Here is a 144,179-nt window from a genome sequence, read left to right as displayed (position 1 = left end):
AGGCTCTGGGGACTATATGGAATGCTTGGAATCTAACTCATTGTGGCCACATGCAAGGCAAACTCCCTACTCAATATGCTCCGGTACCTTCCAATTGTATTTTTTAAAGAAGAATTATGACATTAGTTTGTTTAGGTTGGTGATATTAATACATATGTGTATTATATAATATATATACATATATATACATATACTCACCTCACTGGGTGAGCCCCACATATATATACATAATATATAGGGTGAGATTAATATATGTGTGTATGTATGTATATATATATATTTTTGTGGGGCTCACCCAGTGAGGCAAAGGGTTTATTCCTAGAAATGTGCTCAGAAATTACTACTGTTTCTGCTCAGGTGACCCTCTGCGATGCCTGGGATTGATTCCGGTTGCATGCAAGACGAATCCCTTCCACTCCAGTTCTTATATATTTATATATTTAAAATATATATATATTATTACTGTAAACACAAATATTCTAAAATTAATACTATTTTATTTTATACTGTCTAATTTGTTCATTAACTAGAAAACAATCACAAAAATTTGTTTTTCATTATAATGGATTTCTTCATGAAATTCTGACCAATTTTGCACAAACATAAATGGCAAGGTATTGTGAAAGCCAGTCTTTACCCTGAATTCCTTGACATTTAGTAAAATCATTCTGATGTTCATCAGATGCCTCTGAAAAAATAAAATAAGCTATACCAGTTTAGTTCCCATAAAATAGCATTGATGCAATTTGGCAAAAAAACAACTTAAAGTCATAAGCCTTTACTGTCATTAAAAAAAAAAAAACAACTAAAGATTACTATCATGAAAAACAACTAAAAGTACAGTTTACTTTTGCTTCAATTTCAAGAAAGATAGGCATCATTTTTCTGTGTTTGTCACATTTATTTCTAAGAAAACTTGCTACTCATCTCATTCCTCACCAATAGCAACACAGAGAAAAGGCCTCATACAGGTGGGTTATTTTCACAACGTCCCTGCAACCCAGGCTAAGGAATGGCACTTAGCAGGGCTCAGAGGTTCAGTGACTCAAAGTAACTCTGTGACTGTGTTCTTAATAAAGTCTGAATCGCTGTAACTTAGGGCAAGCTCTTTCCAAGGTGGCTTTGGTGAAGGACCACAGTATACTGGCATCTGAATTTCTTTCATGTGCTTCTAGGAAAAGGCAGTGATTTTCAGCAGCACAGTGGAGAATACTGACAGATCCATTAGTAGTGGCACTGCTTTGCTATAGGTTTTCCTTATATCTCAAAAAATTAGAGATACTTTGAGATTCTAGAGATCACTTGCTAGGAAGATTGACTTAACTTACTTATTGGATTATCTTTTAGGACTGGCCATGTAAACTACAATATTCTTCACTCAGGCATAGCTAGCCAAAACATACTTTATCTCAGGGGTCTCAAACTCTATTTACCTGGGGGCCGCAGGAGGCAAAGTCGGGGTGAGGCAGGGCCGCATAAGGGATTTCGCTTACCGAATATTCGCAGTAAAAAAATCACATTAGTAAGAAAAAAAATCGCAAAAAAATCGCATTAAACATTTGCATACCCCGAACGGAACTGCTCAGGGTATGCGAATGTTTAATGCGATTTTTTCTTACTAATGCGATTTTTATTGCGATTATTCAGTAAGTGAATAATCGCGAATACTGCGATATTTGAAGGCCGGCCGCGGGCAACAAAATGTTGTATGGAGGGCGGCAAACGGCCCGCGGGCCGCGAATTTAAGACCCCTGCTTTATCTAGAAAACCATATTTGTTTTCCAGAATTGCTATATGTTACTTCTGTTTTTGAGGGGCCTATTTTGTATTTTAGATTGTTTGTTATTGTTTCTTTTTACCATATTGCTTAATATTATATTTTATTTGCTTTTTTAAAGTAATTTCTTTTTAAGCACCATGGTTAGAAACATATCCGTAGTTGGATTTCAGCCATAAAATGCATACTCCACTTGACCTCGTGCAACTTTCCCTTCGCCAATGTCCCCAATTTCCTTCCTCCCCCATCTACTGTCTATCTTCCAGACAGGCATTATATTTCTCTCTCTATTATTGTTGTAATAGATGTCAGTACTGTTATTTCTATTATTCTGAGTGAAATAAGTCAGAGTGAGAGAGATAAACATGATAGTCTCACCCATATGTGATATTTAAGGAAACGAATACACTGTATAATAATAATAATTCCCAGAGATAATAGAGATGAGGACCGGAAGGATAAGCCCACCATATGAAGCTTACCACAAAGAAAGTAAGTGCAGTTAGAAAAATACTTTATTGTTAATGAAATTTTGCTGAAACTTTCTCTTTGTACATGTGATCCTAAAAATAGCACCAGTCTATCTAAGCAAATTCAAGTGAATCAGCAATTGAAAACTTATTTAGCAAAAGGTGATTTGAGTTTAGATATACTACAACAGTATCTGGAACTCATTTGTGGCCTTTCTTCTTGTACATAATGACCATCATCCCAGCCATTGCATAGCAGCCAACTTGGACTAACACCTTGACTTACTCCTAATTGTTCTCATGTGGTTAAAAATAACTGCCATGTATAGCATGGCATATGGCATTTCTCAAGCAAACCAAATCAATGAGATAATAGTGCTATAAAATTAGAGTGAAATCTACTTAGATTTTCTCTATATTCATTAATACCTTAAAAAAACATTTAACTTCCTTCTCCTTTCATTGGTAAAAAAGAGTTTTGAAAACTTTTCAAAGTAACAAAAAATCAAATTAGTAAATAATCTCAAAGTTTTACAATCATTAAAGGTTTAATGCTTATCATTTTAATTTAAAATATATTTTAGCAATTAATTTTACCATAACTTAACATGCAAAATTCAGGAGGCAGCAGAAATAGTATCGTGTTTTAAAGCACTTGCCTTGTATACAATTATAGCCAGAAGAGATGCTTTATCTCAAGTCAAGATGACTTAAAACCAAATATTTTTAAATAAAAGAGAAGAAATGGAAAATAAAAGAGATATAAAAGTCAATATTCAAATTCTGCACTTGAATAATTAATAGCTGAGGATATATTTTAGTTGAAGCATAATTATGTTATAAATTTTAAAATCTTTTTAAATTTTCTGAAATTGTTATATCATTTAATTAGGAGACTTTTAATTTAAAATTTTTGTTCTGTTTAACAAAAGAAGCACATTATAAGAAGGAAATTATCAAAAGACTATTTTAAATGACAAATAAAAAAATCCAGTTGACAACTGCAATTGCTTAAGCATTGTATTAAATAATATTAGAAATTATTTGAAAGAAAATAAAAATAATTATCAAATATTTTTAAATTATTCAGCATAAATAATACCTTGCTGTGATTCATCTAATACTGCTAATTGAAGATTATGAAAGTGTGTTTGTACGACTATTACAATGTCTTAGGCATCAGCGCCAGAGAGATAGCACAGAGACAGGGCTTTTGCCTTGTATATGACTGACCCAGGACTAACCTGGGTTTGATTCCTGGCATCCCATATGGTCCTCGAGCCAGCCAGGAATGCAGAGTGCAGAGCCAGGAGTAGCCCCTGAGTGCCACTGAGTGTGGCCCCCCAAAAAAACAAAAAAATCATATGAATTAAGAAGGCCATCCATACTACAGCAGCTTTTAAATGTTTATGAATTAATTTTCAGCAACATCTAACAAAAATTTAATCATGCTTTGTTTTATGAGTAAAGATTATTGAGAACTTTGCTCATTGGTTGTTGTTTTTAAATAGTTGATTTGCTATATTTTGTCAACTTTCATGCTATTTTGAGTCTCATCTTTAATTCTAGAATTAATTTTATGAAGCAAACATGTACTGTCAATTCTAGTTAAAAAAGATACAATTGCATGCTTTAAATACATTTTATTATTAGGATAAACAAAGTATTGATACATTTTATACCTTAACTCAAATACAAAGCTTGTGATTTTGAGAAAAGCATTAAAATGAATATAAATAAAAAGTGTCTTTTAAAACTGTTGAGATATTAATAAAAACACCGAATAGAGAGGAAGGTTACACTGGTGAAGGAGAAGTGTAGGAGTGTACTTTTTTTTTTTGCTGTTTTTTTTTGTTTGTTTGTTGTGTTTTTTTTTTTTTTTGGTCACACCCAGCAGCACTCAGGGGTTCCTCCTGGCTCTATGCTCAGAAATCGCTCCTGTCAGGCTCAGGGGACCATATGGGATGCTGGGATTCGAACCTCCATCCTTTTGCATGCAAGGCAAACACCTTACCTCTATGCTATCTCTCCAGCCCCATGTGTACATTTTTTTATGACTGAAATCCAACTACAAACATGTTTGTAGTCGTGGTGTTTAAATAAATTAATTAGAAAAAAATTACAAAGTAAGGGCCGGAGAGATAGGATGGAGGTAAGGCGTTTGTCTTGCATGCAGAAGGTTGGTGGTTCGAATCCCAGCATCATATAGGTCCCCCGAGCCTGGCAGGGGCAATTTCTGGGCATAGAGCCAGGAGTAACCCCTGAGCGCTGCCGAGTATGAGCCAAAAAATGAAACAAACTAGAAAGAAAGGTCTGGAGAAATAGCACAGCAGTAGGGTTTTTGCCTTGTTCAAGGCCTACTCAGGACAGACCTGGGTTCGATTCCTGGCACCCCATGTGGCACCCTGAGCCTGCTCCAATTGATTTCTGAGCTCAGAGCCAGAAATAAATTCTGAGCGTCGCCAGGTGAGGCCTTAAATCAAAACAAAATGAAACGAAACAAAACGAAACAAAAAGAAGGAAGGAAAAAAGGAAGGAAGAAAGGAAGGAAGGAAGGAAGGAAGGAAGGAAGGAAGGAAGGAAGGAAGGAAGGAAGGAAGGAAGGAAGGAAGGAAGGAAGGAAGGAAGGAAGGAAGGAAGGTGAAAAAGAAAATGATTAAAGGGGTTTTAAAAAGTGAAAAATACTCACTTTCCCAAACTGTTATTTTGACAGTGGCCCAACTTCACCTTTCCTCTTGACTCTCTAGACTAGAGACACCAATTTAACCACAATTCATGATATGTCCGTATTTGGATTGATCACCAGAACTTTTTTGGAGTGAGTGTTGGCGCCTTGCATGTGGCCAACCTAGAAGGGACCCAGTTCAATTCCTGGCATCCCTTATGGTCCCCTAGCTTGCTGGAGGCAATTTCTGAGTGCAGAGCACTAGGGTGTGGCCCCAAAACCATTCAATCAATTAATAAAGTTTAAAAAATGTATGTGTTGCAAGTAATTATTAAATTACAACATATTAATTAACAGAAAAGTTGAGATATAAGAAATTAATTTAAAATTGCATACTAAAAGTTGAGATAGGTAAAGTTTAAGTGGGAAATGTCTTGGTTAAAATATTTAAATATTATTTTGAATACACTGCTGATAATTGCTATGGGGCATAGATAGAATGAATCAATAAGTGAGAAAAATAAAAAATCATGAACAGCTAAAATATAAATAAAATTAATATCAAAGAATATAGGAATCAGGAATAACTAATATTAAAATTACTTTCTTTATTTCTAAAATATAGTTTTAGATATTTTACATGTGGATATAAGAAAAGGAGAAGCTGTAATTCCCATGTATCAGTGGTGTTAAAAGTGGAAAAAATGATCTGGGAATCAATTTTGTAATAACTAGTTAAGTTTAAATAAAAATTGGACTTTTAGGTCTGGAGAGATAACATGGAGGTAGGGTGTTTGCCTTGCATGCAGAAGAACATTGGCTCAAATCCCAGCATACTATATGTTCCTCTGAGCCTGCCAGGAGCGATTTCTAAGCATAGAGCCAGGAGTAACCCCTGAGTGCTGCTGGGTGTGACCCAAAAACAACAACAACAACAAATCGGACATTTAGTCTAAAAATATGAATTCTGGATACATATACTATGTGTTCTCATATATTATTCAAAACATTAAATTAATGTTTATTGAAGGATAATTTATGATCCCAGAAAATGTAAGTCAGCAAAATGTCAAAATTACATTTAATTTCTTATGCATTTACAAAATGATATATTTATATAGAGAAATATTATGCAACATAGAAAAAAGCAATCTAAGTTTTTTTTTTTTTTCAAAAACATGAAACATCAAAGAATTGGACAGAATGTTTCTAAGTTTTTGAAAGCATTTTTAGATTTAATTTTTTTAACTAGACACTGTTTATTTGATACTTTTTTTAGGAGTTTGAATGCCGATTTGACTGTGGTAGGAGATTAATCCTGTGCTGAGCTCTATAGTCACAACTGTGACTTATATATTATATATATTATATAATTATTATATATTATATAGCATAATACTTGAGAATGAATAAAGGTTACTATTTTAAATAAAGAACACAGGATTTGGAATCTACTTAAAATGTTTAATAAAAATAAGGAAATAAAATCTAAATATTGTGAAATCTGAAATAATTAAAATTAGCTGAATTATAAGTGTACATTTTGCTATTCCACTTCTCTGATTTGCTAAATAACAACTTTCCAGTAAAATTTTAAAGTGAGAAAGAAATGAAATAAAATAGCACAGTTTAAACCAGAAAATATGAATACTACATTTATCTGTCAGAATAAAAGTACTATAATATTTACTTGTTTGGGGTGATAGTTCTAATAAATAACTTATTGTCTCAATCATAACATGTTCTTGTCTTTGAAATTGTTAAAAAGGATTCACAGAAAGATAAATGAAAAATTTGTACAACAATATTCATACCAGGATCATTAAACCTGAAAAGAAGAAAATGTGTTTATTATAAAGAGTTCTTGAGTTGTTTGTTTTTTTTCTTTATTTATTTGAACCACACCTAATAGTGCTCAAGTCTTTCTCTTGGAATTGAACTAAGGGAATCATACCTGACTGATTCAAGGGACCATATTGAATGCTAGAGATTGAATCCAGGTTATCTGCTTGTATGATAATCTCCTTATCCTAGGAACTATCTTTCAGACTTTCATTTTAATTTCTTTTGCTTAAGACTACAATGCTAGAAACAAAATTCTAGTCCTTACTCTCCTTTTTTTTCTTTGTTAAAAAGGATGAATCAATCTGAAACCATCTTTGAAAATTATTCAAAAACTTAATCTGATCTGTTTTGTACCACTGACAGCAAATGTGATTAAAGAGATCATCCCTAAAGCGTTGTGTACAATTTTGAATTAATTTCCGTGCATGAGACATACAAATTCCACTTGGTTCTTGATTATCTTGTTTTTCAAATTATTAAAGCACATAAACCAAAGGGGGGAATAAAAAAAAGATTGTGAATAGGAGTTTTAGCATCTGCAACAGATTTTGTTATTTGCTTCAGGCTAGTTCTTGCAATGAGATATTAAATCATCAAAATTTAGGTCAAATGATTTCTGTGCAAGTAGTTACTCAAAATAAATATATTCAGGATTTTTTAAAGAAACTGTTCAATTAGAAAATTAATAATTAGAATATTGACAGATTCTTACAGCATTTTCAATTTTTTGCATTTGTGATTCTGGATCCAGATTTCTGGGCAACTGTAAATTAGTGACCTTAAGACAGTGAGTAGTGTATTGTAAGGGACAAAAACAAACTCCCCAGAAATGGAATGACTGTTTATATCAACTGTGAGGTTCAGTTTTTGAATGAAATAGATAGATGCTATGACTTTAAAAGCACTGGAAAATTTTAAAAGAATGCAAATTCTGTGCTTGTTTATACAAACATGGTTTACGACTCATTTATTGTGGGCTTTTGTATGTTTGTTTGTTTGTATTTTATTTTAAGTTTTGTTTTTGAGTCACACTTGGATGTGCTCAGGGCTTACTCCTAGCTTTATTCTTTTTTTTTTTTTTTTTTTTTTTTTGGTTTTTGGGCCACACCCGGCGGTGCTCAGGGGTTAGTCCTGGCTGTCTGCTCAGAAATAGATCCTGGCAGGCACGGGGGACCATATGGGACACCGGGATTCTAACCAACCACCTTTGGTCCTGGATCGGCTGCTTGCAAGGCAAACGCTGCTGTGCTATCTCTCCGGGCCCCTAGCTTTATTCTTAAGGATCACTCCTGGTGGTGCTCCAGGAAGCATATATTGTGACAGGGATCAAACCTGGATCAGCTGTTTGCAAGATAAGTGCAGTACTTGCTGTACTGTCTCTCAAGCTCCATGTCTTTTCTTTCTTTTTCCTCTTCTTGCTTTTCTTCTTCCTCTTCTTCCTCTTTTTCTCCTCTTCATCATTATCACCTTCTTCAGCATCTTCATCTCCTCTTCCTCCTCCTCCTCCTCCTCCTCCTCCTCCTCCTCCTCCTCCTCTTCTTCTTCTTCTTCTTCTTCTTCTTCTTCTTCTTCTTCTTCTTCTTCTTCTTCTTCTTCTTCTTCTTCTGGATCTTGTTTTTTTTCTTTAGATAAAAATTATTATTTTGAAATTCAGGTAGGAGGAATAAATCCTAGATATCATTCATGTAACTTTTTTCTCTGCAACTAACCAAAATCCTTCTTGACTAAGTGTTTTAAATCTTTATATTGTTCTGAGCTCTCTTTTAAAATAGATTCTAAACTTGGGGTATGTCTACAGTTCTGCCTTGTCCAGTTGCAGCAATGATCCTTTTAAGTGTTTGTTTATGACACTCCTCCTTCCTTTTCACTTTGTCAATATAAAGAAACTCCATATGGTTGATTCACTAAGAATTCCCTCCACACATGATGTTTCATCTTAGAAAATCACATCACTCATCATCTTTACTGTTCTTGATATAAATCCTCATGTCCTCTTGCCCAATTTATAATTTAGCTCATTTCCATATAGATTTTTCTTTTATGAACTTTAATAATTTCCAAATACAATACTTTTGTTTTTATTATTTTTTAAAGTTTGTCTTTTAATGATTTATTGAGTCCATATTATGGGATCGAGGATCAATTAACTTCATATCTCATTGTGTATTTTTGTATTTTGTATTGTTTATTGTCTTATCACTCTCATCACCAAATCCCAGTACTGAACTATTAAAAACAAAAACAAAAACCCCTTTCAGATATTTTTCTATCCTACTCCCTTTCCTCTGGCAAAAATAATAGCTACCATGAGTTGGGGAGTTTCGTTTTGTTTTGTTCTTTTGGTTTCTTGTTAATTCATTTGCATATGCGTGTTGAACATCCAAAGACAATTTCACTTTTTTTTTATTATTTATTTTGGGCCACACCTCAAGGGTTACTCCTGGATATGCGCTCAGAAATTTCTCCTGGCTTAGGGACCATATGGGACTCGGGAAGATCAAACCTTTGTTCATCCTAGGTTAGCCTCGTGCTAAACAAATGCCCTACTGCTGTACCACCACTCCAGCCCCTCATTTTCACTTTCTTATTTTAATTAGCATACCCATTACTTCAAGTTATATTGACTTTTTCTAATAAAATTATTTTTATGTTTTTAAAATTATAGAGTAGTATTTTAGCTATAAAACAAAACTTTATCAGTCATCTTTAAATGACCATTTAGATTGATTCTACAATTTAATTATAATTACAAGTGCTATTACAAACATTGCTGCAGTTTTTCTAAATATTGTTTTCAAATTTTTTAAATAAATACCTCTGTATTATTGCTGGACTATACTCTATTTTGATTATTTTTTAAGAAACTGTGATTTTTTTTACATAAAAGTCTCTCCAGTATACATTTCCACCAATATTCTATATACTTTCTTGCTGCACATTTACATTTTTGAGTCTCACTTGTATGAGGTTTCTGTTTGCTTCTAATTTGAATTTCTCTAATAATAAATTCTTTTATAATTGTAATGTGTTTGGAGCCTCATGCATGTCTTCTTTGAAAAAAATATATCTTCCCAGACTTTAGCCAAGTTTTAAATTTTTTTTCGTCTTGTTTTTATTTTATTTTTTTCTCTCCCTGTTTTTTAATTGTTGTCACTGAGTGGTACAAATTCTTTACATATTCTAGAGATATATTGTTATATGCATGTCTAAATTTTTGATTTTGTGACAGTTTTTTTTTTGCTATGAGAATGTTCTTTTAAAAATTAAAAATATTTATGCTTATTTTTAATTTTGTTTCCAACAGTACTAGAGTTGATTTTTCCAAATCCATCTTTGATACTGAAACCCTTGACTGTCTCTTCATGGTTCCTTCCATGATTTTATTTCTGGGTTTGATATCTGTTTTTAGTCAACTTTTTGTATGTGGTTAAAATAGTGATCTAAATATTCTTTATTTTTCAATGTGGAACCCTAAGAATTTAATACTATTCAGTGAAATATTTCTTCTGCTGTATGATCCTTTATCATAGAAAAATATCAATAAAAGTTATTAGTTATTTCTTGGCCTTCTATCCTTTTCCATTTATTGGTTTACTTATATTCAACTGCTATTGTTTTGTAAGATAATATAAAGTCAGGGAACACGATGCCTCCATTTTTGTTTTATTCTCCTTGAATTTCTTTTCCTAGTTGTGGTCTTTGTGAATCTGTATAAAATTTACAACTCTTTTTTTTATTTCTGTGAAAAAAATACTATGAGCATTTTGCAAGATTCTATGTTGTATATGTAATTGCTTTAGGTAAGGTGGTTATTTTTAAATTCTTTTAATACATAAGCATATAATGTGTTTACACCATTGTGTTTTATTTATCTTTTAATATTGTGGTATAGGTTTTAGTAAATAAATATTAAACTTCCTTTGTAAAGTTTATTACTAGATTAAAAATAATTGTGGAGGTTCGGGGTCACACCAGATGCCTCATTCATTACTCCTGGTAGGCTCAGGAGTTACTCCTGGCTCTGTGCTAAGAAATTGCTCCTTGCAGGCTCAAGGAACATATGAGATGCCTGGGTTCAAACTCATGTCCATCCTGGGTTGACAGCATGCCCTACCGTTGTACTATTGTTTCGGCCCCTTAATATTACTTTTTTTTTATTAGTGGTGGGAAGGTTAGACTGGTGAAGGGCAACTTTTATTTATGACTGAAATTTAACTACAAACATGTTTGTGATCATGGTGATTACATAAATATATTAATTTAAAAAAAATTGCAAATGCTTGACTGTTGGAAAGGCAAGGCAACAACTCACTAGAGATTACAAATAATCTTGAAATAGGATGAATAATTTTATAGCTTTGAAAAAGATTCTATATTTGTTATCTACTTTATTCACAGAGCTTATTTTTATAATAATAACAAATTAAATAAAATTGACAATGCAATTTGTTAATTAATTATTTTGTTGTTTTGTTAATTATTTAGTTAATTAATTTTTAATTAACTCATTCAAAAGTGAGCAACTGTTGGTATGCTTTGGCATCACTGTAATAATAATCACGACAACGAAGGTTCAAAGAGGTTAAATCATTTGTCCAGGAGTCACATGACAACTACAGACTGAAGTTTCATACTCTGAGATATAACTTATAGAATTCTCTTTTTGTATCAGAAGTAGTTTAAAAATTATTTTTAAGTGATGGTGCATGTAGATTTGAAGGCATAAATCTTTTTTTTTTATACTTTTGTTTTTGGGGGGCAGACCCGGCAGTACTCAGGGGTTACTCCGGTCTCTATGCTCAGAAATCACTCCTGGCAGGCTCCAGGGACCATATTGGTGTCCCGGGATTTGAACCACAGTCCTTCTGCATGGAAGGCAAACGCCCTAACTCCATGCTATCTCTTTTTTTTTTTTTTTTTTTTTTTTTGGTTTTTGGTTTTTGGGCCACACCCGGTGACGCTCAGGGGTTACTCCTGGCTATGCGCTCAGAAGTAGCTCCTGGCTTGGGGGACCATATGGAACGCCAGGGGATCCAACTGCAGTTCTTCCTAGGCTAGCGCTGGCAAGGCAGACCCCTTACCTCTAGCTCCACCATGCCGGTCCCTCCATGCTATATCTTGGGCCTCATGGAAGGCATAAATCTTTTGGGAGAAAAATAGATTACCAAAACTTCAAAAGACAGTAGGGTTGAAAATCCATTGTAGATCATGAAAAAAAAAGGGGCAGGGGAAGCAAACAGCTAAGACAAGAAAGAAGGTGACTGGTCAGTGGTGGCCCCCAAATAAGCCATCCCAGCTTTAAAACAGCTGCTGCCTTTCATCTCTCACTCTAAAAAAAAAATAATAATAATATAGCTGTAAGTCGGAACACTTCTTTTTTTTCCATTGTCTGATCATTTGCTTTAAGGTTCTTTTTCAATCTCTTCTGCTAGATGGAGTTGTTTTGTATCTTATTTTCCAGATCACTGGTTCTGTCTTCAGCTGCTGTTACTCAGTTGGAGAGGCTTTCCATTGAGGTTTTCATTTCATCCATGGAATTTTTCAGTCCTGTTATATCAGTTTGGAGTTTTCAGATTTGTCTTGTGGTCTGTTCAGCTCAATCCATGTTTTCTTTGAGTTCTATGAAAATCCTCTATATTTCTTCTCTGAATTTCTTATTTGAAGGCTAACAAGGTGGTTGGGACTTTTCAGGTCATGTGAGCTGCCATCTTCATTCTCTATGCCTGTGTTAGCTTACGTTGTTTCCCCATTGTCAAACTTGTGCGGATTTTATCTAAGTGTTATGGTGGAGTTCATTTGCTAAAAGATGGAGTGGCAGCAAAGAGAAGGAGTGGCTGTGCTCCTCTGGCCCCACCCTTCTTGGGCATTCTCAGATCACCTTTGTCTCTGTCTCGCAGAGTCAGCTGGGGCTTCTGTGCAGGGGTAATTTCCAAGCTGTTGCGATGATCAGGCAGGTGTCCCTTGCAATGGCATCTGTGGTGACCCAGCCCCACTCTCTGGAATACTTTTTCTTAAAATTTCTTTTTCCTCACTTGTACATAGAAATTGTAACTTGTTTGTCCATGTAGAATTTATGCCCTGCCACTTTACTGAATTTAGTCATTTTTTCTAGTAAATTTTATTTTAATCTTTGAGGATTTCCATCATCAGTGTCATATTATCTAAAAACAGTATTTATTTTTACTTCTCTTTTCCAATTTTTATCCTTCTTATATCTTTTAAAATGTTCCATTTCTCTGAACAGGACTTCCAAAATGTTCATGACAAGTAGTGATGTTGAATATATGACTACTACTCAGGAGTGAGTTCAGAACATAGAGACAAAAATAAGACCTCAACTTCAACAACACAGAATTTGGCCCCAAAAGGAGAAAAGAAAAAAAGAGACATATAGATATGGACTTTATATCTGTTTTTTTGTTTGTTTTGCTTTTGTTTTTAGGCCACACTCGGTGATGCTCAGGGGTTACTTCTGGCTATGCCCTCAGAAATTCCTCCTGGATTGGGGGACCATATGGGACACTGGGAGATCAAAACGGGGTCTGTCGTAGGCTAGCGCGTGCAAGGCAGACACCTTACCGCTTGCACCATGGCTCTGGCCCTTGTATCTCTTAATATCATTGTGTACTTTTTTTTGGGGGGGGCACACTCGGTGATGCTCAGTTGTTACTCCTGGCTATGTGCTCAGAAATCACTCCTAAATTGGGGGACCATTTGGGAGGCCAGGGAATCGAACCGTAGTCTGTCCTAGGCTAGAACCGGCAAAGTAGATGCCTTTCTGCTTCACACCACTGCTCTGGCCCCTGTTAATATCATTATGTACTTTTTATCTTTCTTTTTGTTGATGTGGTATTTTACATTAATTTATTTGCATGTATTGAATTATCCTTTTATCTAGAGAAAATATTCCATTATACATGAATGATTCTCTTGGTGTATTAAAGATTTGACTTTTCAAAATGTATTGTAGATTTCATATATGACTCATATTTTATATATTTGTATGTATACATATATCTTTTTACAAATTTAGCTATTCTGTCTTTTAATTAGCAAATTAAGATCATTTTCCTTTAGGATTATTGATATATAGGGTTATATTAGCACCATTATATACTTTATTTTCTGGTTGTTTTGTGTTTGTGTTTCCTGTCCCATCTACCTCATACCCACTATGACTAATTTTTTTCTGTCTTTTTTTTAATTTGAAAGATTTTCCCTGAATATTCTATCCATTACTTAATTTTTGCTTCTCAGTGTCTCTCATCTGGATTTCTGTCTAGTGTTTACCATAAAAAATGATGTCATAATTTCTAAAAAGTAATTTTTGTGCTAATACTAACTCATCATCTATACTGGTTCTATCAATTTCTTTCTCCCCTTCAATTTTTGTTGCCATTTCATATCCCTATTATTTCTGGAATATAATAAATCTATCCCCTGGCTCAAGTTTTTATGATCTTTTGTTTCTTTTTAAGTAGAATAATTCCTTTCAGCATGTCTTGAAAAGCAGTTCTGGTAGTAGTTAATACTATTATTTTTTGTTTATCTAAATTTTTTCTCTATATTTAATAGAATTGTGTAGGGGAGATTTCTTGGTTGATATTTTTATTATGTTACAGTCTAATGGTCATTCCTCTTTTTTGTTGTTTGACTAGTTTCCATTGAAATGTCTGCATTAAATCTTTTAAGAGTCAATATGTTGAATTTAGGGTTTTTTTATGTAGCAACCTTCATTACATTTTTTTATCATTGACTTTGTTAATATATATTTTGGTGTAAATCTCTTTGAAATAAAAAATGTTAGTTTCTATGCTTCTAGATATTTCTTGTTAATCCTTTAAGTTTGGCAAGTTCTCAGTTATTATTTCATTGAACATGCTGTCTCTCCCTTCTTTTTCTTTAGCTTCTGGTGCTACCTAATGCTGCCCTTTACATTTCTAAAGAAATGTCATGTTTTCACAAGCTTTTCTTATATTTCAAGGTTTTATTTTCCTCTTCTTTTTTCTTTGAGTTATTGCTCTAATTTTATCTTCAATTTCCAACATTCTCCTGTAAGGTTGCATTTGATATTTTATATGTGTTTGAATTCCATTTAATATATTCTTCATAACAACCATCAGTGTTTGGATATCTTGTTTATATTCAGTCTTTATTGGCAAAAATTTTTTTGTTCATGTAGCTCATTTTTTCATATCTTATTTTTTCCTTGTCTGTATATTTTAATTGTCTTACTTTGGTAAGTTTTGTTATAATTTTGTCCTTCATTTTTATCAGTTACCTCCTCTGATTCTGGCCCAGAAGTAGCCTCTGAAGTCTGTCATTTTGTTTGATGAATTCCATTTCTTTTTCTCCTTTGCTTGCAGAATTTTTTAGTATAGATTTGGATCAGCTTCATTTCTTTCCTGTAGGTGGTGCTGTGGTTTTAGTGTTGGAGTTACTTCTTTCTATGCCCTGTAATGGGGAGTGGGAGAGCACTGGTAATAGATGAAAGCTCAGTTGATCACAGTATTGCCAGTAGGGTGAGGAAAAGAAGCAGCTCCAAGGGAGAACTTCACTTGGTGGACCTCAGCATCCTGTACATTCCAAATTCCATTCCTTACTAACAATTTAGCTTCAGTCTATATCTCTAGATTACACCTTGAATAGGAGAATGGATTTAGCTAATCCAGGTGGCATTAGACTTCCCCTCCCCCACAGAGCATTGTCAAGAAAATTACATCATTTTTGCATTTGTGTCATCTGATAGGTTGAAGGCTATGACAAAAATCCAACTTTCTCTAGCCAGAAAGTTTATACTCTGCAAAAACAAAACAAAAAATAACAGTAAAAGGACTCGATGCAGGAAACCTATGTTCTTTAGGATTTAGATAAATCTTAAAATATAGATGTTATCTTTGTTTCCCCCATCGATGGCTACTTTTTAATTTATTTTACTGCAAAATAAAAAGCTTTTGAATAATCCGGTAGTGTTCATTTCTTTTTTTCCATTATTTTTGTTTGTTTGTTTGCTTCTTTTGTTTTTGGGTCACACCCAGCAGTGCTCAGTACTCCTGGATCCATGTTCAGAAATCGCTACTGGCAGGACCATATGGGATTCTGGGATTCGAACCAATGACCTCCTGCATGAAAGGCAAACACCTTACCTCCATGCTATCTCTCCAGCCCCATAATTTTGTTTTTGTTTTTGTTTATGGGCCACACCCAGAGGCGCTCATGGCTCTATGCTCAGAATTCACTCCTGGCAGGCACTGGGGACCATATGGGACGCCGGGATTCGAACCACCGATCTTCTGCCTGCGAGGCAAACTCTCTGCCTCCATGCTATCTCTCTGGCCCCTCATTTCTTTTTTTTTCTATAAGTAAAATAATCAAAGTTAAACTATGGTTATGCAGAGAAGTGGATGATTGAGTACATACATGTTAAACAGGTTATATTATCTTGATCTTGCTTAGAAAGAACAACATTAAATGCTTAAACATCCTAAGCAGGATTTTTTTTCTTTTTTTTTATAATAATTGAGGGGCTCCTTTATAGAATGGTCAAGTGTCTGGCTATTGCAAACTTCTATTAGCACGTCAGTATCTTTTTCTCAAAAAAAAAAAAAAAAACAGTCTCAGAGTGAAAGCATACATTTATTTTAAACTCCCAGGGATCTACATTACAAATACACTATAATATCAAAATACCTCAAACTTCATGGCCTTCTCCTTCAAACTCTTTAGGCACCATTGAAGCGGTTAAAACATCATGACCAAGAGAGAACAGCTTGTGCGACAACCTGGAGAAGTCAGAATCTAGTTTTGTTCTCAAACAAACTAAAAGTCCTCCATCACCATAATAATCGAAAGAAGTGCTAAAGTAGCATATCTAAGATATTATGGGTAACTTTCAAACATCCAGGAAGCTAGCCAACTACTAGACCTATTTCAATTTTAAGAATATCCAGATACATCATGAATTTTTTTCTTAAGGAGAGAAAATAAATAAGAAAAAAATTCAGAAGTTGGAGGCCGGAGAAATAGCATAGCAGTAGAGTGTTTGCCTTGCATGCAGCCAATCTAGGACAGAAGGTGGTTCAAATCCCGGCATCCCAAATGGGCCTCGTGCCTGACAGGAGTGATTTCTGAGCACAGAACCAGAAATTACCCAGAGTTTCACTAAGTGTGACCCCAAAATAAACAAACAAAATTCTGACATTGTTAGTTGATGAAATCTATTACTACCCAGTTGAATTGGGTCTGGTGGAGTCCCCATTTTACACAGCATTCACAGTAGAGATACCACCTGATTAATCAGACATATAATCAACTATTCTCCAAAATATAATTATCATATTCCTGCATGAAAGAAACAAAGCATCACCCTACATCTTAAGTTGGGTATTAGAAAGGTGATAGTGATATGATAATTAAACTCAGCTTTCCACATGCCAAATATTTTATGCAGTTGTACAATTTAGGTATAAGTTAAAGCAAGACCATTTCATTTATAAAATCATGATGAATAATTATTCACTTCTATAAAATGTATTAAATCATTTTCTACCACTATACATTTGATGTCTATCATAGTCATATTGTCTCTGTATCAGGTAATAAGTATTGTCGTTTGACCTCTGTCACTCCTGTCTTCCATTATTGCCTGGAACTCCATTTAAAGGCAGTATCTATACCTTTATCAATGTCCAAAAGAGAACAGCACTCATTATTGGATTGTTAACTACATTGGTGAAAGAAATGCCCTCTGGACTCTTTTAGAAGATCTAATTGCAAGTTAAAGTGAGTCACATGATAAATCACTGCAGTGTCTCTATCTTCCCAACTCTCAAATTCTTCTACACTCTGCCAAGGAATTTATTGCATATTATCTGATATAAGCCATCATTGATCCAGTTTTCAGTCAAGCAGAACAGTTATAAAGTCTGGGATGATGGGGTAAGCTCATTATATTAGGCTCATATGTGAATTTATATTGGTTAATATGGCCCAATTTTTATGATTTTTTTTATATATCTCAACTCCCTTAACATCTATTATAGTATAACACATATCAGTTTCTGCTAATAAAAACAACACATTTGTCATTTTTTAATGTTGTGGCTTTTTTTTTTCTTGTTAGCATTTTGACCTCTACTTATATAATTAGAAACAAACCTTTCTCTAGATCTAGATAAGCTATAAGGAGAAATGACTGGAATTCCTTATGGAAAAGTTGCTTTACATTAGTTGTTTTTCAGAAAAAAATAATCTTATTTACAGGGTTGAGGAAACACTCAGTAAGAAAGCTTCAAAGTTTTGGGGCTAAAGAGATCTTAGGCACTTGCCATTCATGAGCTGACCCAAGTTTGATCTCTGGTATTTGATCTGAGCACTACTAGGAGTAATTTCTGAGCCAAAACTAAGTTACTCGTGAGCATCACTGGATATAGCCCAAAAACAAAACAAAAGAAAGCTTCAGTGTATTAATATATTAAGTCCACTTAAAATGATCTAAATTGACCTGTCATTCTGATTCTTCAGAATCTTTTTTTCCTTGATCAATACCATGTTTCACAAAAGAGTTCTAGTGTCTGACTTAGCCAATATTAAAATTAAACAATAAATAAGATTAGACACTGCTATCATATTTTGCCAACATTAGGCTTTTACCTATAAGATTTTAAAATTGTGGTATTTTTTAATGCTCCAAATGCCCCTGACTTACCTTGAGTAAGGAATATAAAGCCTTGAGCTTCTTATTTTGTCTCTACTCCTCAGTTCAGTTACAAAGAGCTCTCTTAGTTCACAATTATTATATTTATATTCCCATTATGAAATGGCATTAAATAAATCACAAAACCTACCAAAATCTTGGATTTAATTTGCACTTCACTGTAGGTGATCTTAAGTAGTTTATTATTATTATTATTATTGAAATTCCCTATGGATCCAAAATTCCATAATGCACTAATGGAACCCTTTCTTTCAAACTCAACTGAGTTTGGCAGTCAAAACCAAATTCATGTCCTTAAATAAATACATCTGCAATAAGGTTATATATCAAACAGTTATCCAGTCCAATAAAATTTAATAAATGGAGATTATTCCACATATTTTAAAAAGAAGAGAATGTAATATAAATAGCAGGTCTGCACAAAACAGTAGGAAGTGCTAGAAGAAAAGTTAGGGGTTACACTTATAATATTTATCCAAGGAAAATCAATATAATCTTCATCCAGAAATCAGAGTTTTCCTCCTACTGCTTTAATCCAAGAGATTAGTTATCTGGAGCAAGAACTCTAATACTCTAAAACCTGAATGTTTTTTTATATGCAAGTACAAACATTAATAGGAAAGAATTCCATATAACTTCTCTCTTGAAAAGTTTGCACCTATGAACATAATTTACTTTTCTGGACTCTCTATGAAAAGGAACTCTATGCAAATGTAGTTGATTCCTTCCAGAAAGAGAGATGTATAGAAGAAATTTGTCACACTAAGTACCTATTATTCATCACAAGGTTGTGTTTTCTGTTATTTAATGGAAGCATATTGGGCGTGCTCTGTACTCATGACTCTGCTCTGAAGGATCACTCCTGCTGGGCTTCTGAGAACCACATAGGTAGGGTACTAGAGCTAGAGTATGGGTTGGCTGCGAGCAAGGCAAACACCTATTATATTTTACTCTACTATCATTAAGAATTTTATCTTAGTTGGCTAAACAGAAATAATTTTCAGACTGACTATAGTGTGGACATTTCCAAATATAGAAAACCACATTATCAAGAACTCCACAATATATAGTATTCTTAATATGCATTTAAATCACTAGCATGCAAACCAAATCTAGGAGAATAGTTTGGTTACAGTCTAAGGAACAATCTCAATATCAGTCTTTTTCACAGGTGACTCAGCTTTACTGTCAAAAAATCCTATGGTAGGATTATACTTCTCTTTCAAGCTACTTATGAGCGAAAACATATTTACCTTCTTATGATGTTTGTTTAGTAGTCTCAGTAATTGTCTAGGTTCTAACCAAGAAACTTAAAATCTCTTTGTAGAGATTCTAGAATCTAAATAAAAAAGCTGAGCTTTACCAGTGAGAATCAAGTGAGAATCACCAGTGAGCATACACTATACATGTATCTAGTCATAGTAATATTTGAAAGCATATTTATTCAAAAGAAATACTATTTTGTCAGAAAGTGGTTTTGTGATGGTAATTACCATAATTAATAAACCTAACTTTTATTACTATTATTGTTATAATTGTTAGTTTTTTCTCATTTAATTTTTTTCTGAAGACCATACTCAATTATTTTTCCCAAAGATTTAGAAATAAAGAAAAGAGCTCTCAAGGTAGCTAACGCTTTCTATAATTATATATGCATATATATTTAATATACATATTTGTAAATTTTTACTTCCCATGGGAAGCTGAGTCTCAATGTACATTAAATGTTTAATAATTGCATATTTTTCACAGTAGACCAGTAGGTTGCTAGGTCATTAATTCATTGCCTCTACCAATTTGTGAAATAGTCTCATATTGGTCATTTCCAGATTTATTTTTAATTTGTGGAATAGTACATGCAAACAAAGTTAAAAAGAATAATCAGATCTAAAACTATAAGGTATATAGAACAACATGTAGGTGAAACACTCCAGGACATTGAGACTAAAGGCATCTTTAAGGAGGAGACAGCACGCTCCAAACAAGTGGAAGCAGAGATAAACAGCTGGGACTATATTAAGCTGAGAAGCTTCTGCATCTTAAAGGAGATAGTGCCCAGAATACAAAGGCCACCCACTGAGTGGAAGAAATTATTCACCCAATACTCATCAGATAAAGGACTAATATCCAAAATTTACAAGGTACTGACAGACTATACAAGAAAAAAACAACTAACCCCATCAAAAAATGGGGAGAAGAAATGAACAGACACTTTGAAAAAGAAGAAAAGCAAATAGCCAAAAGGCACATGAAAAGATGCTCAACATCACTAATCGTCAGGGAGATGCAAATCAAAACTACTATGAGGTAGCACCTCACGCCACTGAGATTGGCACACATCACAAAAAAGGAAAACAAGTAGTGCTGGCGGGGATGTGGAGAGAAAGGAACTATTTTTCACTGTTGGTGGGAATGCCGTCTAGTACAACCTTTATGGAAAGCGATATGGAGATGCCTTCACAAACTGGAAATTGAGCTTCCATACAATCCAGCTATACCACTCCTAGGAATATACCCGAGGAACACAAAAATACAATACAAAAATCCCTTCCTTACACCTATATTCATTGCAGCACTATTTACAATAGCCAGACTCTGGAAACAACCCAGATGCCCTTCAACAGATGAGTGGCTAAAGAAACTGTGGTACATATACACAATGGAATACTATGCAGCCGTCAGAAGAGATGAAGTCATGAAATTTTCCTATACATGGATGTACATGGAATCTATTATGCTGAGTGAAGTAAGTCAGAGGGAGAGAGAAAGATGCAGAATGGTTTCACTCATCTATGGGTTTTAAGAAAAATGAAATACATTTTTAACAGTATCTCAGAAACAAGAGAGATGAGGGCTGGTAAATGCAGCTCATGACATGAAGCTCATCACATGATTGCAGTTGGAGAGATGACTACACTGAAAACTATCATAACAATGTGAATGAATGAGGAAAGTAGAAAGCCTGTCTCAAGTACAGGTGTGGGGGGGGTGGGGAGGAGGGAGATCTGGGAAATTAGTGGTGGGAATGTTGCACTGGTGAATGGGGGGGGTGTTCTTTACATGACTGTAATCATACAACTATAATCATATTTGTAATCACGGTGTTTAAATAAAGATAATTATAAAAAAGTGAATAAGAATGAATTAAAATGTATCAGTGAAGCAGTATGTTACATTTGAAGAAAAAATTTAATTGGAAATTCTCATGTCTTTCAAATCTTCCATCACGTATTGCCAAATCAAATTTTGTTTCAGAAGGTTACATTTTTCCAGTGGCATAATATCTTTTAAAATAAATAATATATGGAGCCATAAGGGCATTGCCTTGTGCAGCCAAGCCGGGTTTGATCCCAGAAATCCCATATAGTTTCCGGAGCCTGCCAGGAGTGATTGCTGAGTGCAAAACCAGGAGTAATCCCTGAGAGCTTCTAGGTGTGGCTCAAAATTAAAACAAAGTGAAACAAAAGGGTGATGTATAGAAATAGAACCAAAGAATAATAGCTTCAAATTATGTTAATAGACCTTTAATCCCAACCGATTTCATAGGAGAAAATGCAGGATCATTCCTGCATTCAACAGAGTTGAAGAAATAATTCATTTTTATCCTTCTTCAGGGAAATTTTAGAAAAAAGTAAATTGCTGAAGGCAAAATCAGAAGCCTCAAAATTACTGGTGAAGCACCTTCTATTTTTCTTAAAGAAAGCAAATTTGATTCCAGAGTATCTGAAAGATTTTAATGTTGATCCTCTTTAAAGTTCATCCTCTTTTTTGCCTATGTGGGTAAACTGCTTTCAAGAAAAGCTGCTTATTTTAAAACCATAAACCACTTCAGAAAGAAAAATCAGAAAGAGAAATTAGTTGCCTTTACTCCTGTCAAGATTTTGTCAAGTTAATGAGAAGTTTTGCTCATAAACAACTCGCTATCTGGTAAACGGAATTTGGCAGAGTCTTATAGCTAGAAGGAGAAAATAGGACAATAGTGAATGAGAATCAACGTTTTGCCTTTTCTAGCTAATGACAGAAAATCTGTGATTCTGCAGCTATAGTTAGAATAATTTAATCCTGAAGAAAAAAATTGTTATAGAGTAGAAATAGCCTAATCTTGAAATTCTTTTGGTTTTGCTTTAGCTTGTAACTGTCTAACAGGAGACATTTCTTTTTGAAACATTAATCATTTGCTTTTCTTATACATTCTTATTTTGATTAGAGTTAATAAACTTGGCTTTCCTTGCTTTCATCAGGTTCAAAGAACCTTCTATTAGCTTAATTTTTTTGATAGAATAATTTTTTAGGGTATATATAGCTATTTCCTCAGAACTTGATAATTGCCAGAAAAGGGAAAAGGTTAAATATTGATTAATCAATTTTTCCATACATGTCCAGGAAGATTTAAGATTTATATGTATTCATGTGCACTATTCAAAAATCAAAGATATGGGGCTATAACATGCAATTAATTTGATTTCATTTTGTTTAATACAGTAAATCTTGGGACTAAGTCTTATACCTTTATATAATTGCACCATATCCCAGGTGAAATTAAGCACAGCTTTGAACAGAAATGTGAAGAAAGCTATGGCAAATTGGGTTTGAAGAAAGTAGATTCTGAAACACACTTAGAGAGGGTTCCTATGATTATAGTATTTGAAAAATACCAGGAAAGGTATAAAAAATATAGAGGGAAACATGAAGACATATTTATTTCTTAAAGTAAGTCTAAAGTGAGCCTTTTACCCTTAGGAATGATGATTTATTTGACTAAATTAGAATAGAATGTCCAGAAATCATGCCTAGCAATCTTCAGGTAAATGTAACCTAGAGAAGATGGCAATCATGAATGGCTGTTTTCTCCAAGTGTTAAATTTCTGCCAAGAGAGCTGGAGCATTTCCTAGAATGCCAACCACAGAAGCTAAACTTGTTCAACTTTATGCTGACCACAATGTTCAGATTCCTCCTTAATCTTATTAGCCTGCATCCTAAGGGTTTTTATGCTTATGTTTATTTCTTTGGAGACCACATCCAGTGATGCTTAGGACTTACTCCTGGCTCTGTACTCAGGGTTATCTTTTGACTGTGTTCAAGGCACCTTGCTTGGTACCTGGGATTGAACCTAGGTCAGCTACATACATGGCAAGAGTCCTACCTGCTGTACTATCACTTCAGCCCTCTCACATGCTTTTCTTCTTTCATATTCAATGGTTTTCATTAAGATATATATATTTCCAGATTACATTAATCTGACTAAAAGAGTTTTCATTCTTCAAATCTAGGAGAAATGGATACATTTTATTAACATTGACTCTCCAGTGAAAAGAATTGAGACATTAGTACATTCCTAGTATCATGGAGAATGATAAAAATTAAGAACAGCAAGCAATTTAAGTTCTTAATTATATGGCCACTGCTCTCACTGTTGGATATTACTTCACTATAAATTTGAAAAACGGTGTGACCTATCAGTTCTCTCAATAACAGCGATAAGGAGAACACTGTGTCTTAAATCTTGGCTTTTAAGTCACTCAACAGATGAGAATAACTATCGTAGGATTGGAAAACAGGATCTCCATGTTGGGTTACTCCTGATCACATAAAGTAACATCTTTGTGAATCTTGTAAAAATAACAGAATAAGAGGCATAGTAGCCATTGTGGAACTATAGAAAAAATCCTGATGCTGGGCCCGGAGAGATAGCTCAGCGGTGTTTGCCTTGCAAACAGCCGATCCAGGACCAAAGGTGGTTGGTTCGAATCCCGGTGTCCCATATGGTCCCCCGTGCCTGCCAGGAGCTATTTCTGAGCAGACAGCCAGGAGTAACCCCTGAGCACTGCCGGGTGTGGCCCAAAAATCAAAAAAAAAAATCCTGATGCTATCAGGTGTGATTAAAGAAGAACATGCAATAGACATAATTGACAGAACGTCATTGAATATATTGATCATAAACAAGACACTTATTTCCAGGACCCATATTAGTTATTGTAAATGAACTTTCACACCAATAATAGCTTAATGCTTTTATTACGTGATTTTAAAAAGAATAAACCCAGTATTAAAGAAGTATACTGGTTCGCCTGCAACACAGCTGGTAACTGAATGAGCCAATATTTGTGCTCCAAAGTCAAAGTAATTTCCATCACATCTTATGCCATCAACATTCTTGGATAACTTTTTTTGTTTGTTTGTTTTTGTTTTTGGGTCACACCTGGCAGTGCTCAGGGGTTACTTCTGGTTCTACACTCAGAAGTCGCTCCTGGTTGGCTCAGGTGACCATATGGGATGCTGGGATTTGAACCACCGTCCTTCTGCACGCAAGGCAAATGCCTTAGCTCCGTGTTAATTCTCCGGCCCCTTGGATAACTTTTAGAGCAGTTCAACATGCTATAACTTGAAAGGTTACAATTTTAAACTGTTTTTAATGCTTTTTTAACTTACTGGTCTGGATGTAATTTCTTTTAATATTCTCTAAACTAGACCTGATTATTTTAACTTGTGCTCATGCCAAAAATGATTTGTATGTTTAAGTGTTTTTCTCTGAATTCCCAAAACACATTAGAAATCCCCCTAAAACTTTGTCACACTGTGATTTACTTACCGAGACTATCATCACTGCCCTATAAAACTAACAGGTTTTTTTAACTTTGTGTTGGTTTTTTTACATTGAAATATTTGTTATTTTATGTAAATTTTTATTTATGTTTCTCCATTTCATGTTTACTTATAAAACAGATGGGGTTCATCTAAATTCATTAATGAAAGCTATTAAAATAAATGTTTCGAAAACATATCTGGAGTTTTTAATTCCTCTAGGAAAAAAATCAATAATTTTGAAATGCAAGTGTATAAGGATTTAATGTATTTGAAGTATGTAGGTGTACCTATCTGAGACCCTGGTTTTAGGTGTAGCTTTCTGAGACCCACCCATTTCTGGGAGGGGTCTTGGGAACCAGATAGTAGGTGTAACCTTACCTGCAAGACCCCTCCCATTTCTGGGGTCTTGGAAAAGTTAGAAAAGCCTTGGACCAAAGGGATTCGGGGCCCTTTCGGCCCTGCTGAGCTCTCTGGCTTTAGGGTCTCTGCCTCTTTTGGTCTTGGACCAGGATGGAGGACAAAGGGAAGATGGCTGAAAGGGTTAAGACGCAGGGTAGCCTAGAATGGCTGAATGCTTAAAAGGTTATGAGATAGGCCACACACATGTGGTGAATAGGGCATGAATAAAGTTAATGCTTCCTGATGCTTGTCTCTGGATGAGTCTAATTTCCGCCTTTCACCTGGGCCTGGGACTCGCTGGCTGGATGGGGTTGCGGAGCCACGTGGCCTGGGATGGCAGAGAGAAATCCATCGCCATCCACCGCCATCCAGCGCCATCGTTAATTATTTGATACAACAGAAGTAAAGAGGTATGTAAGTCTATTAATGTTTATGGTAGACAAAGTTAGGGCAACGCCACCTTCAAAGTGCAGAATATTCTCTGTGTCTGTATTTATGTCACTTTAGTCTGCCTTTTATAGCCTACTCTTACAACCCCTCACCACTACCTTAGTGTTTTATCTCAGGTGATTTCACCTTTGATTTCCTTGTGTTTAAGTAGTTTTAGCAAGGTTTCTAATTGCTAGGCAGAATTTTAATATTGAAAAACACATGATTAAATAATTTAATAATGTTTGCTTGCTAAAATTAACTTAAATGCAAGTTTTGGTCTTGGTAGAAAAAATACCTGTTTTAAAATAATAATTCTAATGTTTAATAATGTGTTCATATTTTAGCAAATACCCAACTTGGAATTAACACATTAAAATTTTCATAACAAAGAGCTAATGAACTATAATCATAAGTAAATTTTTGTAAAAAGATATGAATAGATAATACCTCAATCAGAATCTCCAGGATCACTTTCCAACAACATAATTACAAGGCATTCATATAAAATAAGCAATAAAATAGTGTAAACTATTTAAAGGTCAACATTATATAAACATCTTTAATAAGATAATGGAACATTATTAAAATTAGTATGTGATGTAATTAAATGGTTTATCGTTTACTGGCAGGGATTCTTGGGCAGGGATTCTGTTTTAAAGAAAAAATTTTGAAATTTTTATCTTCTGTGAAGAACCTTTATAACTGTATTGAAAAGTCCTAAAAATTAACATTTATAATGATTTCAAAATAATTATTCCAAAATTTTATAATGATTTTATTTTTTAAATGATCAACCATAATGATATACTTTTTGTTTTTGTTTTGGGGCCATATCCGGTGACACTCAGGGGCTACTCCTGGCTATGCACTCAGAAATTGCTTCTGGCTTTGGGGGACTATATGGGGACCACTGGGGATCAAATTGATGTTCGCCCTAGGTCAGCCATGTGCAAGGCAAATGCCCGGACCCATGATATACTTTTTTAAACTTCAAAAATAAACTGGCAGATTTAGTGTTTAGTATATGTTCTATGTCATCAAAAATAAATAATAATATTAGCACATCCATAAGATGTTCTGTTATTTTAGTTTAAAGTTATTTTGAAATTTATTAACTTTCACATAAAAATAGTGTTAAGGTAGAAAATGTAGTGAATATTAAAAATAAAGTCGGGGGGCTTAGGGTTTGGGCTTAGGGCTACATCAGGCAATGTTCAGTGCTTAATCTTGGCTCTGTGCTCAGGGATCACTCCTGGCGAGCCAAGGAGACCCTATTGGATACAGAGATTGAACAGAGATTAACCATGTGCAAGTTAAAATAACAAGATGTAGTATAGCTCTGTCTCACTAAAATACTATTTTGCTTTACCTGATGTTTTTTATAGGGATTTCTATCTTGATACTTTTTATTAAAATCAAGTTCTTTAATACATATGTACTAAATACTACAATTTGAATTTCTGTTTAAGGGCAACTAACTTAATCAAAATGAGTTCTTGCTTTTCTTCATATTTATTCAGAACTTTTCAATGTTAATAGAATGGAATGTGTTGTAATCACTACATTGAGCACTTGTTAGAAATTATCTCAATGAATCCTCACAAGCATTATTATGCTGTTTCATATCTGAAGACTCTCAGGTCTAAGAAAATTAAATAATACCACACAAATACAAACTGGGAGTTCTTTGTGAATACGACAGAATCCTGCTTTTACGAAAATGCATGTTGCTTCTCAAACATATCAATTTTACTATTGTTCTACTAATAGAAGCTGTATCAATCTTAAATACTTAAAACTTGATCTTTGTAGTTTTCATTTTCTATTTCATTCTGAAATTTACAAAATTATAGAATGTGATATTCAATTAGCTAAACTAACTTCATAGAAATTTTACAATACTGAACCAAAATTGAAAGGCCAAATTAATGAGCAATAACATAAACAACTAGAGATTATAAGAAGCAAACTAGAGAGATAGATGCTTTTATACAAGACACAGGGAAAATTTGGTTTATGTCTTATAAATTTTTAGACATTGATTTAGTGTATTTCAGAAAGTAGCTGTTTTTGTATGGTGTCATTAACTATACTGTTGTTTGAACAATCATTTCAATTACTTCCTGTAAAGATGAAAAAATTAAAGCATAATATACATAAGGTTAAAGTTTTGTGAGGGTTGGTACAAGCATAAACATAGTTTTGTACATCTTTAAACTTAGAATTAAAGTGACTATTTAAGTAATGCAGTTCCTGTCCATTAGAATGAGACACTAATTTTCTAGAGATGCAACTGACATCTACATCACATAACTAGACACCCCTTGTTTTAGATTCCATAGTCAGATTCAACTAAAGACCATATGTAAAAGTCTCAAGAATGAAAAAAGCTGGGATACAAACTATTAAATAGACTCTTACCAAAAGAATAGAATTCGGCTATAGACCACAAGAATGCCAGTATTGATTTATACCTATTAAAAGATTGTCTTGAAACCAATTAAACTCTCCAGTCAAGAAATAGAAGTGGAAGTATTTCCCTTCTAATGTTTAAAAGAATGGCCTTCTAGGCTTCTTAAGCAAGAAAAAAAATATATATATATAAAAGAAAATTAGGCTAATAGAAATTCTAGTGAGACAGTAGTTTTGCAGTTATTTTTAACTACCATTATCACAAAATGTGCAAAATGAGAAAAAAGCATGACCCAGGAAAAGAAAATGCATGACCCTGAATTAAAAATTAAATTAAAAATTTAGAATGGCTTGATAAATATTAATAGACAGAAGAATTATTATATTTTTGTACAATGCTGACCCTGATTTTATTCCAGGCACTATAAAAGATCCCAAAGCTGTGAGTAGAGCTCTATGTACCCCAAAATCTTCACTTCTCCCCAAAATGGCATTGGGAGCAAAAAATAAACTGTATGACAGCTAGTAGGCTAGCACATTTACATTGCAAAATATTTAAAACTCATTTCCATTTGGTTGCTATTATCTCTGCTCTCTGTCAGCAAAGTGTAGGTGTTGAAATTCTGGTAGATCATATAATAGAAGGAAATACAGTTATATTATTTAACATGAATTTTTTAAACAGAAGCTCAAATCTTAATTTTCTATGTTTTCCCTTTTGTCTTCAGGATATCACTTCTTGTGATCTACTTGATGATACTTCTTGAACTTGAATCAAATTTTAACAATAATCACACTTGTATGGATTATCTGATCATAGGGGAAAGATGTTACTTGACAAATTCTATTTTTGTCCATCAGATTAGAATGTTGAAAGATTCTATTCACTGTAATCAATAGACTTGATATTGTTCTGTGTTACATTATGACATCTCATTTTCCCCAATTTTTTAAAAATAAAGGTAAAAATATAAAACTCCTTATTAGACTTGTAGACTTGTCTTAAATATACATAGTTATGTGGAAATCTAAGTATTACTTGCCTTTAAAGACATATCTACATGTAATGCTAATCTTAATACTTGAAAGGATTTGTTTTGTTCTGTAACATTGATAAAGTTACACTGTGCTTAAAAATTAAGTAAACCTTATAAATTAAAGCTGTATTTCACTCAGTTCTTGTTCACCTCCAGAAATTAAGTTAATAGTTCTAAATTATTTTTATTATAGGCCAGGGTTCAACATATAGAATTCTCTATCTCTGTTAAGATAAAAGAAACTGATGATTAGAAACAATTCAAGTTATTCCAAGGCCTATTGACAGATATGTAGCAAAGAAACATGACAGCCTGAGTTTTTAATTCTTAACAATTACTGGTTTGGGTCACCTCTTTTGGGGATATCATTTCCAAAACAGCTGTTTTTTCCTACTTTAACTGCAGCATTATTCACAGTAGTCATAATCTAGAAGAAACCCAAAGGCCAAAGGACAGAATAGATGAGTAGATATAGAAACTATAGTATATCTATACAATGGAATTCTATACAACTGTATGAAAACTCATCCTTTATTTTTCATGCATGTATCAAGTATACATGATATAACCATACATAAAAGGGTTTTTTTACATGAATGGACATGGTGAGTATAATGTTGAGTGGAATGAGTCAGGGGGAAAGGAACAGACATATAATATTCACATTCATTTAAAATAGAAATGAGGGCCAAGGGACCGGAGAGATAGCATGGAGGTAGGGTGTTTTCCTTGCATGCAGAAGGATGATGGTTTGAATCCAGGCATCCCATATGGTCCCCTGAGCCTGCCAGGAGCGATTTATGAGAGTAGAGCCAGGTGTAACCCCTGAGTGCTGCCGGGTATGACCCAAAACCCCCCCAAAAAAAGAAAGAAAGAAAAGAAATGAGGGCCAAAAAGACTGGTCTATGGCAGGAAGCTTGACACAAATTTTGTGTGTATTGGTGGGGGGGGGGTAGCAACATTAGGACAGAGAATGATCCACAATAGCCATAATAGCTGAAAATAATCATTCTAGACAAGAACTAGGTGTTGAAGAAGATAAATTAATACACATATTATAGCCTTTTAGTAACAGTATTTTAAACCACAGAATCTAAAAGGGAAAAATGAAAGAAAATGAGAGTAAGAGAGAGTGAGAGAGATAGAGAATAAGATAGAGTGAGAGAGAAACTATGTCATAGAGGTAGGCTGAGTTGATGTATAGTAGATAGGACGAAAACTGGGACAATGGTAGTAATAAAAGTAGAGGTGTTAGAATAATGTATCACTGAAACTCATGTAAGAACTTTGTATTTGTGTATCTCATGGTAGTTAATAAAAATTACTTGGCCTCATGAAAAATATCTGAGTTAATCTGATGTGAGCCTTTAGATGATACACGCCATATTTTTCAATACAAGATATGGAGGTAGTACTATTCTTTTTTGTTATTGTTTTTAAAAATGTTTAAAGTCCCTAATTTTTTACATGTGAGTAATCGATTTCAACCAGCAAACTGTCAGTATGTTTTGCTTGATTGTTTACACATACTTTGTATATGTTCCTCAATGGTGACATTTTGTGGCAAGGTAATTCTTTAAGACATTTTTTATATTTTTGTAGCTGTCAGTAATATATAAAAAGGACATTGTTCAAACCATTTTAATAGTTCTCTCAGCCCTTGCTGTGGGTGTAAACAAAGCCTGATCACATCAAAAGTTTTCAAATTTGACAAATGTGTGGTCACCAAAAAATCAAAAACAAAGTTTCTGTAAAAAATAATAAAGACTAACCTAGAAATGTTTTAAGACATTTTTGTTCCCTCTTGTGAAATGAAGTCTTGTGAGTAGGGCTTACATTACATAGAATTATAAAGATCATTCTGAGGCTTTTTTTTTTAAATAACCCAAGGGAAGATGGATGTTGGATAAAAAGGGCAAAAGGATGTTGGTTTAGAATGACGTACACCTGAAACCTATATGATAATAAAATGTTAAATCAACCAAAACTTAAACTTTTAAAAATAATTCATCCGTAAGAAAGTGACAGGATATTGTTATCCTGGTTGTTTCCTTTTACAGGAAGCCTGATTGCACTGCAAGACTCTATGAACTTCTTATTTTCTCCCAAAATATGTGCTAGTTGTCTGCCAGGGGTTGGTGACTACCATACACAGCACTGGAAAAACAATGAATAGAATAGGTTCTGTCTCCAGTGACACAGCCCTGAAAGCATTAAAAATATAGGTGTTAAAAATCAATTTATTTCAAGGCTATATTATTTATTTTAGGGGTCCTTTAATTGACAATTGCTATGCAATGAATAAAAAAGGTTTTTTTTTATTTTGTTATCCTCCCTCCATGCACACACACTCAGGGACATAGAGGATGGGAAAGACAGGAGAGCATTTGAATTATGTCTTAAAAGAGGAATAAATTTAGCATAGGTAAAAAGTGTCAACAACAACAACAACAAAACACAAAAATCTTAAACACCACTAGAGAAGAATGACAAAGCTTGAAATCAGGAGACTGAAAAATTAGGAGACTGAAATTGTTGTTTGGGGTTTAGTTTGTTTCTATTTCGGTTTTGCGATCAGATCCATCAGTGCTCTGTTGTCAGGGATCATGCTGAGAGGTGCTTGGGGAACCTTATAGGGCGCTGGGGGAAAGTTTTTTTAATTCCCGGTGCTACCACCCAACCTGTTGTTCATTTTACAAGTTAATTAAATTGAGCTTGAGCTAATGAGAGGTAGCTGAGAACACAAGTGATAGGACACCCATGCCACAATCAAAATCTGGATTCTTTCTTCAAAGTAGCAGTCATGAAATATTTATAAAGCAGAGATGTGCTACATTCACCTTATTACACATGGTTCTACAATACATATGTAAGACTGAATTGGAAATAGATAAAAAGTTCTTTGGCATGTTAGATTTGAGAAAAAGTTAGCATGTAAGCTCCATGATCAATTTTGTAGATGGGTTATTTAAATATGCTGTGTGAATGCTCAGAGAAAACACGGAGGTGATAAAAAAAACTCAGGACATAAAAATAACAGCAGTTTCCAGAGAGATATTTGCTGATTCATAGGTAACAGTCCTGGAAAAGTCTTCGGCATCCTAATTTACCTGGCCTCAGCAAATATTTACTGAATAAAAACAAAACTAAAACAACAAAGAGATCTACTACTTTAACTGGATAATCAATAGATTTTCTGTCTCAGAATGCTTATATTTGATTAAGGCAAGATAAACTCAATATGGACACTGATTAAGATAAGATTCTCCTAAAGATAAATTAAAATTTTCACCTGAATTAAACTTTATACCAGGAAAATGAACACATGGGTTTATTAATTGTTGTATGCACAAAATGGTATATCGTTTGTAATAGTCCTTATCTTTCACTATAACTAAAATAAAACCAGGATATAATTAATACTAAATGAACAATTTGTGCTATAGGAGAAGCCAGTTTTCTAATATTGTCATATAATAGATTCTAACATAGAAACAAATAGTTTAGAGCAAACTCAAGTATGAAAAATTCATTTCTAAAAATAAACTTACTTGAAATGTTTTAACAGTTCTCTTATATATCCTTAAGGGTGTAGCATACGTCAATTACTTCTGAAGCCTGCAAATCACATACATAGTGCAGCTATAAAACAAAAAACAAAATTTCTAAACCTATATGAATAACTGACCAGGGAACTCAAATGATTATTAGTTTTCCTTGATTTTCTTCTTTCTTTCCTTGATTTTCTATGTTATCTGACTAAGTAAAGGTGTAATTTTTCCATCAAAAAGTATTAAAAACTAAGATTTTTTCCCTGAATGTTGGCTAGTTTTAAGGCTAATGAAATTGTCAAGAATAAAAACAAATATTCTGAAGCATGCTGTTACAACTTCCAGATTTTACCATTTACAAATTTTGTAACTGACCTAATCACTTCACTTCTCGGGAATCTTGTATAATCTGAAAAATTTAGAAACCACACATTGCAAGGTTAAAGAAAAAAATGTGATGACATGAATTTAAGCTTTTAGAGTAAGATCTTTTCTACACACAGGAGTCCAGTAATTGTTAGAAATTATCTTACATTGTATTCCAACTTGGTGCTCAGTAGAGATTTAAGAGAGGAGTGGTTTAGTTACCCAAGATCTAAATTTTTAATTTCTTAAATCTGAACCTTTCAATCCAAGTTTCATGATTTTTTCTTTTGTGAATGTACTTCTACTTTTCTCTCACCTATTTATATCATCTGATTAGTATGACAGACATTACCAAATTTAACAATAAGTATGTCTTTCTTTCCTTACTGTACTTTGTTGACTTCGATGAGAAAATATTGATTCATTATATGGAGTGTGATAATGGAATGAAATAGAAACGAGTGTGTTATCTAGGAGTTCCTATGCAGTAATATATTTTATTGAAATTCCCAGAACTTAATGGAGTTGTATGTGAAAGTAAGGAGTAAATGATCAAAAACTTAATAGATTAGTGTAAAGATATTATTAAAATATATTTAAAAGCTGAAGAAATTAATAACATATTTGAATAAATAATCTTGTTTGCGAAAACTTCATAGAGTAAGGTCTAAAAAAACTTGACAAAATTTACCAAGAGTACGATAAGGACATTTTGTACAAAATTTTCCAAATATAACATCAATCACTTGTTATTTCTATCATTCGTGGTTAATTTTCTAAGTAACATTTTTTAACTAAGGGGGTATTGTTTTATCTTTGATTCAATCTGTCAAATACATCATTGTTTGAAATGGAGCATTATTAGGTATATTCTGATAAATTATGATATCAACTCAGAGTCTAAGCTGATCATGAATATAATCACATGAAAGAAAGGGTAGATGTGTTGAAAAATAATTTTGAAGTGAAAAAGTGTAATTAAGATCTTTGAAAACCTAGACATTGGAAACTAATAATGTATCTAGTGAAATTAAGAGAACTAATTCAGGTTGGATAACAACTATAGCAGTGTTTTTCTGTAACTTGTCAAAGATTTTATAAATACCAAGTAATATGTTCAATGTGTGCATAAGTATATAGAGATGCTCACTTTAGACTAGAAATTGAAAATAGCACGAGGAATTCATACACACACACACACACACACACACACCACAAGTTGAAGACCCTAAAAGACCAGAAGTTGCCTTAATGGTGGGAGACACTGAAACATTCACGTTCTCTCCATGCCTGCTTTCCTCCTTCGCGATCAGGAGGCACCCTCATTTCTTCTGAAATTTGCAAAGCAAGTGTTGGCTGAAACCCAATGAACTTAGAAAAACACGAAGTGGTTTTCTTTTTAAAATAAGCCTTTACTGAATATATCAACAAGGTACTGTATAGTGTAGAGTGAAGTTTTAGTTAACAAAGTGTGCGACATAGTAGGTCTCGGAGGATTGTGATGCAGAATCTTCCAGCCCCTTGCAGTCCCTTGTCAGAGAAAACCCACTGAACACAAACCAGAAGCAAATCAACATATGGTTCAAACAAGAACAAATCATCAGGAATAACTTTCAGTGATTATATACTGGTCCTTTGAGGGACAAACAGTGGACACAAGCCTTTACCTTACCTCAGACAGGCTATAAATTTTACATCCCATGAATATTTTACAAATGCCTCAGTGTGTGTGTTTGTGTATGTGTGTGCACGCAATGTATGTGTTTTGTACTCATTTAAAAATGCCTGTGGGATGTTTTTGCTTTGTGCTCTTCAGGTGGTGTGCTACTAAAAAATGATAGGAAAACAAAACAAAACCATAGCAAAAAATTAAAATAAAAATCCTGGTTTGTTACAATAATATTATATAGGTTCCAAAACTTTCCACACTTAGTGGCAAGAACGCCCTGTTTCAGCAATCCTTCCATCCTGCCAAATTTTAGAGAAGAAAGCAAGCCACAGCTTTCTACATTAGTAAATTCATTTTTTAAGGAAAAAAAAAGAATCAGGCAAGGTTTCCCAATTCTAAGACCTAGGTGAGGGTTTATTTTGTGCCTGTATTTTTTTTCTCTTTTGGAGTTCTTCACTGCTTTTAGCAATAGGCATCTAGAAGGGGAAGTAGTGAACAAAACAATTACTCTCATTTTCTACAGAAAAACTTAATGTCTCCTTGTTATAGGCTAGACAAAATGCTGTAAATAAAGAATCCAAATGAAATTAAGTACCTCACTGTGGAATGCTAGATGTGACAGTGGACTCTGAAGTCCAGATTTAATGATCCAGGCAACACCTGCTCCCGGTGGATTGAATTGCAACACTGCCTTGTGTTTGGATGGATTCTCAGCTCACAACCTATACAACTTATCCTCTGGACTGGGGAGGAAAGTTCTGACTTTGGTGAAATGACTAAGACAGTGACAATCTGCACTAGAAAAACAAGGAGTCATCATATCAGCTATGTAATCAATACATTTATACAGACTCTTCACATGACACATTTTTTTTTTTGTTTTGAACCTTGGATGCTTTTTTTTATCTTTTTAACTGGGAGGTAAATATCTAACATATTTTTATCCATATAATTAGAAATATCAACATCCATATAATTAGAAATTGCTTTTATTTCTTCATTGGGGAGGATGTTTTTTGCTGGATGCAGAAGAAAAATTTTCAGGGTAACTCTCCTTGTCACACTGCCTGTGATTACTACTTAAGCAAATGACAGTTTCAAGGGAAGCATAGGTTGTGTCATGATCATATACACCTCTCCCCAAAATAAGTGTTAATGATAATTCTGGGTATGAACAATAATATGGAATGCAAGTATGATCGTGTCTAACTATGTTCTTTTTAGGATTTCCTCAGTGCAGTGGCAATTGCCTAACTCTGATCAAGATCTACTAACTGAAACCACTTCTCAAGATCTACTCTTGGAAAGCAGTTCTTCGGGTCAGGCGGATCACACTTCTTAAAAACTTTTGAAAAGGACTTTGTACATGGTTGTGACCTTTCCATGGTCTTTCACTGTCAACTCCAACTCTGAACTAGTTTTCTCAAAATATTTAATAGTGGCAGTGAGAGGACCCATTACAGAGCAGGTATGTCCACAACAGAGCAGATATGTTAGCAAAGCACTTGTCATATCTAAAAGTGCCCGTTGGTGAACAATCTGCTGCTGATGGATGTCATCAGTTGTCCTATGACACAGAAGACATTAAAAAATTCCATGATGTACTTTCCATCCTGTTGTAGTTGAGAGCTCTAGAGATACTATTCCAAAAGGAGATGGATTTTTATTTTAGTGGTCTATGTCATATTGTAAACAAGATTATAATAAATACTGTAATTAGATTCTATCTCTTTAGGAAAACCTTTTACCAAAAAAACCAGATATCATAATTTTTTTTAAAGACTAGGTCTCTATTGTAAAATTTAAGCCCAATTAGTTCTGTGAATCCTAGAGGACATTATGGAAATTTTTTCAACCTTGGCCTTCTTGGCCCAAATGCAAAGAAGTTTCAGCAGCAGAATTTCCCAGTTGGGAGAATACACATAATAAAAATAAATGATGATTGTATTTTTGGACAAAAAGGAGAGAAAAATAAAACCTCAAAAGTCAAAGTACCATTATTTGAACATATAGTTTTATCTACACAACTAAAAGGAAAAGGACTATGGAAGGGAATTATCCAGATAAAGTTACAAATGAGATGTCATTGTTCCACATTTTAGAAGAATTAGTTCTACTGTACTGATTTCCTTCATAGATTGTCTTATTTATTCACTGTGTGGACCTAGCTTTCAAAAAACTAAAGCCCAAACTCACCTGCTAAGAAATTAACATAAAGATCAAAAACATTTTAAAAGTAATTCAAAATAATTCTTAGCTAACTTTAGCTCAACTGCACAGTTTCAATTCTTGTTTCTACATAAGCTTTACTTATATTTTCTGCTTATTCTGAGGGACAAAAGATATTAAAACATATAAGTTGGGGATATATTATTAAAGAAAATAAAGCTCTTACTATAAAGAAAAACTTGCATAGCATTTAATACCTAAACTTTTACAAAGAAGACACATCACAGTTTTATTTTGTTAAGAGGGAGAGGGAGGGAGAGAAAAAGCAAAAACAAAATGATTGTGATATTAACTTGTGGGTTCCTAAAATAATGGCCATGATACAGCAAATAAACAACACAGGGTGAAATGCTGATAATTTATTGTAAAAGGAATTTTCCAATGGTGTACTTTTAAAGGTAATGTATGTGATCTATAGCCCTTCTACATCTAAGGGATGGAAAGGAGTAAATTACATATGCTTTCTGCAGGTGTATCAAATATATAAAGTTAAAGATGGGAAATCCTCTCATCTATACTTTCTGTTTGATGCTCTGCTCATATCATAGGAAAGGACAAGCCTTCATTCTCAGGCTTGATCATTTTTCATCTGTTATCCAGTTAATATAAGATTGATTATCCTTCCACATTTCCCAAAGAAGAGGAACATACAAGATTGAAAAGAAATAAATGAAATTTCAAAAATGAAACAGGATCAAAGTCAGACCAAGGTGGAAACTTGCTATTGCTTTTATAAAAAAAATACATTATTTTGGCCAGCTTTAAAGAATCCTTACATATTTAATAGCAGTAAAAGTTAGTATCCATTTTAAAGTATCTAAATTTATATTGATAAATTTATGGTTGCACATAAAACTGGCATCAGTGATTTTTTTAATATTGAGCAAAAGACAAAGCAAACAAATATGGCAGAAACAACTAATCATGAAAATACAGGAGAGGTGATTGGAAGACAAGAATTTGCCAAGGGATAAAGGTATTAATTAATTCAAGCTATGTCAACATGACACTATCCAAGTCAGTTGATAAAAGTATAGCAGAACCATTGATCACTTGATTTTTTGTCTACATGGTACCAATATTTTCTTTAAATTACATAGTGTTTGAGTATAATACAAACATTGAACTCTGGTTGGCTTAAATATCATGTTGACATAGCCACAAGGAATCTTCTACCCAAATAATTCTCATTATCAAAAATAATTCCATTCAATATAATTCTTCCCGTTATTTTATTAGCCTCTTCTAAAAAAAGTACTCTAGAATATATTTCTGTCAAATGCCATTCAATCTGACATATGATTTGAATAGTAACTCTTTCAAGGGAGTTCTCTTGCTGGGATCTCAGACCTGTCCCTATGAATGAACGTTATCAAGCTTAGTTCTCTAATGCTGTTTTCCCATAGGGTCAAGGAAGCAGGAGTGATGTCTAAGATTCTGGTCAGAAAGCCAACTCCCAGGTTTCAGGATCTTTTCACTTTCATTTCATTTTCTGGACTATCGGGTTAGTTAACTTTTCTCGCAGGAGCTGACTTCCTGGTGATGCTTTCTATACTTCCTGCTCTGGGTCAAATCAGGTAACTACCTTCTTTCTCCTATTTTGGATTTTTTTTTTAAATAAAAATAAACCCCTTTCTTCCAGATCAGGAAGCAGAGAAATAGCACAAAGAGATGTTGGCCACTTCTTATTTCATCCATATGATTTACCCTATGCTCATCAGTCCTTTTTAAATCTGCCCTTTCTTCTGAACATCAAATCTAGCAGAGGAATTCACGGTGATACCTTAAACAGCCAAGTGGTTAGTGACCATCATAAGGAAGAATCACTCTTTCTTTCGCCTTGGGCTTGGGTTCTCATTGTACAACCCTGTACAGTACATCAGCAACTTTTTTTTCAGATTTAAAAAGCAAAGAGTTACAAAATTGTTTGTAATGAACTTGAAATAGAAAAGATAGCACTTTTTTTTTAAATCCCATTATATAGTACACCGTATAAATTACAGAGTATTCAAATGCACAAATGCATCTGGGTAACATTTATCAAATGTAATTTGTGTGTCTGTCTGTGCACACAGGTGTGTGTTCTCCAGAGTTTCACAGTCCACCTTGAGAATGCCGGACCTCTGGCTGTCACGTATGGCAGTGCTCCAGGTCGGGCACGTTGCTGTTACAGTAACGCATATTGTTGGGGATATGGCAGTCTGTGTAATTAATGCCCCCGTTTGGGGTGTAAATGGGCTGCAGTCTGAAATCTCCTTTAAGGAGCTGATCGTTATTTAAGGAGACAATCTGAAAGCTGGTTTCTGTCATCTCCAGGATGGAATTGTCCTTCTTGGTGCCTGCCTCACAATAGTCATCTTTCCGCCGGCCTCGGTTGTATTTCCACTTCTGGGAGGTGTAGCGCCCCTTTTTGTGCATGTGCCAGCAAAAGACACTGAGCAAAACCACCAGCACAAAGATCACTGCACCCCCGATCAGGCCTGCCAGCAAAAAGGGGGAGCCCAGACTGTGGGAGGTCGTCTGCTCGTGGCTTGAAGCGGTGTTGCTGCCATTGTTCAAATAGGAGGCATGGGTGGTGGCCTCGGTACAGATGGTGTCTTCCATAGCTCGGTAGTTAAAAGCATCCAGTGGCACTAAACAAATCCGGTAGGTGGATCTGGGTTCTAAATTCACCAGACTCAAATGCTGCTTCTCCCCACTGACTATACGCTCCTGAACAATGCCCCCAACCAAGCTGTGACCCATCTTCACCCAGGTGAGTTTGTATGCCATGACATTAAAAAGAGACAGCCAGCTGATCTGCATGGAAGTGTCGTTCACAAAGTGGATCGAGAGTTGGATCCGTTCCGAAATAGGTGGGGTCACTCTTTCTCTCCCATCCCAATCGGGAATTGTGGGGAGTTTGGAAGGAGTGGGAGTGACAGGGGTGTATCCTGGGCTGGGAGTAGCATCAGAGAAGACAGGAAGCAGCTGAGTTGTTGGAGAAGCTGTCGTGGGGGCTGGAGTGAAGACAGGCTGGCCAGGGGTGGTAGTGGGGCAGGATAAAAGATTCATATTCAACTCTCTGACAGCCATTCCCCGAACTTGTTCAGGCCCTTGACACATGAAACCCCGCACATTGAGAGAGGAAGGAATGTATTTGAGCCATTCCGTGACCCACTTAATACTGCAGTCACATAACCAAGGATTATTCCGAGCAGTGAGCTGCTTCAGGTTGGCCAGATTATCAAAGACACCTTGAGTCAACATGCGCAGCTGGTTGTTGGAGATATCCAGGCGTTCCAGCTTCCGAAGATTGGAGAAGGCCGTCAAGGGGATGTAGTTGATCTGGTTGTCCTGTAGATAGAGCCTCATCAGATATGTCCCAGGGAGATCAGGAGGCGGGTAAGTGAGTGAATTCCGCACGATGGAAAATTCCTTGAGTTTGGTGAGATGGCTGAAGGTGCCCTCAGCGATGCCCTTGTTGGTCAAGAGGTTCCCATCCACTATCAGCCGTTCCAAGCTCGTGAGGTTCTGAAAGGCCATGTCAGAGATGACAGCAATACGATTCTCATCCACTCTCAGCTCTTGCAAGTCCACGGGAAGCCCCACAGGCACGCTGCTCAGGTGATTCTTGGAAAGGAACAATAACTTGAGGCTGATGGCCTCCCGGAAGGCCCCATCTTCCACCCCAACTGTGGAGATAGAGTTATCATCCAGGTGCAGCTCTTCCAGCTTCAGGAGTTGGGCCAGAGCTGCCCGTGAAATGGTCTGAATGTTGTTTTCCTGCAGATGGAGAACTTTGACATTCTTGGGAAGGTTCATGGGGAATTCATCCAGTTGGTTGCCATAAAGGTAGACAGTCTGCACGGACTGTACGTTGTGCAGTTCTGCAGGAAATCCAGCATTATTAATTTGGTTGTTGTGGAGGTAGAGTACGGTTACGCCCTCCGGGATCCCAAGAGGCACTGAGGTCAAACTTCGCTCATTACAGTAGACAAAGTTTCTATCACAGCGGCACACGTTAGGGCACGCCAAGATTGTTGACACTTGTGAGTAGAGCCCCAGGGAAATGAGAAGCCAAGATTTCAGGAAAAAAGCCCCATGGCTGGGCCACTGGGTGATCTGTAGGCCCATTTCTGAAGAACAGAAATAAAAAAACACTATGATGAGGAAAATCCAAATCAATAAAATAGAATGAAAACAAAAGCAGGTAGCAAAACCAAAAGGTCAGTCAAAGTCCAGAACTCTCCTTAGAGGAAAACCCCTGAAGACCCACACAGCAGAAAGAACCTTTTGAAGCCTCTGGTCTGATCAGCTTGTATTGCCCTCTTTGATTATGTCCTTCATGTGCAAAAATAAAATTCAATTGTGAGAATTTTCCACACAGGTAAGGGGATGATGCCAAATTCTAGTGGTCCACAGGGGTGCAATTGGCTGGAGCGACTCCCTTCTTCTGTCGTAGATCGTGGTTGTGTTGATCAACTTAGGAACTTCTTGAATGAGCTCAATCTGAAATCTGTTATTGGAAAATAGAGAAAAAAGTCAGTTAGTGGTAATAGAAGTGCTTGTTTGACTACAGGCCTTCCTATACCCACATGTCACAAACTCTTCAAGAAATGATTACATTATGTTATCTCAGAAAGAAAATCTGAGATAACAGATAAAGAAAATCTGCTGCAAAATGCTTTTGCATCCCAATCAGTACCTTCTCTTGGGGATCTATTTGGACAATCAAAGAGTAATGCACAGGAACACACTGCTGAACTCCTAGAATTCAATAAGGACAATCACTTCCATATAAAATTTGTCTCCACATTTAAAACTGAAGCAAAAGGTTGAACAAGTAAAAAAAATTTAATGGCAAGAATGGCAAATGATTTAGGAGTTTTAAAACAGTGGCAAAATGGAAGCTGATAATGCCATTTTAAAAGAAGCATCCTCTGACCTGAAGCTGGTGGCACACATGACTTCTTTTTCCTCCTCAATTTTTACCTTGTGATTGTCTTGCTTCAAAATAGCTCATACTGGAGTTTCTGAATAGAATGGATAAATCTATGCCAGTACAACTCTTTTATGGTATCCACAAGGTTAGTGAGAGTCACATGACAATCTCCTGGAGTTGTCCAAGCTAAGGCCAGAGTTTAGCTTGACCAGAGTTAAACCAGAGTTAAACCAGAGTTTAATCAGGTTGACCCTGGTTAGATGCCCAACATAGAATATGGACCAAAATATTGTCCATGGTGATTCCTGAGAAATAAGCTGAAAATAGCCCCTGAGAAATTTCATTTATATTCCCCACACTAAAGCAAACAAAAGATATATTTATATAAATACTATTATGTATATTTATATATACACATATGTGTACATTGTATATACTTTTCTTATTAATAGCATATGAACATACTTCGTTATCTATAAAAGTATATATACACCCATAATTTTGTATATCTACTCATGTTAACACATAAGTTTGACAAGCTTATGCTTGTGAATGTTATCATGCAATGCCACCACTTCAAAAAGAAAATTATTTTAGCTTGTTCCTATCCACAATCACGTTTCAACTTTGCATCCCAATCTGCACCCTCTTAAATATTGGTTCCCCATTTATGACCTTCCTCTCATTTCTGAGTTATTTTTCTGCATTTAAAGGACTTTCAGGAAACTTTTAAATGATGGGATAATAGTTGGGAAAGTAAAGGCAATCCAAGATAGTAATCATGCCTTGCTCCTGAATGTATTTTCCATCAAGTTTTAGATTGGAGAGGCAAGGAAGTTAATTGAAAGGTGCCAGATTTGATTTCCCTGAAAAATAAGCTAACATGACAGGACATGACAAGCTTTGAATCTCCTAATTCTCACCAATACACAGAGATTGAAACAACTCAGATCTAAAATCACAGAGGAGTCACTTGAAATTGTATTCTAAACTATATTTAGAAACATAATTAAAAAAGAAGGGGAAAAAAGCAACATGGGTGATATTTAAATGTTGTGGCTATTGTAACTTCATTCTACAATTTAAAGGACAAAAACACCTTTGTTGATAGACATAATAAGTATTTTTTTACTCTTTAAAGATATCACCTTCTTAAAAAGCAAGAGAACATATTTTCATAGGCAGAACCAAAACAAAAAGAGGAAAAAAAAAAGAATATATTTTATATAAAAATAAGTTAAAATGGTTAAAAAATAGTTTCGTAACTGAAGCTATCCCTTCTCAGAAAATCACTTCTATGCTTAAATAATTTAAAATACAACAAAGGATAGCATGAAAATTAGTTTAAAATTATCATGTGAAGCCATTCTAAGGTCTGCTTTCAAATTTTCTAGTCATTGAACTAGTCCCATGGTTGGTCCCCTACTCAAGTGTGGTCCTTGTTCTGCCAGCATGAGTTTGACCTAGGAAGTTGCTAGAAATACAGACTGCATGTCAGCAAAGCCTCAGGTGTGTACATTAAAATTTGAGACACAAGCTCTGAACACAGTGCCGAGTTATTAAATCATTCAAATATTTTCATTTACTAAATGTAAAATAGATGCAAGAGCAAGTCAAAGGACTCTTTTGAGGAGAGTTAAAGCATGCAGCATTCAAATCACATTTGTCCCCAGGAAAGTCTCAAATTACATTTTCAATATAAATCATTTCTTATAGGTGGAGAGCAATGACCACTTGCACTTGGCCTCACTGGACTCTTGAAGAATGTCTCTGCCTGAGTGACAAGCACTCATGTCTGGGGAAAGCGTCAAGAGCTTTTCTGGTAATGAGAGAAGCACACTTTTATAGAGCACGGTTCATTTAAAAAACAAAAATCATTTGGTGCTAGAAGCATTTACTCTTCAAAAGAGACTAAAAGGAGACTAAAGACTGGTATCTAATACATTTTTAAAGAGTTCACAGAAATCTTCCAAGTGTGATACAAGCACACACTGAACAGAATTTCCTAAGGGAAGCAAAACAGCTGCTCTAGAGTCTCTAAGTCTCCAGGTGGGGGAAGGTGGGGAGGGGGGAACAAGCTTCTTTTCTCCGTCTAGAAGCCACATTTCTAAGACCTGAAAAACAACTTTTACCTAAGAATGACAGAATTTAATTTAAAAAGTTGATCAAACTACTTCAAGGTGGTATGATAGGAAGTCAATAAAGCACCATGAGAGGGATTTTGCAACTACTCTTATGCATCCAAACTGTATATTTTTCCCTTCTTTGAACCATGTCCTCTCTAGGAGAGAAGATGCCCTGTGAGCCAACCCTTAGCCTCAGGCCTTGCTTTCCTGCAGGTGCACTCCCTACTTATAAGAGGTTTTTCTAATTTTGCAAGTGCAGGATACTGTCCTGATGAAAGCCCCTAATAGGATTACACGGGACAAACTGTCAGTGTTTATCCACTTTAATTGAAGAAAAAGGCCCATATAGTTCACAATGCGTTGATCAGCTCTGACAAGTCCAACTTTGAATGAAAACACACAGTGCTCAGGATTATCTTTGAGTTTCTTGTGAATACCACGACATAAATGCATAGTAAATTTAAATCAATAGTCTACATATTACATTAGCTAATATACTATATCTTTGTTCAAATTCGGCAAGGCTAAAATTGCATACCCCTGTGCAATAACGATTTTTATTTAAAACTGTCCATAAGAGCCTAAGAGAGAAGACTTAAGTCATTTGCCTTGCATGCAGTTAACCCATGCTCAATCTTAGACACCTACATTTGGTTCCCTGAGCACTGCCAAGACTGAGCCCTGAGTAAGAGATAGAAGTAAACATTGAGCACTGTTGGGTGTGGTACAAAAGCTAACCAAAAAAATAAATTACCCTTTATATTTTCAGCTGTAATTCTTATAAATACTGAGGGCAGAAACCCATGCCATAATTGTAGTGTGGATAGGACAATGATCAAAACTCTAATCACCTCTGAAGTTTAATACTTGGAATATCTTGAGAATTTTTTCAATCTTTTGAGTATTTCTCTTTACATCTAAATATTTAGAATAATAATAATAGTTCTTACCCCACAGTACTATGTGAGGGTGATACATGTGAAAATCATATATTATAACTGACCAATAGAAATAACTTAGTTATAATTATAAATCTATTTATATGTATAATTAATAGCATCATTGATATCCAAATACATATAATCTATAATATATATAATTAAATAAAAATCATTTCTGTCCTGTCCAGTTTAATACATTTTCATTATTTTTCTCAACCCAGTATTTTTCAACCTCAGCAAGACTGACATTATTTGAACCAAATTTATTTGGAAACTATATACATCATTGCTGTATGTATGACCAAGGGCAGCATCTTTATAGCATAGCTGACAAGCACTAGTGTACATATACATTTTGAAAAGTTAGCATCATTGTTCTAATCTATTGAACGGCAAAGATTCCTAACTAAAAAACAAAACCTAACTGTGCTTCTTGTTAATGACACCAAAACAAGAAAGCACAATTTGCTTTTCATTCATTCAACTGAATATTTATTGGGCACAAGAGTAAACACAAAGTCTATGCAGAGGTGATGTGGACCTTGACATAATAATATTGAGCATTCAGTGAGGGGAAAGAAATTAATAAGCATAAAATCATGGTACTGAGCAAAGAGCTTATCTCAGGTATCAGGCAATTACCATGTGCCTTATGGGGTATAGAACCTAAGTTTAGAACATCATTGGATATGTAGGATATTTGTTATATCAGGTATATAAAGAATTCTCAAATATAATATCAGAAAAAAATGTTGCAGAAACAGACTTGAAAGAATTTTTAAACAAAAAAAGAAATCTAAGAAATTCTTCATTGTTATCCATGCTGGTTTAACAAGGGGAGAAAATAAGCCCAGCTGAGAAAAGGAACTAGACTTCTGCTGCATGCTCCTTTCCCCCAAAATCTTTGCTTCTCATGGAGGTAGTCTTGTTTCTAGAAGTTAATAAGTGTCCATATTTCAAAATCATTCAGTCAGTTCATTGATAATGTGAGACATTGCAAATATTTTTATAATGTAAATTTCCTATATTGAGAGCACCACCCACCACTGTCCAATTTGTTTGGAAGATTGTACTAAGTGTGTTTTTGCTTAAAAAATCTAGAAGTTAGGGCTGGAACAATAGCACAAAGGTTAGGGCATTTGCCTTGCAAGTTGTGGACTCACATTTATTTTATTTTATTTTATTTTATTTGGTTTTTCAGGCCACACCCGTTTGATGCTCAGGGGTAACTCCTGGCTAAGCACTCAGAAATTGCCTCTGGCTTGGGGGACCATATGAGACACAGGGGGATTGAACCACAGTCCCGATCTTTCCTTGGCTAGCGCTTGCAAGGCAGACACCTTACCTCTAGCACCACCTCGCCGGCCCCATGGACCCACGTTTGATCCCTGGCATCCCATATGGTCCCGAGACTGCCAGGAGCAGTAATTTCTGAGTGCAGAGCCAGGAGTAACCCCTGAGCACTACTGGGTGTGGTCCCAAAACAAAAACAAAACAAAGAAACTAGAAATCATGAAGAAGAGTCAATGGCAGATGCTAGGTAAGAACAGATATATTTTGTTTAAAGTAGAAAATTCCATTTCAAAAGTCTGAGTGTAAATCAACATGTATCAAATGCTCATTGGAGACAGCGAGGACTTAGCCAGCTCCTCTGATAAAGATGGAGCAGCTGGAATTATTGCAGGATATTTTATCTTAATTTCACTCTTTTCATAGAAACAGACTCAGAATATAAATTATTTAAAAGCTTTCTTAAAAAGTATTTCACTCCTAGTGTTGCCTAAAAAGAGAGGTATGTTTTATTTTTTAATTAATTCCTGAAGCCTGTATTCCAAAAGTGCTAAATAAACCCTGGCTATAAAAATCATAGTACAGAAAATAGGAATCATCAATAAGCACTGCCAATTGCTTAATATAATGATACTAGGATAAACTTCATAAAACCTTAATGGCTTTGGCATTGGTTGAATTGTGACAAAAACCTCATGGTGCATAAATAGATACAAATGAAAAAGCACACCTGAGGAGAAATTATCCTGGAAAAGTTTCAGTGGAATTAAGCAATTTGTGTTTAAAATCAGTCCCACACAGATGTAGAATACATTGATGGATCTATGCTAGAATGTCCTTGTTACAAAATAGAAATGCCAAAGTCATTTATAGATCATGTACACATTTCCACATTCCTCAAAGTTGGTTATAAATACTGTTTGTTTAGTATTGTCCAAAATGTGAGGATTAGCAAAGAAATTTGGAAAAAGTATATATTGGCTGCTCCCTAATTTGAAATCATTTTTTCCATCTTCTTCACTAAAGCTAAACCTAGAACCCTTGAAAATTCTCATTAAACATTTTTTACACTAAAATCAAGAGAGAAAAAGGGGTGATGGAAAGAAAGAAGGAAAGATGGAGGGAAAGAAAAGAAACATGCTATTTAAACAGCTGACAATATCCTGACTCCAGTGTAGAACAGAAACATTAAGAAGGAAACAAAGAATAGAAGTTATTCTCCTGGCACGCTACAATTCTCTAACACATTTGAAGAGTTGTTTTCTAAGTGTTTTCAATACAGTAGGTTCAAATAGAGGGGCATGTTTAGAACAAGCAACCAATGTTACAAATTCAAATTCATAAACACTGAGGATGCATTCATTACTGCTACAATTTACTAAATCCACTAGGAGTTTCTCATGGCCCTCCATTAGCCTATTCACATATTCAAACACTGGGACTGCAAGTTGAGGCCGTCAGAGAGTTTATTTCTAACAGTCATGAGTAGATACTAATAGTGATAGAATTTTGTTGGAAACATACTAGTAAGATTAAAGAAAAGTATAAAGCAATGAATAAAAAAAGGATCTGCTCTTAAAACTATTATGTGTGTTTGAACTAATAATTTGCTCCTAAAATAAATATATATTATATTTGTATATATACATACATCTATAATATCTTTCAATACATTTCAAAAGGTGAACTTCAGGCATTTTCACAAACACAGATATCAAACATGTCATGTTTGAGGTATGGAAAGCCACATTTTTTTTTACAATTTATCTACAATATTGAGATTCCTTAGGATCGAGAGTCAAAAATTAGAGGAATATAACAGTGCCATCAATATTTAATTTTGATCTCAGCCTGATCATTATGGTAATAGCTTCAAACTCTCTGAATCTCACCATTTAGCTTTAAGAGAAAATAATATGAGATGATCATAAAATGTAGGGGAAGACTCAATAAAAATGCATGGCCAAGAATAAAAAATGCCCAGTGGGCAGTCACTATAATGTAAGAGAGGCAGAGATAGTGCAGTGAATAAAAGCTGGCTCTGAGGGCATTGGACCTAAACAACTTTCCCACTAACCGGCTGTGCTGACTTAGGTACAACACATCACCTCATTTGTGATAATCTTATCCCATTGACTCACTGAAGAGATGCATAAAATAATAGTATTGTTCTCTCAATGTCATAAATCATCTAGAAGATGATCTAGCACATGAAGGCATTCACTCACATAGACTGGCCATTCCTATTATTAGTTTCCCAAAAATAACAATAACAAAAACTTCTGCAGGACTAACAAGCTGTTATCCCTAATTTAGTAGAGTTGTTTATTTTAAACCCATCGCATTTGACTTTATTTTAACTTTTATGCATTGATCCCAGCTATTGCCTTTGGAGAGGGACACATATGTTTTCCCATCCATCAACCCTGTCGATAGGTGGAGGCATTTATTGGATCCCTGATATCTTCTTTCCTATGTGCATCTCCCACTTTTATTTGCAGCAGTATTTCATCATCACCAACTATCTCTATTGGCACAGCTTTCTTGACAAGTGCTGCCCAGAATAGAAAATGAGATTCAGTGGGATTTGAAGAGCACAAAGGGCAGTCCAGCAAATATTCAGGGAGTGCCCACTCCCTGTCAGACATGGAGCTGGTTACCAGAAAATTAACATGGGATCAGTGCTGCATTTGAGTAAAGGTTCATGTCCAGTTGAATGTCTCCCTGTGTAAAGCTCTTTACAGTTCCAAAAGCATTTTAATGTGCTTCGCTTCATTTAGTCCCACAGTGACCCAAGGACATATGTACATCAACCTCAGAGTTTACAGAGATGAAGTAATATGCCTGAAGCTATGTGAATAATATGAGTAGACGGTGACACTGTTAAATGTCTATTAAAATAGCTGCCTTCGGGTATGGTTGTCTGAATGTTGTTCAATTTGAGTATTACAATTAGAACTCATTCTTTGAAAAAATAAACAAAAAAATCAATCTTCTCCCCACTGTTTCTTATTTACAAATTTACTAGGGGACTAGCATTTAAAATAGGTAACAACCATCTGTATGTTAAATAGATGATGGAAATTAATCCAGGGAACTCATTATCCTTCAAATCTCCAGATCTGGTGTTTGGATCCAGCAGAGTGGGAAATCAAGTGTTGGCCAGTATCAAAGTTCTGAGATTGAAAATATCCAAAGAACTTTATGAATGATAATAGGAAGATAAGAAGATAAAGTGTCCTTGCTGATTTCCATGTCAGTCTCAGGATGTCTCCCTATTCTCAGCCTGAAGATATCTTTATATGGAACTACTGTGGGGAAGGCCATTGAAGAAGTAAAGTTAATTGCCACTGAACAACAGAAAGGAGTTATCTGTATACTAATGTCTTAGTTTAAACTGGTATAGTTATTATGAAATGTCTGAATTTCCAGTGACAATACATGTAGCTGGTGAGACCAAAAATTTGTAGAATAGAAATTTTAGGAAAAAATCTAGCTAAATCTCTCTCTTTCTCTCTCTCTCTCTCATCACAGAAGACTTGGTTCAAAGCAATTCTCATGTGTATTTGCTTTCAGATCATCTTAAAAGTGACTTCTTCCATCTCCCATGCTCCAAATCAAATAAGCAATGTTCACTCTGAATGCATGATTGCCTGTCTTCTTATCATATGTCTTCTCAAAATCTTCCAGCACTTACACAAAGTGGGAAAAGTGAGAATAAAATGGCATACTACTATTTTCTCACCTTTCTTTCATTACTTTTGAAAAACTTATTCTGAATTAGATATAAAATTTAAGCTTACTGTTGAAAAGAACCTTGACAAGTCAAAAGAGGAAAATAAAAACAATCATGCACATACCATTACCTATAGGCTCCAGTTTCTCTTTAAAATTAAATTCAGATTAAGCTAAATTTTCAAATATGTGTTTCAAATTGACCAATGTTATTAATATGAATTATGCATAACAAAATGGGAATTTATATATTACAATACTATATTTATGTAATAATATTATTTTTTAGTTTAAAGATGGGTATAAAAGCTTGGTGAAATTAGTTACTCAAGTTCCAATGAATAGCAAAAACTACAGAGAAAATGCAACTTAATTTTCTAATTAAGTAAAATAATAATGTTCTTCCTATGGCTGCATATTTCTAACTGCATGAACTATTTGGATTATTTCAAAAAGTCTTCATTCTACATCCATAATTCCTTGGCCCTCCTTATACTTTCATAACAACAATCAAGCCTACCCAACACTATTTAATCTCCCATGTCTCCTGTGTTAGTTTCAAATTCCTACAAGGTAGTTGCTTTAATAGTTATTAAATATTTAATAGAATATATATAAACAAACTACAGTGAGAACTTAACTCATTTTGCAACCCTATAAAGCATTCCTGAAAAATTACCTTTTCTGTTTTCTTCACAGATCATAGCAATATTCACTCTATTTATACTTCCACCACCTCTCCTGCCTCACCACATGATGTCTGCTGCTCAGATAGCAACTTCTGCCACATTCTGTTGCCAAACATGTCAATACACCTACTTATGCACACTTTCTTTTCTTTGAAGGTTGATCACATCACTTCTGCCAAACCATATAAGAACTCTCATAAAACTCTGTCTACACCTCCCATGTATATGCCACTTCTCTCTCAAACTGGATTCACTTTGTGAACATTCTTCAAAAATTTCCACTGAATGGGGCCAGAATGATAGCACAGTGTTAGGGCACTTACTTTGCACGTGGCTGACCCAGGACAGACTTGGGTTCAATCCCTGAGTGCATAGAAATAAGTAACCCCTGAGTGTCACTGGGTGTGGCCCCAAAATTTTTTTTCCATTGCAAACTAAATACCATTTTTGGGAATCCAAATCTCCCTTTCAGCTATTACTGCATTTCTCTGCTAACTCTTAGTAAAATTTCTAAGGTCACTGCATTTTGAATACTTATTTTCTCCCCTTCCTCTTCCCCCTCCTATGCCATTATACTTCATACCTGTCCCTATCCCTATTTGCACATAAGCAAATTTGATATAAACTGCTCCCCCATAATTGATAAATCAAAATGTCTTTCTGCCTCTTGTCTCACAGCATTTTTATATGTACTGTATTTTGTATGTACTTCTTGATATATTCTTATACAATGTTTTTTATGTTTTCTTTTTTATTTTCATTTTATTCTCTCTACTTTTTATTCAATTTCTCCCTTTTCTTTTCTAAGTTTTTGTTTTGTTTTATTTTGGTTCGGTTTTTGGGCCACACCCAGTGATGTTCAGGAGTTACTCCTGGCTAAGCACTCAGAAATCGCTCCTGGCTTGGGGAATCATATGGGACACTGAGAGATAGAACCATGGTTCATCCTATGTCAGTGTGTGCAAGGCAAATGCCCTTAATGCTTGCACCACAGCTCCAACCCCAGTTTCTCCCTCTTCTAATTGAATTTGCAATGTGAATCCTGTAATTCTGGACCAAGCAATGTCCTTCTCTCTCTGTGAGAAACAACATCCAAACTTTAATTTTCATTTAAACTGAAATCTTGACTCCAGACAGTTGTCTCAGCTTTTCAGATGCAAATACACTCAAGTGGCATATTCACTTTCATGTTTCAAGAACATGTCCAATAATATTTATAGTGTCAGACACTTTTAAAGAACTCTACATGCATGAATTCATATAAAAAAAAAACGGTACATTTTTATGCACTACTGACTCTGCTGAGGGGATGACTACTCCATGTTAAATAGCTTTTCCAAGGTTGATCATCGAATAAGTGACAGGGATGGGATTTGAACTCAAGCACAGACCACAGGGTTTCTGACCCATGTCTTACCTATCTCAAAGTTCCAGACAAGCAGACTTTATTCTGCTTTTGCTCAATATTATTTCCCAGAGCACAAGCTACAATATGACACACATTCAATTGTTTCCATAAAAATAAATGAAGCAAATGATCTTCAGGTGATTATTTGAAGATGCAATCTATATTTCTTGTACACACCTGGCTGTACTCGAGGATTTTTTGCTGGCTCTGTGCTAAGGGATCATATCTGGTGAACTCAGGAACCCTATGAGTCATCAGAGGGATGGAACACAGGAAAGCCAGGTGCAAGGTAGCACCTAACACATTTTAGAATCTTTGAGAACTTTATTTATTAAAAAAAAATATCTTCTGTGGTTTTAGTTTAAAAAAATCTCATAAGAATCAAATAAATAATGTTTCAGAAAAGACTTCAAGGATTGTCAGAAAAGCCAACCCATCCAGAGATATTGTGAAATAGAGAAACTGATGAATATTCCCCTCAAACACATAGAAACTAATTAACATTAGCAAAAGGCAAAGTGCATGCAGCTAGGAAATAGTTGGATTACTATACCACTGTACTTACATTATAATCAATTTCAAAATTTGGACTCTTATCTTTAGTATTACTAAAATGGGTCAATCTGACCATTATTAAAAACTTTAATACATGCAAGGTAATACCTGATCAGACCAAGTACTAAATGCTTCATTTCAGTGGGGGTTTAATCTAAATTCAGGTACATCTTTCTGGTCTGCTAAAAAAAGTATAAATATTTCAACTTATGCATATCAAAAGCTTATAAATATTTACAAAAATTCAGTGTGATAGTTCAACAGTACTTTAATCACACTCTACCATTTCACATAGTTACAATTAATACAAAATAGGCCAGTATCTTTGAAAACTCTTCTTAAAAGCTTATAAAAATAGTGGCTCCAAAAATACGAATATGACCTATTTTTCCAGAAAAATATTATACCATATGTGCAATATACATAATGAAAGAAAAAATGGTGTATCTTCTTCACAAGGAGAATACAGATTTAAGTCACTGATATTGATTAGGTGCATGAAATGAAATTACATAGTGTGTATTTCCAGGTGAGTTATCTGGCTTTGAGTCTACAAAATGAAAAATTCATTGCTTAAGCCTATTTCAGCATCATAGGAATGGTTCTGAATGTAAATGGCATAAAATTTCCTTACTGAATAAATAGGTTTTACAATCATCTTCAGAACACCTGTCATGCTGAGAGCCTGGCTATGTTCAGGGGACTATTTCTGGATTTGAGGGATGAGAAGGGACAAGAAACAAAAGAAAGATGTTTATTTCTTAGCCTTGACCTTACCCTTCTCACAAAAATTTTGCCCTCCCCATTCCCCAGTGGCCAGATATAGTTGAAGATAAAAGTGATTTTCAAGTGATTCCTAAGACTTACAGCCCCAGATGAGAAGCATCAGCATCATATCCATGTAAGTTACACGTTGTACACTGGGATAACTCAAAGCAGAATAGAGAGCAGATTTTAAAATTTTCCTCTAAAAATATCTAGACCTATGGCCTGTTCATTTGAATAAATTTTGAGACATATTCCCCAAATGCAGAGGGAATTTAAGCACAGGAGTACATCCCTTTCAAAACAAAGAACATTGCTTTCATTTATAGCCTCTGCTGATTTTATTCCTTATTCAAAATACAAAAATGGGAGTATTTAGGGGCCGATGAGGTAGTACTAGAGATAAGGTTTTTGCCTTGCAAGCACTAGCCAAGGAAGGACTGCGGTTGGATCCCCCAGCGTCCCATATGGTCCCCCAAGCCAAGGGCATTTTCTGAGCACTAAGCCAGAAGTAACCCCTGAGCATCAAACGGGTGTGGCCAGAAAAAAAAATGGGAGTATTTAATTAAATACAGACTGCCAATCAACTTTAACAACTTGATCATAAATTTAAAAGAAGATCTCCCAGGTACACGGGTAGGGAGTTTGCCTTGCCTGTGGCTCACCAGGTTTGGTCCCCAGCACCATATCTGGTCATCTAAAACTTACCAACAGTGATCTCTGAGTAAAGTGTCAAGAACAAACCCTGGCCAGAGCACTGGCACAAGCAGTTGGCCTTGCTCAGCTAACCTAGGACAGATACTCCAGGCATCCCATATGGTCCCCTAAGCCAGGAGCGATTTCTGAGCACGTAGCCAGAAAAATCCCTGAGTGTCACCGGGTGTGGCCAAAAAAGCAAAAAAAAAAAAAAAAAAAAAAAAAAAAGAATCAACACTAAGCACAGCTGTGTGTGGCCCACCCACAAAAATTTAAAAAAAGAAAGATGACTTTCCTCCCTTTCAAAATACACATTTTATAATATGATTACTTATTATTATCATTATTTTTTATTATTATTAAAGCAAACTAAGGACTAGTAAAATAGCACTGCAACTAAAAAAGTTGCCTTTTATGTGGCCAAACCAGGTTCAAATTCCCAGAAATACATTATGAGTCCCTGAAAGCTGCCAGGGGTCACACAGAAAGAGTAACCTGTGAGCACAAAGTCAAGAGTAAACTGCACAACCAGATGTGCTGCAACAAAACAAAACAGAGAAGCAGAAACTAAAGGTTGATGTACACATAGCAGCCACCAGAGGGAAACATCACATTTGGTCCCAAGAATAAACGAAGAAAATGGGGGGGGAAATCACAGATTTTTCAAACTCGCAGATTAGTGCATGTAGACCTCTCATTTGGGAATTATTATTTATTTTTAATTTCTTGATGATTTTACTAAAGTGTTATAATCTTCACTGGTAAATGTCACATTTTTAAGTATTAGTGTGAAAAGTGAGATTTAGAATGCTCCAGGAAATGTTTAGCTAAGAGGGTTTTCTTGTGTTCAAAGCCAGATGGGATCCTCCTTATGATGTTTTTTTAGTAACTGCAAGGCAGGCCCCCATTCTTGTGTTTATCAAGATTGGTCTGATTTATCATCCCAAGAAATACATCAAAGTGATACGTCTAGGGCCAAAGTTAGAAATATAGAAATAGCGTGAGATACTGATTTCAATCTCTATCACTTCTTCCAAAATATGCAGAGTCATCTTTGAAGCAAGAGAGATAATACAGGTAGTAAGATACCTTATTTTCTGGCATATAAGACAACTGGGCTATGACATCCTACTTTTCCTATTAAAATATAGGGTTTGGGCACCGGAAAGCCGCATGCCAGCGATGATACCCGGAGGCTGGATGGGATGCAGCAGTTGGTAACTCAGCTCCTCTGTGTGCCCTGAAAGATGAATCAGGTCAAGCAGAGGTCTAAGTGATGATGTCTGGCAGCTGGATGGGATGCAGTGGTAAGAGAGGGGCAGATCACTCGTAAGTGAAGTTGGAGTAAATTTCAGCATGCCATATACTGGCATATAAAATGACCCCCATGTTTTAAGATGTTTTTATGGGTAAAAAATGTCGTCTTATATGCCAGAAAATATGGTACTTGTCTTCAGTGCAGCTGACACTGGTTTGATCCCTAGCAACATATATGGTGCCCCGAATATGGTCAGGGGGTTCAGCTTGGCCCAAGTCTCTACCCAAAATAAAAAACTAAATGTCAAGTCAGCTCTCTGGGACAAAAATGATCAAGGGGAAAGACATAAATAAGAGAACAAGCACTGAAGGTGCTATTATTTGTCAAATAGGCTGTTTCCTGAAAATGCTTTCTTTACTGATTTCCAGATACTTAAGACTTTGTATTATACACCCATTCCTTTGCAATGGAATGCTACCCTGTCCAGAAATGCAAATATGCTTGGCAGACATTCTAAATCAAGTGAAGTGGATCAACTTCTTCCGGAAGCTAGAGTTTCTCATTCATTCATGGGCCAAACAATTGTCGAGTGGCTGCTCTGTGTTTGATTCAGCATGAAACCCTAAGAGGCACAGGTGCATGGGATAGAAGTCCCCTCAGTCAGGAAATAATATATTCACTTAAGCAAGAAAGAAGCAAAGAGGCAATTACAGAAAATGTATACCTATAATAAAAAAAAAATGATGGGCAGTGGCATAAATAAAATAAAAAATATATAAGTAAGAATTGTGGCATAATTGTGCATTTAGTGGTCACAGCACAAAGGATTTCAAAGAAGGGGCAATAAAGGATTTGGGATAAATGAAGACAATGACCATAAGAGAGGTTCTAAAACAAAACTCAGTGGAACAGGGGAAGAAAAGTCTTTTACAGGAATTTAAATCCCAATAAGGCTGGGATGTAATGAATTGTGTGAGGAATATGGGGAGACTGGAGGTCGCAGAAATGTAGCTAGAGGGGGCCGGAGTGGTGGCACAAGAAGTAGGGCATTAGCCTTGCATGCAGCTAACCTAGGATAAACCATGGATCGATCCTCCAGCATCCTATATGGTCCCCCAATCCAGGAGCGATTTTTGAGCATATAACCAGTAGTAACCCCTGAACGTCACCAGGTGTGACCCAAAAACCAAAAAGAAATGTGGCTAGGGAGAAGCCAGCAGCATTTCTGATATGTCTGGACACATAAACCTGATGGATTTAGTATAGTGCAACTGAAATTTATTATCTGGGCAATGGATGCCTAGCATTAGGCAAACATATTTGGGGATATGGAGAGAAAGGAAAGTTCCCAATAGACCACCTGAGTCTGTAGAGAAAGAGTAGAGAGAAGTGGGGATATGGCAGGGAAGTGATAAGAAAAAAACAGCAAATTACATCAGAAAAAAAGCATGAGAAGTGAAATGAGTTAGAAGGAGAAAAACAAATGCAGAATGGTCCCTTTCATTTATGTGATAGAAGAAAACATAGTAAAAAAAAATATAATGTCAAAGGCCACCAAAAAAATAAAAAGAATCAGTCTTTTGTAGGAAATTTGCTTCTGTGGTGGGAGTCATTGTAGGTCAGCGAAGGGGCCACTATGACAATGATTAGTACTGGGACGGTACTGGATGGTGAAAAGAGGTAAAGTAAAAAGCATGACACCCTCTAAGGAACAGAATTAGAAATGATGGTGCCTAAAAGGAAAGAGAAAAAGGTACCTGCCATAGAAGCTAGCTGGGGGTGGGAGGGAAACCATGGAAACTTGTTGGAGTGAAGCAGATAGTAATAAAGGAACCGGTGTTGGAACATTGTATGCCTGAAAGTTAATCATGTACAACTATATAATTCCTGGTTATTAAATTAAAAAATAGATGAGAAAAGAAGCGTGAGAAATAAAAGCAAGTTCCATACTTGTGTTGATAGCTATTCTCTACAAATGTTCTTTTTTGCTGAGCCTCTCAAATACGTTCACATCTTTTTCTAGCTATCTCAAAGTCTTTTTGGAAATAAAGATTAAATATAAATAATATATAAACTTAAAATAAAAACAGAGCTTTGACTAAATAAGGACTTTGATGGCAAAAGAAAGTCCCCATGCTGGGTAAAACCAGTCGTGCAATTAATTATCAAGGTCTCTAACCCTCTGTCAAAAGCAAGGAAGTCTCATCCCTGTGTGGCATCATCGGGGCACAGTCTGCTTACTGTGCCATTGCTAGAAATTTGGTCTCTACATATAAATTATTTTCTCAGATGAATAAATAGCATTCATTCTATATTTTTAACCCTTCTTCCTTTACTCTTTATCCTTTCTGAAGCTATGAGCATAAAATAGTTATTACAAATGTAGTCCAGGCTTTGACATGTTCCTAGAGATATCATTCATATAAATCTATACTATCACCTGAGCAGAGAAGAGGGTGAGTGCACTAAGGTCCAGAAACCTTCATATTTTGTTTCTAACTGAAATCTTCTTTCGAAGTACAGATAGGACCATAGGGGATCAAAGTTTTCTTAGTTCTGACAAACACACTTCACTATCAGGATAATTCGGGCCAAAGTATAAGACCGTCTGAAGCTTGGGTAGACCCTCATAGACTTCCTCCAGTAGCCAAGCTTCAGACTTCCCTGAACAATCCTCTAGATCCTAGAACTAGGTTTATACTCTAGAGGTGATTACCTGGGGACTGAAAAGGGCAGAGAAAGTATACATGTATTCAGCAACCCTTGAGGAACTCCTGAAGAAACAAATTTGCTCTGTGTTGCCAGTCTCCAAGGAGAACTTGGTAGAGTTAGAGAATTCTAACATCAAATTTACCTGGCCTTACAAGATATTTTAAAGCTAGATCAATCACAGCATAACATATTTTTAAACAACTTTTAATAAGAATTTTAAGATTATCAAGATTAAATCTAGAGTCAGTCTTTCAATAATCCTTTTCCAAGATCTGCAAATATTTAAGGCAAGCCTAAGAATGACATAGATCCTCATATTAGGGGACTCTGCCTACATGGAGAGAATAGTTATTAGTTGTTGAATAAGCAGAAATGTTGCCTGGGGATACCTATTCCCTACGTACATTTTTATTCAGGTGAAAGAAACATAAATACACCAGAAACTTACCAGTAACTCATAAATTACTAGAATTGTTGGGTAAAATAGAATACAACCCAATCCATCCATCTTTTCAACCATTCATACATACATACATCCATTATTAAATTTCCACTCCATGACGGGAAGCAAATTGCTATGAACTGAATTGAATTTCTTAAAAAAAAATAATCTGTTAAAGCCTCAACACCTAGTATCTGAAATGTGAATGCCTATGAAGACAGGTTCTTTTATGAGTAACTAAGTTAAAATGGTATCATTATGATGCACCATTACCCAATACACATGAAGCTCTCATAAGAGGAGGAAACTGGGACACAGATACACAAAATGGGGAGACCATGTAGCAGTTGAAGGGAAAGGTGTTTATCAAATGGCTTAAAGGGAACCCTTAGAGTACAGCTGACATTATAAGTTTGTATTTCTGTTGCTCCAGGCGCCTGGTATAGGGTATGGTGATAATGAAACACTTTCAAAACTCATAGGATGTCATACCAAGCTTGTATTGAAACCAATGAAACATTCTTTTTACTGTCCATTATCCTCTTTTAGCTTCTATCCTAATTTCAGCTATTAGACCTCCCCATAACAGTTCTCATAGGGGATAGTTGAAGTCCTTTCTCCAACAGATTGTGGAATCCACCCACTACTTACTTTCAAGCCAATGAATAATGACTTGATCTCCACAAGAAAATAATTAATAAAAAAAACTTTATAAAATGCTAAAAAATATTTAAGAAAAGTTATATCCATGTATTCTACTTGATTTTGTAAATTCTAACTGACATAGATGGGTCTCGGTTCTTTTTTTTTTCAACCCTTTCATTTAAACAAAATAATCACAAAGTTGTTCATGACTTGGTTTCAGTCTTACAATGTACACCACCCTTTACCCATGAACATTTCCAGCCACCAATGTCCCCCATTTCCCTCTGACCTTCCTTTCCTTCCTACCTCTGGGAAGACATTTAATTCTCCACTCCCTCCCTCCTTCCTTTTCTCCTTTCCTCTTTCTCTGTCATCCTTTTTTAAATTCTTCTTTGACATTGTGGTTTCCACTATTGTTAATGAAGGGGTATTGTGCATATCAGTTTATCTCTGTTTCACATCCAGTTATTGCCCCCAAGTGATCAGTTCCAACTATCATTTTCATAGTGGCTTCCTTCTCTACCCTTACTGCAATGCTCTACTCTTTATGGCAAGCTTCAGACCACCAACTGGTCCTCCTGGCCATCATCTCTATTGTCTCTGGTTATTGCCATACTGTCTCAATTCTTGATGGGACTCTCCACACTCATGGCTCCCAAGTCTAAGAATCTATCTCACAAAAAAGCATCCCAGAAAGAAGCGTTATCTTGAAGGCCAGATCTTGCTCAATCTATCTAATAAAAGTTTAATTTTCCTTTAACAAAATGCCCTCCAGGAGAGTTCAGCCATCTGAATTACAATAGTTTTGGCTATCTCAAGGAGTGATAGCTCATCTCTGTGGGGTAAAAACAGGTCATTGAGAAAAGAGGAAAACTTCAGCTCTTACACTGGGTACAGTACAGAGGAGATACACCATGATGCATGTATAAACGATGTTTATATTCTTCAGTAATAAAATGTTAGTGGGAAGGGTATGTTTAGAACTAAGCTGCTGACTAAGGCAAACTACTAAGAACTAAACTACCCCCTAAGGCAACTCCTTAGGGGAAGCAATATTGATAATTAAAAACAAACAAACCAAACTCAAACAAATAGAAAGTATGAGGACTACTAAGCTTCAACTCAATAACTAAAAGAGTTAATATATCCTGACCGTTGGCTGAAAAAGTCAGAGAGCAAAGGCCACCTGCTTGAGAAGTGACAACTCACTTAATTCTTGAATTGGGCCTTCAAGAGAGGAGAATTATTATATTGTCACTGAGGGATGTAGAAACTCCTGCATAAAATAATTACCATGTTCCTGCTGAGTTTTCAATTTGTATTAAACTAAAACCAAGAGTGAGCCATGAGTAGTGCAAGCTGGTATCAATTATGAAGTCACTGTTGTGAGATTACACAGTTTCCAACCAGTAGCTGAGCATCAGAGTAATAGTACAGCTGGTATGATACTTGCCTTGCAAGCAATCTATCCTGATTCAATTCCCAGCATTCCACAAAGCCCCAGAATTAAATCATGAACACCTTGGGGAGTGGTACTACAGTAAAAACAAAACAAACAAGTAAAACTATAGTGGTAGTTGAGATATGCATAGCAGTGTGTGTGTGTGTGTGTGTGTGTGTGTGTGTGTGTGTGTGTGTGTGTGTGTGTGTTTAACCCAGGATTCTACTTAATCTCCATGCATGCCAGCATTATGCTTCTTGTGCAGATAGCATGCACTGGGCATTAGCATTGCTCTAGCACTTCCACCCCTGAGCTATTGAGCTCCAGTAGTGTGAGCTGGGCCCAATATATACTTTCCAACATACCTGTTATATTGATGCACTATAGTTGGACAATAAGAAAAATGTATAAAGAAATTGGGGGCCCCTAGAGATTGTACAGTGAGCAGGGCTCCTGCCTTGCAAGTGGCTGATGCAAGTTTACTTCATGCACCCCACATTGTCACCCAGAGCCCCGCCAGGAATTTTTTTTCTGAAAATAGTGACCCCTGAGCTCAGGCTCTGGAATAAGCCTTCAGCACAGCAGAATGTGGCACAAAAACTAAAAAAAGAAAGGAGGAAAAAAAGGGGGCCTTAGTAAAACTAGAAGAAATTGCCTAGATCTGAAATAGCCCACAGGCTTGGAGACCACTTCTTTTTGAAATGCAAACCTGACCTTTTTGTAGAAGAAACTATTGAGGCAGCACCCTTACGCAGAAATCAAAAACCTCACCCAGAGAAGGGTTGGTCAGGAAAGGATAAACTACAGCAGAATCTAAAGGAGACTAAAAAAAAAGGATCATTGATAGTAAATGCTTTCCCTGTGGCAATGATTATCAGGGGTCTCAAACTCAATTTACCTGGCGTCCACAGGAGGCAAAGTCGGGGTGAGGCAGGGCCGCATAAGGGATTTTGCTTACCGAATATTCGCAATAAAAAATCGCATTAATAAGAAAAAATATCACAAAAAAAAACAAAACGCATTAAACATTTGCATACCCCGAACGAAACTGCTGGGGGGGGTATGCGAATGTTTAATGCGACTTTTTTTCTTACTAATGCGATTTTTATTGCGATTATTCGGTAAGCGAATAATCACGAATACTGCGATATTTGAAGGCCGGCCACGGACCACAAAATGTTGTATGGAGGGCCGCAAACGGCCCGCGAGCCGCGAATTTGAGAACCCTGGACTAGATTAACTTTCGTATGTGTGGAGTACTCACCTGGATTGGAACTTTTGCAGGAATTGTTCTTCCAAGCCCTGTTCTCTCTTGAACACTTATCTATTTCTTTCCAAGCCTTTTCAACTCTGGAGAAATGGGCATTTTCTCTTGAATGCAATTCCTGTCTTTCCCCACACATCTAAGTAAATTAATTTATTTTAATAAAATCTTTTTTTGCTTCACTAAAAGAAAGAGAAATGAATGAAGGAATGAAGAGGGAAAGAAAGGAAGAGAGGGCGGAAGGAAGAGTGGGAGGAAGGGAATGAAGAAAAAAGGAAGGGAGGGAGGAAAGAAGGAAGGAAAAAAGGGAGGAAGGAAGAGAGGGAGGAAAGAAGAGAGGGAAGAAGGAAGAGAGGGAGGAACAAAGAGAGGGAGGGAAGGAGAGAGGGAGGAAGAAAAATGGAAAACAGAATTGTTGCATTTGGGGAAGAAAACATTTTACATGGATTTCAAATGCAGTGTAAAGCCTGAACACCTCATTAGTAGATTGGAAAATTAATGTATACTGAAATGTATATTTGTAATTAAGTTATTAAGCACTTTATGATTTATTGTTATCAAAAAAAGCCTGTATTTTTTATAGTGGCACTATGATTCTTGTGACTTATTACTGATGTTAAAAATTAAGCAAATATGCTCAGCATCATCTTAAACAGAAAGCTATCCTGATCAAAATAAATATTGCTCCCTATTTTTAAATAAGTTTCTGAGTCACTTGAGAATGTAGCTTAGAGGTGATTTAAAATTGTGCTCCTTAAATAAGATTGCATTACAAAACGAAATAGAAAGACATAGGCTGTGAGCAAGTGAAAAGGAAAAACTAAGAGAAGGGGCTGGGGAGGGTGAAGAAGAGAGGAGTGAGAGACTGAAAGAGAGGAAAAGGGAAGGAGTGAGGGGGGATAGAGTAAGGGAGAGGGAGAAGGAGAAGGAAACAGGGATTTCATTAGTCTGGGATAATAAAGAGAAAGATGAAAATGTTCAGTTAAAGTCTTCCAAACTCGGGTAATTCTAACAACCTGAATTATTTATCAGATGCACTGCCGTTAGGATCCAAATAATTATGAATTCTTAACCATGTCTTGTGATAATGCTGAACTGTCCATATCACAGTTCTGTCTGCACCAAGCAGCACAGACAGAATAAACCAAGAGAACCATTGTGTGATTCCCCTATCTCCCCCCCTCCGATATAAAGGCACCACAGGAAAAGACTCATTTCTTCCCAGCTTTTACCCCTTCCTAAAGGTATATCTCTACCACTGCTACTATTTAGAGTAATTTAGTTCATCTGCATCCTTTCTCCTCCTCTATCATTAGGATAATTCCATATAATACAGTAAGAACAGTTTCCCTCTCCCACCTAAACCCCCCCCCTCGAAAAGTCCCTCTGAGTTTATAAACAATCCTCAGGCTCATTAATCTTGCTTTTTCTTCTTCTTTTTTTTTTTTCATAGAATTACCCCATTTCTCAATTTCTTCACCCACAGTAATTTGAGCAAACAAAAGATGCCCACAGCAATCATTAATACTGAATGGGCAACCTACTGTGAATAATAATATTCCAAGACTTGGTCTGAAGAAATCAAAGATCTGATTGGAGTTCTTGATACTTAGAATATTTGCGATTGAGTTGAGAATTAAAATACGCACCTTAGAGAAAATTGCCAGGCAACCAAAAACTACACAAAACAATGAATAACTAAAAGAAGCCCTGGTTCAGAGTTTGGAAATCATAACTTTACTCTAATGCTTCATAGGCACATTACTGAACTTTCCAGGAGTCATTATGGAAAGAGAGATCATAGTTTTAACTTCTGCCCTTTTGATGTCAAAATAAGGAAAAATTTCCCAAATTAGCAAAATTCTAAAAAAACAGGGAAGATTTTGAAAAATAATAAGAAAAGGTAGAATTGGGGCTGGAGAGATAGCACGGAGGAAAGGCATTTACCTTGCATGCAGAAGGACGGTGGTTCGAATCCTGGCATCCATGCAATGGTCCTCAAACTAAGGCCGCAGGTCACATATTGTATTTATTCCCATTTTGTTTCTTTACTTCTAAGTAAGATATACGCAGTGTGCATAGAAATTTGTTCATAATTTTTGTTTTTACTATAATCTGGCCCTTCAACAGTCTGAAGGACAGTGAACTTGCCCCCTGTTTAAAAAGTTTGAGGACCCCTATATGGTTCCCTGAGCCTGCCAGGAGCGATTTCTGAGTGTAAAGCCAGGAGTAACCCTGAGCACTGCCGCATGTGACCCAAAAACCAAAAAAAGAAAAGGAAAAAAAAAGGTGAATTTACTTAAGTTGAATATTCTTAAAAGCTCTTGAATTTTTAGAAATAATATTAAGAAAGTAATAAATATGGATCTTCCCGAATCCAGGACTTTTTGTTTATGGCCCACACTAGACAGTGATATCAGGACTTAGTACTGGCTCAAAGCTCAGGGAAACTTGGAAGGGATCCTGGGACCACACATGACGCTTCATAGAATAAATTAGTTTTTGATGGTGAGAATGTTGCAGTGGTGAAGGGGTGTGTTCTGTTTATAAGTGAAACCCAACTACAATCATGCTTGTAAAATTGTATTAAAAATATAAAGAAAAAAATAAATTAGCCTGCATTCAAACAATCACTTTACTTGCTGTACGATCTATGTAGTCCTAAACCAGCAAATTTTCCCCTTTGCTTAGTTTGGGCCATACCTGGCTATGTTTCTTCTGGCTGTAAACAAAGAGATCACTTCTTTTGGGGCTCATTGAACTACCTAGGTTGCCTGCAATTAAACAGTGTCATACTGATTGTACTAGCTCTCCGATTCCAAGTCAGGGCATATTAACAATCAAAACGGTCCCTTCAAAATACAATGAAATGACATTTCCTTTGTTCCCAAGAAATAAGTACAATTTTTCCCTTTATTTAAACATCTTGATTACATATATGATTGTGATTAGGTTTCAGTCCTGTAAAGAACACCCCCTTCACCAGTGCAACATTCCCAACACCAATGTCCCAAATCGCCCTCCATCCCACCCACCCCCACCTGTACTCCAGACAGGCTTTCCAGTTCCCTCATTCATTCACATGATTGTGGTACTTCTCTGTGTAGTTATTTCTATAACTGCACTCACCACTCTTTGTGGTGAGCTTCGTGAAGTGAGCTGGAAGTTCCAGCCCTCCTCTCATTGTCTCTGAGGATTGTTGCAAAAATAACTTTTATTTTTCTTAAAACCCATAGATGAGTGAGACTATTCTGTGTGTGTCTCTCTCTCCCTCCGACTTATTTTGCTTAGCATGATAGATTCCATGTACATCCATGTATAGGAAAATCTCATGACTTCATCTCTCCTGACAGCTGCATGATAGTCCATTGTGTATATGTATCACAGTTTCTTTAGCCATTCATCTGTTGAAGGGCATCTTGGTTGTTTCCAGAGCCTGGCTATTGTGAATAGTGCTGCAATAAATATAGGTGTGAGGAAAAGGTTTTTGTATTGTATTCTTGTGTTCTTAGGGTATATCCCTAGGAGTGGAATAGCTAGGTCGAATGGGAGCGCAATTTCCAGATTTTGGAGGAATCTCCATATCGCTTTCCATAGAGGTTGGACTAGACAGAATTCCCACCAGCAGTGGATAAGTGTTCCTTTCTCTCCACATCCCCACCAGCACTGATTGTTCTCATTCTTTGTGATGTGCGCCAATATATTTTAAAAACTCTTATGCTACGACTAAATAAATTACTCATTTCTAAGGGGTAGGGAAAATAATAAATAAATAAATAAATTACTCATTTCTAAGGGGTATAAATAAGGGGTAGGGAAAATAATAAATAAATAAATAAATTACTCATTTCTAAGGGGTATAAATAAATAAATTACTCATTTCTAAGGGGTAGGGAAAATAATAAATAAATAAATAAATAAATTACTCTCCAGGATCTGACCAAATAAAAATGCAGACCCTTTAATTTTCTATCATAAGTTATTTACCTCTCCTTATCTTGTACTCAGCAGAAAACATTTCAATACACAATAAGAGAAGTAATTCTGTATATATGCCAGATTTAAGTTTATCTTATAGTCAGTACCATTTCTCAAGAAATAATTATGACACAAGTCTTGTTATCTTTTCCTGAATAATGGAAGCTCAGACCTCAACTTTCATCTTCCCTACAGACAAAAGCAAGTCTCTATATACAGTTCTCTGTACTTCTCACTGAATTCGATACAGCAGTTACAAGTGAGCACCTACTATGTGAGGAGTCTATAACAAGAGCCTTCAAAGAACTCAGAAATAATGGATTATTGGTTTACATTTTAATTAATAAAGTAAAGGAAGAGAGATCAACAAAATATGATGATGGATGGTCATACATGCAGATATGTATGCATATGCATATGTAGATATGTCAATATATCAATATAGTAGATATATCAACCAAATTATGTCCAGGAGAAAGAGAAAAAATCTGATTTGGAATATTGAGAAAGACTTATAAAGGATGTGATATTTGAGAGAAACTCATTTCCCAACTCCTTGATGAAGAAAATTAGCATGATTCTTTCCACTCCACACAGACATATAGCCATAGTCTCAATATTGAGCAACAATAAATGTCTTTTTTTGAAAAAGGCAATCCTTCATAAAGACCAGGAAGCCTACTTTGAATGCCATTTGTGTAGCCTAGTAGTCAAAATAAAACTTGGAGGACTGAAAGACGATTTCTATTTATCCTCACTGAACGTTCAATACAGAACAATCTTTCTGCAAGGACTTTTCCTTAGCTATTCCAAGTTGTGACTTTTCCAACAATAATAATAAAGATCTAATTTCCACAAAGCACTTACAAATTCCACCATACTATCTCATAGAGCTTATTTAATATTCATAATACAACTTTAAAGCAATTCTTTGTCATTAGTCCCTTTTTATAAATGACAAAACTGAGAGGCACCAATTGTTCCAGAAGTCCACTCAAGCTAGTCTAAATCACATGCTGGGGTTTACAGTGAAGAATTCTGACTCAGAACTGTGCCCTTTTCTTTGGAATGGGAAAACCTTTAGGGATTTTCTCCCCAGGTCATTATGCCAGTGAAGCTTGCTATTCACCAGCTCTGGGGCAGCCTGCTGTCTTCTATTATCCAGAGACCTGAGGTCTCTATGGGAAATTAGTAATATTGGGTATAATTTTAGTCTTGGCAGCCTGGCTGTGCCCCAAGACTTCTTTAATAGGACCATGCTGTGACAACTAAGTTCAAAAGGCTTTGCAAACAATGTTAAAAAATGATTAGCTCACCAAAGGTTTCAAGTCCATTGCTAGGTCAATCTGGTTTGGATGGGTATATATGACCAGTTTACAGCCTTCCCTGATTTACATTTTATTTTTTAGCCTTTTGTTTTACACACTTTGCATCCCTTCTATTTTATTCTATCTTCCTTTCTGCATTTCAGTATCCAACCCTACAGCCTCCTATACTTTTGCTGCTGCCAGGCCATCAGAAGAATCTTTCTTCTTTGTACTTTAAAATCTTCATCCAACTTTTTCTCCACCCTCCTACCTCCTATAGAACATTGCTTCCATTAGTTTACTCAATGTTTTAGCTTATAAAACCAGAATAATACTTTTTTCTGATTTTAGAAAGGGCTAACTAATTTGTGTGCAAAGCATCTAGGACATGACACAGTGCAGCATAAAGTATAAATCAAAAACTGTACCTGAAACTCCTTCTCTGATAACAAAGATGATCAGATTTTCATTATTTTACAACTTTTCCAAGACTGGAGGATTGCCATGCTTGCATTCCAGCTTCTTCCTTGTATATATTCAAGTTTTGTCCTGTCTCTATGATCCAGATCACATTAAACTGTACAATTTTGGAAACTTTTCTCTAAATAGTCCATATCATACTACATCACATCAGGCTACAAACATCTCATTTTCTCTCTCCGTCTTCCTTTATCTTGGTCTTTGCAGATCAGAACTCATTACTACTTTCCTTCCACTAATTTCTCTACTTTTCACTTAGTCTTCTTCTTTCTTTCTTCTCTGTAACCTCAAAATGCAGACGTAGACCATATTAGACCATATTAGTCTTCCATTCCAGGGAACTCTCTAATATACAATTCAGTGCTACTGCCTTACTCTTAAAAACTTTGTTCCTGAATCTACAACTGAATTTTAACATCCAGTAAAGAGTTCAAACCTACATGCCCAAACCTATAGCATTAACAGGTCTAAGTTAATCTGAAACTTCAAACCACTTGTCTTAGCTCTTTTGACAAATGTTTTGACGAATGGCATTGGTGTCCTCTCACTTACATATAAAGAAATCTCACTGTCCCTCACCTACCATGACTCATTGCTGGCGTCAATTCTTTACAACTACCTCTTAATCTATTTACTGCTATTGGCAAAAATGAGTCACACTGATCTTGCCTCATTTCCTTGCTTCCAGTCTCTACAAAGTAGTCTGCAAAACTTGTAAATGAACATATTGAAAATGCTATTGTTTGGCCTTGTTCAAAACTTTGATTTTTTTGCCAATAAAGATAAGGCACTTAAACATTTTCACATGTGCAGCTATATTTATATAGATTACTGTTACAGGACTACCAACTCGGATTAATGTAACCTTAAAAAAGTTAGTGATCATCTTGCTGTTTCCTATTTGTAAAATATACACTTATTAGTTCACTAATAAATGAGATTAAAAAGTCATGTGAACTATTACATAGGATGATTAAGGTGTAATTTAAGAAGCAAAGTTTAATTTTATTATATGTGGTATTGTTTTACCAACCCAATGTACAACTCCAGTATTAGTACAGGTGACACAAGGGAAAGTTGTAAACATAATTGTTGGAGAATCCAATAATCAATTGGTGAATACTGCAGTAAGTAGTGATATGACTTTGGGAATTTCATTCAACTTCACCAAATTACAGCTTTCCACCCAATTAATACAAATGAGAATAAATACCTTGCAGGAATACCGTAAGAATTAGAAATAACAAGTTTTATGCCTCTGGTAGTTATAAAAACTGTACCTAAGTATGGTTTAGAAAAGTAGAATCCAGAATACAAGCATCTCTCAGATTAGAGAGTATTTTCAGCCCATTGACTCAAAGTAGTTTATTGGATCAAAAGCCTCTTTCATTTGAAGTCTGAATTTTTTAAACATCTATTCCCCTTTTATCATACTAATGTACAGCTGAATAAAATATATTGTCAAGATTACATGTGTTACTTAAGATTCTTTACTAAAAAAGAAAGCTGTTTAAATAGTATAAAAAGCAAAGCTATGGATTTTAGAGGACTGGTGTTTGTCTTAATTCTTGTCACTAACTTGGGCTTGGGTATTAAAATCATCAGAGGGATAAGGGTTGTTATGTACATACATACACACATATACATATTATATACATACATACATACATACACACACACACACATATGCCACACCTGGTGATGCTGAGGGGTTACTCCTGGCTATGTGCTCATAAATCGCTCCTGGCTTGGGGGACCATATGGGACGCTGGGGGACCGAACCAAGGTCCGTCCTAGGCTAGCACAGGCAAAAGGCACCTTACCTCTAGCGCCACCATGCTGGCACCCATATATATATATATATATATATATATATATATATATATATATATATATATATATATATATATATATATATATATTTACAACTCTTTCAGCTTGAAACTCCCCTAAGCTCGGAATAAAGTTCTGCCATTCTGAGAAGTATTTGAAAACGGGAAGAACTCATCCAAGAATCTGAACATCAATATCAAAAACCAAGCCCTCTGATAAAGAAGTGAACACTGATGAAAATAATACTGAGGACTATGTTTTCTGAATCTGCTTCCATTTTCTTGTTCTAGTATCTTTTATATACTTTAACTGAACATCACTTGAAAAAAAATCAAAGGAGGTTGAAAATTCCAGTATACCATCTTTTCTTAATCCATGCTTAATTCCAGGACGAATAAATATGCCTGAGAAGTTTGTGCACCAAACATATTCTCTGCTATTAATGAGCTGAGAGCAAATATTCATCTATTTATTAAGCTTCTCTATTCCAAAATAACCTAAACAATGTAATGATGAGATAAAAACACATATGCACAGCCTTCACTGAGACAATAGCCTGACTGGTAGAAGTGCTCAATAAACAGTATTCAGTATTTTCATAATTGATTATGATTGGCTATGTCTATGTCTACTACATAAAGTGACTAGAGTGATGGCTGTGAAGAGCTCACTTGAAATGGTGCTGAGTGTAGACAAGGAACTAAAGAGGGTTGAAATCTGAAGTGGTCAAATGATTTGTTTCCCCAATGCAGATAACTGTGGCTGTGAGAATAAATTAGTATATTTTTATTGAGGTGAAAGAAATGCCACTAGAACATCTTACTATACTCTCACTCATCATAGCCCTACTCCCTGAGATACGTTACTGTTTTACAGTATAATTCACCAGCCCCTTTGAATTTTGTAGAAGCAGAAATGCTAGCATTCAGAGCAGTACCATATCTTTATGAACAGACTGGACTTCTCACAATTGTTTAAACACTCTCCAGTTCTTAAAAGCATTTTCTTATTTCTGGTGTTAATGCTTTCAATTTAGAAATGGCACAATTTTAGATGAAATAACCTCTTAGATTTGTTTTTTACCTTTTTCTGTAACTAGCATCAAGAAAAAAATCAGTAGAAGTAAATAAAACAGACTTTAAAAAAACATCTCTGCTATCTTTTCTCATAAAGAAATAAAATATCTTTCTGAATGGCTCATCCCATTAATTCACTCATTAAAAAATGTGTACTGAGAACTCATGTGCACATATATGAATATATGTAAATATAGTTAAGCTTAAATAGCCAAAATTTCACTTCATCTTGCTTTCATGCCCCAACACATTTCCTCTCATTTTCCAGCTCCTTGAACTACATTTTTCCTTATTATATTTTAATTGACTTTTCATATTAAATTTTGCTTGAAAGGATAACTTGCATTAGTTCAAAGGAACCCAAGTAGTTTATACCTTTTGTGCTGAGCCTTATGTCATATTTAATTTGACCCAACCTTTGAAAGCAAATACTCATTTTCTGCTTTTATATACATATATCTATATATATACATATATATCAACACAACAAAACATAATAAAGGCACGACTAGAAATAATAAAAAGAGAATAGTTTCTGTCATTCAAGTTTCTGATTTCACCTTGACTTTCCCTATCATAAAACTCTTTTGTTTTAAAGTGTTTGCTTGTTTTCTGACAATCAAATCGTTAAAGCCATATGCTATCTCCCAGCTAGGCATTCTCATTACCATTTAAAGTGTGCTTAAAATCAATTGAAAGTCAACACATCACATAACAAGGTACAGTTAGCATGTTCTGATCTGTGCGGCTGCATGATAACTGCTCGCCCGTGAAACATCTGAGTTCTCCCAGGTATCCTGGGGATAGGCAGGAAAGATGAAAATAGTAAATTAAAAAAAAAATCTATTAAAAGATGTTGGGTTTGGTTCCTTTCGAATTTGTAAACCTGAATTTTTTTCATTTATACGTTTCTTGGACCTACCTCAAAAATAAATTCTCAGGAGACCAAAGTTCTTTCTTCACATTAAAAACAAAACAAAACAAACAAACAAAAAAACAACAAATTATTTGAAAATAGCTGTCTTGTGTCAGGATCTAATCTCGAAATTGGTCCATCTATAAAGTAAAAGCATGACAAATAACAAACAAATGTACTACAGCTTATCAAAGAAGGAGAGGGAAAAACCTACATGAAAAGTGTGTGTCCCACTCTTATTATTTACAGAAATGCTTGATTCACTTTAATTTTCTTGTGAAGATGAGGGCTGGTACTTATTTAGCTGACCCCACCTAAATCCTTGAAGACAGGTTCTATGTCAGTGTCCAGATCTGCAGGAGAAGATAACAAGTGAAAACAAACAACTGCAGAAGTTCAGAGAAGCCTGTTTCCTGGCCCCTGGGTGAAATGCAGCCTCCCTGCCCTGTGCTGGGAGAAATCATTTGTTTGCTGGATGCCGCTACTTTACAAGGTCCTTCCTGAACAGTCAAAAGAAATGAAATGCCATTTCCTGCGAGAGGTATCCACAAGTCAGTCTAACGATGAGTGAAAACACATCCTGTTCCAAAGGAGAAATCTCAAAAACCTCTGAAAGCATCCAGGAGACTTGTGTAGACTGATTCTAAGTGACAAAGCAAGGCACAAACTCACCCATTGTCAGTAAATAGAGCCACACTAAACTTTCTTCGTGACACCAAGAAAATAGTTATGACCAGACAGGAAAATACAATAAATCAAAAAATGACCTATTTTTCCCCCATGAAGCCTGTATGAGTTATTGAGAACTTATTTCCCTATAGAAATCAGTATGGATTTTCTTCCAAGTCCTTCTGTTATTACTACTTCAAAGAAAATTCTGAATATTCATCCTATTGATGCTCTTTGAGCATAGTAGACACTGATACTGTGGACGAAAGCAGGATATCAATTCTTAAGCTCTTTTTTTTTATATAGACATCAAAAGGCTCTTTTGCTTGTATCTCTAAAATAAATCCATATTTTCCCAGAGATTGCACCTATACACATAAACAAAAATGCAGATCTATTCAATAAGTGTAGACTGACTACTAATCTTGACTGAATGCCCAACACTCTGACAGGCATCTACAAACATCTAAACACTAATCCTCACAAAATTCGAGTAGATCATTATTATCAATCAATTAACAAGATTTAAAATCAGGAAAGGTAACATCATTGATTTGCTTACGTTTAATTGTATATTATAATCATAACTGCAAATAGCAGCTCTTGATTCTAGGATTATGTGACTCTCCAAATCAGGTCATTCTATCATAAACATTCTCCTATCAGATACTTAATCTAAGTCTTCATAGGACTATTAATTGTGAAAGTTCTTAGGAAGTTAATTTCATTTCATACGAAAAAGGAATGTGAGAAAGACTGAATTATCTCAATTAAAATGCCTATGAATATTTCTCAACTATAAACAAAGGAGTCCAGGAGAACTCTAAAGACCCAACTTTTTGTCAAGTACTTGGGAAGAAAATGTCTAAATGCTTACTGGGAACCTAAAGAATAAGAGGGATTTAGACTCTGTATAATTAAAGGGCAGAGTGGACATTATTTTATTTCAATTGTGACTTGGGAGAGAGTGGGTCACATAAATCTTCATACAAGCAGGTCAAAGAAGCTCGGCTCCCACATATGTCACTCTTCTAAACAGACACACAGATATTCAGCTTAAACACGACATAAAATCCTAGCTCTTCCATGTATTAGTGATCACTAGCCTATAATTCTTTTTTTCTCCCTTGACTGCAGGCAAACTATGAGTATAGATAGGACCTGACCAAGAGCTTTTCATCCACTCTTAGTTACTCCATCACCGAACATTTCCAATCTCCAAATAAAGTGATATCTCCATGTATGGACTTAAGATCAAAATCCTCCTATTTGACAAATGCAGAATGGACATAGGAAATTTCTTCTCTTCCTTATTCTCTATTGTCTTCTCGAGTCATGCAGTATTTTTTATCCATACCCTTCATTCCAGGGATATTTTTCATGAGCCCATTCTTGGTCTACCTTACAAGTTAACATTATCCCATTTTAAGAACTTTTATTAAGGAGACCTTCTCTAATCAAAAAAATCTGATTTTAGAAGCCAGAAAGATGGTGCAAGCTATAAAACATCTGCCTTGCCTGCACTAACCTAGGACAGACTGAGGTTTGAAATCCCGGCATCCCATATGGACCCCCAAGCCAGAAGCCATTTCTGAGCACATAGCTAGGAGTAACCCTTGAGTGTCACCAGGTGTGGACCAAAAACCAAATTAAAAAAAAAAGAAATCTAATTTTACAATCCATACTTATTTACAGCAAACTCCAGAGTATATAATGGTGGAAATACAAGCTAATGGGTAGCAGACAATGTGTGGCTGATATTGGGCCCTCACTCAATTTCAAGTATCTCCTTCCCAGAGTATCAAGCACTTGCAACAAGGAGCTGAGGAAACAAAGGCTCATCTTGGTGAGAATATCTACTTATTTTCCACATGCTTGGAGAAATTATTGAGCCTACCTATTGCAATTCCAGTTTCCAGATTGACTGGGTAGCGATGTCTCAATTGGGTTAATTAAAACAAGATTTTCAACGACTGATATGCAAACTGGTGTCAGCCTCCAGAAATTTCCTGTCAGTTTAAGAAAAAGCTAATGTAGCTTCTCCAAGATCCAGGCATATTATGTGTTAGGCATCTGTAACTCTGGCGGGGAACTGTATTACATTGCTTTAGGCCACCACCTACCCATGACAGTTGAAAACAATACCATTAAAATGCTAAGAGTAGGAGTCAGAGCAGTGGCACAAGCTGTAAGGCATCTGCCTTGCCCACACTAGCCTTTGACGGACCGCTCTTCTATCCCTGGGCTTCTCATATGGTCCCCCAAGCCAGGAGAGATTTCTGAGCACATAGTCAAGAGTAAGCCTTGAACGTCATTGAGTGTGGCCAAAAAAACAAAACAAAACGAAACAAAACAAAACAAAAAAAAGCTATGGGTAATCTCATCTCACTGCTGTTAAAGTTATAGTTACCACTTTACTACTGTTAAAGGTACTAAATTTATTCCCTACTATAATTTGTGCAAGTAGGTCTCATATGGAAATTTCTAATTCATTATGAATTGATATTTTTGTGTGGTGTGAGATACAGGTATGAATTCACTTTTTGGAATTTGGCTATCTAGGCTTTCCAAGTATTGAATGGGTTTCCCTGCTCAAGCTGTACCTATACTTACTCCTCTAACAAAGAGTAGCTGCCCATATATATGAGAGTCTCTAGACTCTCAGTTCTATTCCATGCTCTGAAAATCTGACTTTTTCCCATCACATTGTCTTGATCACTATAATTTTTTGTTATAATTTAAAGTTGGAGAAAGAAAATTCCTTTTTTATTTCTAGGATTATTTTTGACTATCACAGGTCTATTGTTTCTTCTTATTATAACAGCATTTGGTCTATGTCTATAAAAAGTGTGATAGGAGTTTTTATTGAAACTACTTTCAATCTCTAGCATGCACTGGGCAGGCTGTTCATTTAAATATTAATCCATTTCCAATTCATGATGTAGTTTCTTTCTTTGCGTTATTTCTTTTAGTTAACTTTTAATTAACTAATTAGTTTTATTTCTTAAGTCTGTCAACTGTTTCGGTAAGTTTATTCCCGAAAACTTGATTTTTTTTCTCACAATAGCAAATATGGCTGTTTTTCTTCTTTTCCCTTTTCTACTTTATTGTTTGATTATAAAATATATACCTGCATTTCTGTGCACTGAAATTTTTAGTCCATATGTTTACTATATACGTTCTCTAAAGGTATTTTTAATGAGTAAGTGCCATTGATAAAGCAAGCAAAAATAAACAAATAATTTGGGCCAGAGACATAGTACAGAGGTTTAGTGCTTACCTTGCACACTAGTCAACTCAGGTTAGGTCTTCCAGAATTATCAAGAATGACACCTAAGTACATAACCAGGAATGAGCCCTAAGAGCATCCAGGTATGGCTCCCAAGCCAAAATTAAATAAATGAGGTATTATGCCAAACTTAAAAAAAGAAAAGGGAGCAAGAGTGATAGTACAGCAGTAGGGCATATGCCTTGCATGCAGATGACTGGAACTGACCCAGTTTCGATACCTGGCATCCCATATGATCCCTGAACCTGCCAGGGGTGATTTCTGAGTGCAGAGCCAGGAGTAACCTTTGAGCACCACCAGGTGTGGCCCAAAAAACAAAACAAAACAAAACAAAACAACCAGTAACAGCAACAACAGATCACAAACAACATCATGAAAAATCGGGAAGAACTGAATGGACACTCATCAAAGAAGACATCTGATGTCCTTCACACTTTATGAGCAAGCAATCCTCATCATTTATTATAAGGGAAATCTAAATCAAAACAACAATATGATTAGTACTTCATTCAAATCAAAGATACACACATCGTAATAGAAACAAGCAGAAAAAGAAACCCTTGTCCACTATTGGTCAGAATGCTGATGTGATAGCCCTTATGGAAAACAGTGTAGTAACTTCTCAAAGAACTGAATTCCATAAAATTCAGAAATTCAGTAATTTCACTTCTCAACATCTACCTGAAAGGCCCCAAAACACTATTTGGAAAAAACATCTGTGCTCCTGTGTGCATTACAGCTGTTTTCACAATATCCCATTTCTGAAACAATGTAATAAGTTTCTAAGAACAGATGAGTAGATTAAGAAGTTGAAGTATATATATATATATATATATATATATATATATATATATATATATAAAACACATAATGAAATAGTACTCACATACAAGAAAAGATAAAATCATACACATTGCAGCTATGTGGATATAACTAGAGGGTATTTATGCTGAGTGAAGTCAAAAGGAAAGGAACAAATACAGAAGAATGATTTTGTTTCCTCTGTGGGATATAAAGAAACTTTGAAAGTAATAAAAAACAGTCAAAGACAACAGATTCTAAGAATTTTCCTATAGAGCTGAGTTTACCAAGGGTGTGTAAGTAGGAGAACTAGTCATTGGTAGATGGTGCTTGCACTAATTGAGTTCTTATGTTATAACATTGCATGGATATAACAGTGTTGATAACAAAAAAAAATCCTAATTTAGGTATATTTGGAAACTAGACTATCAGATACTTGTCATTTTAATATTATAGTCAGATAAATGTTGGCATTCATTATATATATGATAAATAAGAATATAAAATATACAAATGTAAAAATCACCATATGTCAAATTACACCAAATGCCCAGACGAATGTGCAAATTGTTCCTATTTAAGAAAACTATACAGTAAGTAAAATTCATTGAATAACAATAAACAACCAAGTCAAATAAGACTGGCAATATATAGTTCAGAATCTGAACTAATAAATAATTATTAATTCTATCTTAGGATAACTAAAAATTCTCATCAAGTCCTCTGAAAGTACATGAAACATTCAAGGTCCTTCTGTCAACTTACTTATTTTGGCTCTAAACACTTTCTATAGTATAAGATCAGCAGGAGTTCCATTGCATTTAAGAAAGGGTCACATGAAAGATATTAAATCTTAAATTCATTTACTGCTCTTGAAGTCAGAAACAGAAGCACCTAAAATAAGGTAATATCATGAGGAATATATTATATCGTTATATAACTTCAAAGGCAGTACAGACTATGCAAACATTAAAAAAATTGCAGGCTATTTGGGAGGGGGAGTGTTACACCCACAGGTACCCAGAGGTTACTCCTAGTTCTGTGCTAAGAAATCGCTCCTGACAGGCTAGGGGGACCATGAAAATAGCAGATTTAAAAATGAAAATGTTTTTTGTTAATGACTATTATTAAGTAGTCATGCTTAAATAAACCACTGGTAATCGGTGTGGTGTTGGAACATCAATTACTAACGGTATTGTATATCATAGTACAATATGAATAGGAATGCGAGCATTTTCAATAGTAATAGTGTCTTGTTCTTCACATAAATGTAAAATAAAAGGTCCTACTATTTTTACTCTAAAGATTTAGGGATAAATTTGTTAGATTACAATTAAGTTACTAAAGCTTAATTTAATTTATCTACTTATTTCTTGTTTGATTTAACAGCCACAACCAAAAGTACTCATAGCTGACTTCTGGCTGCATTGGGATCGCTTTGACAATCCTTGAAATCACTCAGTGAAGCTCCAAAATCAGTCTCATAAAAACGCAAACACCTGACCCTTTGACTCTCTCTGGCCCTATTGCTTCTTTTTTTGTTTTGTTTTGCTTTGCTTTTGGGTTTTTTTGCTTGTTTTGTTTTGAAACACACCCAGATTTGCTCATGGCTTACTGCTGGCACTGGGCTCAAGGATCACTCCTAGAGAGTTGAGGAGACCATATGGGATGTCAGAAATGGAACCCATTCCAGTCATGTGCAAGGCAAGCTCCCTACCAATGTTCCTTTTTTAAAAGAAAGAAAAGTTAATCTAAAGATACTCTAAAGAAACCACATTAAATAACTGTTTTTTTCTTTTGAAGTTAACTTAAATGTTTTAATTAAAGACACAGCATGTATGACCAATGGCAATTATGTTCAATAAAGGGGAAAGAAACATAAAAAGATACCGATTGACAAAAAATAAAAGATACCCACATAAGATGTGAAACTAAAATTTAGCCATGGAGGAGGACACATTAGGAATATTTTTCCATCCATTAATTTTAAAAATACTATGCAAAATATTATGCAATTTGAAATATAAAATGACAATAAGCAAAAATAATGTAGCATGTTCCCTCATAGCACTCTGCAGATTTTTATCTTTTAAATATTTGGGGAATAATATAGGTTACTTAAGGGCTATTTTTAGCTTTGTGTTCCTGGAGGTTTTTGAGATACCACATAATGCTATGAATTGAAATGGGACCAGGAACATTTAAGATGTCTTAATTTTTCTACTCTTTTTATCCCCCACCTTGCAGAGTCTGAATAGTAATGTCAATAGTTGTTTGCACAACAAAGAACTATTCATTCCCAGAGGTGATAGTCTTCTATCAATAAAAGGAAAAGGTTGCATTAGTTCTTCTTACCTGATAGAAAGGTGGAAGTCTATTTACTATGTGTTCTACAATTTGCAGCTCAATTATATCAGATTAGAAGAGAAATAATGGATGCAGTACATGCACATTTTATTTACCATGATGCAAAAAGGAGATAAATGGAGGAGTAATCCCATTCTCTTGAGTCATATTCTTCCTTTTCTATTTTGTCTTATTATCAAAGAATGTTATGTTGAATATGTTGAAAGTCATCTTTTATACTTCTTTAAAATAAAAAAAAATACATAAGATTTCTGTTCTTTGGGTCTCATCTATTTTAAGGATCCATTTCAAGTGAGTGAAATCAACGTCTAGCTCTGAAAAATGTTCAATTTTCACTTAAAAAAAAAAACCAACAACAAAAACCCTGTACTTTTCTGGGCTGTTTTAACATGATAGTCAACATATTTTAAGCAGTAAAATATTGTATATTTATTAGATAAACTACCATTTACAAATTAAATAAGATAATATTCACACCTGGCATTCAACAAATCAAAAGCAATTAAGAAGCATTTAAATACCTCCTATCTTAGAAATATAAAACATGTATTATTTTTACCTATTGTACGTACTAATTGGCAAAAAAAAAATGATGACTGTTTTTGTTTGATTGTTCTGGGGCCACCCCCGGTAATGCTCAAGGGTTACTCCTGGTTCTGTGTTCAGAAATTAGTCCTGGCAGGCTCAGAGGCCATATGAGATGCCTGGGATTGAACCTAGGTTGGCCCCATAAGGCAAACACCTACCCACTGTGCTGTCACTCTGGCCCCCAAGCTCTTTTCCAGTCCTGTTATGGACCCTAAGCTCTTTTCCAGTCCATAAAAAATGAACTTCAAACATACTGGCTTTGAACTCTGATCCTGTGGTATGGATGAATGACACCTAAACCATGACCCATCAGATGGTTGTCTTCATTCCTTTTTACCAAAATGGTTTTGTAAGAACCCAAATGCTCATTGACTAGAAAGCCTAAGTATCTACCTCTAGAGAAAATCAAAAGCAGCCAGACTCTGGCAGAGAGAGGCTAGTGTGTGACCCTGTGACATTCATTCTTCTCCCTGTATTTTGAACATTGAGAGTTAACAAAAGGACTATTGCATCTTGAAAATGACAGTGAACAAAAGATACCTTTTCCCTCTAAAATTATGTTTCATGTATTAGATATCTTTTAGTTCTCTTCACAGGGTTTTGCTGCTATTATCAATACCACTCTCCAAAGTCAAAGGTAAAAAAACATTATTTTAAAGAAAGGATGTTTTCATTTTCTCAAAAAGGCAAAAAGATAAAGATAAATCAGCGAGTGAGTGAGAGAGAGACAGAGAGAGACAGAGACAGAGAGAAAGAGGAGAAAGAGGAGGATGAGGAGGAAGAGAAGAGGGATTATGTACAGATATAAAGTTACCTTCTTTGCATGCAGACAACCACAGTTTTCACTTGGTCACCTGAGCACTGTCACTTGTATTCCTGGAGAAGCTCAACTATCATCTGGTGTCCTAGACACCACAGCGTTTTATTTTAAAGAAAGGATGTTTTCATTTTCTCAAAAAGGCAAAAAGATAAAGATAAATCAGCGAGTGAGTGAGAAAGAGAGAGACAGAGAGAGACAGAGACAGAGAGAAAGAGAAAGAGGAGGATGAGGAGGAAGAGAAGAGGGATTATGTACAGATATAAAGTTACCTTCTTTGCATGCAGACAACCACAGTTTTCACTTGGTCACCTGAGCACTGTCACTTGTATTCCTGGAGAAGCTCAACTATCATCTGGTGTCCTAGACACCACAGCATTTGAGCTGAAGCACTTTTTTTAGCTTTTACATTGAACTTTTAGCTCAGGTGGTTGAGAGTTATCAGAATTGATTCCTGGATTACTACCCCACTCCCCAAGAGAAAGAAAGTGGAAACCTAAATGATTCAGTGACTTGTTCAAGGCCTCTAGGTCACTCAGCAATTAGTTGTAAACAGGAACTTAAAACTTGACTCACAAGTTCTAAGATAACATTCAGCAAGAAAAGAGCAATATGTAATTTAAAAGTAAAAGCCTACATGTGGGTTTTGGGTCCTGAAGCTATAAGAGTACTATTTTATCCACAATGCCTAGTACCCTATACCATATTTGACTATTACCACAAAGAAAATTCCAACTTAATATACGTAGTCTACCATCAAAACAAACAAGGAGACATTAACACTTCCCTTACATTCTTAAAGGAAAGAAGAGGAAGAAGAAGAGAGGGAAATGAGTCAGCAGCTATAGTGCTGTTAATATTAACAAGAAGTAGCAATATAGCTCAAGATTTAAGAGGGAGGAATTGGCTAAGACATTCCTGGGCTTTCCCTCATTACAAGTATAGCGGTTGTCAACAGGGCTATAAAATCCCTTTCTAGATCAGAGGACACTTGGCAATGGCAGAGACATTTTTACTAGTCATTAGTGGAGGTGCTACTGGCATTTAAATGGGGAGAAACTATGGAAGCTACAAACTGTAATCCAGCAAGCACCCCACAAGGAAGTTTTAAATTGTACTGTTGATAATGCTGCAAACGAGAAATTCTGAACTAGTGAAGAAAGACCAAACAAGTTACTGAACTTCTAAAAGCCCATCTGCCTTAAAATTAGTAATAGAGGGGCTAGAGCTATGGCACTGCAGTAGGGCGTTTGCCTTGCACTCGGCTGACCTAGGATGAACCAAAGTTCGATCCTCCGGTGTCCCATATGGTCCCCCAAGCCAGGAGCGATTTCTGGGCACATAGCCAGGAATAATCTCTGAGAGTCACCTGGTATGACCCCCCCAAAAAAATTAGTAATAAAGCAGGATCTACCTAAAAGAAGGATTGGGAGTTCCATGGAGAATAAATTAAGCCAAGAACTTTGATTAAGTTTGGGTAAACTGCATAGTTCCTGGAGTTCTGATTGAATTGAAAGCATTTTCAAGTAGCTTTCTGAATAAACATAGCTGTGAATGACAAGTGATAACAGTACATAAAGAAAGAAAAGTAGAACATGAGAAGACAAGAAAAATCTTATTTTACATTTACAATAGAATTTTTAAGAATGGGATTTCGCACACCTGTGGTCAGATTCAAATCTCATTTCAAGCAATCCCCCAGAACATTCTCCCAGCATTCACCAGGAAAGTGTGCCAGACATCTCACTGAAAGTGTGATTAAAACAATGTAGTTTTGTGGGCAGTCTTTCATCAGGATTAACTTATGCTAAAAGAGAATACTAAAAATTATCTTCATTTTAATATCATCTTTGAAATAGGAGCTCTTACAACAAGAATGAGACTTTAATTTCAAGCCTTGAGGGTTTTCATTCCCTTCTTTTGAACTGTCAACTGCGACCACATCTAAAGACCCAGTTTCTGTTTGTCTGCTGAACTGTGGTAGAGCTTGAATAAGCACAATAAATTTATTTAGAGAAAAAAAAATATCAGACAAGTCCTTTAATTTGTTGAAATAGTTAGAACTTGAAGAGCAAGTTGCAGTTAGAAACCACGTTAGCAGAGTGTGTGTTTTGCTTTGAGTGGATGAATAACCACAAGATTATACCTCAAATGGACAAACAAAACAAGTGGGGGAATCTCTGACAGTGCCAGGACATCTTTCCCAGAATTCTATGGGACAGTTGTCACCCTGGTATTGCATGTCGGTGCCAATTAGAGTGACCGAGATGAGTTCTGCTTTGTGTTCATTCCACGGTCAGTTACAAACAGATGACAAAGCAGTTTTAGGGCTAAAATCTACTTGCTCCCATTTCCTGAATTGCTGACCAAATGTGAAAGTGCCTTATTTTATTTTAAGTATCATTTTGAATACGAGGCTCCTGCATTGGGTGTTCAGGCTGGAAATGACAACACCTTGTCTATGACAGAGCCAAAGGCCAGCAGTCAAGGAAGTTACTGATTTTGAAAGAATCGCAGAATTCTGGGACCCAAGCCAAAGCACAGCAGGTAGAGCATTTGCCTTGCATGCAGCCAACCAGTGTTCGATCCTGAGTTCCCATATGGTCCCCTGTGCCCTCCCGGAGTAATTTCTGAGCAGAGTCAGGAGTAAACACGGAGCTCAACTAGGTGTAACTGAAAACAAAAACAAACAAACAAACAAAATCACAGAGTTCTAAGGGCTAAATCAAAGAAGTCTTATCTTTAAAGGGGAAGTCAACTCCCAATTCCAAAACAACATCCCACGACTGTTTCTCTATATTCATTTGCTACCTGGAGATCCCTGTAAAGTCCCATTTAATGTTCACGAGGAAGAATTTGTCATCTTGGTTCACTTTTTTCTGAGTTTCTGAAACATCACCACCACATTCATTATAAGAATGCATTCATTATAAGCAAATCAAGAAATGGATTCTATGGATGTCTGTGATATTTTACCTTATTCTAACTTCAATAGCTTACTTTTCACTCTTTTACTTTGACTATAAAATCGCTCTATTCTCAATCCCCAAATTGTACAAGAACTGGCCACCCTCCCATTCCCCTCCCTGTCTTCTTAGTTACGCAGCTGCAGACATGCACGCCCACTCAGCAAGACTCATAGAGCAGCTTTAGAGCCCTGTTAGCGGGCATCTGCAGCAACAGTGGCCAGCTCCTGCACAGTGAAGGCATTCTCTGCCCTGCGCAGCCAGGGCTGTCACTGCTGTGTGAGCAGAGATGTGGGCACGGCAGCCCAAAGAAGAATGACTGTCCTCTGGGACTCTGGAGGGCATATTGTCATGTCCTGAAAGACAGGAAGGGATGAAAGAGATGTAGAGATGTCTAAGTAAGAATGCTAACTAGAAGGGGTCACCAACCTAGGCACCCACTATTTGCTGCTTTACAGAAACATAGGTTAAGGTCTAAAAGAAGCACTCTCAATGCTTACATTTGCTTTCCCAAGTTCTTCAATTATACCTTTCAGTATACACACACACAAACACACACACACACACACACACACACAAACACACACACACACTCCCCCTAGTGATTCTGCTAATTATTTGAACAAGGAAAGAAGTGCAATGCTCTGGAATATTCTCATCTTATTCATAAAGACATTTTCTAGTTCTGTGCAAATATTAATCAACTCTTACTTTTTTTTTTTTTAGGCAAGTAGCTAAGGACCTTAGCTCACCAGGGCTTAGAAAGGTTAAAACAACAGAGAGGGATATAATTGGGGAGATTTGCTGAGACCAGGGATCTAACAGGGAGGAAAAGTCTAGGCAGATTACCTGAGGGGTAAATACATAAATGCTGGTGCATGGAGAAAGGCAGTTCACTGCATCAGGAGAGCTAATCAGTAACAGAAAACTAATGGCAATCATTCCCTATGCTTCAAAACATTCTTATACTGATGGTCAGATTCTGAATTACTTAAAAATTTCCTTTCCACATCTCCTTGATTTTCAGAAAACTGCTAAGAGAGCTCTACAATCAGTCTGTACCACTTGTGTTTTATAAAGTTCTATCCTTGCACAATACCTTGAAAAAACACTCTTTAAGTGGGCTAGGAGCCTTTTAACTTGAAGGACTCCTGAGATGTGCTGTTAACCTCTCCCACACCATCTAATTCATGGAGTATCTGAGACTTCAAGCAATTCTTGCCAAAATGCTAGTGCTCTGCTCCCAAAATTCACTGCTTTAACCCACATTTGAATTCCATTCATGAAGCGGTGAGCCTATCAGTTTCTCAGTGGATTAACTCCTAGGTGACTACTACTGGGAAAATCTATATACCTTCAGCATTCTGACAGACAAGATTTCTGAAGAGTTAAAAGAGGTCCATCCTTAATGCTAAGTTAACACAATGGGTAAACTTTTAACATTCTTTCATTGCCCCTTTCCATTGTATAAGGGAGCTTGCAAATTAAAACAGGCAAAAAAATTCAGTATATAAACAAAGGACCTCCCCCTCAATATTTCTCTGGCAAGTTTCAAGAAGGACACTCTACCCTTCAGAGTTGGTTCCTGGGGCCCAAGAGATAGCACAGTGGTAGGGCATTTGCTTTGCATGAGGCAGACCTGGGAGGGACCTGGGTTCAATTCCTGGCATCCCAGGTGGTTCCCCGAGCCTGCCAGGAGCGATTTCTGAGCACAGAGCCCTGTGAACCACCAGGTATGGCCCCCAAACAAAACCAAAACCAAAACAAAACAAAACAAAAGAACAATTTGTTTCTTCAAGTAATTTTCAGCATCTTAGAAAGATTATCTTGCAATAAATTTCTGCATGGTTCCTAGAGACCTAGCTCTTCACAAGGACAATTTGTTTCCTCACATGGGAATTTTCTGAAGGTTCTTTTCTTTCAGATGGCTTTCTATTTTAGATAAGGGCAAGAAGAGGGGAGTGTGGAGGAAGCTTTGCTTTAACCTTCAAAGTTGTGCAATGCAAAGATAAGCAATTTTTATCTAGAAAATTAGACAGAAAATTACAGAAGTATAGAGCAAATAATTGCATTGTATCTAATATACAGAGACCTCTCATAAGAGCTGTTTTCAGGACAGTATTTAAAATCTTCTCAAATTATGTACTTTCATGTTGCAATAATAATAAAAAAATAGGGGTTGGAGTGAAAGCACAGCAGGTAGGACATTTGCTTTGTACATGGCCAATCCTCATTCAATCCTCGGCAACCTATATGGTCCCCTGAGCCTGCTAGGAGTCAGTCATTTTTGAGAGCAGAGCCAGGAGTAACCCTGAGCACCACAGGGTGTGTTCCAAAAACCAAAAAAATAAAAATGAAATAAATAAAAATAGACAAGCTTGACTGAATACTTCCTTTGCAGGACAACTCTATACATTACTATCTACATAGTCTCCAAAATTAGGACAATTATAGCATTATACAAATATAGCACAGTCATAACAGCAACAGTAGTTGTGCTTTATTTACTGATCACATGGCAAAGTACCCAAGACGTTTCTTAAGACCTTACTTCATTTCTCCCCTGAAATAATAAGAATTTGGTAGTCACTTTATTCCCATTACATTGATGAAGAAATGAAAGATACAGCTTATTTTTCTTACCTAAGATTAGTATTAATATATGCTAAGATTTAAGCTCAAATTGGCCTTAGTTTAAATCTGTTTAATATTTTATTATACTGCCTCAAACAAACACTAAATAAAAATAAAAAGCAAAGCACAGAAAAAGAATCTTTAAGAGTTATTGGGCAGATAACTTCTATTACTTTTTCTTTTTTTTTTTGGTTTCCGGTCACACCTGGCACGATCAGGGGATACTCCTGGCTCCATGCTCAGAAATCGCTCCTGGCAGGCATGGGATTTGAACCAATGACCTTCTGCCTGAAAGGCAACGCCTTACCTCCATTCTATCTCTCTGGCCCCTCCTATTACTTTCTTAGGTATTCATCTCAACTATTTTTATCCTTTAAATTCATTCCTAAATACAAAAAATAAAACCAGGATTATTGCTTTTACACACACAATCATGTCATCATAATGTTTATTAAATATGTAACACAATAATCTTCATCTGGACATTGACTAGATGATATCAAACAATGTATATTTTGCCTATTGCCAACATCTAGTTCTAAGTGTTATAGTCTGGTGCATCACACAAGGTACACTGTGGTAGCTGTTATTAAATAAAAGTCTTTCACTTAGATGTATTAGTCCCTTTAAGCATTCTCTCATTCATACTTCATAAAAAGTGCCAGAAAAAGTTCATCTGTCCAATCTAAAAATATGAAAACTTAGATTTAAAAAATAATGGTTACTATAACAGATTTGTTCTACAAAGCCTGAATCTTTCCCAAATAAAGTGCAACCAATGATGTACAATGTGCAACTTTCTCCATCAAAAAAGTGTAACTAGGGGCCGGAGAGATAACATGGAGGTAAGGCGTTTGCTTTGCATGCTGAAGGGTGGTAGTTTGAAACTTGACATCCCGTATGGTCCCCAGAGCCTGCCAGGAGCAATTTCTGAGTCTAGAGCCAGGAGTAACCCATGAGCGCTGCCCGGTGTGACCCAAAAACTAAAAAGTAAAAAAAAAAAAGCAAAACAAAAAAATGTAAAACTTTGAGCTCCACTTAATACACACACACACACACACACACACACACACACACACAACATGGAAAACCTGTGCCCCACATCATAGGGAAATACCCAAGTGAGTGACAGTCTCTATTCTGTCCTTAGACACAACTGTCATGACTTCATCCCTTCCAAGATTGCAGCCTAAATGGAAATTACAGAACCTCATTTGTCACACCCTGCATCCTGGAACTAACAAACACTGCAAAATGACTTTGGACATCAAATTTTGTTCTACTTACGTAAAACAGAAACATCTTCCTAGCTCCCTAGATAGCCATACTATTTTGGTTTTGCAAATTAAAATAATTTATTACTAAAAATTATGTTTAAAAGTTTTCAAAATGACAGGAAAAAACTCACAAATAGATGTGTGTGTCACTCTAACCACCAAAGGAGAAGTTAAGCTTCAGGTCACGAAAAAAATAGATGTCTTCTTCCCAGACAGAAAATGCCCAAGATTCGCTAAGCATCTGAAGAAATGGAACAATGACTATTTGTTCTAAGAAGTGAAGATGTGGTAGAATTTCCTATATTGTCTGAACTGGAGGATTCAATGGTACTGTCAAATGATTGTTTTATTTTCTTCAACCACTAAACATAGAGTTTAGTCTTCTCTGGACTTAAGTGCCATCCTTTATTGAGCCATGTGAAGTCCAGTGGTCTTTTGTCATTCAGAGCACTGATTGCTCTGTTAGAGAATCCTGGAATACTCCAGTCCTAGGACCATCTCCAAAACAAATAGGAAGCTAATTTGCATAAACCTCATTTCCATTTTATTTATCTTCTGCCCACATCTAGACCAGGATGTTTAATATCACCCCACTGTGGGGCATTAGGGGAAAAGCACAGGGCATTTATCATTGGTACACCACTAGAAAACATAGGTTCCTGGGGGTGAATAAATAATATTGCAAATGTGTCACTTTCTTTGCATGCAGCCAATGAGAATTCTATACCTAACACTGCCAGGAGTGGGTAAGGAGTGCTGAGTGTCCTAAGTTGAGAGTCCCAACCCCCACACACAAGTCACTTCCCCCAAAAAAGAATAGAAAATATGAATTCCTGTACTGTGTTTATTTGAAATTAAGAGCTAAAATTAGAGAAAGCAAGTCACAACTTGGAAACTTAGAAAAAACAAGAGACTAGCCAAACCACAGACATCTAAGAAACCAAAAAAAAACCGAACCACTGCCATGACTTCTCTACTGCTGAGCTAAAAAAAAAAAATACAACCAATTTGGCTGTGTCTAGTATGTATACCAGAAGTTTTACTTACATTTTCACACTTAATCTATCCTCACTACTGTTATAGGAGTAAAGACCCAGAGGGGTGGGAAAGAAGAATCCAAAGACAGGTAGCTTTTTCACTATTAAATGGAATATCTTCTCAACAGCTGAAGCAAGACTGAAACCCAATAGTGTCTGACTCGAACTCTATTTTTATTATCCATAATAGGTGACTTTCTGCTAAAATAACAGTGGCCCAAAATATAACAAAAATATGTATTTGTAAACAAAATCAGAATCATCAATTGGATATTTTTTCATCTTGATCATGACATAGCATGAGACAGACTAATCTATTTAGTTCTATAATCCAGATTTTAAGTTATGTCTGAATATCATGTTTTAACAATAAACCAGACTGATGTCATAATAAGCAGACACACAAATGCACAAGCTCATACGTGCAGGGATACCTATTTGTTGAGTAGACATGATCAAAGAAGAAGATGGGAGAACAAATGACTTTTGGAAACTGCAAAATCCCTGAAAAAAAAAACAACTGTACCTTCTGAGGCTCATTAATTCTGGCCTAAATTTGCAACTGTCAGGAAAAGCAAGCAGCACCCTGCCCAGAAGACACCCACCTGCTTTTAGGCTGAATGTGCCTGGTATCTATTAATTTCAGTGCAAAAGAAATGTTTTTTTGTTTGCTTGTTTGTTTGTTTTTTAATTTCTTTTTTAGGTAGCTCAGAATCCAACAAGAATTTTTGTCACAAATACTTTGGGCTGAATCTAAACAACTGGAAACAGAAAGGCAAAATGCAAATCTGAATGAAGACTGAGTCTATCTGAATTGTACCAGTGAATGTTCAAGGGCATGCGCATCCCCATCTAACTAATTATTTAAGGAAAATCCAATATAGCCTAAATAAGAATGACCTGCCTCTTTTAATCTGGATGTCTAGTGTGTATATCCACAACAATGTTCATTATTATTCCACCGTGGCTGCTTTAAAAGAGGATCCTGTCAATATTTGACCTCTACACCTCTATCAGTATTCAGTAGAAATATGCTGTACCAGAGATACTATGATTAAAAAAAAGGACTCAGGTTATTAAGCATTTAATATTAATCAGAAACTATCTAGATATTCACGCACATTATGTCCTTTAATATGCAAATTAATTCTATGCTGCTGTAAACTTCATATTTCCATTTTGTAAAAAAAAAGATTAAGAGTGGAGGGATTAATTTTTCCTTTAGCTATCTGGAAAATATATATATAAGAAAAAAGTGAGTATCAGAATTCAGTTACTAAATTTCTGACACCACCCAGCCCTCTTCCAGTCTCCATACAATCCTAGGTATAAATGAAATAGAGATACATCCAATTTCCAAATTCTGGCACTCACAACCTTGGGGACAACAGCTTATCATAGTCAATTTTTTTAATATAAATTTTTATTTTGATCATAGTGGCTTACATATTGTTGACAATAATATTTTAGGTACATATTTACATAAAATCAGGTCAATTTTGCCTACACATACTTGCTCTGGGCATGTTCTTTCAAACTAGACTAATTCTCTTTAACCAGAGAGAAGAAAGACATTTTAAAATAAAAGACAAAGATATATAAGCTTTTATCCTGAAGTGACATGGCAATTCCAAGGGAAGATAGTTAGTTAGCAAAGCAGAAAACTGCAATCCATAGAAAAGCACAGATTTCAGAGGGCTGCCCTACTCCCTGACAGTGCCTGCTTCCAGCAGCCACTGCACAGCTCCCACTGATTTCAAAGCCAGCTCCAGGGGGAAGAAGAACATGAGGTTCTTCTAGCTGGGAAAAGGATCTGATACTTAAGGGAGCTGGAGAACAGGAGTGGAGATTCACTATTTATGTCAGTCATCTCAACAAAAAGAATCTAAAGAGCTTTCCAAAAGCCCATTTCTATCAAGGCTGTTGAAGATCAGAAGATATCAAGTTCCTTCGGGTGGTTGGGTAGGGTATTTCTCCAGACCTGGTAGGAATTTCCAGGTTTACAATATGGGATCATGTTTCTGAGAGCCATTTTGAGAGCAGGTGTGGTCATCCAGATGTCTAATCTACATGGACCCCTGCCAGGGCCACAAAGCCATATTTTACCCTCTATAGAGGGTTCTGTGACTGCATTAGTTAAACGGGAAGAGATATTCTTTTTGTAGAACAACGTTTCTGCATTGAGTTACCAAAAGTAAATAATGGAGAGGCAACCAAAACATTCCATAAAATGGGTTTATTACATCCTTTTTTTTTTAAAAAAAAAAAAAAGAAAAAGCTATATGTAATTAAAGAACTGTGATTTAAAGAGTCATTGATGTTTAGTCTTTTAGGCATATATACATACCATCATCAATCCACCAATAGTATCTATTTCCCACCACTAGATTGTCCATGCTCCTTTCAACATTCCCTTTCCCCATATACTTCACCCCACTCCTTTCACCTTGACATGAACATTTCAAAGTGTTGTAGTTTTAATTGAGATTTCATGTTTTCATTGCAGTTGAGTCTAAAATCTATGTCATTTGGGGTGGGGGGAATCTGCATTAGAGGTTGAAGACTTTGCCCAGGAGTATTTTTTTTTTTGTGGTCACACCCGGCAGTACTCAGGGATTACTCCTGGCTCCATGTTCAGAAATTGCTCCTGGCAGGCACAGGGGACCATATGGGATGCTGGGATTTGAACTGATGACATTCTTCATGAAAGGCAAACACCTTACCTCCATGCTATCTCTCCGGCCCCGGAGTATCTTTTTTTATTAATTAATAATGTCTATTTTGACCAAAGTGGATTACAAATCTTTCACAGTAGTATTTTAGGTACATAGTGACATTGAATCAGGGGCATTCCCACCACCAATGTTGTCCTCCCTCCACTCCTGTTCCCAGCATGCATCCCATATCGCCCCTCCTTTGCCCCTCAGGCTGCTAGTATAAATTGTCCCTTCTGTGTCTAGTTTGTTGTAAATTGGGTATTGATTCTGTTGTAGTTGGCTTGAATTTGGTGTTTAAGTCTGATCATTTTTTATTTCTACTCAATGTTTGTATGACTGTTTGATCTTGGTGCCCTTCGTTATTTCCCCCTCAATTTGTGAGGCAGAACAAGATGTTTCTAGCTATGTGGTTCTTTTTGAAGGTAAGAAAGAAAAAGAGGGGCCGGGCGGTGGCGCTAAAGGTAAGGTGCCTGCCTTGCCTGCGCTAACCTTGGACGGACCGCGGTTCGATCCCCCGGTGTCCCATATGGTCCCCCAAGCCAGGAGCAACTTCTGAGCACATAGCCAGGAGTAACCCCTGAGCGTTACTGGGTGTGGCCCAAAAACCAAAAAAAAAAAAAAAAAAAAAAGAAAGAAAAAAGAAAAGAAAAAAAGGGGGGGGGCAAAAATTAAAACAAGTGAAAAACAGGAGTTCTTCTATAGACTATAAAAATAAGTTTACAAAAAGAAGGGAAAAAGAAAGGAAAACATAAAAATAATACCAAAATATCAACTCCTTACAAAAAGCAAAAAACAAACAAACACAAATCAAACAAAAAAACCTGAAAAGCACCACAGCAATAAAGACAACAACCAAACACTAACCATGGTCCCAAAATAAAGACAAATCAAAGCACAGGGGAAAAAAAGGCAAAGAAAAGAAAAAAATAAGCAAAAACAATTACAAATTTTTTTTAATTTGTGCTATTTTTTTTTTTTGCATAGGCACAGTAAAAATTGGGGAGATTAGAAAAGAGTAATTTGTGGCCTGAGAGATGGCACAGTGGCATTTGCCTTGCAAGCAGCCGATCCAGGACCTAAGGTGGTTGGTTTGAATCCCAGTGTCCGATATGATCCCCCGTGCCTGCCAGGAGCTATTTCTGAGCAGACAGCCAGGAGTAACCCCTGAGCACCGCCGGGTGTGGCCCAAAAAACAAAAAAAAAAAGAAAGGAGTAATTTTAAAGCATCCTTCCTCCTTTTCTGCCTCTGATTTTCTTAGAGACTTCTTGGAGACAGCAGTTTGACCAACTATTCTTGGTTTATTAGCCACTGATCATCATTGTTCCAGTTGCCTTTATTATCCAGAATTATTATAGACATATAAAGATGTTCTCATCTGATAATAATGTTTGCAATGTGCTGTTACAATGCACAGTTAATCTAACATGCCTGCGACTTCTGTTTGGGCACTAGTCACAAAACCCATTGTAGTGGAATGCATAGCAACTTACTGAACGTTTAGAGATTGGGGGGGGGGAGAAAGAGGAGATAGTGCCTTTAAAGAGCACATTTGGTGTTTATTTGTACAGAGTTGACAAAACAACAACAAAAAAAACAGCATACAATTGAAAATACCTGGCGATTTCCTTTCAGTTTACAGTCTGGTGTACTTTTTATGGGGAGTGGGCATCTTTGGCCAAATAAAGCCTCAACTCTGTCTTTGACCTCTTCATTGAAGTCCCAAAGGCAGTAAAGGAAATAGAACATAAACTGAAGGCAGGGCCTGGTCTTCAGAGCCTAAGAAAGTGACCAAAAAAGTAGCCAAAAGATTATACTGCCTAGAAAGAAGAATAGCAAAGGGGAGAGGTGTCTGGAGGGATTAATAAAAATCAGTGCATCTCCTTTCAGAGAGAATAGCAGTGGGCTTGCAATCAGAATCATCTCTCTTTAGATATGGGACTTCCCTTTGTGTCCACCAGACTTCTATAAAAGCACTGCAGAAGAAAATGGCTGTACAAATCACTGAAAAGGCATCATTTCACATCCTCTTCTCCATTTATATACACATATTGACAAAATATAAAAATACCTTTAAAAGTCAATTCTGCTGTTTCCGAGTCCAACAGTATCAGTATAAATCAAAATTATAAGATGTGATAGGTCCTGAATAGTTCTTTAAGTGGGTCACACAGAATGGAATTCCACAGGCCTTCAGAGATTTGCCAGCCCCCAAATGCAATCTGCAAGTGGCAAGGCACGCATTACAAATTGCTCCTTATTTATTTTGAGATTTGGATTTCTATTTTATTTTTAACAAGAGCTTCACAGTTCACTGACAAATGTCTCAAGCTATATTTAGAGGATAGCAACAATTAAGATCAGAAGCACACATGGACAGAGCTGTAATTCTACTTTCTCTAAACAGAAATGCAGAGCATATATGCATGTTATGGGATTTTTCATGTCAAAGTTTTGAATCAGGAAAGAGAATCTCTTGCTTCCTGTGTGCAGTGTCTAAATGCCTTAGGATGTACATCTGGAATGTTTTCAAGATGTATCTCTAATACCTTTTCTCTGGTGTAACAGTATTTCCAGTACCAAGAAAGCAAGAGTAGTTTTAAAATGGAGTCATAAATCTGAAGAGTTTATATACCAAAAGAACAAATAGCTTATTAACACCAAATGTAGAAAGCCAGTTTGTGCTGCCATTGCTATATAATTTTCAAAAATTATAAGACATAGTCATTGGCTTTCTTTGGAAGAATGCTAGAGGCAAGAAATATGCTGATTATTTCTCAAAGGAGGAAAAGAAGGTGCTGAAAGCTTTTTAATAACATGTAAAGTTCTGAGTTTGCAAGCACCAACACTAAACAATGATAATGTTTTAGCATTTTTTTAAGTGCAAGTCACCATTTGGAGACAGCAAATACTTTCAGACAAATCTTATTGTTTCTTCCTCTATCCTCAAACTTTGGAAACCAGTAGAAAAAAAAAAACTCCATGGTAACAGAAGATAACCATGATGACCAAAATACATAGCTTCTTTCTTGAAACAAAAATTGGAAAGCACATATATTTCAAGTTTTAGTGAATGTGAATGGAAAATAAATAACTAAAAGTTTTCATTTGAGAGTCCAAGACTGTGACCAAGACCCAGACTGTGAGCAAAGGAAGATAATTTGCTCTCAAGATTAGTCATCTGTTGGTCAAATCAATCTTATTTATTTTATTTAAATAATATAAACCACATAGTTTATAATGCATCTTTTTTAGATAAGTTGGAGCAATATTATTTTAAAAGAATTAGAAAGATAAAAAAGAGACAAGAAGGAAAAGAAAAAAGTACAGTGACAAGCAAATCTGTAAAATTCATTATGTCTTCAATCAGAAGAAGTGTTGCATATAAACAAGAAAGGTTGTGAATAATCTTTTAAAGTTTGTCTAATAAATTTAATTTCCAACTCATGAATATGCCCTCATACATGTCATTTTAAAAAGCATAAAGGAATTAAGGTTTAGTGAACTTCTTAACAGAGTTTTCGATATTTGATGGCAATAATGTTTGTTTTGGGACCTCTGCTATTTCAACTATTTATTTACTACTTATTACTCCATTTAGCTACCTTTGGCCCAATATTACTGCTTTAGAGGCAAGATGCTTCCCAAAGCACTGAACTTACATGTTCCTAGCTCCAACCAGACATACACTTACTAAAAAATGGCTAAGTCACTTTGGGGGTGCCCCCTCTTCATTTTTGCTTGAAATGCAGAAACTCATTTTTCGTTTTTTTTTTTTTTATTATTATTTGCTTTTTGGTTCACACCAGGCAGTGCTCAGGGGTTACTCCTGGCTCTATGCTCAGAAATCGCTCCTGTCAGGCTCTGAGAACCATATAGGATGCTGGGATTCAAACCACCATCCTTCTGCATGCAAGATAAACAATCTGCCTCCATACTATCTCTCCAGCCCTGAGATGTAGAAACTCTTTATTCATTCTAAAAACAATTTTTATGCAGGAAATAGAGGTAGTATTAGACAGTTTTGAGTTTTAAGTAATATTCAAAATTATAATCTAATTACCCTGCCTCCAGAAATGAAAAAATGAGATCTTAATCCCACTCCACTTGGAAGTATCAGAATTTCAGATTTATAATATATATATATATATATATATATAATAACATTTTTTCAGAAATAAGGATTGTTAAAGACAATATAGGCTCAGTGATGACATAAAAATCTAGGAGCAAAGCTTTAGAGGAACACAACTCTAATCTAGCTAAAGCTGGGTCCAGACAATGGAATTTCTTTGTCCCTAGGAAACCCCTTATAATCACAAGGTTATACCCATAAAAAGTATATATGAAAATTTATTATTTAAGTGGCACAGAGAAATTATTTGCTTAGTTAAGGACCTTGGGCCTTCTATAATAATCACCAGATATATAAATGATCAATTTCCATGCAAATGAATACAAGTATCATTGGCATTGAGATGTCCTGCTCTTTAAATACTGCTTTGTTTTTGTTTTTCCTACCTTACCCAGTATGACCTGGATATCCATTCATCCTAAGTAAATTAGAGAGATGCAATTTGACCATGGTAGAAAATATTACATCTGGAAGCACAACTATTTGTGAAAACAGAAGTTTAGTCAATGGGGAGGTCTTAGGTTTCTTAAAAAACTCCCATCAAAATAAAGTTTTGCAATTTAAGAAGATGGTTGTACCTACATGAGAAATGCTGGAAATATTTTCTAGAAAATGTGATTATTTAAGAGAATCCACCTAACTAAATATTTCTTATTACACATTTAAAAAGAAATATCTTTAATTTATTTAAGGAATGAAAGTGAATACACAACTGCCAGAGGGCAACACAAAGGAAAGACAATGAGTCAAAGATAGAAAAACATATTCCTTTTTTCCTAATATAATAAACCTCAAAAGAAGCATGAGTCAACTCAACAGGCAAACTGCCCTTCACATGACACCCTTCTGTGTCTTGAGAATTTCTGTCATGCCTTATTATCTACATATTCAATGAATCAAGTACTGACCTGAAAGGGTGTCCAGTAAAATAAAAGAAATTACAATACTACATAAGTGTAAGTTATGGCCTCTCAGAAATTAAATTTTAGTGGGCATCCTGTTTGCCAACTTTTAAACACATCAATCCCATGATAGAATAAGCAAATAGTCATGAGTAAATTGGAAATTTTCAAACTGGTAAGTGATGCAATTGGAGAGCCTTAGTAAGGAGTGTACTTCATGGTTTCCTGAGAACCTTTTCAGAATTGCAGTCTTCGGGGACCTTTCTAAAATCAACACAATGTTTACAAACTCCACAGTGACTTTTGATGCAAACCCACTGTAAACAAATGCAATAACAACACAAACTAGGGGGAGGGGAAGGGTGAGGAGGACAGATACACATTAAGTCAAATTTCTTTAAAGGTTCAAATCACTCTGTTACTTCTTTAGAAATGTTTAGAATCTTAAAGTTTAAGGGTGGTGCTACTTTGGGAAGGTCAAAAGGAAACTATACATCCAATTACCAGTTAAGAAAATGTTGTTCTGAGCTCTTTCTTCATTATCTAGATGAGGAAGCTGAGAGAAAAACATTGGCTCTAAATCAACTAATCAGAAGCATATCAAAAATAGAATTCCTAACACCTGATGCCAAAATTCACCCCACACAGTCATTTCTAAACAATTTTTCCTTATATCCTGTTTCTTGAACAGCTGAAATAATTCTCACACCCAACATAAGGAATTGAGACATTTTTCTACCCTAAAGCAATGTGCAAACTCCTTTGCTTCAAAGTAACTTTCCAATCAAAATGGAACATAAAGTAACTTGCTCTTGGGACTCAAATTATCTCAGCAAATAGAATCTCAAACAAAGATGATCCTGTTCCATGGTATCAGCAAATGTTAACACAACATTAAAAGTGAGTAAATAAATATTTAATTATTCTTCATTAGAAATAAAACTCACATTTTGTTTCCAAGGATATGTGTGCAAGTCATGTCATGTGCCCCTTTCTTGTTTGTGCCAGAACAGAGAGAACATGGGCCAGATCTCTGGTCAAATCCAAGTTCCACTTTCAATGGCCACAAAACCTTGACCAAACTTTCAGATCCCAAGGTCACCTAAAAACTGTAACTAATATTGTCAAATCCAAAGAGCTGTGAAGTAGATAATTAATGTGCAAAGTACTTACCACAACACAAAATGTTTTTCTTGCTAGTAGGGAGGAATGAGAAACAAAGGCATGCATTTGTCTAGATCCAATGGGATGGCCCATACATTTATATTTCCCAATGCAAAGCAAAAAACTCATTCCCTGCCTAACTATATGCAGGCCACGTAAGTTAAAAAATATACAGACCTATTCACTGTATGCATGTTATTTTCTCATAATCAGTCAATCAACACATGAAATAACTACCATGGGAATGTGATCAGATTAACTGATACGAATAATACAAAAGTCTAAATATAAATTACCTTTATATCCATCCCCCATACACGTAACTCCTTCACCTTCCACGCTGACTAGAGAAGTCTCTTGGAAATTGGTTTATGATCTTGTATAGAAAATAGGAGCTTTGACAACCTTAATGAGGAGACACTCAGTAAGACACAGAGATAGAAATAGTTTTTAACAAACATCAAATCCTCTCAGAAGAGAGCCAGTCGTTTGGTTCTATCTTTGAGGTAAGCAGCACAGCCCACATTTGTTATAAATCCATGGCAAAAAATTCCAAGAACTACTTAATATTACTTTTATTGTAAACAAACATTAATGCAGTCTTTGATCTAGACATGCCAATGGAAAACAGGTGTCCAGATACTTAGAAAATACTTTTCCATTAAATTATGTTCACATAAACTACCCCATATTTTGCATTATGTTAATTTGTTGACTATTTGTAATGAAACTGTAAGTGTAGATGTCATACAAAGCAGCATTTGGCATAATAGTCCTAGATTTTTTCCAATTCATAGTGTTCTTTAGGGGCAGTGGCTCTTACGTGTCTGCAGAAGGACAAGAAATTACTTCTGATGATTCTAGGTGCATAAGATCTACATCTGATAGTGGGATACAATGTTTTATGGGCTTCGTGGTACCTGGGACCAGCTGAACAAACTGGCAGTGCTCAGGTACAATTATAAGGCCCAGCATTGCTTGGGGGAATTTCAGGGCTATGCCTGGAAGTGCTCCAATTTTAAATTAAGGTTAGATGTGTGTAAGCTTCAAGCCCTAATATCTGTCCTTATTTTCCTGGCTCCTCCCAAAAATCTACTTTATTTTGGCAGCTTCTCAACTTTTCTACAAAGTATCAGAGTGTGATCATTTGCATTTAAAAGATTTTTTCTCTAAAGAAATGTTTTTCTGAAAAGATTTCTTTAAAGAAATTTTATATACCTATGGAAATTTCCTTTATGTGAAAGAATCTAAAAATGTTGCAGCAGAAACAAATATAAAGTCACATTATAGTTGACACCGGACTGACTCTTAAGATGATGTACTCTTTAGGAAAACATTAACATACAGCATCCTTTGTTAAAATAAAGCACACCGATTGTAAATTACTCAGTCTTGTGCAAATATGATCTATACATACAAAAAAAATCCAAGGTTTCAAATCCTCATAATGTCACCAGTACACATTATTGTTCCTTATATACCACTGGAACACAAAACCTACTGTGAAACATAAATACTTTCTTAAGAGACAGCTCTTACAAATACTTGAAGTAACAAATGCTTTAAAAATCTATACTTGTAACTCAGTGTAAAGTGCACTGAAAAAGAAAAAAAAAACATAATGGAATACATTAAGCTGCCAAGGTTGTTCTCAAAGAAATGAGGATCTAAGGAAAAAAAAAACACAAAGAATTCTTGAAAACCAGGCATGGCTACTCTCCTCTTCCACTAAGTGCACAAATTAAAGTATATTTGTACAATAATAAAAAGAAATTAACCCCTACATATAAATTAATTTAGCTGCTTCCAATACTGTAAACAGATTGAGAGAAAAGAAAGGAAAGTTGTGAATCTTAATGCTAAACATAAAAAAGTTGTTCTACTATTACATGTTCAATATACTTATGTATCGAATGCCTTATAAATTATTTAGTTACAGAATTTCTAATAAGGAGTTGGAATGTGTAACCTTTGGAAACTAAGGGTTTTCACCTTTATACTCATTGTGAACTTTGAAAGGGAACAAGTGGTATCATTCAAGGAACTAGGGTATACTTTTTGTGTCAAATGACAACTCTGCTTGGATGATGATTGTCAACACTGGAAGCTGAAGTAAAAAGGAATGTGAATCACTACTGGTGGGAATGTCGTCTAGTCCAGCCTTTATGGTAAACAATATGGAGATTCCTCAAAAAACTGGAAATTGAATTCCCATATGATCCAGCTATTCCACTCCTACGGATATATCCTAGGAACACAAAAATACAATACAAAAATCCCTTCCTCACACTATATTCATTGCAGCGCTATTTACAATAGCCAGACTCTGGAAACAACCAACATGTCTTTCAACAGATGAATGGCTAAAGAAACTGTGGTACATATACACAATGGAATATTATGCAGCTGTCAGCAAAAATAAAGTCATGAAATTTTCCTATACATGGATGTACATGGAATCTATTATGCAGAATGCAATAAGTAAGAGGGAGAGAGATAGATACAGAATAGTCTCACCTATAGGTTTTAAGAAAAATTAAAGGCATTACTGTAATAAGATTTAAGGGATGAAAGGGCCAAAAGGAGTAGCTCACAATTTGAAGCTCACCACAAAGATTTGTAAACACTGTTAGGAGAATATCTACACTAACCACTAGCATGACAATGTTAAAGAATGAGAGAAGTAGAATGCCTGTCATGAATACAGGCAGGGGCAGAAAGGAAGAGGGGGTTTTGGTGGTGGAAATATTGCACTGGTGAAGGTGGGTATTCTGTTTATGACTAAAACCCAACTACAAACATGTTTATAATCATGGTGCTTAAATTAAAATATATATATATATATGGATGGTAGAAAAACATAATGAGTTTATGATTACTTGTCACTTTCTCTTCTTGATTTATTTACCTAAGTTTGGAATATGATATTTCCCTTTGGATGAAGATGTTTAAAGAATGCTTGAGTTGATTAACATCTCATAAATGCCATGAAGACTCACAGTCATCTTAAACCTGCACGATCCTCCTAAAAGCCAAATGGCCAAATATTTGTAAAGAAAACATCTTGGTACTGAAATGTGGAATCATTTTTTGTTATTGTTTTTGGGCCACTTATCCAACAGTGCTTGGAATTTACTTCTGGCCCAAGATTCACTTCTGGTGAGGTCAGGTGATCATATTTAGTGCCAAGGATCAAACCTGGATTGGTTATATACAATAGAAACTCTTTGCCTGCTGTACTAGCCCCCCCTTTTTTAAAATTAAAAAATACAAACTAGCTTTGAAAGCACATTGAAAAAATATTTAAATAACATTATTTAGGGATAGACTCTCAACTACTGCCTCACTAATTTTAAAATATTGATAGTAGTATTTTTTATTTTTAGTGGTACTTTATATAGTAGTATATAGTATTTTATTTAGTAAATATATATTTTATATATAAATATATGCAAAAATTAAGATATATAAATATATATTTTATGTAGTATTATATAGTATTAAATAGTAGTATTTTTAGTATTATTGACAAAAACACAAAACGAAGCAACTCTGGAAACCAAATAGCTTAAACCTCATCTGAAATACCTAAATCATGATCCTTCCTGTGATTGTCTGCAGATTTTTATTAGAATTCTAAAGTGGTGTCACAATATACTGGTTCCTTCAATTTCCTTGTAAATAGCATGTGTTTTTTTTTCTACCTGGAAAAAGCTGAATTCCTCTAGTGACTGTTTACTTACGTCTGGATCCTGCCTTCTTTGCCCTGCCCTGATTCTGCAATCCTAGCAAAGACAACTCTCCCTTTCCTCAGTTCCCCAGTCTTTGTGGCTCCTGGTGCCATTTTCTGATGAGCAATGGAAACCAAAGAAGCTCATATTTCATTTTAATTCCACCCTAGGCTAAGAAAAAGGGGGCACCTGCATTGACTATGGTAACAACAACAGATGGTCAGTTGTCAAAGTTGTGGGGTAATGATAGAGCTCCTTTGGGTGGATGCATGTTCTATTTTCTCAAGGGGAAATTCAGGAACAACATTCAAAGATAAAATGATGTAGTGGCTATCAGGTTTTCAGAAATCTCACTAGTTTGCCAGAATACCCAGTACTTTCATTACATAGTTTATTTTTTTTCTTTTTGGGGAAGGATATTTACTTGCTAGGGAATTGCTGCTACAATATGAATCAATAAAGGGCTTACTGATTTAGTCCTACAGCAGGACTATCTGAGATAATGGACCTAAAAAAACATAGAGGAAGAAATTAGAGTAAAAGACATAGGACAAATGTGAGTTTAGGGGAGAAGGCTAATCTCTGTCAGACACTTGTTAACTGTACTAAATATCTACCATGTCCAGTTATTTATGAAGTCAGAAATGGCTTCTCCTTTCCACAGATAATAAAACTGCTCTTTAAGTTAGACAGGTAAGAATCCCAAACTACCAGAGAACAGATAATATGCAGCTCTAAACTGTGGTATTTTCATGAACTGGGAGACATAAACAAGCTCAAAATATTGGTTTACTGAGGAAGATCAAGCCCATAAATAATACTGAGGAGAGAGAGCGAGCAGATACAGTAAGTGAAGTTCAAATACCATCTATTGTGCTATGTACAAGATTGTTTATGTGAGGTTATTTTCAGGAAAACACCTAACACATTGTACACCAAGAGAAAAATGAAGTTTATTTTGAACTATTTGTAGGAATGATCATAACTTTGATAATAACATCTCACACATGGTCCTTAAGTTTTCCAATCTTATTTTTAGTTTTGTAAGTTTTCTCAATATAATAACTCTTTTCACCCAAGTAGGACAGAGACACTTAACAAACAAACAAACACAAAACCTGGTGGGTCTATGCCCTGCATCCCTTTTTCATACAAGACAGTAAAGTTTTATAAATAGAGATAGGCTTAATTACTTGCTTACTGCCTTCTCTTTAGTTATAGTTTATGCAGCAATGAATCAGAAAATCCTCAAAATTCTACTCAAAGAAGAACAAAGAACTGAGACAGGCTACCACAGTTGTTGAATTAGCCATTTCTCAGCAGCATCAGTCAATCTAAGGTTTAACTTTCCTAGGTTTCATCACTGTCTGTAATGATCCCAAAACATTACCTACACCAAGATACCTAGAGAGATTTCGCATATTATGATAGCTTTATTATTATCTTTTTCTGTGCCTAATTCATAAATTATACTTTATCAAATATATATATCTATAGCAAAACACATAGTCTCTCTAGGGATTGGTCCTATTTGTAGTTTTAGGTATATATCTAAAAAACATATTCCCTACAAACCAAAAATAAACTGTTGATTAGTTCTGCACAGGTTTTTACCTCATTTGCTGGGAAAGCTCAGGAATGTCCACAGAACTTAATCAAGCTAAGATGCCCCTGATCTCTGCAAGAAAAGAAAATACACTAAAGTACTGTATTGTGAGTTACTGCACAGTATGATTTATACCAAGCTCTTTACCAACACAGATTCAGCAACTCCTCAAAACTGTCCTGTGCATAGTTCTTAAAATTATTTGTACTGTATAGAAAAAGATATAAAAATTTGACCAAATCCTTAGCAAATAAGTGCCAGACTGAGATAGGTGACCAGGATTCTGACTCTGGAATTGAATCCACAGAAGATAAAAACAAGGATTATGCATTCATGGTATATGTAGGTCATGTTTCTCTAGAATCTTCCACTCAAGTCTACTGAAAGAAGTGCTTGGAGAGAGGAGTTGAGGTTTCCATACCATGCACTGACCACAGGTAGCATTGAGAATTCAGGAATGTTCACAACACTATTAGGGCACCAGTGTTGTGACATGCCAGGTCTCCCCATTTCTGTATAATGCAGTTTCTCTTCTGCTTTCCACATTGCCTCTCCATTTTGTTTCTCCAAGTAGAGATCTCTGATGAAAGGGAAGAGCAAGGCATGAACGAACTAGATATAAAATCAGTTCTAATGGATGTGTTCTCCCTCTGACTTTCAGTGACATTGGCTGCATCATGAGAAGTATGCTATATGTAACAAGTTCTTTCATTACATTTAGGAGCTAATGCAACTGCTAATACCAATGGAAAGGTCTGTATAGTATTGTGTTTTATAGAGAAATAGACTTTTTTATATAGAAATGGACTGTATTTTCATCATGACTAATTCACAAAAGACTACACCAAAATTTATATTTATTTGCTTCATTCCCAAGAAGGTGGTACACAGAAGGAATATGTAGGAATATATTTCATTTTATTTTATCCATGATTTTATAGTACCAAATTCTGAGACTATTTTCAGCTCGAAGAAGGCATTCTTCTTTTACTACGATGATGCCAGGAATATAAACGAGGCACATTCCATCATATATACTTGAACCAAATACAAAATACTAAGATTTTCCTAAATTCTTTCATTAAAATAGCAGCCATATTTTCATCTTACACAAGCAACACACAAGTTTGAGCACCTTTGTGGGAGCACACATTACTGTCAGTGCTGAGGATAACTCATTGAGAATAAAACTTTAGAATTTATTGTGTAACTCTATAGACAATAAAATTATAGCAAGATGCTCCTACATATTTTATTAAGTTTTATTTTGAGAATAAAAGCCTCTAGTTTTAGTCTTGAATAAAATGATAATGTATTAAATTAATTGCTCAGTGAAAATTTCTTTGAAAGTTTCTGAATTATCCAATGAATACCATCTTCTCGAAGCCCTCTGTCCATGGCTCAACAGGGTCCTGTTGACCATAAAGCTCTGACCTTCTTCATCTATCACAGCTGAAAACTGTCTACTGGTACTCTTACGGCCCTCAAACAAAAATGAAGGTACATGCTATCTTACCCTTCACTTTCCATTGCATAAATTAATATTGACTCATGAGTAAACTACTATTGGCTTAGCAGCAATTGCAAATTTTCCTGAAGTTTTTCATTTTTCTATAATGATTTACTTGTCAGCATAGCCTAGATTTGGCAGAGAAAAAAGATGCTTCTCTTTTAGCTTAATAATTGGGAGTGGGGTAAAAAAAATATAACTAAAACCTGTACAGTTTGCTTATTCATCCTCTATTGAAAGCTCCCCAAGGGGAGCAGTTTCCATCTAGAAGAATAAAAAAGCTATGGTTTTGCAGACAATATATACCCTTTGGTAGGCTTTTTGTAATAAATGCCATTAGAGGCTCTAAACTTTTCCATGGAGCCATGGATTCAATAGGGAGGAATCCATCAGTGTCACATCTAGCACATATTCCCTCATGACATGGAATGACTCTTTCAATCTAAGAGGCTTTTTATGCAATTTCCAACTGTCTTTTAACATGATAGTCCAAAATAGCAACTCTATTTTAAAGGCTAACAGGGTGTATTTTTAAAAAGCAGCCTAAGCACAAAGACTTACAAACATATATATCTTAAAATATTTCCATGTGTTCCTTAAATCATTTGAAAAATCATTTAATATATAGGAGCATAGAAAATAGCTCAACAAAGCATAATCCTTGCTTATTTAAGACCTTAAATTTAGTTCAAGCTCATCAAATGCGTGGCTTCCAAAGCATAACTGGATACTGCCCTGGAGGCCCCTAAACACTGTTTGAAATTAGATATATATAATAGATACATATAAATACACATAGAAATATATACATACACACATATAGCAATGTTGGCCCTGGAAAGGTGGTTACATCTGTATTAATAAAATTAATATGTGTTCTCAATTAATTTTAATCAATTAATTAAATTAATTGATTAAAATTAATGTGTTCTCAATTCTACATAATACTCTTGAGTAAGTCCATGAAGGTCTATCAAAACAACTGCAGAACCCTCTTTTCTCATATATGAATTTAAATAGAAAGTGAAGGTGACAAATTTCTTATGAGAATAGTATCAGCGCACAAGTGGTACTATGGTAAAAGCTATTTCTCTGAATCCATTCATATTGAGTATATTAACATAGCTCTTTCTATGCAAAAAGAATCTATGACATGCCTGCCATTTGGGTCAGAAAGCACTTCCTTAACTTCTTTATACATACACACACACACACACACACACACACACACACACACATAAAGGTAAAGAAAAAAAAAAGTAGGCTAAATCATACCCTCTCCTAAGATCTCTGAAAGGAATAGAACTGATAGAACTGAGTAATTTAAATAAAACTTAAGGCTTTCTGTGACTTGAACATTTTGTATAGCTAATTAGTTCTGTACCTAAGGGTAGTATATAGATTTTACCTCCATCTATTCATGCTTCCAAAGAACTGGTAACCACGAGACAAAATTAAAAAAGAAAACACAATACAAAGGGGTTGGAGAGAAAACATAGCAGTAGGGCATTTGCCTTGCACTCTACCAACCCAGGACAGACCCTGGTTTGATTTCCAGCATCAAATATTGACCCTTGAGCCAGTCAGGAATGATTTCTGAGCACAGAGCCAGGAGTAATCCCTGAGCAACCCCAGGCATGACCCCCCCCAATTTTTTTCTTTTTCAAAACAAACAAAACACAGAACACTAGGCAGGAAGCATTAGTATAGAAAGTATGCTTTTTGCCTTTCATACTGCTGACCTCAGTTTGATTACCAGCATCCCATATGGTTCCCCTGAGCATTGTCAGTAGTAATTCCTAAGTGTAGAGTCAAGAGTAACTCTTGGGTTTCTTAGTGTGTTCCCCAAACTAAAAAAGATAATCAAATAACAGAAACAATGGATATAGGATGAATGTCAAACTCTTTTTACTTCAAAAGTTCCAATGTATATTCAACCACTTTCCTCTTCATATCATAGATATTGTATGATTAAGGTACTGTTTTATGCTAAATCCAGGACTGCAGGCACTCAAGAACTTTATGACTAAACATTAAATATGAACGTAGTATTTTTAACACAAAGAAATTAAGTTTGGTGTTGAAGAAACCCAAGATACAATAAAAACATTTGAATATAACAAATTTAGAGCGACCTCTCATCAAATTAATAGTGTTCAAAGAGATAGTGCTTTTTTTTTTTTTTTGGTTTTGAGGTCACACCTGGCAGCACTCAGGGTTTACTCCTGGCTCTATGCTCAGAAATCACTTCTGGCAGGCTCAGGGGACCATATGGGATTTTGGGATTCGAACCTCCGACCTTCTGCATGCAAGGGAAACGTCTTATCTCCATGCTATCTCTCCGGCCCAAGATAGTGCTTCTAACAAAGAATTTGCCTCACATGTGGCCTAACTGTTTAAATTTCTGTTACCACATATAAATTTCTGACCCCTGACAAAGTAATCATTGAGCATAGCAAAAGTCATAAATGGAGTACATGGCAAAGTACTGACCCCCAAACTCTCAAAAATAAAGAAAAAACTCTTGTGACAAGCATTATTATAACCACCTGAAAGATGAAAAAACTAATTTTCAGAAAGTATGCAGATCTGTATAAATAATAATTACATAATTACATATCATTTGATTCAATTGTTAAAGACTTAATAGTAAAATTTTCTGACAATAATACCCTGCCAACATAAGACCTAAAATGAATGCCTTATACATGCAGGACACAAGTTTCTACTTTCAAAAACTTTTGCTTTATTTTATGGATATTCATACTCAGAATATATTTTGACAAAGTAAAATATATTTTTACATAGACCTTCTATATATGAATGTGGAATGTCTTTGAACCTCTGAAGCCCATAATGATTTAAATGCAATTGTGTGTATGTATATATATACATATACATATAAATACATATAATATATACATATATATAACAGACATACAGATATAATATATATATATATATATATATATATATATATATATTGTTTTTTGGGGTCACACCTGGCAGCGTTCAGAGGTTACTCCTGACTCAGATTAGAAATCGTTTCTGGCAGGCATGGGAAAATCATATGAGATGCCGGGATTTGAACCACAATCAGTCCTGAATTGGTTGTGTACAAGGCAAACATCCTACTTTCTGCTATCTCTCCGGCCCCTAAATATATTTCTAATTCAGGTTGTCATTGGTTAAAGATTTGTGGTCAAGGGTTTTTTGTTTTTTGTTTTTTTTTGGGTGGAGGAGAATTTAATTTGTAAGTATACCCTATTTCTTAAAAAGAATTGATTTGGGGCCTGAGAGATAGCATGGAGGTAGGGCATTTGCCTTGCACACAGAAGGCCAGTGGTTCAAAACCTGGCATCCCATATGGTCCTCCAAGCCTGCCAGGAGAGATTTCTGAGTGTAGAGCCAGAAATAACCCCTGAGCACTGCCTGGTGTGACCCAAAAAGCAAAAACGACAACAACAAAAATTGATTTGAACTCATGCAAGTTAAATAGTTTTTCCTTTGTAGTCCCATATAGCTATTCCACATAATTTTTAGAAAAATTACTGAGCTAACTTTAGTCACCCAATTACAGCAACCCACATATTTATTCTAATAAATTCATTAGGCATTAACTAAAAATTCCATAAGTCTGCAACATTCTCCATGTACAGAGAAAAAAAAATTAACCCAGTTCTGTTTGGTTTCCTTCCCTATAAGCATTGACAATAGTTGAAGCATAAGAACTTCTTTATACTTCTTTGATAAAGTCATCTGTCACATTATTTGGAAGAAGGGGATTGCTGTAATAGGTCACTGTGTAGAATATATGTGCAATCTTTGAGTTGAATTTTAGGAATCACATGGCCTCAGAGCACTGCTGGGTGTGGCCCTCTTGGCCCTTAAATAAAGCTGTGAGAAGTCTACCCCTGTGAAAAATAATAAAGGAAAGCAGAGGATGGATGCTCTGAATTCTACTGTCCGTTCATGTCACACATAGGACTGACTATCTTTATTAATGGATTGTTCAGGTCAGAATTTTGACATGTATCAATACAATTTCCCTTTTAATCAGCATCTTCACTATATTAAATCCAAGTAATAATGTCTATTAAGTTATGTACAAATATCCAGGCACAGCTAGATACTCTCCCATGTAGGCAATGAAGATATTCCAAATATTTGGAGAGAAGTCCAGCTTTTATATTTCTATTTTTCTTTATCAAGCTCACATCATGTTGTGGGTTTTAAGAAAATAGAAGATCTGAAGCATGCCAGTCACCACAGTTGAGGAGTAAAAGTATACTCAAAGCATCTGCCCTTTGTTAAACCATATATTTTGGAGTCAGATATAGCTGACCCCATTTCAATTTCATGACTTTCTGGTTGTATAACCCAAGTGGCAGAGGTAATTGCTATGATACTGTTTGGTAAAAACTGTGATAAATGCATACTTCCGAGAACCTTCCATAATGATTAAATTATATAGGACTAGTGTCTAGAAAACTGCAATTCTCAAAAAATAGTATGGATGTGTTTCTTTGAAGGTGTGGATATCCTATAGAGACTTCTGGATATCTCCTATTGCATAAGAGGGAAAGGGTTGAAATGATAGATTTAGTACTTATACTTCATAACTTGAAAAGAGTCTTGGAAAAGAACAAATCCTCATGGTTTCTCAACAGAAACAGCCTGAGCATTGCTGGTGCTTGAAAGCTTTCTCTTCACATGCAGGGATCTATTTCCATCCATTGATTTTTTTTTCCTCACAGCATAAAATTTTTTTGTTTTAATTTTATTAGGCTTTCCCCCTTGGGTATACTGACTAAGTATGTATCTTGTGGTTTATACATTCCAAGCATCAATAGAAGACATAGGGAAGGACAGAACGCAGTCGAGAAATGGCAGTCTTTCCTGTTACTGCCTGAATAAAATCCCAAAGAACAAGAAAATAATCAATGCCCTTGAGCAGCAGAGTCTTTAAGACAAATATGAAATCAATTTAACATGTTGCATAATAATTTAAAAATAAAATAAAAAGGTGTGAGGAGGCAGATTGGTATTAGCCTTAAGTAGCTAGCATTATACATTTATCTACTTCCTTTCTCTGAACAATACAGAGCATCTGATCTTCAGCACAAGTCCATCAATTGGAATTATTAAGCACAGCCCAATATCCTGCTTGACGACCTAGCCAGTCACTGAAATATACAATCAATTCATGAATCATGAACTAAAATGGCCAAAGGTTTGTAGAGTATGTTTAAAACTGGTGTTGTGGGTATCCTCTGACACATATTGCCAAAGAATAACTAATTTAGTTTGAGGGCATAATATTCTAATAATTTTGGGTGTGAACTTCCAAAATGTGTGTCTACGTGAAAAATAACATACTTTGGGATTCCTGGATAAAGCATAGACCTAAAGAACTGAGGAAGTAAAGTCAGAGATGAGGTCTTTCCTCTCTAGGGGTACATACCAACTCAACTGTGGAATGAACATTCCAGTTCATAAACAATGTACATAGAGTTTAAGGCTTTGTTCATTGAAGGAGTTTCAGAGAAGTCACATGATCTAGTCTCAGTCATAGTCACAACAGCAAAAATAAGTTTCCAGGTGAACTCCTTCTCACCAGCTTTTATGAGATTATTGTTTGAGCACAGAAAAGACATAAAATGAATAAGTGTTCCATGGGTGTGATGAATAGGGAGTTCTGGAATTTTAGGAAAACTTGGGCCAAAAAACACACAAGATACAAAGACAATCATCAGGGCAATAGAAATTATTAGCCAGGGCATGACTGTCTAAAGAACTAATGATTTTCAGGGCCACAATACTATCCATTTTAAAATAAGCGATTTTTTTACTGTTCTATTTGGAAAAACTTTCGGCATGTTTCTATTTTATTTCTCTTCTACTTTATCATTGTACACTCAGCAGTCATTCGGCAACTCTGCTGGTTGTCAACAGCATCATCTGCTGTAATAATAGAGGGAATTTCCACACAGGAAAGTCCATGTATCAAGATCCCTTGCCATCAACCTGCCAGAGCACTGTGAGTGTGGTAGTATATATCCGGTGTTCGTCCCGGCACAATTCATAATCTAGCAGATGGCACCATTAAATATGTGTCCTGATAATCTGCCTTTCTCAAAATGAAGGCAAAGAAATGCAGAATGAAATTAAGTGGGACTAGAATACACCCCCTTTCTTCCTTACTGTACGCTGACAATGGCTGACAAATTTCTAGTGGATATAATCTTACAGAACATGCCAGGTAACAGTTTACAACAACATAAACTGAGATTGTGAGATACCTTGATAAATAGCTACTTTCTCACCCCAGGCTGCACTGTTCTCTCTTTGGATACATGCACAGCTCCCATTACCATCAAACAGCCAGGGGCGAGAATTACATACAGCTCAGGAGAGAGCTTCGGAAGCTGTGAGGAGAGGTTTAAAAGCTGCATTCAAATCATGGAGTGGTGGAACACAAACAGGCCATGCAGAATAGAATATCATTTTCTGAATACAGAAATATAGATCATGCACCGGAAAGGTAATAGGGGAAAAATATCAGTGACAAAAATATATACTGACAGCGAGCTGTGAACAAGGTGAAATTAGCAAATATTGGTGCAGTTTTAAGCTTGCATTTTCTGTTTGGGGGATTATGGTAATTTGACAAGGTTATTGTTCTAATTAGGAGAGTAATTAAAGTAACGAAGTAATTGCTCTTCTACATTTATTCTTAGTCAAAAAATACATGCTGGTAGAAAAAAAGAAAATAAAAACACATTCTTTTTTTTTTTTTTTTAAATAAATGGATCACAAGCATCATAGTACCCCAAAGGAAATCGACTAGTAAAATGGGTACATTAACGCCTTTCAGTATTTTTTTTTTTGGTGAACAATATTAAAACATTATTTAAACTATGACAAATTCTTTGACAAAAAGCAAGGATCCTTGATACAAGGATAATCTTTGCCAGGACTAAGCCTTTTATTATGTAATATTCCAATTTGAATACATTAAACTGCCTTTCTTTTACGCTTTCTGATTTAGGATTTAGTTTTATAGTTTATTTATTTATTTTTATTTGGGGTGTGGGCCACACCCTACAACACTCAGGGGTTACTGGCTGTGCATTCAGAAATCAATCCTGGCAGGCTCTAGGATCCATATGGGATACTGGGGATTGATTCGGCTTGGTCCTAGGTCGTGGGCAAGGCAAACGCCCTACCATTGTGCTATTGCTCAGACCCCTAAAATTTAGTTTTAATTAATTGTATATTTACACTGTCACACAACCAAAAAAAGGGGGGGGGCAGTGGACTCCTTTATATAGATATAAGTGATAAGTAAATATTGTAAAATAAATAAGTGACCCATTTCTGAAGAGTTACATTTGAGTCAGACTAGGCTGTCCTGCAGAAATATTCAAGTAGGAAAATGAAGTAGAGACTTACAAGATCTGTTTAAATTCCTGGGAGAAGGGCAGTTAAAGGTCAAGAGAGTCAGCAAAAGTCTGTGAGCTACCTGAGCCAGAGAGAGATCAACCTGTCCACTCAGTATGAAATGAGATTGACAAAGACATACCTAGGAAAGCCACTGACTTATGCCTCTCGCAGCAAGGGGATCCCAGGGTCAGGAGGCTAATCTGGTATCTGCTACCTAACCTCGGTGTCAGCTTGCTAGCACTTGGAAAGACAGACATCACTAGATGGAACCTGAATCCTACCACACCCTCAAGTGTTACTGTGTTTATGAGCCTGCTTTCCCTTCCCTGAAAAGCAATGATTGCAGTGACTTAACCTGCTGAACCTTTCTAAGGTATAGAGGAAAAAATAAAAAGCTGTAAACAGTTTTACCAGTAGCATATGTTTATATGCACACGTATTAGCCATCACAAATAAACTTTACTAGAGTTGTTTAGAGTGCCCTATTTGCCTTCCCTGTGGGTAAGGAGAAAAGCACGTTTAAGGGACATCCTAACTATATGGCCACAAAGGACCTCCTATCTGCTTTGTTATATATAAACTTAGCCCTGGATGAATACCTACTACTTCGGTACCTGATTTGATCTTTTTTCAGTTCATTTGTTTCATCAGGAGTTAGCTTAAATATTACCTATTCATAAAGCCTTCCTTTGACCCCTATTCTTCCAACCCACTGCCTGCACACTCTTCCTTGCCACAATGATCAGCACATTTATGGCAGGTATTCCTTTGTCAGCTGCAGAGGGGATCACCTTGAGATAAGGGTTCTAGTCTTCCAGTCCTCTGGAGCTCTGTTCTCTGAAGCAAGTATTCAACAGGTATGTGTTGATGAGGCTGAACAGGAAATTTTTCAGCACAATTACCACAATAGATATATATGTGTGTGATTGTAAAAAAGATAGCTATCAAAGCAATTGTGTATACATATGTATACTGATCAGCTTCTATAAATATATTGTCAGTGAAAATTTCCTCAAATAGAATATTAAATTCCTTTAAGAAGCCCCTCCTTACACATACTGCCTGATCTGGAGAACGCAAAGTCCTAGATTTGTTATGTCAAAATACATAATTTCCCACAAGCCATTATCTAGTCTAGTGATAACAAATCACGGTAATCATTCTAATAAACAATGGTTCGAATAGCAATGATACAAAAGCATTGGGGTTTGGGGGACAAAATGTTGATGAGGAAGAAATCCTGTAGTGGGAACTCCTTAGTGAATAAAGCCTTGCAGGCTGATGCTATGGCTGCTGTTCATCTGAGAGGCTGCAGCTTCCCCTCTTTTGTGAAGGGATTTTCAACTGAAAGCATTAGATAGCACGGAGCACTGTAATTAAAGCTTCAAGCAGAAAATGATTGAAGAAACACCAAAAGAGACTTCTCCTTTGAAAAGTGCATTTCAATTCCCCCCATGTCTTTAGAAGAAAAATGCTTCTGACAGTCTATATTTTACCACTGTTTCATTTAATAATGCATATAGACATTTATCCAGGAACATCAGGTCATAGCTTTACTTCTCATTTTAAATCGGTTAAGCACCTGCCCAGCCCCATGACTGCAATTCTCCACACTCCTACCTAGTTTGTTTGCTTTGATTCCATTTACTTATTTGTTAGAATGTATATCTGAAGCAAGGATGTATGTTGCAGGCTGAAAATGAAATTTCTCTGAAATCTGTGTCTATAACTAATGACAACCTGTTTCTCTCCTGCTAACAAAATGACATTGACAACACAGCCTGATTGAAAATGCACAAACATTCACACTATCATCTGATATTGATGCCCTTCAAATGTAAAATTAGGTACATGGGGCTTTATAGTTATCATTATGGTCTCTGCTTAGAACATCATACTAGAGTAAACAGAAACTTCTTACAAAGTCCATTCTTTATCTCATTTATTTAAAGTAGTATCAGCTTTACTATTCTCCAATCAATGTTTAGTATCCTTCTATTATGACCTAGTACCACAAGCAAAATGATTCCGAGCTGTCTTCTTCATTTGATTTTTATTTTTTATACTGTCTGGATCTGTGTATGAATACTTCCTAATTTATCTCCTTTTTGAAAATGTAAAAGCACCATTCATAAAACCTCAGATTGAGAACATCAATTTAGGGAAGAAGCAATCCAACAGATCCATTCATTAGGTCATTCAATACTTGAATAGAAGTATTACCTGATGTATATTGGAACTTTTTTTCAAAATACCAGCGAAATTGTGATATGGGTACCTAGCTACTTAAATTCTTTAGGATTTAAATAATAATACAACAGAGCCAACAATACAGTAGTTAGGTCATTTTGCTTTGTACATAGCCAACCCGTGTTTAATTCCAGGCAGGAGTAATTTCTTAGTGCAGAGCCAGGTGTAATGCTTGAGCACTGCAGAGTATGGTCCAAAAACAACAACATAAATTGGTATGTATTTTTAAAACTCTGTTGACTAACTGGTCTTTTATGTATTCAATTCAGTCATTATGATTGTATTTAAAACTTAAAAACAGGAAAATCACAATTTTTAGTAGATAAAAAGGGATCAAAAATTGAGATAAAAAACCATTTTTATAACACAGTAAAAACTATGCCTATCATGCATTCATTTTGTGCTAGATACAACTCCAAAGTAACTGTTGCATGTTAACCTATTTAATCCTTTCAACAACTCTATACAGGAGGCATTTAAGTGAGCTTTATTCCTGTGCTTGAAGTGAGAAGAGGAAGATGGGAAGAGATTAGTAACTTATAAAGGTGATGAAGTTTAGAAGAGAAAGGATTTTTATCAAAGAGACCGAGCCCAGGACTAAGAAAAGTGTTTCCCACAATTTGCTGCATGTAGAAGTAAATGCCATCAAGCAGAATATAAGACATTTTTTTAGATTGAAATAAATTCTCACCACAGAACATGCTAGTTCAGACACATTTCAGGCTATGGCTCTAATTTTAGCAAAGGAAGTTTTCATAAATTTGAGAAATGAATTGGGAATCACTTAAAAACAAATTTTAAGGGCAGAAATTTGGGTATTTGGGATATAGCATAGGGTGGCAATAAGAAACCAAAATCTCTTAGCCAAAGCTCAAATTGCATACCAGTGAAATTTCTGGTCTGTTCCCATATCATGTGTTTATATTTCAACAACCAAGTGGGCATTCTTTCAAAATGGTAAATATTACAGATGAAATCTATTTATTGTCTCTAGACAAACTTAAGAAAATTAAATTTCCACCAGCACTGATTGTTATGTTTGCATTGATTTAATTTTAACAGTATAATTTGTGTGTTCAAGATGATCTTATATAAGAACAAAACATCTACATTCACAAGAATGAATATTAATTTAATGATAAATTTCTTATATTCTTATGTAGAAAAATAACTGTATTAACACCTTACTTTTAAAAAACAGGAACATTTATACATCTAATAATCTTATTTCACTTGTAAAGGGTGGTATATATTCTATGACTGAAACTCAACCATAAATAATTTTGTAACCATGATATTTAAAAACTAATTATTTAAAAAATCTTTTTCATCTTGATTATTAAGAGTGCTAACAGTCATTTATATCTTTTCTAGTTTCTAATAGATGTTTTTTTCCATTTCCTGTTCTCCATAGCAGAATAATTTAAGAGTTTAAATAGAGAAGAGATCTTTTAAGAATTTAAGCATATTCTAGGAATTTAATTTATATCATTTCATTTCTTAAAGGATAGAAAAGCTAATATGACAGCTAATAAAGCATTAACAATTCGCACCTTAATTCTGGATCTGTATCTATTGTAGAATCTAATATGGAAACACTTCAATATGTTACCACTTAGACTAGCCCTCTCTTCCTTTCACTGAAAATAGCTTTTATTCCAAAAGTAAAATAAAATCTCAAACTTGTGTGCCAACTCTCTTAAGCAAAAAAATTACAAGGTCAGAATGATGCAAATTTTTGTCTTCTGTGAGGTGTGAAGCATGTCCAAAGGATGAGGTTGCCAGTGACTAGCACAGGACAGAATGTTCTGATATGGCAGAAGAGATAACCACTTTAAGGAATACAGGAACCTCAGAACCAGACTTCAGTTGACAGCCTATAGTGATAGAAACTTGGTCTCAAAGTCAGGCCAACTTCATTCTAATTCTTAATTGTGGTGTTCTCTCTCTCTCTCTCTCTCTCTCTCTCTCTCTCTCTCTCTCTCTCTCTCTCTCTCCCATATTTCTTAGATATGTTTAAACACTATTATACTTAAAATACTTTTTTGGTTAAAATGAAAGAACAAGCATTTACAAACACAGGATCAAGTAGACATAGCACAATTTTAAGAGGAAGAAACTCAATTTATTTTATTAGATGAGTTGAATCCATCATTCCATTACTTGAAACAGGCTCCGTTATAAAAAGAATGACAGATTCAAAATCAACATCTAAATCACACAGAAGCAGTAGGACAGGATCTCAGAACCATCTGTATAGCAGAAACAGAACCCTCAGAAAACAAAGACAATGTTGTGCATGCTGGACTGTGATCATAGGTGTGTTATTATATCAAGACTAGTTCATGCTTCTTAACTCTGTAGAAAGGGCAGCCAGAACCTAAAATCATGCAATGACATAGGTTTATCTCCCATAATGTCTTTTTGTTTGTTTTTTGGGTCACACCCCGCAGTGCTCCTCTGTCTGCATTCAGAAATCACTCCTGGCAGGCTCGAGGGACGATATGGGATGCCGGAATTCCAACCACCATCCTTCTATATGCAAAGCAAATGCCCTGCCTCCATGCTATCTCTCCAGCCCCCATCCCATAATGTCTTTTGAGAGAGGAGAGTTAATTAAATTGTTAAGGAAGATTGTTTATCTATCACTTAGAACTTCCTGGTATTTAGAATTTTAAGAGACACTTCTTGATTGCAACTTCAACACAAATGTTTCCTTGTGCAACTCAGTTACGAATACCTAAATATGTATTTATCATTCAAAGCAAAATGAAGGCTTCCAACAAGTTAAATTAAATGTAAAAATTAGAATGTGTTTGTTCATCTGTTATATGAAAATTAAAAGAGAAAGAAAAGTTTGGTTTTAGATTCCTGATAAAAATTATTATTGAATATAAATCCTCAAAATTACATCGGAAAAATATCTGAGCTGTCCTATAGCTAACGAATCAAAACAGAATCTTTTTCTGCTTTTGTAGGAATTTGAACTACTGTGTCAACTGCTTTAAGGGCATTGACAGTTTCATGATACTCAAAAAGTTATCCATTAACTTACTACTTCAGTAGGTCCAAACAGCTATCTCCTGTTTCAAAATGACAATGCAAAGTAATAACCAATGACCGCTAACAACAAAACCATTTATGATCACTGGAGGTAAGCTGAAATCTTCCATTTTGCCTTCTTCTTTAATATTTCCTTCTTCTTTTCTTATGTCTTTCCTTCTGTCCACAAATAATTGTGAATTCCTATGATATACCTCACTAGTGCTGGAATATGAAGGTAAAAGTATAAATAACAGGCCCATAATGCCAAGGATTTCAAGAATGACAGATGACCTTTATATGACCTTAACACAAAAAAGAAAAAGAGAGAAAAAGAGATATACAAACAGACAGAAACAGAGATAGAGAAACAGAGACAAAGACAGAGACAGAAACAGAGAGACAGAAACAGTGACAAAGAGACAGAGAGATAGATACTGGGAGAGACAATGAAAGACACATATAGAGAAGAATATCTGGGAGCAAACATATAAAAGTCAACCATTACTAAAGACATACCCCATTTGCTTTCTAACCTTCAATACTGAAATATCCATTAAATCCAATGCTGCAGGAGAGCTTGTTGTGCATTTCAGAACAATGACTTAATGCAGATTTTCATAAGATCTCATCCAAGTTAAGAGAAAAAAAGTTAAAAGGAGAAAGGTGGCTTATTTTTCCCCTGCTGGGTACACTGTTGAGGTGAATACCTTTAATTTACAAAATTCTCACAGTTAAGTTTTTGGATGACTCATATCTCACATTGGATCAAAAATTCCATTATCCCGTTGCCTTCTAAAATTAGTTCCTAGAGATTAGGCCGGTCAATTTTTCAGAGCCTCAATGCAGTGGCACAGCATCTAACACAAGAGCAACAAAACTCATTAGTCACAGCAGGTTAGGCCTCTTGGCATGATTTCTGGCATAGTTCCTTGTTTCAGATGTTTCACAATCAGACTTAAAGATCCTGCCATAAACCTAAAGACCTTTCAGTCTTACTTGCTGGCACCTAGGAACTTCTGTGTCAGGAAAGAACTATTCATCTTTGCTGAGGTTCTAGAGGGAGTAAGAGGAACCTATTCTCTCTTTGAAGAGGCCTGTATGACCTTCACAGCTAACCCTGATGGCTGTGCCCTTGAGAGCTTTGAGGGGAATTACTTAGGCATCTGAATTAGGAAAATCAAGACAGACACATATTACCTCTAATTTTATCTGAAATATCAAAGATACTTACCCTTTTTAAAAATAAATGATATACTAGAATATTTGCTAATTAGTTCTGGGTGTGAGCCCAAGAAATAATGCAGAGGACAGGGCTTTTGTCTTGCATGTGTCTTATTCAGGCTTGATTCCTGGTATAAGCCCTGAGCACTGACCAGTGCTGACCCTAAAGCAAAATAATAATAATTAATAATAATAATATTGCTAAGTTTCCAATGCTTAACTGAACCTAGTAAAGGGTTGGTTCCGCTAGTGCCTATCTGCACCCTTATTAAACTCCTAATTCTTCATAATATGATTTGATGTAATAGTCCTATAGCCCTTCAATTGCAACTAATGCTCCTGTTTACCAGAATCGTAGACACCAACTGTCTCCACCCAAGTCAGCAATGCATTGTTAATTTTAATTTTATACAGACCTGTTACTTGAAGCTTAAATCTCTTCTTTTTTTGGGTCAAGATTTCTGGTAAAAATATATTATACAATTAAATAAAATTAAGAATTGACATGGAATTTATATATATATATGTATATATATTTATCTCCTTAACTACAAGTTTATAATTTTGAAATTATATTTGATATCTATTTTCAAGTAAATTCTGTTAATGATTTAAAGATCTAGAACTATCAAAGGGGAAGAATCTAATTACTATAAATGTGTCCATAGTAGAAAAACCAAATAGAAGCTGGAATAAAAATACAGAAGGGTGGAGCTGGTGCAGTGGCTCAAGCAGAAAGGCATCTGCCTTGTCCGTGCTAGCCTAGGATGTTCGATCCCCCCCCCCCCCGCTTCCCATATGGTCCCCCAAGCAATTTCCCCAGGAGCGATTTCTGAACACATAGCCAGGAGTAACCCTTGAGCATCACCAGGTGTGGCCCAAAAACAACAGCAACAACAACAAAAAAATACAGAAGGGTAAAGCATTTGCCTTCCATGCAGCTGACCTGGGTTCAATTCCTGTTACCCTATATAGATCTCTAATGCAGCCAGGAGTAATTCTTGGTGCAGAACCAGGACTAATCCCTGAGTACCTCCATTTGTGGCCCCTAAACTAAAACAAAAACAAAACAAATTAAAAACAATTTAAAAAAAGATCAAACTTTTGTTGTGGGGAGGTATTTGGGGACACACATGGTGGTACCTGGGGCTTACTCTGGATACTGTGGTCAAGGAATATATCTGGTAGCTCAAAAGACCAAATGCAGTGCCCAGGACAGAACCAAGCTAGTTCCTTAACGCCTGTAACACATCTCAGGCAGAAGTGGGTCAAATTTAAGTTAAATCACAGAGGCATTTATTTTCTCTCTAATTACCATTAATGAAAGAAATTAATTTAATTTAATTCATTAATGCTAGAAATTCCTATGAAAAATAGTATAGGTTTCCAATCATTTTATACAATATACATATTTCCATGAAAAGAAAAATACAATCAATGTAAGTAAATATTAAAAAAACATGTTTTATATTCTATACCTTTACCTCAAAAAATTGTTTCCAATCTGTGGAGAAGTCTTTAGAACAAAATCTAGGTAAAGGTTGTATGTACCAATGCTGACTTTTAACTAGAAAAGAAGTCTATGAATACAATTTTGCATTACTGTTGGATTTTAATATAAAGAAAGCTTTCATAACTCAGGTTGACACTAATATTATTCAGAAACAGAAAATATATTCATTAGCCAATTAGAAGTGCATTGGTCATTCATGGTATATGAAATGTGTCTCCTTTCTGACAATACAGTCTGCAGTAAAATTATTTACTTGGCCTGACTATTTTTGCTCCCCTCTTTGTAATGTCTTTTGTTTTGCTATTTACCTGTTTCCAAACAGACATTCCCTAGGGTTCTCTACAAGTAAATGTTCATTTTTAGAAGCTCTTACTTGAGAATTTCACCTCATGGAAACACTTAGAGTATTGTCCCTGCAGAATATATTATAAGCATTGCTACTTTCATGTATATGGTGACAAGTTGGAATTTAGTAGGGGAACCCCCCCCCCGTTTTTTTCAGTTGATAAGGCAGAGTCCTCTGTTGGCTATTGTTTTTAAGAGCAGTTTTCCCTGGACTTTTTTTTAAATAATCCAAGGTACCCATAGGTTTTGAGGTGATGATCCTGATGGAAACTTTTTTACCCCTTACCCAGAAAGGGATGTGATTTTAAAGATCTTCAATACTAATTGTCCTAATTAAGAAGGTATAGTGGCAGTTCTTAGGGGTTTTTGTCCTCTACTGGACTCTTCTCAAAAAAAAAAAAAAACAAAAAAAAAAAACAAAAAACAAAAAAAAAACATTTTTCCAGAGAAACGGGGTAAAAAAAAGTACCCTAGCTTTGCATGGATATCCTTTGGGGAGATAATACAGGATTGCTGAACTGCTTTATTCCTCATGAAAACTATATCCTACCATAGCCAAGTATAAGCCCCAACATTCCTATTATTTAAAGTTGAAGGGCAAAAGGGGAGGGATGTAATACTATGATTCGTTATGTGTCAGGCATCCACTAATCTATTCGTCACAGAGATCCAACACTACATTTTGTTTTGTTTTGTTCCTCTACTTAAAAGCCAAGGAAACAAATGTAAAGACAAAGAAACATGCTCAAGTTATTCCTGCTGGCTGAGGCAAAAGTGAGACTCAAGTTCAGTCTGTCTGAATCCAAATTCCATGGTCACCCCTTACCCCCCCTCCTACACCATTATGCTGTCCCCTTTTTAAAAGAATACAATTTGGGAATAATAAAAATAAAGCATGTGATTTCTATATATTTCGAACTATCCAGCTGTCTTCAAAGATTCTTGCAAGTTGGAGTTTATGAGTCTGCCATATATCACAAGCATCTCTTTCAGTATAAACTACCACACCATGATTTTTCATGAGCAGGCCTCAGTTACAAGAATCTAATACCATATAAATCAAGTTCTAATGTATTTAATTATTTTTATAAGCTTTTTGGCCAGAGGCCTGGGAAGACTAGTTTTACAAAGAGAGCTGCTGATGCTGTTGGAAATGTCATGCCTTCTCATTGTTCAAAACTATGACTATAATGTAATGGGGACATATTCCAAAGAGGTAACAAAGGTAGTTTCTTCTTTAAATAATTTTAAAATGTGCAAATATGTAAGATACTTTTACAAATCAATTTATAAGAATGCATCTAATATTGAACATATATTGAACATTATTATATATAGTTAGATGTGTGCTGTATGTAAGCATAACAGAGGTAGGATGGAATCACATCCAATTTGGTTGCTCATCCATTTAGCAGGCATTAAGCGGGCATTTGTGAGTTCACTCTGCCATTAGTAAGCTCAGAGACAGTAGAGACAAAGTATTTGGGCAAATTCCTGGAACTCTAACATCACTGGGTATGTTCCCCAAAGAAAAAAATCCAAAACCAAAGGGGGAAAAAAGAAGTAAGCATAAACACAATTTGACTAAAATTAATTAATTTATTCTAAAATATACCAGTGCTGAAGTGTAAAAATAAAATACAAGTGAGTTCAACATTCAGAGTGGAAAAATAAGAGTGACAGTGTCACAGATAGATAATTGCAATGTTTTAAGAAGCCATTTCCAATAGCAATGACATGAGTAATATATACACACACACATATATATACACACATACACACACACACATATATATATATTTATGGATTCATCATTTCTCATTTGCAAACTGCGTGTAGCAAATATTTGGGTTCCACCCAATTCAGCTGAACTCCCATAGTCATTTATAGAAACCTCACAGAGGGCCAAACAGAGCTAGTGTTTTTTTTTTTCTTTTTGTTGATTTGTTTTTGTTTTCTTTGTTGAGTCTCACCTGGGAATGCTAAGGGATAACTCCTGGATCTGCACTCAGGAATTACTCCTGGTGATGCTCTGGAAACCATACAGAATGCTGGGAATTGACCTTGATTTGCTCAAGCAAGGCAAGTAAGTACCTTACCCACTGTACTCTCCTCTCTCTCTCTCTCTCTCTCTCTCTCTCTCTTCTCTCTGTCTGTCTCTGTCTCTCTGTCTCTGTCTCTCTGTCTCTGTCTGTCTCTGTCTCTCTGTCTCTGTCTCTCTGTCTCTGTCTCTCTCTGTCTCTCTGTCTCTCTCTGTTTCTTTCTCTGTCTCTCTGTCTCTCTCTGTCTCTGTCTCTGTCTCTCTCTGTCTCTGTCTCTCTCTGTCTCTCTGTCTCTCTCTCTGTCTCTCTCTGTCTCTCTCTGTCTCTCTCTGTCTCTCTCTCTCTCTCTCTCTCTCTCTCTCTGTCTCTGTCTCTCTCTCTCTCTCCCAGAGCCAGTGTTTTCATGTAGCAGTGGAACTAACGGGCCAAGGAACCGTTTACTAAACTTATTCCATGTCATGGTAGTGCCTGATTTCAAAACAACCTCATAACTGAGCTCATGTAGAATAATCCAAGACAAGAATAATCTGCTGCTGCCCATCAAATTGCTTCATAAAGATATAAAGACAAAAAAGACAACTATGGCTATGGCCTACCTGCCAACAAAGAAATTCAGAAATTCAGAAATAAGGATTTAAATAGTAGTATTCATTTTTATGTGGGACCCACAACAACAAAGGAGCAAAGAACCTTAACAATAATCCTCAAATTCATTAAAAAAATAAAAACTTTTGATAGCTGCAGAGATAAGTTCAGCAACTGAGAGAAAGAGGAACAGGAGGTAAAAAATAAAATTCACTGGAGTAAAGACTTAAGCACATACTGAACTTTTAAATACTTCTTGCAAATTGTAAATATGGAACAATCTCTTCTAGTTCATCTCTGGATTTATTTTTTTTAACCCAATTAAGATTGCCACATGAGTGGTACCACGGAGATATAGTAAGACTTTGACCTATATAAATAAAGAGGCCAGTTCTCCAATATTTCTAGAATAGAGGCTACGCACGTTGGGCCAGTGCCTATCTTCTGGCCATTCCATTGTCCTTTCTCACCCCCACAGAGAAAAAGAGAAGAATTTCCAATCAACATGTATAACTTATTTATTACAGTGCTGGTAAAATGGGTAAAAGAAAATAAAGTGTTTTCTCTGATAAAAGTAGGAATTTACCATTAGAAACCTGCAGGCAGAGCTCCTAAAATACAGAAAACAGGCAACATTCTGTCCTGTTCTATTGTTTGTTGTTGTTATTGTTGTTGTTTTGGTTTTATTTTTAGGCCACACCCTTTGACACTCAGGGGGTTTTCCTGAATAAACTCTGATAAATGGTTCCTGGCTTGGGGGGGGGGGAATATGTGAGACGCTGGGAGGATCGAACCTCAGTCTGTCCTAGGCTAGTGCTTGTAAAGCAGAAGCCTTACCTCTAGCGCCACCACTCGGGCCCCAATCTGTTCTATTTCTAAATGAGTGATACTTCCCTCTTTCTGTTTTGCAGAAATTCATTGAGAAACACAAGAATCTTTTAAATTTAAGCATGATAAGTTCAAACAGCTTTTTACATTGTGGTTGAATAAAAATGTCTGATATGCATAACCCAGTGACAAATTACTCTCTAGACAATGAGCCATCACCCTGAGTTTAACATACAGGTCATGGAAAAATAAATTTAGAGCTGACTTTAGGAACTACACTGTGTTCAACTATTTTATGAAGATAAGTAACAATAATGACACAATAATAAAAGCCACATAAGAAGATTGTATTTTTCTGCATGAGTAGCAAAATGCTACTAAACAGAACTTATTTATTAGAACAGTCCTGGGAAGATTTCAATTGATAATATGTGTAACCTATATAATCTGTAATGTAAATAGTCCTGATCTATTAACGGCTCCTTCATTATTACTTCTGTTAATTAATTTTACTGTAAAGTGATGTTACTATTGTTGGTATCAGTTTCCTGGATGAGAATGTGCTGGCGTTGGGTGAATATTCAACAAAATCAAGTATTATTTCCAAATCATTCCATAAACTATTATAAAATCTTCAGTATTTAAAGCCTAACTTGTTTGTTTGTTTGTTTGTTTTTGGGTTTGGACCACACCTGGCAATAATACTCAGGGGTTACTCCTGGCTTTGCCTCAGAAATTGCTCCTGGCTCAGGAGACCATATGGGATGATGAAGATCGAATCCCAGGTCCGTCCTGGGTCAGCTGTGTGCAAGGCAAATGCCCTACCACTGTGCTTACACTTTAGCTCCTAAAGTCTATCATTTTAAAACACAATGTCTTGGCAAAAACATCTCGAGACTTATTCCATGTATTTCCTAGTGGCAATGAAATTGTTGTTGAAAAAAATAAAAACCACTTATGGGTCCAAGGATTATGGTAGGGGCAGAAAAAGATTTGGGAGAGGTATTACACATCTGGAGGTTCTCAAGTTTCATTTCTTTCTCCATGCTTAGGGATCACTCCTGGTGGTTCTTAGAGGTCCTTAGGAGCCTGACTTATGCCATTTGTACTATTTTCCAGCTCCTGTTCTTCACTCTTTTATGAAACTTCTGTTTGAATCTTTATTCATTCCCTGTTTTTACTGGGGAAAAATAAGTTGAGTGTCTAGGCACTCAAACTTTTAAACTTTAAACTTTTAAACTTTTAAACAGGGGCCAGTTCACTGTCCCTTAGACCATTGGAGGGTCTGACTATAGTAAAAACAAAACTTATGAACGAATTCTTATGCACACTGCATATATCTTATTTTGCAATGAAGAAACAAAACAGATACAAATACAATATGTGGCCCGCGGCCATAGTTTAAGGACCACTGGTAGAGTATGTGTGTATATATTTCCATCTCATATATATGTCCATATGGATAAATTCCACATACATGCAAGAAACGAATGAACTGAAAATCCACTATACATTGACAATGTGTTAGAACTGTATTTGGGTTAACAAGAAAGATGGAAAGTCCAATACTATCACTACAATCACAAGAAACCATTTTTCTTTCAGATGCCCTTTATAGTGCAGACCAGGAAGTCATGAGAGGATTCTGATTTGTAAAAATAATGACAGAGGAGTAATATTTTCTATACTTTTTTGCTCCTTTGGAAAATCAGACTTCTCAGCTATATATAGGATAAAGTCCACAAAATAAAAAATATAAAACAAACATTCTAGTAAAGAATGTATATGGATGTTTCATAAATTCTTCAATGTGCTTTCTGTAATTATTCCAAGAAACATATATAAAAGTCATGAAATAAGCTAAACTTCTCGTTCTCTGGAAAATCAGGAAAACGACATCTGCCTTAACAAATCTTTAACTGATGGCTTTCCTCAGTGCAAGAAAGATATCTTTCTGTTTTTTTTGTTTTTTTTTTTGGGGCCAAAACCAGTGATGCTTAGGGGTTACTCCTGGCTATGCACTTAGAAATTGCTCCTGGTTTGGGGGACCATATGGAATGCTGGGGGATCAAACCACGGTCTTTCCTGGGTTAGAACAAAAGGCAAATGCCCTACCACTTGTGCCACCACTCTGGCCCCAAGAAAGATATATTATAAGTAAAATTATCTCTTCATTAAGGAGATGTTCCAGGAACGCACCAAAGTTTCCTTATTTGTGATTTTTATGAACTTGACGATATTTAGGCACAAGTTAACCAGTGAGCACTTGCCTGACAAACTTTCTTTAAGTTAGGAAGAAAGGTAATAAGTAATATATCTTTGGGAATAAAAAAAGTATTTCTGAGGAAACAGTCCCTTCCCTTTAGATTATAACTCTTCTCTTCTAAGTGAGACCAGCACAATTATGCATTGTTTCCTTCAATTCCACTTATGTACTGGATGTGAATGAAAGAGCCAACATCCTTGAAATCTGAAGGGTGATGGAAACAAGTGAAGAGACATAATAAAACATGAAGGTAAATGAATAAGAGATAAACAAATTGTTATCAGAGTCCAAAGAAAGGAGTGATTCATTTTCACTAGTAGGAAAGATGACATTTGGATATATCTAAAGGGGAAAAAAAAGTTTGTTTAATGAGGAGGGGACAGTGGAGCTTGCCTTGACCTCTTTAGATTATGAGTGTGGGAAATGGGTCCTTGAGAATGAGTTTGGTTTGAGAAACAAATTGCCCACAGATCTGTGTCATCTCAGAAATGTAGGTAGACTTAACGAGAGAGACAAGAAATCCAAGCAGCAGGTTACTATGGCAATAAGAAGTGATTTATAAAATGAACTCTGGGAACTTTGATGAATGATGGCAGACTACTCTGAAAGGAGAATCAGATTGCCAAGAGTGAAACCAGCCCTGATACCTGGCCCCACTGAATGTTCACTTGGTAAAATTGGGCAATATTTCCGTGTACAAAATAGGTACATATAGTTCTATCAGAAATTTAGGTAACAATAAATGAGAGGTTTTCTTTTTTTTAGAGCCACTGAAATCTCTATGGTTTTCTTTGCATGTCGTTTTTTGTTTGTTTGTTTTGTTTTGAGGACACATGATATTACTCAGGGTTTACTCCTGGCTTTTCACTCAGCAATCATTCTTGGTAGGCTCTAGGAATTTGAACATTGAACCTTGGTTAGTCACATGCAAGGCAAACACCCTACCTACTGAACTATCTTTCCAACCCCACTTTCTATTTTAGGGGAATAAAGATAAAATAAAAAGTATTTTAGTTAGTTATTTCTAATCCTAGGAGTTATGATCTTCCTCTCAGGTTGAATCATAGTCTTAATTAATTAGAATCTCAGGTCCTAGAGCCCAGGGACCTACACTCTTAACAAGTCCTTTAACCAATTGATATGGTTCGGACAAATTGGAAAAGCAAAACTTTGTTTGCAGGCATAGGGTCCCCTTTGGAAGGGTACCCCAAATGTCCAGAGCAAATCATTGTTGCCTGGCCCAAAGGAAAGTAAAGAACCTTTATCAACTCCACTGGTTCAAGCTTATGACTTGAACAGATGACTTTCTAGTGTTACTTAGGAATTCGGAGATTACTGAAATCGAGTTTCAAATTCCACTGTTGTCAGCACTACTGAACTGTTCATTACCTATTTTGATTTTTTTAAAAAATTGTTTTTAAACCATTTCTCAAAGAATGTTAATCTCTCTTACATGTTCTAAAGTAGCAAAACAAGGTCTTATTGTTTCATGTTGAGTGGAATGTTGGTTCAGAAGCTACTTACTAAGATGTTAACAGCTTTGAAAATACACTCTAGTGCCTTGTTCCCTCTGCACCAATTTGATTAATTATATGTGTATATATATTACATTATATTTTATGTGTTCTTAACAAGAAAAGCTGTGTTTCTAGGCTTAGAGTCTTAAGTGTCTCTGGTTAAATATAATTTTATGTTCTAACCTAATAGCTTGCTAAATATTACTTTATGCATTAGTAATATTACAGATTCATATTGTCAAAAATTCTAAGTCTTAATTACTGAGTATGATACAAAAACATTCTATGTATACCAGCAATTATAATCATAACTAAAAATAATATCAGAAATTTGTATATTTAGCTGTCTCTTGCATGGTATTTATTAAAAAATATGTCATAGACACAGTAAGTAGCTCTTCTTGGATTAATACAAATTTACTTTCTCAAATAAATACTTTCATATCATACTTTTAACATCATTTTGACTCAACCTCTATCTTAAACAAGCATGGTATATAAAATTATCTTCAGGTACAGAATAAGCATTTTATAAACATAACAATAACTGACATGCTAGTCTTCTACAATAAAGCATTTCTGCTACTGTGCCAGCATTCAAGTGTATGATGAATGTGGAAAGTAAGTGTTACAAATGGATCCCAATAAAAATCACCTTATACTGAAAAAGACAAAATAATTAGAGGGCACTGTGCCCAGTGTCATAATAGCTGTGGCTATTGGTCACCAATGGAAGAATATATAGTCAATAATGTACATGGGTAGTACCCTGCAACTTGAAAAAACTATGTTCTTTATGAGCAAAAGAATCTACCTACCATTTTAAAATAATATTGATAAAGCTACTTTCTGCTTTTCCAAACTGAGACACTTCCTCATTTCTGCCCTTCCTCTTTCTCTGGCTCTTCGTCCACCATCAACCTAACCTAGACAATTCCATGAGCTCATTCTGCACTGTGTAAGTACTTATTTCCTTTGCTGTCCTTGTCCTGCCCTGTTAAATGCATAAATAATACAATTTTATTTTGAAGAAATAACTTATCCTGTGAGAGAACTTATGTAAAGCTCCCAAATCATTTGATAGGATTCCAGAAAAGTGGCAAAAATGTGTATGAATAAATAAAGTTATATATAAATATATGAACATATGTATAGTAAAGAAAGTGAGTAGCAAGATTGGAATCATTATCAATTTACAAAAAGATAAGGGTTATCCATCATCATTTATTCAGTCTCTGCTTTTGCCAGAGAGCTGAATCTTTTACATCATTTTCTCAATCCTCAGAACAGCTCTGTGAGGAAAAAGGATGCTGTCCCACTTTAGATTTTAAGAGACAAAGGAAAAAGATGTTATTTATTTGGTGGAGGGCACATCCTGAGTGCTCAGGGCTTACTGCTGGCTCTGCATGTAGGAATCACTCACTTTTGGCAGGCTCAGGGCACCATATGATTTTTCTGGGGATCACACCTGGGTTGGCTGCATGCTTGGTAAGCACCCTACTCACTATACTATCCCCCCAGACATGAAAGACATCATTTAAGTTGTCCAAGTTTTTAAACTCAAAAAGGGACAGAGTCACTCTTAGAATGAAATACAATCCTCAAAGATTTTCTCCTTAGTACAATGCCCTCATAACTCATTTCTCAGTATTGAAGAACCTATATTCAGTCATGTACACAGCTGTGGCGCTGTGGAGCAATTAGATTTTGGGTTTTTCTCTCTCTATTACCAGGTTCAGAACCTTCAAGCGGAATCTCTCCTATACTCTTATGTTTGTATTTTCAAAAGTTTTCCATGCCTGCCTCATGGTTAAGTAAGGAAAACCATATGAAAAAAATGAAAATTCTTTCTTCATAGTCTGGTGTCTAACTTTTGAGTCTGCAAGAATAGTAAATTTTTCACAAGTACTATGCATTCACACAAAATTATGTTACTTCACTGCATTTTTTGTTTTATTTATAGTCAGTTGCTCACAGGGATCCTCAAACTTTTTAAACAGGGGGACAGTTCACCGTCCCTCAGACCATTGGAGGGTCTGACTATAGTAAAAACAAAACTTATGAACGAATTCTTATGCACACTGCATATATCTTATTTTGCAATGAAGAAACAAAACAGATACAAATACAATATGTGGCCCACAGGAGAGGAAAGGAGGACCACTGCCTAGGACCTAACAGAAAAAAAATCTCTCATAAAATAAAAAATTGAGTTATCTCATTCTAATATTTTAGAGCCTGATGGGCTAAATTTGCACTAGCTACCTTAAGGGTATAACAGTTCTCCCCCTAGCATAAGATAACTTTGTGCACTTCAAAGGGCAAGAAAAATGCACACTAGCTGCTTTTATTTACCTATATTCTTCTTGGTTTTTAGCAGGACTCTTCAGAGTAGTAGCAAATATGTTTCTTCTTCAAGTAATTTAATGATCAGACAGCACTGCCAGAACAAAAGGTATTCAGATTAATTTTGCTAAACTATGAAAGTCATTCATCACATATAAGTGTGGCTTAACAGCACCTTAGTGCTTAAAGGTCTACATACTTTGAAACCTACTACTAAAGCATGAATCAGCTTCAAGAAAAAAAATATCAAGTATCAAAACTGGCAAAGAACAAATTCAGAAACTGAATAACATTGCTAGATTGTCATTTAATTAAGTATCTAAAATATTCCTTCTAATCAATAACCATGGCCTAGGCAGCTATTATAAGCACACATATTCACATAAGCTGTTTTAGTCATGCTTCAATTAAGCAACCTATAAATATAAAAACTTAAACTGTTCAAAACTTATGGGTATACACATCTATAGAAGTGAAATGAAAATGCTAACTCCTAAAACATTCAAAATTTAACTAGTTTCAGATTTCACAATTATAAAAATAGAGCTGAAAAAACCTGAATAAATAAGTTATGACACTAACAAAGTCAAATTAAGGCCAAGTTTGGGGAATTATGTTGGTGTCCTAATAAATCAGATCTTCCTCTCTACTGAAAATAGGTTCAGGAGTTCTGCCAAGTGATGGATTCATTTGCCTTAGATGCCTTATTTTGAGAAACAAAAGTTTTAGAAATCATCAGATATTCTATTAATGACTGTGGTTTTACAAAAGGTAACTTGGATGGCCAAAGTAAAAATCCAGCCAAAAAAGCAAAACAACCTTACTTCAGGGAATGTTGATGGTTTCTTCCCAAAAAATCCTCAGTGGAATCCATTTGCGATAAGTTCAGTTTCCAACATCAAGCCAAGCTGTCAAGGAAGAGAATTCTGGCCCTTGGACCCGATTCTATCTAATTCCCCTTGATCTTGAAAAGAACACATGCATCAAAATAGACAGAAATCATAAAGCTAATGCACCATTCATGAACAGAAGAAGTAATGTACAAGGCTCTCTGCAATGATCAGACAAGATCCCTCGCACAAACAAATGAAAAAAATTCCTCAGGGCAGAAGACTTGGTGTTGGTTGCCAAATATCTAAAACTCAGAACTAGCAGATGACAGTCAACCAGTGAAAACCCGATTTGAATAATGTCTCTTTTGGGGGGAATACAACACCATATTTTTAGCTAGGTATTTGCATGCACATTAATCTTATTTGACCCCACAACAACCCTGTTGAATTTGGTAGAGAGAAAATTAAGTCTCCAGGAGATTAAGTAATTCATACAAGGTCATAAATATAGAAAGCATTGTGTTGACAGGAGACTGTAGACTTTCTTTATATAAACACAGCTCTTCTTTCCTCTCAAACAGCTTTCCTACTGATGACTTCCACAACCTGTTCAAGTCCCAGATCATGGATTTTTTTATTATACAAAAATGTATTCTTATAAGGCAAATTTGAATCAAAGATGGTATTGGAGATAGTTAAATATTATTTTAAGAAATATATATAGGCATATATGTTAAGGCAACTTTGGTCATTTGGAATAAGATCATATGGATCAAAATGTCCTAAATGTTTTGGAGACTTGTAACTATCTTTGTCATGGAATTATATGTTCATCATCCAGTATGAATTCAATAAATTAAAGAAAAATTTTGTGCATCTTATGATAGACATGAACTTCTTGCTAATTGCAGATATCTTAGGAGAAATGGGCCAGTAGAACTTTCTTATAATAATCCCAGAGGTCATTGTGAGAATTAAATGAAGTAATATTTTTCATTCCCCTGTATGAGAGAACAACAATTATTAACAAGGAGTTGGGAAATAGTAGGTATGAATGGACTTTAAAATTTATGTTCTCTTTCTAGTCTAATAAAATTTCCTGAAATCTTGATGACAAATGTTTACCCAATCTACTATATCACCTTTCTTCACCATGTCTTTATCCATAAGGAATATTATAATCCCCTGCATTCTTTCCTTCTAAAAAATATTTGAGTCCAAGCCCTGATGAGGAAACTCCGGGGCTATTTTGAAATGGGATATTTATTCATGAAAGTGATGCCCACAGGCAGCTGGGACCAAGAGTGACACCAGCACATGGACCTATTTTAGGAATGACACGGGTCTGATGTTTTTCATTCAGATGTACGACCTCTGTTGACTTCACTAGACAATATATCTGTGAACCCATTATAGAAGCCAATGGGCTGTTCTCTCTGTTGAAGGTTTCAGTGTGCTGAGGCCTAATGGCATTTCTGAACTTTGGGACCTGATATTTTTCAGGGGGCTGAAATCCAAAATCCAAAAGCCCTCAGGTTTTTTAAAAGGTTCAAATGGAAGATTCTTTCATCTGTGTCTTGAAAGGTCTAATAAAGAGAACTGAGAAATAATACTTAACCTATGAACTCAAGGGAACTGAGATCCCTTTTTCAAGTTTTGTGAACATGCTCTAAAAGCAAACTAAAAAGAGAGAAAAATTGCTCAGTTCTAAGAGAGCCTAATGCCAGAAGTTTATTTTGTTAATGTTTTTGGAAAAGAAAAAAGTTGGAGCTTTTTAACCAATAAACTGCTAGCAAATAATGTGCCCTGATTAAGTGTCAGCAGAAGAACTGACCAGTGTTTGAGCATCATCAATGTGGCCTTTTGACTTTGTAAATTTATACAAGGATATTTTCTTTGACCTTCCCTTAGTACATATCTGTAAAAGTGACACAGCTTTGTTCAAGCAACCAGGGACCCTTGGTGGTGCCTGCTTCTGCAAAAACACATCCCACATTAAATTAAGTTAGGGGTGGTATTTCAAAAACAAATAAAGAACGGAGTTCCAATTCACTGCAAATGGTACAGGAGGCCAATAAGTGGGAAGCCTGCAAGAGAAGGACTTCTTTTAGAAAGATGTTTTACAGGACTTTTTCTGCATCATTAACTCTTCTGGAATCCTGAACATAACATGATGAATTTCCCTAAAAAAGTAGCTACTGTTTAGTTTTGAATCACTTCAAAGAGCCACAGTAGAAGGAATCAAAGCAAACCAAAAAAGACCAGTAGATGTGAAATTCGCCAGGGGAAAAAAAAATCTAACAGATTTTGACCATGTACTGAAAATACCACTGATTATTTTGCTAATACAGTGTTTTACTGTTCCGTGCAACTGAAATAAGTCTCTGTATTCAGAGGAACACAGGATATTTTTATTACAATATTTGTGTCATAGCTCTTTTAAAAGGAACATATAGAAAACCATGAAAAGAATTCCTCTCTTTAAACAGTTCTTGATGTGTGTATGTATGTGAGTGTGTGTGCTTTGCTATAAACATAAATAATGAGATGTCACGTAGCTTGCTGAAAGGAGTAAAAAGATATTGCTAGACATATTCTTATTCCAATTCCCAATGCATATATTTAGAAGAAAACAAATGTATGATTTTAAATAAATAAAACAACAATTTGAAGGATGAAGGAAATGAAGATGGCTGAGGTATTATACTTGTTGTTTAACTTTAATAACAATAATAATAGTGGGTCTTTTAAAATATATTTTACTTAAAACCTTTTTCTCCTATAGGGAAAAAAAGAAAGCCTAAAATTCCATATCCCTTAAATACCACTACATCAAAAACCATCTGGAAAATGTCACATAATGGTATCCACCCACCTAAGAAATTCAGCAAACTTTGTCTTCAATTACCATTCAGAATAATCAACTGAAATTGAAATTTTGATTTAAAAACCCTCAGAAGACAAAGCTGGATTAAAGCTAAGATGTTAAAAGCCTCCTAAAAAGATCATCTGTTCATAGACACTCTTCTCACAGGCCACCTTGTCCTTGATCTATACCAGAAGTTCACACTGGAAGCAGAGTGGAATTTAAAAATGTGCGCACACTGCTACAAGAAAGTGTCGCTACTGTATGTATGTTCTATGTGTATGCTCTGAGCTAGTCTCAAGTTTCCCTTGTTATGTAAGCACTTAAATAATGCTGTTTACTTATATTCAGCAGCTTTGTGTGTATGAAAACATGACTGTACCTTACTGTACCATCCTTTTATTGGCAGTGGAAAGCACTAGTGTTTTATTTATAGTGATCATGTTGCTGATTAGATATGGAATAGCCATTTACTAGACAGCCTATCATACTTTTGTTCCTGCTGTAAGACAGATAGCATTGCCCATACTGAGCTAAAGATTCAGAAAAAAAAATAAGTCCAAAATTCTAACTCCTCAGAAAGACCAAGAGAACAGCTGCCTTTCACACACACACACACACACACACACACACACACACACACACACACACACACACACACACAATCTGCAGACTGATGAGAAGAGAAACAACTAGTATTCACTTCTCACAGATAGAGGTCACTAATGGACTAAATTTGAATCAGTGTGGCAGAAACCACAAAGTTATTAAAGTAATCTAGTGAAAAATGAACTTGAATTGAAATTAAAGATGCCAAAGGATGATTATCCAGAAAAGTCTGACTTGAATAGAAATAAAATTACATCACCTTGACCTTTTCTTGAATCTTCTAAACAGGATAAACCAAGAGCAGCTCATCGCTCACCCTGAATTATTTTTTTTTAACTTTAGACTTAAATGACAGCAGAAATAGCATTTCTTTTTGGTGGTGTAAGTATAAAGCTGAAAAGTCCAACTAGATCAGATGGTCACAGCAGGTTTCTACAGGGTAAGGCTTCTGGACTTGCCAGTACTTAACCCTCTCTTGGAACCACAGCTTCAAAGTGAGAAGGAAGAATGCTGCTTTGGGGAAATAGGCTAAACTTCTAAATCAAACTCTCCACTGGCCAGAAGATAAATGTAACTACAGCATCCATCAGAGAAGGTTCCAATTAGATTGTGCAAGTCAAAGTCAGAGACAACCATGTCATTTAAAAATCTAGCCTGCAGGTCAAACCAGAGCTAGCTTGGGGGTCTCCAACATAGGGTCATTTGAGAATCTGCAATATTCATTTAGAAGCATCCCCTGGAATTTCTAAAAGTGGAATGAAATTACTAAAGTGTTAAACATGGATATTATTTAAAAAAAAATTAAAAACAGCAACAGCATTTTATCCCTGCTAGGTTTGTCATAGTCTATGTTGCGATACAGCTCACCCAGTTCTCACAATTTCTGTTGCTACTGACAGTCATAAGATAGTTCCTGAAATTTCATCTTTCAGTATTTTCCAGTCCCAGAAATTCACAACTGAACATTATAGTGCTGTGGTGCATTGTCAATCCTTTTTAGTAAAGACCCTTAAATGGTTTAACCCTATCATCTTTCAGGCTTTTGAGGAAAGGAGAAAGAAAAGTTGTATTAGGGAGAGAATAAAATGTAGAGAAATAAACAACTTTTCATGGTATGTACTTTACACCCCCACTCAATCCAATCCCTTTTACCATCATAGCCTATAAATTGTCTGAAATTGGTGCATATTACATAGTCATTTTTAAAGTTAATTTCTAATACTGTTGATGCTGGCCTAAAAATGTGTATCCCTACAACCAAGTATATCATTCGGCAAATGCCAACCTGCAGTCTGTATCTCTCCACATGTTTAGGGAGTCGTTCCTTTAGAGATTTCAATATCGTACGTACCACTTAAACCCACAGATAATATTGATCCAGATATGAATGCAATCTTTCGTATTAGCTTTTGGCTGGGAGAAGTTAGACGGAATAAATTTAGCAATAAGCCAACAAGCCAGTGGACATGACCCAAAGCTCCCTGAAGCCCCTTGAGATTAAAAAGCCTCCCAACTGAGTGTGGGGAGCAAAAGCTCCCATTTGCAAGAGGCTTTGCATAGCAAATGCAGCATGTAAAGAAATCTAATCAGCACCTTGCACTTGGCGTGAGCATTTACACGGATTTGTGCCTTGCACTTGATTAGCTTACTGTAAGCTTTACAAGAGATTCCTTCCACTAAAATCAATCAAAAAGCTCTTGGAGACTTCCATTTACAAGAGAAAGCTCGATGAATTTCCAGGTGAATTAATAATGATCACAATAAAGATGAGATGGTAGCAGGAGCTAATACTGGGCTGCTTCAAAACTTAAAACTCAGCCAGGGGAAAGGGGGCTCTGGGGAGCTGGGGTTTAAATCATTCTCTTAGTGCAAAGCAGGAGAGATTTTCTTAGCCCCAGAAGTGGTGCTGTCCAGAAACAAGATGGGCTTCTCTCCAAAGCCCTGGCTTCAGCTTTCACTGGAAACCCCAACCCCCACATCAGTGAACCCCCATACTCTCCCAGCACCAAGGTGTATCTGCCAAGGAGGGGGAAAAATCAATCTGGCTGCAATACCTAACCACCCATACACCCCAACACACACACACACACACACACACACACACACACACACCGCAAATCCAGGTCATCAATGGTTAATGCTTTCCCTGTCAACCTTCAATCACAATGTGACTTCCAAAGTTCCTCTTTTATGACGCCACAAGGTGAATGAATGGAGGAAGCCCTGAAACCTGACATGTCCAAAGGAGGAAGATATTTTTTCCCCTTGCAATGTTCACGCACACACGCGCGCACACAGGCGCGCACACGCGTACCCACATTTGCTTTTTTTCCTGCAGTAGCTATAAGGGGTGGGCGAAGGGGAGTGGGCTCTAATTGCTTTTTAAAAGAGAAAGAGGGTGCAGGGGCTGATAAGGTGGGCGTGAATGAAATCCATGCAACGCTTGCCTGGACTGAACAGTATTAAAAGTCCCCAGCAGCCACATTCTAAATTTCCAACGAACTACAAGATGGGGTACCAGCGGGGAGAAGGGAGTAAGGGGAATCATTCAATCTCCGGGGGGGGGGATATCAACCTCCACCCCCACCCCGAACCGACCCTGCTGCGGATAGAGCCGCCAGGGTCTCTACCCTAGCAATGGGTCTTCAGAGTTAGGGACCCATCCCTGGGATCCAGAACTTCGCCTCCCAGTTAGTTTCAGCAATACCGACCAGCAAGAAGGGTGGAAAGGCGCCTTGGTGGAAAAGCGGAGGCCGGCAGAATAGGGGGAGGACTCGGAAGGTTTGGGGGTGCCCATTACCTGCGAAGGTTGTCCAGGTCTCCTTCCAGCCGGGCTGCAGATCCCGCTCAGCGCCTCGTAGCGACCCACGCCCAAACTTTTGCTTGGAGCTGCGGACGGCGGTGGAGGCGACGGAGGCGGCTGCAGAAGCCCGGCCGGTGGTGGGCCCGCTGCGTCGGGGTGCGGGGGTGCGGAGGCCGGAGGAGCCTCAGAGCGGCGCGCGCCTCCCCGCAGCCGCCGGGCGCCCGGGCACCCCACTCGCCTGCCTCGCTCTCCTCGCCTTTCTCCCCTACGGAGCCGCGGCATCGTCTTCCTCCGTCCTCCGCCACCTCCGCCTCCAGGACTGGGGCATGCCACTTTCTCGGGGGGGCTTTGGCCGCCAAGGCCCCCCAGCTTCTGCTTTTACCCCCTTTTCAAGCTCAAGCGTCCCCAGCGGGTGGGGAAATTTGGAAGCGTTAAAGAAGGCGGTGGAAAGCGTCCCCTCTAGCAGCTCCCTGGTTTCCAGCAGTCCCGGGGATCCCTGGGGGCGGCGGGTGAACCGGGCAAGGGGTTCAGCCGACAATGGGGCGCAGGGCGCGGGGAGCCCGCGGGGGCCGAAGCGGGGCTGGCTCCAAGTGCGGCGCCGACCCCGCGTGGGTCCCCAAGCTGCAGCCACTGATGTCTCCTCGGTTGGACGCGGCCGGGCTAAATGTAGGCGCCGTGGTGGCCCCCCAAACCCCACCTCCGCTGACACCCCCACCCCCGGGAGATGTTTACTGTAATGAATTCGCGGGATCGCCAGCGCCTCCTCTCCCGCGCGCCTGCCTGCCTCCTTTGCCTGCCTCTGTCCCCGGCGCTCTGGCGCGCTGCGCCCCCGCCTCGAGTTCTCTTTCTCTCTCTCTCTCTCTCCCTCCCGCCCCGAGTCCCTCCCACATTTCTGCTTTAAAAGAATGCTCGGGAGGCGCGGCAGCAACCCCAAAGCTTTCCAAGAGGCCAAGTCAGACTCAGCTTTTAACCCTCTGCTCCCCGCAGGGAGTTGCGGAGCTTGGATATGGGGGCGCACGGATGGCACCGTGCCCATGTGTTTCTTCGCTTCTCACCCTGTCCCATACCAGCCCCCCCCCATTCTTCCGGTTAATGCCACAATCTGAAGGCTGATTAAAAATAATAAAAGGGGGTGCAACAGATTTCCCACCTCGCTTGCCCGGTCTTGTACTTCCAAGCCAGAGAGAATGGATGACTTAGACGCGGAGCAATGATGGAAATGTGAGATGAGAGGGTACCAATATAATGTTCCTTAGCCAAGATGGCGTTATTGCAAATGGCAGGCAACCTTGGTGATCCTCACCCTGCACCCCAACCCCCAACTTCATCACCAGCCCTCTAATCCCAGAGGTTTTAGACTCAGGAAATTGGAGAGACAGAGAAAAAAAAATCTAAAGTTTAACTCCATTTGTTTTTAAACACCCTATTTTTTCCTTTCATGATAGATAACCTTCCCTCCCTAGTTCACTGAACCAAAAAAAAAAAAAAGTGAGTTTACTTTCCTCACCGATTTACAATAGACAACCGAATTCTGAGTTAGGGATTGAGGAAACTGGCTTTGATCCCCAAGGACGCCTGGTTTCTAAACGGGCTGCCTTTCCACTCGCAATCTCTTTGCAAAGTTTCCAGATTAATAGAAGCAAAACCACATATGCATCTCTCTTAAAAAAGGGGGTGGGGGGCTTTTGGTGATTCTTCTCTGATTTCACCGCCGCTCCCAGGCTCCAGTAAGTTGCTGTCATGTTTTAACAAGTCTGAAAGGCTGAATTTGAACAGAAGAGGGAGAGCTCGCTCGCGCCAAAGCGCTCTGCTGCGCGGAGATGCGCCGTCGGAGGGCCACGCGAGAAGCAGCAGCCTGCTAGCTTCAAGCCAGCCCAGGACCAACTCTCTAGGGATTTTGCTGGGCCATCGGGACAGAAACATTTGGCAGAGGGGCGGTGCCCGTCACCGGCTGGGGATGATTTCCGGACGCGCCCCATGCGCGACCGACCGCATTCCCCTTTCTCGGTCCAAAGCCTGAGTCACTTGGCACCGCTTCCCTAATTGTTTTGATTTCCTTCGTCTCCCCCGTAGTGTCTACTGCCTTCCCGTATTTTGAGCGCCTAAGCCATGCTCAAAGGACTTGGAGCAACGCCCCGATTTGTCTCCCAAGCCACGCACAAATCCACCCAGACGCACGCTGGCACACACGGTCTCTCTCTCTCTCTCTCTCTCTCTCTCTCTCTCTCTCTCTCTCTCTCTCTCTCTCTCTCTCTCTCTCTCTCTCTCTCTCTCTCTCTCTCTCTCTCTCTCTCTCTCTCTCTCTCTCTCTCTCTCTCTCTCTCTCTCTCTCTCTCTCTCTCTCTCACACACACACACACACACACACACGCGCACAAGATCCGGGTTCCGGCGGCGCGTGGGTCGCAATTCCTGTTGCACGAAGCAAAGGTGATTAGCAACATACTTTCGCTTACACAGATGCACGCGCTCTTCTTCCCTAGCCTCAGACTGTATGTGAGTAATAAATAGATGGATGGAGGGGAATAGAGGGCAAAGCGGGGGCAGCTAATAGGGCTGGAACAGACAGTGCCATCTTGCTGGGAGTTTCCAGGAGCAACGCGCCAGCCAGCGATGACAGCAGCGGTAGCCTCCACCTACCTACCGCCACTAGCTGCCCTCAGAGTGAGCCCTAAGAGTTCCACTGCAAGAGTTTTCCCAGACTTCAAGTATGTGTCCAGCCCACCTCTCTCCCCCAGTCACTCCTTTCTAGATCCTTCTTCACCCTGGAGTTATGTCCCATCTCAACTAGCAACCCTGATCTTGGGTCTGATTGCAAATGAGAAGTGACCGCGCCAGCGCTCAAAGTGCCAGTGCCTGGGCGAGCTCTGAGGTGAGCACAGAGAGAGTGGGGAAAGAAAAAAGCCAAAAACCAAAATCAAAAAACCTTTCCTGAGATTTTGAGCCTTTGCCTGGACGCTTTGGCAACTGGCAGAGGGCTTCTCTTGCCTGCCACCCAATCTCCTAGTCCCTACTGTCAACCTCGGGGTAATGGAGGATTTACCCATCCCCTCTCTGCGCCCCATACACGCAGCAAAGAGTACAGAGCCCCTGTTCTAGTTGAAGGGCTCCCGTGCCTTGTTCACCCCAACTCGAACGCCAGAAGGACTCGCTAGCTAGAACTCAGCGCCCAGCCACTGAGGACTGGCAAGGCTGGGGAGGTTGGGTTTGGAGCAAAAGCAATCCCTGGCTCCGAGTCCAAGGAAAACGAACGCGTAGGATCCACATCTGCTTGGCCTTGAACCAATTCCGATTGCGAGCAGGGGGGGTGCTGGGCTAGTGACTTGGGGCAGCCACACTTGATACTATCGCGGGTGACAGGAACAGCAGATGGAGACGGCTCTGGGATGGGAGAATGGTGGATGGAGTGAGTCTTACACCTCGAAGTTAATTCATTCTGGGAGGTGAGAGACTGGACACCAGCAAGTTTCAGCCTTGAGAAACCCCAATTTTTAGCACCGGCAAGGGTCAGCAGGCGAAGACATAAATTCGCATTTCGCCCCCCAAAAATCAAGTCACCAAACTCCCTATAGGAGGCAGATTTGACCTACACACAGACCTTCCTTAAGTCAAGGGAGCTACGCAGCCAGTTTTCTCTCCGGATCGAAGAGTTTAAACTAACCCACCCGGGCGATCGCCCCCCAACTGGTTCCAATCCACCCACCCCCGCCCCCCAAGAGGTCGCAGGGAGTCGCCTTAGCTGCAGCTTAAGCAGCTCCCGACAACTCCACCGCACCTCGGCGCCTTTTTTTCTTTTTTCTTTTTTTTTACCTGGCGGCACGTCTCCTCTTAAATGGGCTCATCCGAATCCGACTGGGTCTGGGAGGTGGAAAGGGAAGAAGCTGGCACGGCAGCAGCTGGGCTCCCGGGGCATGGTATTATTTTAGGGGTCGCCGCCGAGGTCCCTCCTGCCCATCGTTGAGAAGTGCCAACCTGGTCCCTGAGCTGAGTAGACAGACAGGAACGGAGCTGCCCCCTCTTTGCTGCAGGACGCAGACACCAGGAGCTAAAGACGCGCGCCCTGGGCAGGAGATGCGGCCACTGAGGTTTGCTCGGAGCGCGCCTTCCTCTGCGGTGACCATGGAAGCTGCCAAACTTCCAAGTGCTGGCGACAGGTTTGGAAACGTGTAACTAACTCCAAGGTACCCAGCCCCAGACTGGATGCAGTTTCCCCCTCCCCCGTCCTCTCGTTCGCTCTCTCTTTCTCTCCGCCCTGGGAGGGAGCTAACTTAACCCTATGTGTGCGCACTATGGTCTCCGGAGAAGCTGGAATCAACTAGGAAACCGCAGTTGGCGGCTCCCGGGGGCTAGAGCTTTGTTCCCATGCGTTTCCAGGGGTGTGTGTGCCGCTGTCTGGGGGCACTTGCGTGGCCAGATGCCAGTGGCTGGATTCCAAGTCCAGACTCCGCCAGGGGAAGGAGTCCTAGCGTTTCATCCGGACCAGACCCAACCCTCGAAATCTATCTTTTTTTTTTTTAATTTTTTTGGCCTCCAGTTACCGGATTTCTTGAAGTTGCCTGCCGTGTTGGGTTTTATCCCTTTATTTCTCCATTCCCCCCCATTTCTCCCAGTCCCTTTCTGAGTCGTGCTTTGAAGACGTGGAATGTTCTGCTCCCGGTTTCTTAGCTGGGTTTGCGTGTGCGAGAGGAATTAGAGAGGGCACCCACTCTCTCACGCCAGATTTCAATGAAACCACCAGGAAAGCTGCCTACACACGCTCCCCAGTGCCCACGCGAGTCACATGGCCATCCAGTGAAATATGTGTAAGACGCAGGAAGATAGGGCAGGGAGTGAAGTGAGTTTAATATGTAAATAGATACAGGGAAGGGGTAGGGCACGACTAGACTAACCTAGGTAGAAACAACTTGGAATAGAATGACAGGGCAGAAAATATAGCTGAGTCCCGACATTGACTTTTTTTTTTCTTTCTACGTCCCAAATTTTATCGCTATTCCTTCCATCTCCCTTTGAAGAGATAGAGTGTAGAGTCCCGAAGCGTCTGCCTTAGATCCCCACCCCCACCCCCAGATGCTTTGCATTTTGTTAAGAGCTTGGGTTCCGCTAAGTGATTTTGGACTCTAGATAAGTTAACTGGAGTCAGGAGTCTTATCGTGGCAGTGGGATGCAAGCTTGAACAAGAGAAAGCTAAGAGCAAAGAGTTAGACTTAAATGAGTCGACTCCGTGCCAAGAGCGCACATTCAGGCATCTTCACAGCAGTCCTCTCTCCATCTTCATTCCTACATTCAAAGAAGAAATACAACCTTTTAAAGCGATCGTTCAGAGATCACAAGTGCATTTTGCCAAATATTTGCAGATATTTTAAAAAGAAAAAGATGTGTTTCGCCAAAAGATAGATGTTTCTTTCCGCAACACACGGTAGCCAGCCAATGGAGATCTGTAATAGCCTTTTCAAAAGCCGTCCTGAGCTTTGCCAGCCCATAGAAGCATTGAGAGCTCCCTATCCAGCAGAATTCCGTTGTAAATCCTTCTATATTGCCAAGGTGGCAGCAAAGCATAGGAATAGCTCGCCAGGCTGCTGAATGAACAGGAAAAGACCACATTTTAGCATAAATACTCTTCTACCCGCTTTTAAACATCCATCTTCATGTGTGGAAGTACACATAAGTATCCACAGAGGTTTTTCCTTGGAAACCTTGATCTGAGATAATAAAGTGTTTCATCTTTTAGAATGCATCTTTTTGTTTAAAGGTAAAGTAGAATCCTGTACAGGTTTTACTTTCTGATTTATGTTTCTCATTCCTCTTTTTTTTTTAAATAAAAAGAAAGGAATGAGACTTAAATGAGAGAGGCTAGTTACAGACAGAATGTTGTAATTTAGCTTATTGCTATTTCTAATTTATAAGAAAAAATATTTTTGGAAATGTTCCTTTAATTCCCATTAAGGCTATTCGCACTGTTATTAAGACAAGGAAAACTAAGTATGGGGGTCTCCAAAATATGAATGGAATCCCATTAACAAATGTCTTATCCTAGTGATTTAGAAATGTGTAATGGTGGGGCTGGATAAAAAATAACTATTAGTGTGTTTCTGGGTCTGCAAAATGATCACATTTTGCAGACACAAAAATAAGATAATCAAATTTTTCTATTTGTGTAGACCAGTGTAATACAGAAGCAAAGTGAAATAGAAGAACAAAAGCAAGTGTGAGAATGTCCAAAAGAACCCCCTAAAGTAAGAAAATCAGCACATCAGTTCTTCACTCAATTGAATTTTGGCTTTCAATACAAATTCTTTGATCAAGACTTTGGTGTCTCTTGTCCCTTTCTATATCCATATCAATGTACATTGGTCCATCTAAGACAGTGAAAGAAAAACAAGGCAAGGTTGTATGGCACTAAAATGTTTACTTTTTGGTAAATTTAGCTACTGCATACTCACTTATAAAACAGGCATAAGTATTCTAATCTGCATCATCTTTACATGAGTTCCCTTTCATTTGAGTCCATATAAGTGAAAGTGTTTTCAAAAGTTTTTAATGATATTACAGCACCTTAAAATACAGTGATGTATTCCCTTCAAAAGGGAATTCAAACATAGCTGGCTCTATGGCTAATTTTCCATTATATTGAATCATTTATGAAAAAAAATAACACTGGGCCAAAAATGTGTCTCAAAAGAAGGAAGGAAGGAAGGAAGAAAGGAAGGAAGGAAAGAAAGAAGGAAGGAAGGAAGGAAGGAAGGAAGGAAGGGAGAGAGGAAGGAAGAGAGGAAGGGAGGAAGGAAGGAAGGGAGGGAGGAAGGGAGGAAGGAAGGAAGGAAGGAAGGGAGAGAGGAAGGAAGGGAGGGAGGAAGGGAGAAGGGGAGGGAGGAAGGGAGGAAGGGAGGGAGGAAGAGGAGGGGAGGGAAGAAGAGGAGGGGAGGGAGGAAGAGGAGGGGAGGGAGGAAGAGGAGGGGAGGGAGGAAGAGGAGGGGAGGGAGGGAGGAAGGAGGCAGAAGGGTGGGAGGGAGGAAGGAGGAGGAGAAAAGGAGGGATAGAGGGAGGAAGGAAGGGAGGAAGGAAGGGAGAGAGGAAGAAAGGAGGAAGAGAGGAAGGAAGGAATGGAGGGAGGAAGGAAGAAAGAAGGACGGAAAGAAAAGAAGAGGAAAGGAGAAGTGAAGGAAAGACAAAAGAGAAAATATAAGGCCAGAGCAAGTAGGGAGATGGTGTAGGAGTTAAGGCTCTTACTTTAGATACTATTTGATCTAGGCTTATCCCCCATACCCTATATGGTCCTTTGCTTTGGGGCCAGGAGTGATCTCTGAGCTCAGTGCAAGAAGTAAGCGCTGAACACTTCTGAATGTGATCACCCCCACCAAAAAGAAAAGAAAGAAAAAGAAATAAACGAACACTCCTATATACCGTGCCCTAAATTCCATTTGCTTTGCACCAGGTTTTCCTCTATAGTCTATTTTCTACTTCAGTACATTTCAAAATCCCTCTCTTGTTGATCATATTGTCAGTCAGTGCAGTTCACTGTGCTTTGTGTTTGTTGGCTCCTTAGTCTTTTTCTTGTTCTTCATGAGTGGTTTCAAGTATGGATTAGGAATACCTACTGTTGAGGTGGAGTTGTTTCCAATACATCACATCAAGTGTTTCATGGTATCAACATGACTTCACTGATGATTGCATTGTCACTCCTTAAGGGATTTTGTGACAGGCTTCTCCACTATAGTTATTTATTCTTTTAAGATTCTTTTCTTTGAAAATGAGTCATTAAGAGCAGCCTACCTTTGTGAATTTAGAATTTTAAAATGAACAAAATAAGCATTTAGGGTGACT

The 144,179-nt window shown here is 36.5% G+C and overlaps 1 protein-coding gene across 1 annotated transcript; it reads right to left on the bottom strand.

Moving 5' to 3' along the window:
• Nucleotides 1–34,647: 34,647 nt before the first annotated feature.
• On the bottom strand, nucleotides 34,648–136,851 carry FLRT2 (fibronectin leucine rich transmembrane protein 2). Its single transcript, XM_049770573.1, has 2 exons — nucleotides 136,356–136,851; nucleotides 34,648–41,652 (listed from the first exon to the last, which is right to left on the bottom strand). The coding sequence occupies exon 2, from the start codon at nucleotides 41,268–41,270 to the stop codon at nucleotides 39,285–39,287; it is 1,986 nt and encodes a 661-aa protein (XP_049626530.1). The 5' UTR covers nucleotides 41,271–41,652; nucleotides 136,356–136,851; the 3' UTR covers nucleotides 34,648–39,284.
• Nucleotides 136,852–144,179: the final 7,328 nt, after the last annotated feature.

Source organism: Suncus etruscus, chromosome 3, assembly GCF_024139225.1.
Source record: "Suncus etruscus isolate mSunEtr1 chromosome 3, mSunEtr1.pri.cur, whole genome shotgun sequence".
In the NCBI taxonomy this organism is placed as follows: Eukaryota; Metazoa; Chordata; class Mammalia; order Eulipotyphla; family Soricidae; genus Suncus; species Suncus etruscus.
This window is presented reverse-complemented; position numbering and strand designations above follow the sequence as displayed.

What these genes read in the sequence shown, in the direction of transcription:
- FLRT2 (XM_049770573.1), bottom strand. Translation starts at nt 41,270, where the DNA reads ATGGGCCTACAGATCACCCAGTGGCCCAGCCATGGGGCTTTTTTCCTG.